The sequence below is a fragment of the Macaca fascicularis genome, chromosome 7, assembly GCF_037993035.2.
Source record: "Macaca fascicularis isolate 582-1 chromosome 7, T2T-MFA8v1.1".
In the NCBI taxonomy this organism is placed as follows: domain Eukaryota; kingdom Metazoa; phylum Chordata; class Mammalia; order Primates; family Cercopithecidae; genus Macaca; species Macaca fascicularis.
The window spans coordinates 77,114,048-77,258,226 of NC_088381.1; the positions used below are offsets into that span (position 1 = coordinate 77,114,048).

Sequence of the window (144,179 nt, forward strand, 5' to 3'; positions counted from 1 at the left end):
AAGGCAGAGGACAGATTTTGACTTGCAGAAGAATTCTCCATTAAATCTGGTGTGAAATGGGATTTGGCCCAGAGGCTCCAAGAGACATAACCTGGCAAGGGCTGTTCCTACTACCCGGCTTTTCTCCAGCTATTTAAGGTTGATGCTTTTTATCCCTTTGTTTGCTTTTAATCTGCCCTTTTCTGTGGAAATCCAAGGAGGCCTTTCATGTAACTACACATTGTCATCAGGAGTGTATTGCCAGGGCAGGGCTCAGTTTCAGCTCAGCTCCCAAGTAATCATTCACTTTTCATTTGTTTTCAGTGGCAATGTAGTTTAACCCCCTCCTCTGCTGAGTTTCCACAAGCTCTTTCAAAGAGAATCCCCGAAGATGGAGGGGCTGAGAGGTACTTCCCTAGCCAACCAGGAAAGAAGGGAAGGCTGAAAGAGTAAGTCCATTCACAGGACTGCACTTTCAGCCCCGACGTTTCTTTCTAAAGAATGTCTGTTTAAATCGCTGAGAAAATAAAATTCTATTCCCGTCAGAAACCTAAATCAATATCTGGTCCTGGGAGATGAAGAGAGTCGAATCCCATTCTCACCCAAACGTTGTCACTGGAACTGATGGGCCAGTGAGTTTGGGCTGCCTTGTTAAGATCACTTGGTGCTGCAGGAGGAAAGGGTGTATCTGGTTTCTCATCTTAATGACAAGCAGGCATGGCTGCTTTGAAATGTTCTGCTTGACTCCCCCAGCCTTCCAGTTTGACAACTGGTGCTCTTTTCAGATCTTTCTGACTTCCTGTCTTGTTGAAGAATGTCCCAGCCACATCATTCCTGGGGCTTTTCCATTCTTCCTTGCTTACAGTCAATGTTCATCTACTTTAGGGGCTGATGGTGCTAACATTGTTTGTTGCAATCCTAGAGAGATATTAGAATGAAGAAGTCCCGTTCCCAAAGGGGAGTTACTCACCTGCTCTGCTCCAAACTGAACACCCAACCTCTCAGTACAGATACGTTTCTATTAAAGAAACTGATGGAATTCCTTAGCTCTGGCCTTCAAGGAGACAACAAAATAATTAATTGAAAATGATGAGTTCACCCTCTGGAATGAAAATGTTAAACTACTTATTATACAGTCAGTTTAGGCTGTGTTGCATTCAGCAAACTATAAAGAAGACACAGGGAGATTCTGATACGAATTTCCAATTTCTCATCATTACAAAACGAGTGTGATCCCGCCTTCGTTACTATACCTGGAAGCTTGCCTGCCGTCTGATCCATCAGGATTTGGAAATTTATTTTCCTGCCTAGCTTCTGCTAGCTTACTCCCATTGTCCCCAACCACACTCTTGTTCCATTTCAGTCTATGCTGGGACACACAGCTTCTTTGTACCAAGCCCTTGCTTTCTTCTATTTGCAGAAAACTCTCAATCTCTGCTTATGCATTTGTTCAAAGTTCACTTTAAGTACAGAGTATTTATCAACTGTATTGCTCTGCAAAGTGCCCGCCGCCGGAGACTCATTATGGGGAATGGCTTCTCCTCCCTACTTTGCATGGCCCTGCAGCTTTCTGTCTGTGTCTCTCTCATGTGAGCGTTCTGTTTTCTTTGGCCAGCTGCCTCTGTTCTCAGCCTGCATCTTGATGATCGGTGGCATATTTCAAACTCCACTCCTTGAGGGTGGGGAAATAACTACCAGTTTGGGATTGACATTAAAAGAGCTCTTATATTGCATGGAAATGTGGTTACTATGTCGAAATCCTTTTGAGGGAAGCAGCACCCTGGTGATAGAAGTCTAACCCAGGCTTTGGGGATGAGGATGATGAGGGCTGCAGGGAAGTCTGGTTTCTTCTAGGGAATGGTTTTCAACTCTGGCTGCCCTTTGGAATCCCTTGGGTAGCATTTGCAAATTCAGACACCTCTGTCCCACCCTAGAGACTCTGATGAATTATCTGGGAGGAAGCCGGAATCAGGCTTGTTTCAAGTTCCCCAGGTGACACTGAAACCACTGGGCTAGAAGTGTGACATCAAATCAGAGTCCATAAGAAAAAACTGAGATTCACATTAAGGGGAGAGCAAGTGTCAAGCTCAAGTTCAAAGGATGAGCAATGGGATTAAAGTCCAGACTTAAAGCCAAGAGTCCAAAATGGGGCAGAAATGGAGCATGGTATAAAAGAAAAACAAATCAGACAAGAGCCACAAAAGTCCAGAGTTCTCACTGCAAGGCCCATGCCCTGGTGGGCCCACAGCTCAGTCTCAAGACCAGAGGGGTTGGGGCCGCATGGCATAGTGCCTGAGGCAGGAACCACAGGGGTCTGTGACTTCCTGCTTGAGGATATTTCACACCTTTCTTCCTCCAGCAGGAGCTAAGAGTTCAATCACACCATACCAGAACTATGCTGATTATCACAACAAATACAATAATGTAAAATCATTCAGTGTTAGGGCTGAAGGAAATAATTCAGTCCAACCTCCTTCATTACATCGAAATCAGATCAGGATGTGTTTCTCCTCCCCCAGATCTTCACTATAAAGACTAAAAGACTCAAGTCAGGTATTCATAGAAGCAAGAAGAAGTGGCTTGAAATTTTAATAGGAACATTTCAATTATCATCAACTCTCTCATTGAAGGGTGGTGGGGAATGTGACATAATCTCTACATCAGCCTTTCTCAAACTTTAGTGAGCTTGGAAAGTGAGTGTGTTAGAATGCATGTTGCTTGGCCCACTCCAGAGAATCTGATTCAGTAGGTGTGGGGTGGGCCCCAGGAATCTGATTTTTAACAAGTAAGATGCCCTACAAGCCCAGGCATTCTTACATGGGTGGTTCCAAAGCCAAGGTTTTAGAAATGCTGGTTCTAAGTGATCTCATCATTTGTAAACCTTGGCTTGACTCCTGGATGGAAAAGCCATTTTCAGATTGGCAGTTATCAACCCTGGCTGCACATTAGAATCATTTGGAGAGCGTTTTTAAGAAATACTGATGCATGGGTGTCTTAGTCCATTTGCACTGCCACAACAAAGTGCTATTGGCTGGGGAGCTTACAAACAAAAGATATTTAATTCTCACAGTTCTGGAGGCTGGGAAGTCCAAGATCAAGGCACCAGCTGGCTCAGTGTCTGCTGAGGGCCCATTTCCTGGTTCATTGATGCCACCTTCTCACTGTTTTATCACCTGGTAGAAGGTAGCTCTTTGAGGCACCTTTTATAAGGACATTAACCCTATTCATGAGGGCTCCACCCTCATGACCTAATTGATTCCCAGTTGTCCCACCTCCTGATAACATCACATTAGTGATTAGGTTTCAACATATGAATTTTGGGGAGACACAAACATTCAGGCTATAGTACTGGACCTTAACCCAAACCAACTGAATTAGAATCTCTTAGGACTGAGGCCTTGTATCAGTTAGACATTGCTATAACAATACTGTGTGACAAATATCTCAAAACTCAGTGGCTTAAAACAATAAACATCTATTTCTCACTCATAGGTCTGTTGATGGCTAGAACACAACTGTTCTAGCCTGACTCACCTTGGTGACTGCTCCAGATTGTAGGTTAGATTCAAGTCAGCTTCATATATGTTTCACTCTCCTTGGACCAGTGGCCAACAAGGATATGTTCTTCTCGTAGTAGATCACTGGACTGCAAGAGGCAAGACAAACAGCACATTTAAAGCTTCTGCTCCTGTCATGTCCAGTAACATCCTACTGGCTGAAGCAAGTTTATGTGGCCAAGCCCAATATCAAGAGGATGGGGAAAAAAGAATACTCCACTCAATAGTCTAAACTATCACAGGCTCCACCCTAGACCAATTAAATAAAAATTCCTGGACAGGGTATAAGCAATGAGAAAGCCCCCTAAAATGTACAGCTACGATGGAAACTCATTCTTCTAAAGGGTGATTCAGGCCCCAGGCCCATAAATAAGCAGATATCCTATCTGAAGAAGTTACAGTGCTATATATTTGGAATAAAACATGAGAAGTAGCACTGTGGCAAAAGTATGACTAAATAAATGACACAGAAAATAAAGATCAAGCAAAGTACATTGTTTGTTCTTGTCAGCCCTTCAAATATTTGGACTCAGCCCTCATATTCTGCACTGCTGACCCCAGCTCCTTTTCTGATCTTTAAAGAAAGTTTCAGTTCCTCCAATCACAGTCCAGGCAGGATGTTTTCAATTCTTCTCTCCCTCTGGTCTCACTCTTCTCCAAATGCACTCTATATGTTTTGTTGTGCACCCCTTCAATAAGGGGTCCCTCGAGCACATTCCTGCTGTGTTCGTGCTGTGGCCTTAACTCGAGAGGAACAAACTCAGACAGGCTTTCCCTATGTCCTCAAGACCAAGTTCCTGTTCACACAGCCCAAGTGAAACCACTGTGAGGAGGCAGCACCTGCCCATCTGGCCCATCCAGCTTAGGAGCAGCCACCCTGGCTCCATGTCAAGGCCAATCTCTCAGCCTCTTGCCCTCCCAGATCTGCCTCTAACTTCCAGAGTGTCCCTGGACAAAGTCACTTCCTCCACTTTTGGTCCTAATTTCTTCATCTGGAAGAAAAATGTCCACGGCTGGCCACATCCTTTCAGTTCCGACCTTGGTGAGCATGGGGCTGTGCAGGCATGAGGGTGGCCCTCAGAGAAACACTGTTACAGTCAGGGACCCAAGGAAGCCTAGAAACTTACCAGGGGTGTTTGCCAGCAGCATTCGCATTAAATGCTCAGACCTATGCAGCTTGAGAAAAATTGTTTTGTTGCTCCTACTAGAAAAATCCACTAATTGCATTCTCCCAATGACGGCGGTGGGTAAAGAAGAGCGTTAATACTGTCAGCTCTGTGGGACGGTCTAGGATGCAGTTTCCCAACTGCCGCAGCATCGGGAGAACTCGCAGGCCTCACTGTCTGTGGCGGCAGAGCCCTGCTTTTGCAGCAGCCTCTCATCACTCCCCACCTTCATCATCTCCCTGCACCTGAATACTTGGGAGTGGTTCGTGGGGATCATTCATCCATCTGCCCTTACCCTGACCAGCAGCCCTGGGTGGCCCAGCTTGGCCTCCCTTTCTGTACTCATCTCTCCTCTCTCTTCTGCTTTACCTATCACGTTGGCCTCCTGGACACCTCCGAAACACACCACATTCTTTCCCTCTCACTGGCCTTCACGCTGGCTGTTACCTCGGGCCTGGAACACTCTTACTGGGGTGACCAAGCATTCCAGTTTGCCTGAAACTGTCTTGATTTTAACATTGGAAGCACTGCTTTCTAGGAAATCCCTCAGTCTGGGCAAACAAGAGGGTTGGTCACCCTTCAGTGTTAAATGTTCACGTGGCTGGCTCTCATTTCCTTCAGGCTCTGCTCTATGATACTTCCTGAAAAAGGATACCCTGATCACCTTTATAAAATGCCCACCCCAGGGCCAGGCATGGTGGCTCACACCTGTAATCCCAACACTTTGGGAGGCCAAGGTGGGCGGATCACCTGAGGTCAGGAGTTTGAGACCAGCATGGCCAACATGGCTAAACCCTGTCTCTACTAAAAATACAAAACTTAGCCAGCCATGGTGGCGGGAACCTGTAATCCCAGCTCCTCGGGAGGCTGAGGCCGGAGAATCGCTTGAACCTGGGAGGCAGAGGTTGCAGTGAGCGGAGATCATGCCATTGTACTCCAGCCTGGGTGACAGAATGAGACTCTGTTTCAGAAAATAAAATAAAATACCCACCCCAATTCCTTTCCACTTTTCATCACTTACTGAATGCTGAACTTGCATGAACTGTATTTGTTGTCTGTCTCCTCTGTATATCGAGATCAGGGACTTCATCTTTTTCCCTATTTAGAGCAAAGACTGGTCTGTAGAAGGCATTCTATAAGTATCTTCTGTTGGACTGATTTTAGGCAAACCGAATTGGTGTCTTTTGCCCTGTTGCCACAGGGTGAAGTCCAGAGGCATTGGACTCAACATCATGCTCTTCTGGAACATTTTAGGAGGCCGGTTGGTTCTCAGGTTTCAAGATCTTGGACCTTTGCTCTTATCATTACCTGTTTAACAATAGCATAAGCTACCCAGAGATGCAGTGGCCAAGGCCTCAAACAGAATTGCATTTGCTCTTTATTTTTATTTTTATTTATTTATTTGTTTGTTTGTTTGTTTATTTATTTATTTTTGAGACAGAGTCTTGCCCTGTCACCCAGGCTGGAGTACAGTGGCACAATTTTGGCTCACTGCAACCTCCGCCTCCCAGGTTCAAGCGATTCTCCTGCCTCAGCCTCCCGAGTAGCTGGGATTACAGGCACGTGCCAACACGCCCGGCTAATTTTTTGTATTTTTAGTAGAGATGGGGTTTCACCATGTTAGCTAGGATAGTCTCGATCTCCTGACCTTGTGATCTGCCCACCTCGGCCTCCCAAAGTGCTGGGATTACAGGCGTGAGCCACTGCGCCAGGCAGCATTTGCTCTTTAACCCTGCAGCAAAGTTTCAAGGAGAAACATGAGACCCTCTAAACACAAATTTAAAGAGAACAGGTACAGTATGCCCAAGAACTAGAGAAGAGCTCAGTATTACACATCTGCTTTTTAATCATGAAACAGCAATGAAAACAGCAACTATGAAGTGCCCAGTTGATTTCTCATTTAATTCTCACATTTATGAAACTTAAATGATATTACTTCACTTTAGAATCTGGGGCACAGACAGGGCAAGTAAATCACATCCACTGCTAAATGACTGTAGATATTTGAAGGTAAGTCTGACTCTGAAGCCCTTAGTCTTCCCTCGATACCAAATTTTCTCCTCATTTCACTAGCTGTGCTGGGAGGTAATTTTAAAATATAGTATGACTTTCCATAATAACTTGGAAAACAACATGTTGTCATGTTTTATGAAAAATTAGGATACAAACATGTATGTATGCTTTACTAATATTTACATTTTAAATTTTACATAAGAAAAAGCATGAATTTAAACCAAAATGATATCCGGTTGCATTAAATGATCGATTTTTAAGTAACTTAAAAAATAATTTTCAAATGTCTGGTACTTCTAGATTTAAGAAAAATTATTACATTTGTTCAAAGGCAAGTTAGCAATACCTAGTTTGCCTGTGATGAGACAGGTGGAGAGCTTCCAAGATCTCGGATCTTTAACATCACTGGCTTCTTCAGTGGTAGGAGTTGGTGCAAAGAATGGAATCGGTCTTTCAAACAAAAAGGCAGAGAGCAGAGAAATGTTGATGGGATTGGGGTTGGATAGTGTCTTGGCCAGCACTGAAACTAAGATGGGGGGAGTGGTCACTGTCAAGGGCCAAAGACTCCTGTGGTTGGACTACCCTGAATTAGTGCCCACGGAGAGGCCCCCTGCAGTCAAGAACCTCAAACCAAGATTAGTCTCAGAGGAAGCTGGAGAACGAATTTGGTGCTCAGTCCCCTTTCACTTACAAGGGAAAAAGTAAGAAGCAATTTTCTTTTTTATAGCTGTTTTGGATCTAGTGTGTTCCCTGAGAAGCTCTTAATATGGCTTAGCCTTTAGATGTTTTGACAAGTGTATGATCAACCCAGAACAAGCCTTGTGTGCACTTTTAACCAAGTCTATTTTTCAAAAGCAGAAGTTGGTGAATAGTGAAAGAACAACTTCTCTGTAAGAGGAAATTCCTACTGTTTAGGACTTTTAAATCATTTCTTTGAAATAGAGTTGTATAGGACCCAGGATCGTGGTGTGATAGTGGACTTTTGGGAGTGATGGATTTATTGAGAAGGAGCTCCATCCTCTTTTTAATCCAAAGGAAGGAATTAAACCTTTCCTTTTGAGCAGCATCCTATGACAAGTTTAAACACCAAAAACAATCCCAAAAGGCAATGTAGAGTTTGCAGGGAAATTTACATGTGCTTCAGTATAAGTTGTGTTACCATTATTGTGTGATATTTTAATAGAACCGCATAATGGAATCATAGGCCATCCTGGAGAGGTGTCATGGTTCACTGGAATTAATGTGGGTGCTGCATTCAGATTGACATGGGTTGAAACCCAGTGTCTTCATCAGCTCAGCCTGCCATACAATGTTGTGTGGTATTCATAGAGCAGGTAGCTTAAATGACAGGAATCTATTTTGCACAGTTCTGGGGGCTGGAAGTTAGTGATCGGGGTGCCAGTACATTCAGATCCTGGTGAGGGCTCTCTTTCTGGCTTGCAGATTGCCACCTTCTTCAAGGTAGAAAGAGAAGAACCAAACTCTCTGATGTCTCTTCTTATAAAGGCACAAGGGCTCTACTTTACTGACCTCATCTAAACCCAATCACCACCCAAAGGGCCCATCTCCTAATATAATCACATTGAGGATTGGGGCTTCAACACAGGAATATGCAGGGGACACAAACGTCCAGTCCACAGCATCCAGCCTTGCCACTGATTAGCTGGGGCTTTGGGGAGGCCACATAAGCTTCTGAGTCTCCATTGTGTCTAAAACTGGGAGACTTATTAGTTAACTGTCAAAGTTAAATGAGTGAAAGTACATGAAAACCAACATAGTTGATGTGGTTTGACTCTGTGTCCCCACTCAAATCTCATCTCAAATTGTAATCCTCATCATACCCACATGTCAAGGGAGGGACCTCGTGGGAGGTGATTGAATCATGGGGGCAGTTTTCCCCATACTGTTCTTGTGATAGTGAGTGAGTTCTCCTGCGATCCGATGGTTTCATAAGTGTTTGACAGTTCCTCCTTCACGTGCTCTGTATCACTTTCTGCCATGTAAGACGTGCCTATGTACCCTTTTCCCATGATTCTAAGTTTCCTGAGACTTCCCTAGCCATGCAGAACCGTAAGTCAATTAAACCTCTTTTCTCTATAAATTACCCAGTCTCTGGCAGTTCATTATAGCAGTGTGAGAGTAGACTAATACAGTAGTAGTACACATAGGAGGTGATTTAGAACTGTCCCAAATATGCTTTTGGCAGCAGAACACTTTTCTTCCTAGACAGAAGCACAATCTAAATAGGAAGTAAGAGCAGAACTGTTCTGCAAAGGTAGCCCTTCCATTTGGATCTTACTTACCTCTGGAATCACACTCCAGGAGCCAGGACTTTAGAGAGCACCTTAATTTAAAAACCACCCACCTCGTGGGACTCCACTGCACGTGCTGGGTGGTGCTCCAATTCTCGCTCCCAGGAGTCCTAAACATAAAACATACATCCAGTCACACACGAAGACATTGCCATATCTCAGGGAGGCCTGGGTTCCTCTAGCCACATCCATACCCTCAGAACAATTCCCTTTGCACCTGCACTGGCAACTTATCCCAATGCCCTGTATTCTCTCTTCATCAGCACCATGTGCACCTCTCCAAGTAAGAACTTAGAGTAATTCCTAAGTCCCCTTTCAACAGAACCTATATATAATCCCACCCTAAAAAAAATCCGAAAGATTTCTTTCACACCTGAGGTTAAACATTTGGAAGAGTACAGTGTGTGTGTTGGGGGGGGCGTGTGTGATGCATGTGTGAGTGTGTGTACCTGCATGCACCATGGATCTCAGCTTAGACAAATTTAATAGACTTAGCAGTCTTATTTTCTCTTGAGGAGTTGTACAGTAGGTTAAAAATACATGATTCATAGTTTTTGCATTCATTAGTATCATTTCTATGCTGCCAAATGCCTAATTCTGATGCATAGTTCCCACTAAACCTATAAGCAAAAGGATTTATTTTATCATTTCATTTTTATTCATTGCTTTTCCTTCCTTTTCAGTGTTTCCCTAGGACTATGCCATAAGCACAATTTCACTTGTGATTAGCCATGGGATTACAGTGGTGGAAATTGGGAATCTGGGTATAGGTCTCCGGGTGGATGGCACCTACCACCTGTGTGGAAAAGGCATGTTTCTAAGGACAGTGATGGCCTCAGTCAAAATTTTTTAGCAAGGACAGAGGAAGCCTCACTTTCCAAAAAGTCACACCTGATCCCAGTGATTGAGTTCTGGCCCCAGGGTATTATGACCTTCTTAATATCTGTATTTTTGCTCAGTGGTTTGGACAAAATGCATTTCCCTTTAACCTGACTATTCTGAGATTCCTAAGTAGTCCCATCATGAATAGCCAGTTCACAGAAGCAGCACAGGAAAAGATGTGCACTCTCATGCATAACGAAATAATTTCTACCTAGCAGATGGCAGATCCACAAGTTTGATACTACATCATATTAGCAAGTGAGGACAAACATTTTGACAGAAGAGTATACTGGCATAGCTCTTTGGCAACTGCCACACCAAAACATAAAATGGACATGATCCCTGATTTAGCAATTCCCCTCCTAGGACTTTATCCCAAAGCTACCATAGCCCATGTCAATGTTACTAAAGAAAAATCCCACAGCTGTGCACACTAGAGTCACTTGACATTGTAACCTCACATCTCACACAAGCACCCCACCCTGCTCAGCAATTGCATCACTCTTCTCAAGTCAAATGCCCTCCTCTCCTGGATGACCTTGCCATACTAGCCCTTCATTTCTTAAACTCTTAACTTCTGTCAACTGGAGACTCCTCTTCAGCCTTCATTGAGGAAAACATGCACATACAACTCATTTTCCCAATTGAAAAATGGTAAAGAATCTATCAGGGGAGAGGAAAGAAAGGACAGGATTTTATAACAGTCAGCCTCAGAGCTAAATGGGTTTAAATGCCACCTACCAGTATGAGACCTTGTGCAAGTCATAGAAACTGTCTAAAATCCCATTTCTTCATCTAGATATCCAAGATCCTGGTCATGACCATGAATGAAAGAGAGAATCAAGGATGACTCTTGGGTGTTTTGACCTAAGAAACTGCATAAATAGTGGCACCATTAACTGAGGTTTAGACTAGTGGTTCCCCAAGTGTGTCCCCCAGGGCAGCAGGATGAGAATTACCCAGCCCCGCCCCAGAACTACTGAGTCAGAAACTTGAGCGGACCCAGCAACCTGCTTTAGCATGCCTCCCATTTCTTCCATTTCTGATTCATGGTAATATTTGAAGAGCGGTGATTTAGACGATATATCAGAAGTGAAGCAATTTTAGGTATTTTAGGCAGGAAAGCATTTAAGGTAATAAGTGCTTTAAAACCCATAAAAGGAGTGGTAGGGGGAAAACACAGGTCATGGGAGGGTGCCTCTGCTAGCTTGGTTCATCTCCAGCTTTCAAAAAGGTAGGAAGTTGCAGGAAATTCAGAAAACTTCTTGCAATAATTTCAGCTTCGGAGGTAGATGATTCATAGAAAAAGGCTGGAGGCCACCCCCTCATTGCCTAAGGTCCAGGAGGAACAATTATTTGGCTTCTGCTTATTTTCCTCCCTCCAAATCTCACACAGATGTTGCTCACTGGTGGGATCTAAACTGGAAACCCATAGGCAGGGGTTCTGGGGAATATAATTGACAAATGCCCAGCCCCTGTGATTGGGGGCAGAGCACAAAAGGAAGAATGGTGTTGAGTTGCCAGCAGACCATCCAGCACAGACAGAAAATAAAAAACAAAAACGAGAGTTATGTTTGAGGTGAGGATGACACATTTTCATGGAAGTGTGAGGCAGGCAGTTGCACACCTGAGACTGAGACTCAGGCGTGAGGTTGGAGAGGAAGGTCTCAATGTGAAAGTCTTCATCATACGGCATTGAAAGCTTTGAATTCCCAAGATAGCATTGTCAGAGAGAGCATGCAGCTACAGAAGGTATGAGGAGACTCAGAGATAGACAATGGACTCTTTGGCTGGCAAGACAAAGGCTACTGGTAAAACAAAGGAAGCCACTTTCAGAGGCGTGGTGGGGACGAAACTGTTTGGAAGCAATTGAGGGAGAATGAGCATAAAGGATGAGGAAGTAGAGACAGGGAATTGGCATCCCATTCAAGGACATTTACTATGAAAGGGGACAGAGGACTGCACCACTGCCAGGGTCTTGGCTGTTTACAGGAAGAAACTCAATCTCAGAGAGTTTCTATGACTTGACCAAGTTCTCAGACTAGTAGGGCATTGAAACCCATTTACCCTGAGGCTGACTGTCACCAAGTCCTGTGCTCTGTTTCCTCCCCCAGACGGACATTCCACAATTGTTCAAGTTCTTCTTTTCTCTGGATTTGTTTTCTGACACTTATTAGAAAAAAACTAAATTCCCGAGTTACACCGCAAAGCCTCTTTTCAGGAGGTGACTTTTCTCTTACTGGAAAAGAGATGTCATTAGGCAGAGGCAGGGGGAGGCCCCAGGCTGGTCTTTGTATCTTCAAAAGCAAACGCCTTCTGCTAATTTCCTTCCATAAGCACTTTCACAGAAAAAGAAGTTTCAACGTGATAACAGGGAGAAGGAAGATTGACACCCTTTCCCTTTGATTGCCCCAGGTTAATAAACCAGTGTTTGTGTAAAGGGATTGGCTCCAATGGCTCCATGAATCTAAGCCAGCCAAAAAAGATAACTCCAAAAATAATCACAACATGGGCAAGTGAGCACTACTCTGGGATGGGGTACCGAGCTGCCTGTCACTCACTGTCTTCCCTAAGGACATAAGATGTCACTACCTACCAGGGACCAGACCATAGATTGGCTATTAGATCTGAATCCTTCCTGCGTGACATGAGATGCACTTGATTTAATCAACCCAAGAGAGGCTGAAAGACAGCAGTGGTTTCTGCAGAGATGTTAGAATGATCTACTCATCAACTGGTTTGACTGAATTTACCCTTTGTAACCTGATGCTTGGAATCCTGGTCACACGTGCTCCCACACACGCTAGAAATTACCACCAAATCAGTATTCTCACAAAGCAAATAATCAAACTAAGAAAGGGTGATCTGGGCCGGGCACAGTGGCTCACACCTACAATCCCAGCACTTTGAAAGGAGGCTGAGATGGGCAGATCTCTTGAGCTCAAAAGTTTAAGACCAGCCTAGGAAACATGGCGAAACCTTGCCTCTACAAAAAAAAAAAAAAAAAAAAAAAAAAACAAAAATTAGTCGGGTCTAGTGGTGCACACCTGTAGTCACAGCTACTTGGCTACTTGGGAGGCTGAGGTGGGAGGGTTGCCTGAGCCCAGGAGGAGGCTGCAGTGAGCTAAGATTGCACCACTATACACCAGTCTGGGTGACAGAGCAAGACTCTGTCTCAAAAAAAAGAGTGGAGGTGGGGGGTTATCTGATTTGAATTCCACCCCGAAATAAAATAATAAATTCTGTCTTATTTTCTTTCTTTACTAATTCAGTTAGAAAAGTAACACATGGACATTGTGGTGCAAAATGAGGAATTACATTTCAGCAGTGTGGTGAACATGATGATGCCCCACCCAGATTCCCATTCAAAAAAAGACTGGTTTTTCCAGTTGCTGGGGGTGCCGTGGGCTGATGGCTTCAGCTGTCAGATCTTTCAGCTCCGAGAGCTGCTCAGCAATGAGCATGACCTTCCCAGGGAAGCCTACATCCCGTGACTCATCACAGATAGGCCTGGCTATTTCTGTCCAACAGGGGACAATTTGTTTGGGCCATGCATGCTCCAGAGCTCCCCGGGCTGGGCAAAGACTTTATCAAGCCTGCACTCAAGCTTTACTGCTTTCTTTGCCCAAATCTGCTGCCTCTCCCTTCCTCTCACTGGTGTTGGTACCCATAAAAATCCCATCTGCTTTCAGAGAATGCAACCTAGGATAATTGGTACTGGGGGTGGTTCAAGAAAGCAAGCTGGAGTTTCTGAGGAGGAGCCCTGGCTGCCAGCTGGCAATGAGGACCCCATCACTGGTGGTACGTGGAGCATGGACAGCCTCCGGCATGAGGTAGCAGTCCAGTTGTTAAAACTCTCAGCTTTGATGAGCTGGGATGGCACGACAATGGAAGACAATACATTTGATGGAGCAATTGACCATAAGTATGTACTGGAGTGGGACTACGGGATGGTAACTACAAGGATAATGACTTGAAAGGCTATTGTTAAACACCACTGATATTCTAGAAAACGTTCCTGAAAAGCTACAATTGAAAGGCAAGTATGAAAGCCAGAGGACCTTCTTGGCATCTAACAAAGAGTCTTTCATCTCCTGCAGTGGGAGGACAGAGAAAGCTGAGGCCCAGGCTCAGGACTTCATAGTAAGAGCAGACAAACTCCAGAGAAGTTCAGTCCTCAACCAAGACAGCTCTGTTATGCCAAAGTCAGGGTCCTGGAAAGGGAAAAATGAGGCCCACATTTTTGGGATGAGAATACCTAGGCAGATGCCTCTGGAATTCTGAATTCCCAGATTCCTCTGAATTCTCCATGTCTGGAAAAAAAAAAAAAAAAAGTCCTAACCCTCCCTACGAAGGTCTAAGGTTCAATGCAGAAGCTGCTTCCCCATTAGACAACATATTCCCCTTTCAGGATTTGCCCCTGCCTCCTCTCCTGGCCGTTAGGCCTGTAGCAGGGCTAAGTCACAACATAACCAGTCTGTGGACCTGATATAGGAGGAAGGGAGCTATATCCCGAACAGGCTGAAAGCTTTAGCCAGCAGGTGCTAGCAGGAGGCGGGGTGTTTAATCAGTGACCATGGGTGTTTAATCAACGGGGTGAGAACATGGCTCAGTCAGAGTATATTGATTTGGGAGCTCTCTCCCAACATATACCTTGTCAAGAAGTCTGGGAAATGATGCAAACTTGCTACTATGATGGACCCTAGAAACATGGAACAAGTGATAGTTCATGCGAAGTGAAGTTGAAATACCAGAATAGCCACGGCAGATGCTGCAGGAAGGGATTAAAAGGCTCTGCGAAGTAGGTATTCTGGAGTAAATATATCATGTACAGCCAGAAGATACAACAGATGTTCCAATGTTCAACAGACGTGCTAAGAAAGACTCAAAGGAGATACCATTTTCTAAGGCGAGGAGTTAGGGGCACTAGCAACACTAAGATGTTCAGAGGTGGCTCTCCCCTGTAAGAAAGGCTGATCTCCTTCCACTCAATGCTGCTTCTGCTCCCTCCTTTCCACAGGTGTTGATAGCTAATAAACATCTTGTAACCCATACTTCCTTTGTCTCAGTGTCTATCTCTAGAGAACCCAACCTGCGCCAAAGAAAAAGAAAAAAAAAATGAGAATTAAAGTCACCTCAAATCACAACCCCCCACTACCATCGTAAATATAGTGTGTCTTGAAGACATGATAGCTCTGTCATAAGAATATGAAATCAGCCAAATAAATTGTAAACTGTTAAGTCACCCTTCCGTTTATTCAATGACAATGTCAAAATCTCAATTTTTTCATCAGAATAAAATATAAAAGCCTGCCAGTACCATATGTAAATGATCCATAGCCCCCATACATTTTAAGAATTCTACATTTACGTCTTCCAGACATAATGACATCCAATATTTTGTGGTATCCAGACCTCTTGACCTGGGTGTCAATTCTCTCTTACCATGTATCAAATTACCACCTACTTAGCAGCTTCAAACAACACGCACATTATCTCGTAGTGAGTGAGAAATCTGGCATTAATAAATTGGGTTATTTTCTTTACAGCCTCTTGTAAGGCTGCAATCAAAGTACTGCCCTGGGCTGGAGTCTCGTCTGAATGCTCAGTTAGGGAAGGATCCCTCTCCAAGCTCACTCAGTGATTATGAGCAGGATTCAGTTCCCCTCTGTGGGTTGTTGAACTGGAACCTCATTTTCAATGGCTGTTGGCTGCAAGCCACCCTCCTTTCCTTGCCATGAGGGCCTTTTCCATGTGGAAGCTGCTTCATCAAAGTGAGCAAGCCAAGAAGACAATAGAGGGAGTCTCAGAGCAATATGGAAGTCACCAAATCTGTAACCTTATCATGGAGTTGACATTTCCTCAATGTGGCAAAATTCTATTGGTTAGAAACAAATTATTCAAGGGAAAAAGATTACATAAAGCTGTGAATACCAGGAGGCAGATGTCATTGGGCACCATCTTACAGGCTGCCCACCACATTAAATATGTGCATATTTATGTTTGCAAAGGTGGAATTGTGCTCTTTTATAATCTTCTTCAAATTTCTAAAATGCAAATGACTTTCTATATCCATAATAGTCATCTGTATATCATTGTTAGTGACTGTGTAGTATTCCATTGAATCACTGTCATGATTTATTCACCAAGTCCTACTACTGAGCATGAGATTTTTTTCCAGTTTTTATTTCTACAAGTGATGCTCTTATGCACATCCTTGTATCTAAACATTTCCACACTCATTTACATATTTTCTTGGGAAAGAATTCCTAGAGATGAGTGAAATTGATTTGAAGACAACGCTCTTTTTAAAGACTTATTACTTTATGAAATGTTTTTAATTGATCTCCAAATAAAGAATTTGTTAGATTGGCAAGAGCCCTCCATTCCTCCCAGTGGTAAAGCATACTTCTGTTTCCAGGGCATGCCTATGTGCAGGAAAAGCCAGCCTCCTTCTGGTGGGTCTGTATATTCCATTCTTACTATCAATTCACCCTACATAATGGGAACCCCATATAACAAGGCTTCTATTATATCACCAAATTGTCCTCAAGAGAAGTCGTTCCAATTTACCATCCTGTGAACAGTGTATGGGATTTATCCGCATTTATTTTAGATCTGTTATATGAGAAGGTGCTGGTCCATCCTTAATGAAGCACATATGTGGGTTTTATGCTGATCCATTTCCAAGATGCCTCTGGAGCCAGGCAGAGATCACAAGTGTGAGGGGTCTTCAAAACATTCATGGAAAAAATGGAACTGAAAGATAAAAATAGAAGCCAGGTATAGTGGCATGCATCTGTATTCCCAGCTACTCAGGAGCCTGAAGCAGGAAGATTGCTTGAGCCCAGGAGTTTGAAACCAGCCTGGGAAACATAGCAAGACCCTGTCTCTAGAAAGAAGAAAGAATAAGAAGAGGAGAAGGAAGAAGAAGAAGGAGGAGGAGGAGGAAGAAGAAGAAGAAGAAGAAGAAGAAGAAGAAGAAGAAGAAGAAGAAGAAGAAGAAGAGGAGGAGGAGGAGGAGGAGGAGGAGGAGGAGGAGGAGGAGGAGGAGGAGGAGGAGGAGGAGGAGGAGATAATATACTTTATTTCTCAACATAATCTCCATGAAGGTCAAGACAATTTTGTAGGTGATAATACTAGCCATTTAGTCCATCTCTAAACAATGTAGGGTCCTTGGAATTTAACCTGTTAATGCAATATTTCCTATATTATTCACTAAAGAAAAATGGGTGCCCTTTACAGATTTTTTTAGGATTAGGAAACAAAAAGAATTCAGAAGGAGCTAGATCAGCACTATAAAAGTGAATTCCTAATGATTTCCCATTGAAATTATCATAAAATTGCCCTTGTTTGATGAGGAGTGAGCAGGAGAATTTTTGTGGTGAAGAAAGACTCTCTGGTGAAACTTTCCCAGTGGTTTTTAGGCTAAAGCTGTGGCTAACTTTCTCAAAACACTCTCATATAAGCAGATGTTATCATTCTTTAGCTCTCCAAAGAGACAGCAAGCAAAATGACTTAAGCATCCCAAAAAACTGTTGCCAGGACCTTCACTCTTGGCTGATCCATGTTTGGCTTTAATGGGACCACTTCCTTCTCATGGTAGCCATTGCTTTGGTTGTGCTTTGTCTTCAAGATTATGCTGGTAAAGCCATGTTCCATCTCCTGCTACAATTCTTCAAAGAAATGCTTCCAGATCTTGATCCCACTTGTTTAAAATTTCCATTGAAAACTGTGCTCTGGTCTGCAGCTGATCTGGGTGCAATGATCTTGGCATCCATTGAGTAGAAAGTTAGCTCAACTTTAATTTTTCAGTCAGAATTGTGTAAGCTGAGCCAACTGAGATGTCTTTGGTGTTGGCTGTTAATCATTGGTCCACTTCAATTAGGACACGAACAAGATTGACTTTTTTCCTTAAAAATTGATGTGGATGATCTGCTGCTGCAGGCTTCATCTTCAAAACATGTTATTCATTTGTAAACTGATTTCTTTGGGGGCATCAGCTTCATAAAATCTTTGTAAAGCATCAGTTATTTTACCATACTTCCATCCAAGCTTCACTATAAATTTGATGCTTGCTCTTGCTACAATTTTAGTAGAATTTATGTTGCTTTGAAAGGGGCTCTTTTCAAACTGAGGTCTTCTTTCTTAGCGCCTCAATCTAGATCTTGTTCAGATACGTTATAACAAGTTAGTGTGAGTTTATTTTTGTGCAACAAATTTTTGAAATCCATGCATAGTTTTTTTCATAATATGCATTTTTCATGAACATTTTGAAAACCTCTCATATGTGAGTCAGACTAGATATAAATCACCAAAAAGTGGGGACCCTGTCAAGAACTGGAATGTCTATGGCCCACTAAAGGCCTTCATACCCAAAAACATTTTTAAACACATTGCTGGGCCAACAAAATATTTTTGTGACTCAGATTACATGTGAGCTATGAATTTATAATCCATGACTTATTCTTAAGAAACAATTGGTAATTTTTAAAAAGTAGAATTGTTGCCTCTGATCATGAAGCAAAAGCATTTCCTAAGCAAAGCCAATTGGCTCCTACAAGTGACCTTGTGTAGTAAAGCAGTCAGTCCTTACTACATAAAAAGTCATATAAAGTGGGCCATCAGGTACTCCAAGATGGACAAAGAACACAAAAATGAACAGACTTTCTCTTCTTGGGATGCAAAACCAGGTGTCATAAAAAGCATAACTGAATGAACAAATGATGACAGCTTCTTGCTACAGTGTTCACTTTCTCCTTACCTGCTATGGGAACAGAGCTCTCTCCTTTTGAGAACCTAGGAGTAATGGGAGATGCATTTATAAATACACCCACACTTTCTGTGAATCTCAGCAGCTTCAACTCCACATCCCTGGAGAACTGACTATAGGAATCCATTAAGTTAATGAGGGGTTAGGTGCAGCTATATCTGTGCAACATGTGACAAGCATCACCCCATAATTGAATAAGGGATCTTTTGCAAAAACTCTGAGGGAAAGTTACGGCTTCTATTTCTTAACTACCATAGTGCTGGGCACATAAGGGGAAGATATTTAATAACTACCTGATGTTTGGTGCAGACTTCATGAATACAAATGCTGTGTTAATGTAACCCTCCTCCTCCTCCCCCAAGAGAGTGGATTTGCTGTTTTATATACCTTCCTTTGGAGAGTAGATGGGGGGGCATTAAGAGAAAGACAGTTGGTCTAATTTTATACTATATAAGGATAACTGGGCAAAGTGGAGATAATTTATATTTTTTAACTTTTAAATGTAAACAGCTAAAAATGCACACCTACTCTGGTTGTGCCCAAATCAGGGATAGTGCAAAGTATCAATGTATTATTAATTTTCGCTGATCATGCAAGGTGTCAATCTGCTACTGATTTTCATTATTGATTATTGGAAGAACTGCTCAAATTTAATTTCTTCACCAAGGCTAGGAGCATTAATGAAAGGACCCATCTGCAGAGATTACCTGGATTTTCCAACCAATTTTTGATGATCCAGGTGCATCTCCCCTCAATTTGTTTGCCTTGAATACTGATTTCCACAGACAACATGCCCACTTTTCATCTCAGTTCCAATTACATGGTGATTGAAACTGGTTTCCAGGAGTTCGGGTTAGTCGATAAACAAAAGGCAAGATTCTTGTCCTCCAGTCGGTTGTAACCTCTCCCAATTCCTATTCTCATTCTCTCACTTTCTCCTTTGACCCCTCCCTGCCCCAGGATTTACCTGGCACTGGCTCAGACCAAGTCCGCTATCTTTCCGGGGCCCCTCGTCTAGCACAGTGCCACCTGGTGGCCCCCCTCCGCTATTACAGCAGGACAACAACAGCAGGGGAAAACCTACCCAATCCGTGAAAATGAAGACAGCCAAGATTAACCATATAAAAGAAAGCAAATGATCGATATAGAGAAACAAAGAAAGAGAGAAAAAAAAATTTTCCTTCTGTGGAACTTCCCATAGATTTAAAAGTTGCATGAAAACAGAGTAAGAAGTGATTCTGTTGAGACTATTTACAAACATCCAAACTATACTTCTATTCATATCTTTTCTCAAAATACCTTTTATATTGTATTGGTCAGGGCATGAGGAGGACTTTTGAGTGGTTAAACATTCCCTAAGGAAGCTCTCTCTTTACTGGCTTCTGAAAGCAAAACTATAAAATGTTTTTCTATTCTCTGGCAAATTATGATGAATCATCAATATTATTGATACTTAAGAGTATCCTTTCAAATGGCTGCAGCAAACCTCAGAACAACAATTCGTACCTCACACAAAGCATCTGATGTTCACAAAGGCTGGCTGGGTACTGTAATCCTGGGTCCTGGCTGGTATTTTGCCATGTAAAGAAGAAAAGAACAAAGTGGCAGTTATCTTTTTTTAAGCTATGCTTTGGAAATGACCCCAAAAATGCTTATTGGATGTGATTTTTAAATTTCTCTATTTTTAAAATGGGTGTTGCTTAGTGATTTCTGCCCTACCATTATTTGTGGTCAATTCCATTGTAGAGACTGAGAAAAAGAAGTTATTTTCCTGCCAGCTTCATCTTCCCCATTGATTTCCTCACCCAATGCATGTCCCTAATCGAGCTTGAAATGAATGCAGCTTGGCTTTTGTTTTCTTCCTTTGTTGGCACACCTCTGCCAGAGGCCAGCTGTGGTCTGAGCTGCGGGCACTCATCCTGCAGGGAGGAGTCTGTTCCTCCTAGAGGCTGGAAACCAGAGGGAAAGAAGGGAAGGAGAGGATGGGTTTCCTTTTGCTAGGCCTTGAGACACAAGTGAATATTATCTTTTGAAATGAGCTGCACTACAGAAAATAAGAACTTTATAACATACACAAGAGCCAGGAAGCTAGCAATCCAGTTGGAAAGGTAGAATGACAATGTTAGAAAATGTGGGAGGTCCTCATGCCAGATGAAGTCCCTTATACCTTAAAAACTGCAACATAAATGCAGTATTCTCAAACGTATCATTGCTGGCCCAAATGTGGATTATTCACACAGACCAAAAAAAGGGAAAGAGAAGGACTTCGGTTGAGAAAGTCCTCCAGGGTATCTGTCACTGATTCTGCATTCCTGAACTCTCCCCATACAGCCAAAAACTGATGAACTTGAGCCTGTGGGGCCCTCCAGTAAAACTGAGAGAGTTTGGTTGATCTTATGGGGATTTAGAGGGGTATGATAACCACCTCTGGAGACTTTCCTCCTCTAAACCCCAGGACTTTTCCCTTGGGAAGAAAACTAGAAGCTCAAGCTGGCCTTCCTGATCTCCCTCCAGCCCATGCTCTGCTACACTGGGAAAGTCACATGCATTTCTCTGACTCAGTGTGTGAGTAACTTAGGGGGTTGCTGGGATGAGCCCAGTCTACCTCCCAGTGATGTCAGATAGCTTGAGGCCATGGCTTTTCCCAGGGCCACTTAGGGAAATTTACTGAACTGCTTTCAGACCGTAAGAGCAATGCATTGCCCTCTTGTCATCTCAGTGAATTTCCAGAAATCTCCAAAATGGACTGTATTTTCTCCATTGGATCAAGGATATAATGGAGGGTTCTGTTACTGCCCAAGGATTTGGAAGTGAATAAATCATAGCTATTACCATATTATAACTTGTTGACACAGAGGCAGATACACAGTTATGGATCCCTATATAGAATTGCCAAAATTATCTCCCTGTTAGTAAACATTTACTCTAAGCCTCAGTTATATCTGGGATTTCAATGTACCCTAAGGAATATTTGTAACACAAAAGTATGCAATTCTACTAGGCCATAAAGATAGTCTTTCCAAACAAATGTTAACACTAATAAATATTAAGTAGTTAGAATGCCCTCTTAGAGTTTGGAAGAGTTTGAGACCATTTGGATTTTACAAATCTCTAAGAAGCCGTCCAAGGAAACTTAAATTACTGTTGTCTTTTTTATCTCAATAAATTCTCTCCTAGCAAAGAAAAAAAGTTATTCCAAAATATGTAGTAGTCTCCACGCTGCTGCATTCAAGGTGAAGATAATTCTTCTCACAGAGAGCTGAGCAGTGCAGGATGACTGGAAGACCTCACCAAGGACTTTATTTGTTGAGATTTGGAAAGGAAAGGTCTCTTTATTATGATCCTCATACTTGTTTGCCCCTCCCCGGTGTTAATGTATCCTCTGTGCTGCTTCCTGCACAAAATCACCAGCACGGGTGTCTGAGCGATGGTGAGGTAGCCTGGGACACAGCCCCCTCTGCCTGTGTTTGCTGGTGAGACTGGGGCACCATGTGGATGTGAAGCCACTGTGCCTTTTCTTGGAATCACCCCCTCGCTCCAAAAGCTAGGGGTTTGCTGTGATTCTTAGCTATGAACAGAGATGTCCAGGTTGGGTGATGAGGAGGTCGTCACCAGGTGAAGAGGATGTAAGAAAGGAGCCCTGAAGCTTCTCCAAGGTTTTCGGCCCAGCCGGGGAATGCGTTGCAACCTGTTTTCCTCCCCTGAAAATTGCGATATGAGTATTAGGTAGATGCTTACAAAACATCAAAGAAAGGTTGAAAATTGTCTGCAAAACCAATTTTACTAAATATGTGTGCTTATGTTTGTTTATTGAGAAAGAATATTAAGCTCTGGCCAAAAAAAAAAAAAACCTCAGTGCAGGGAAAACAGGCATAACAAATTTTAATAACTTTTTTCCTGATTACAGAGTAATTTATGATCATTGTAGAAAATGTATAAAAGAGAAAAGTATGAAGAAAAATCAAGATCAATGCAAATTTTACTACCTCGAGATAATTGCTGTTTTATAAATAAATATATATTTGTCTTTCTATTTTTGCATTATCATAAATAATAAAGTTATCTATGAAATGAGCACTTACTTTATGCTAACATTCTACTAAGTGCTTTAGACACATTAACTTAGTTTATTCTTACTAAAATCTGTGAATTAAGTATTATTATTGTCCCCATTTAACATCAAGGAACTAAAACAGACCAGGATCACACAAATAGCGAAAGATAAAGATGAATTCTGAGCCCTGATAGGTGTGATCTCAAAATCAACTCTAAACCAGAACTACTCAAGTGTGGTCCAGGGACCAGTACTGATCCATGAACTGTACATTACTGGTCAATGCTGAGATAATTATAGGAATTGAGGACAAGCATTTAGACGCCTTTGTGGCAGCTTCACATTGCGATGCACATAATTGCTGACTCTTAGTGATGAAGGGTATGGGGGCATACAACTTGCATGGTTGGCGAGGGGCAACTAGTGTGAACTGAATACCAGTCAGGCAGTAGGATACTCGCTCTGAAATCAATTGGAGATTTAAGGAGAAAAAAATTCAGTCCTTTGCCACAAATAGTTTCCGAAGCATTGCACTAAACCATTATATTGCCTCCCCGGAGTGAAAACAAAGAAATCAATGTAGCCGAGTAAGATGCTAAGAAATAGGAAGATGCAGCGTTATGAAGCTCAGCTCCAGAAACAGCTTTGCTGCTCACAAACTCGGTCATTAATGGTGAGTGACTTTTGGCAAGTCCTTGCTCCACCCAAGCATAAGACAGGGCCGTGAGGACTTGCCTGTAGAGCTGAAGATGGGAGAGAAAAATCCTATGATGGGCTTTTCCATTCTTACTGCGGCAGATGCTACTGGCTGTCCCAAACCCTGCACCCCCGCCCGCCCCCTTCCCTCCCTTCTTCCAAAACTGAGTCTCAGCTGAGCACACAGAAGCTCAGAATAAGGATTTGTTCCCTGTGTCCCTTGCAGCTAGGGGGGACACAGGACAGGGTCCTGACAGAGGGGTGTAAATGGGAGCATCCGCTGGAGGTGTCAGGAACTTTCCTGTTTCTTCCTTTTTATCTCTGCTTCCATTCTATTGCTTGGAACCTGGATTTGATGGGCCAGGAGGAAAGAGTCTCGTCTTGGAGATGGTGGAGAGGAAGCTGAAAGGATCAGAATCCCTGGGGACTTTGCAGACTAACCACAGCAAAACCAGTGTTGGCTGCCTGCTGGACGACTGGCACATGAAGAAGAAATAAACTTCTGTTTCAAATAAGTCACTGGCATTTGGGGTTTATTGTCCCTTGCAGCCAAATCCAATCCAAACTAGTATACTCATGCAGCCAAACTGGTCTCTTGATCACCCTCCCGCTCCCAGTTTTCCCTAGTCTGCTCTGTCAAATCTGATCTGAGGACTGGGAAGAGAGGATGTATAACCACGCAGACTGCATTTGAGGCAGGGGAGAAGTGGAAGAGGATTCCCAAAGGAACATTTTACAAGAAACTGACTTGGCACCAAGAGTCTCCTTCCTCTGTCCAGTGTTTGGTGCCAACATCCCAGCCGGTCGACATCCTGATGAATGCTGCCATGCCTTTGGGGACTATCCCGCTTGGAGTTTACTTTAGCAACAGTATTTCACCTGGCATGCTCACAAAGGTATTGTGACTGTGGTGACCTCCTGTTGCCACTGGTCCCTAGTTTTGTCCTGGAGGTGGCTCGTGCTGGCTGTTCAATACAGTCATTATTAAAAATGGAAATATATCAACTTGAAGTTCAATAAATCATATCAAAAACAAAGGCAATAAATACTCAGAACTCATCACTTCCTAATTTCATTTTCCACCCTTGACCATGATCTATGTTATTGAAGTTATCTTGTTTCTTGTATGAATATGGTAGGAATACTGTGTCATGCTGGGCGGTTCACATCTTTTCCTAACTCTGCCTTCAGTGACGTGACGATGATGGTTTGAAATTGACCATTATGGGAACAGGTATTGACTGGGGTTCTTTCCTCCTAGATAATGTGGGGCCAGAGAGGAATAAAAGTCCCCATCCCTTCGCAGTTTCCAATCTCATTGAAGTATCACAAACATGAGATAAAATATTATGTATGAAGGAGAACTAGAACGGAACTCAGCTAGGAGGCAGGAGAGCTAGAATCTGTTCTCAGCTCTGAAACAAGTGGTGGGACTGTGGGCAAGTCTCTTGGTCTCTCAGTCACAGCATTCTTCATCTGGAAAATACCACTGGACTCCAAGCTCTACCAGGGGAGGAGCTGCGTCTACCCCATTTGCTGCCACATCCCAGCCCTCCAGCATAATTCCAGACATGTAAGAGGCAACGAAGCAATGCTTGTCAAGTGAATGAATGAGTGGGAAAGCACCATCTCCACCAACCCTTCCAGCTCTGAGAATGCAGAGGTTCGTGATCCAAACTAAGGTTAACAGAAGTAGCACAAGACTGAGAGCCAGGGATGGACAACACGGGCCAGTTTCCTCAGATGCCTACAAGGAAGGGGCCATGCTGGACTCTGGGCAAAGGTGGGCAAGCCAAGAAGTTGGGCAAGCCAGGAAGTCTGACTCGAGATCACAGTGATCATTCCTCGAAGCCCTGGTGACAATCGTGAGTCGACATTCCTTTTTGTTCTTCTCTGCCGTCTGGTACCTGACTTCATGCTTTGGTTCAATACTGCCTTGAATCCCAACTGAAGAGTTTGTTAAAATCCCAGAAAAAAAAATAAATAAATTTGAACCATCCCCCTGCCTGTTACCACTTCTAGCTCACTGTGGAGCTCATTCTCACACCCCTCCCAAGATCGCTTGCTGATAATCTTGGAAATATTTACAGCAATTGCCTGAGTACATTTCTTTTCTTTCCTTGGCTAAACTATAATTTTGCTATTTTAAAAAAGTTACAAATGGAATGCAAATGTGCCCGTTAACTTTTCAATATTCTTACCACTCTGAGTCTGATTTTAAAGGGGAAAATGTTGCATTTGTGAGAATACTCAAATTTAATGTAAATTTCTCAAGATAAGGCAAGTTCTCTCATTTATTAGCAGTGCAGAAACACAATAGTCAATGAATCTATCCCGACTATGATATTCTACCTGTTGACATCACCCTCCCATCCTACCCAGCCCCAACACACACAGAGTTCCTCCTTCAGAGATGATGAGAAAGCAAGACCATTACCACTTTGTAGTTATTTCACATTCTAAATTGCTCTTGGAGCGAGTTCAAAGGTGTTAGGTCAGAATTTTGAATGAGATTGTTGTTATTTATTCTTAAAGTTTTTTTTAATCTGAATTGATTGAAAGAACTAGTTTTTTTCCATGTGGAAAGATGAAAACAGAGATTTATGATTATAGTCTCACAAATGATGAAGGGTGTGCAGTGAGTGAAGACAGATTTGTTCCCAGAATCCTGACATACCAGAACTAAGGGCACACAGTCAGAATTAAAGAAGATGCCTGTTTACGAATCTATTTAGAATTGCCCCAAGTGCAGAAGAGGATATTGGCCATCCCACAGTCCCACATGTTGCAGGGGTCAGGGTAGGAATTCAGCTTCTTTGAGTCTCAGTTTCCTCAAATGTAAAAGGGAGATAATGATATCTATATGAAAGGATTGCCAGGATTAAATAAGAGAAATAGCCCAGGTCAGTGCCTTGAACTTGTGTGCGCTCACAAATGTTAGCTCCACTCCCCCTTATTCCCTCCCCCATCTGACTTGCCCCCATTTCCAGCCAGTCACTTGGACAAGTTATTATCAATACTGACCTTACCACTCCCAAGAAGTGGCTCAGGTGAAAACTCTGCATAGCTGGGGTGGAGAGGGGGAGTTTTGCCCTATGTGTAAATGGTAGATACAGTTTTAGAGTTTCCACGAATTCAGGCTTCGGGCGGTTCCCCATTCTCAAGATTGCAGCTAGAAGGACAAACATGCCCTCAGCCAGTGTCAGACACAAGGAAGGGGTGTCCACGTGTGACCCTGTTGGGCTCCTTTGAGCTTCTGAAAAGCCTCTTGGCCCTCTGTCCCTCATTACTACAAATGGCCCAGGGCCTTACCAGTTGCCTGAATAGCTTATATACTCAATCAATTTGAGTTAAAATGTTAATGGGTGGTAATGGCTTTTAATTTGCCACCACTCCCTCATTTTAACCCAAACATTCAATGACTTAGTCTACAGAAGTGATGACTATGGGACCTTCTGGCTTCTTGGAAAATCCAAGGCAGGAAAAGAGACTTACTTAAACAGAGGGGCAGGCAGGAGGGGAGGGGTCAGGGTGGCCAAGCCAAGCATGTGCCCATGTGGCAGTTCACATCACCAGTCTGACATTCTCTGCCAATCTCATCAGTCTTCCTCTTTCCAGATTCCAGGAACAAACTCATTTTGCAGAGGCAGCAATGGGTGGTGGATATACACAGATCACTTGTTAAAGGAGCTGGCCCAACAAGACCCAAACCTAAGTGATCACAGACAGCAGGTATTCTATAGTCAATGATCACAAGGGTCCCCCATCACCCTTCAAGAAAAATCCCTCTTCAGAGACTCTCATTGCAAGGACAGCATCTACGTGAGGAAGCTAGCTCTACTTCTGAGCAGGTATACTTGCGAGACATTGCTCTGTGGGTCTGATTACAGGGATTTCTCTATATGGAATCAAACCATTCAACAAAGGTTCCACTGTTTCCTGTCCACTCATATGACTCTTCTCTGGTGGGTGAAAAGGAGGAAAACTGAGCCTGGGATGAGAACATGGGCCATCTAACAGGAAACAGAAATAGATTCTGCTGTAATCGTGGATCACCTAACAGGAAATGGAAATAGACTCTGTTGTAATCATGCTTGCAGCAATGAGGTTGACCTGACCTGGTGAATTTAGGATCACGGCAACACTTCCATGATGTTCTGCATGGTAAGAGTGTAGTAGGTAGAGAAGCAGAGAACATAGGAGAGAGAGGTCAGTCAGCTTCTTCTTGCTCTTTTGGGGGATCTTATTAATCAATTATAAGTGAGCCAGGAGACCTTAGCTCTACTGTAGCTCAAATCCCCTATCATAATTAGACACTTGAATGTCTGTCTTCCTTTTGAACAGTGAGCCACTAGAGGGCAGGAAACCCGAGGCGTCTCTCTCCACTTGGTGTCTCTAGTCCCTAGCACAGAGCCTGGTACAAGGTAGGTTAAATATTGCTGCAAGTTGGAGTGAATAGAGGAGCAATTCAAATATTGAGCAGCACACCACGAGCATCCTGTACTTTCCTCTCCCTATTCAGGTATCCCAACCATTCCCTTCAGAAAAACAAGGCAAAATGGTGACAAAAACCACTCCACACCTCCTAAACCACCCTTCCAGCAAGACAAAGGGAAAGATCTTGGCTTTCTGAAAACTTGAAATAAGGAAGGTTAGACCCCGTGCCAGTCACACTGATGGGAAACCCTCCTTTGACATCTCATCCCTGCCTCCAACAGACAGGGAGAGTGACGTCCAACCTTGTTCTCGACATCAGAAAAACCTTACCCCAAGAAAAATACGTGGTATTTTCGAAGTGCTTACTGTAAAAGGAGCAGGGGTGCACTGACTTTGCCAAGGGATGGGAAGGAAATGAAGCGCTGAGGCGGGAATTAGTCCACTCTTCCTCTGGATAAAAGACATCTGCTTCTGGCACTCCTCAAAGGAGGTGATGCAGAGCTCTCCCTTGCCGCTGTGCTGCTTCCCTAATCTGCTCTCCAGGCTGGGTGATGGGAGCTCCTCCTGCAGGGAGAGCCTGTCCTGGCTCCCAGGGTCAACAAGTGCAGTAGCCCCTGGCTTGGAAGCCTCCCTCCTGCTCCTCCGTACACACGAAGAGGCAGAAGTGCTCTGGGCACAAGCGGTGCTTTGGTGGGAAATCAGAAGGCCCTCTTACATCCCCGGGGGCGCCATGAAGGGACTTGGCTGCTGCCAGCTCCTCCCCAAACTCCTCTGAGTGGTCCAGGGAACAAGGCCAACCCGCCCCTCCCATTCACTGGGTTGTGGTTTCCAGCACTTAGGACATTCCATATAGCTTCTCCAACAGGACTCCTCCTCCCCACACTGAAACCCCAAGGACCCTTTCATAAACCAGATGATCATTTCTGGAAAGTTACATTTCTTAATTTCAGGAATTGTTCCAATTAGTGCAAAGAAAATAAAAGGTAATTATCTAATTCCAGTAAAACTTAATGGGTCCCTTCCCATCCCTGGCTAATGGTTGGTGTGAAATGTAATTTGACTTAAACTGTCTAAGGCTGTGAAAGTGTAAAATATTTAGGAAGAGTGGGGGACATTACCCCTTGTGAGAGCCATATTTTTCTAGAAGGCATTTTGATCAAGATAGGACTCCCAGGGTTATTGATTTTGGGGTTATTGAGAGTCCAAGAACTGAGGAGATGAAGGCCACCCGGCGTCAGTACCGCGAGGGCGGAGGGAAGACAGGAGCTAAGTCTCCCACTGGGGTTCTAGCCGAGGGTTCCAGCCAGGATTTCGTGACCTAGGGGCAGCTCGGAGAGCTCTCCGGACCTAGCATCGGGTCTATAAATGGAGACCAAGATAAGCACCTGGAGGGAGTGGTTTCTCGAGAGAGCCTCGCCCACAAACTGTAGTCAGCATCTTCACCGAAGTTGGCCTGTCTTGGATATTTCTTCTCTCCTCCCCTTCCTCCACCTCCCCTCCTAATTCATCAACTGCTGAAACATCTGCCTGGCTGAAACCGCCTTCCCGCCGCGCGCTGGAGGCTGTCCTCAGGTGTTAGTCTTTGTGTTGAGAAAACTTTGCGAGGAGGCGAGGGAGCTGGACAAAGAGCGGGCGAAGGGGGGCGTTTGCCAGCCTGAGGGGTGCGCCGGGCGGTGCGCGCACTTCCCTGGGCTCAGCTCAGTACCCGGTCGTTCGCGGTGGCCAGAGCCCAGCCTCTCTAGGCCAGGAGTGGCAGCCTCCGGCTGCATCCCCGCGCCCTCGGGAGCTGAATAAAGCCAGGCGGGAGAAGCAAAGGCTAGCAGGTCTGGACGCTGGAGTTGGTGGGAGGAGGCGAGCAGAGGCGCGGAGCAAAGCTGTCAAACTGCGCGCGGAGCCGGGCGCGGGGCGGGGGAAGGGAGAGGAGGGAGGGAGGGGCAGGCGGGAGCCGAAAGGGAGCGAGCGGGCTCGCCGCGCCTGAGCAACCCCTGCCTGTCGCTGCCGCTGCCGCTGCCGCTGCCGCCGCCGGCCCGGACTCGCCCCGAGCGCAGGGTATCTGCCCAGCTGCGCGCGGCGCGCGGAGGCTCCGGCGTCCGCCGCTGCGCCCTCCCGCCCCTGCTCCTCGCGCCGGCCCGCGTGGGTCCCGGCGGACGCGAACCCACCATGCAGCTGCAGTTCCGGAGCTGGATGCTGGCCGCGCTCACGCTGCTCGTGGTCTTCCTCATCTTCGCAGACATCTCAGAGATCGAAGAAGAAATCGGGTAAATAGCTGCGCCCAGGCCCGTGCCACGAGACCTGGCGGGATCTCTCCCTCCTTCCCTACTCTCCACCCTCCGACCCTCTTTGTGTGCGCCGCGCCCCCACCCCACTCCGTAGCTCCGCTGGAGAGATAGAGACGGCTTGGCAGAAGGTAGCGGTGACAGGGGCCCGGGACGGTTTGGGGAGAGGAGGGTGGGGGCGCGGCTGCCGTGGGGTGTCCCCGGGCGGGGCTCACGGGAAGCCCCCAGCTGGCCCGCGTCGGGAAGCCGGCTCGCCCACCCTGCCCCCCTGCCTGGCGTGTCCAAGCGCAGTGTCGCCGGGGTCGAGGGAGGGCGCCGGGGAGTGTCTCCGGCGGGCGGAGGGGCCGAGAGTGGAGGGAGGCAGGAGTTTCTTTGTCTCCGGCACGGCCGCTTTCTCGCCTTGGCAAAGTGGGCAGGGGGCGCGCAGGGATCTCTGAGCTGGGGGAGGGGTTCCCGGGCCGGAGCGGAGGGCGGGGGCTCTGCATGGGCTACAGGGAAGCCGAATGTCCCCTGCACACACAGACAGGCACACGCGCCTCCCGCCGGCCCGGGAGCCCGGCGTAGGAGCTGGCACCACTAGAGAAGGGCTCGCATAGCTGGACTGAGACCCCCGCCCTCGCCTGGCTTTGGACGTTCAGCCAAGCCACGGCGACCCCGGCGACCCTGGGTTCCTGCGCGCTCGCAGCGCGGAGACAGAGACATTTCGGGAAAGTCTGTACTGCCGCCCGGTGGGCTTCTGGGCCCTCAAGCGGACGATCTGACCCTTTTTTCTCCCGACCTCGCCAGACGTAGGGCGGGACCGCGAGCCCGGATCCTCCCGGCTCCGGACTTCCTGGAGCGCGCACTTGAGGCGCGGGACGCACCAGCTGTGTGTCCCAGAGGCTGAGACTCGCGTCCCGCCCCGCAGCCTTCGGCTCGTCGGGGCGGGCCGTTCTCCAGAACCTCCAAAGGGCGGTAGACGACAGGTGGGGAGGCACCCAGCATTCTGAGGAGGCCCGAGGAGACCTTCCTGCCCCTGGGTAAGGGGAAGGTGAGGTCTCAGAAAGCGCAGAAGGTCTCTTCCTCTGTGGGATTTGTGCCCTGCCAGGCGCTCTTCTCGAGTCCAGCGCCGCGTGCGCCCCTCCTTTGTCCCATTTGTTACTTCATTTGTTATCTGTGCTAGTTGAGGGTCCGCCACGCTGTCAGTCCCTCAAATGGGAGATGCCAGTGTTGGGCCCAAGCAGGATGCCGAGGCCCCAAGGACCAAAACTTGGGACAAGTGCCGCTTCCTGCTCTCATTTTCTCCCCGCCCCTGCCCTGCTCCCCGCCCTTGCCCATCTCCCGGGAATTCCTTCTGTGAACTCCACTGGGCTTCAGGAGCCCCTCTCCCTGCTTCTGTCTCCTCTCATTCTCGGTTTCCCCAAGAGCTCTGAAAACTTTCACAAATGCTGTGCAGTTAATACACAACGTGCCACCATCTCCCAAGCAAAGATAAACATGCTACTTTTCATAGCTGTTCGCCTCAGAAACGTGGATCGGAAAGGAAATCGGGCAAGACACGTCTTGGGGTAATGGAAGATGCGGTGAGAGGGGCCTTCCTCTGGGCTCTTCGGCTTCTTATTCCTGATGTGGGCACTGCCTGGCCCAGATCACTTGCTGATCTTTGCCCATGTGAGAGGGAAGGCACGGCGCTGCCCATTGTTCTGCTATAAAAACACAAGTGCCGTGGTCATCCAGGCACCCCTAGGTCAACCATTCACTGAATTCTTAGCAAATACCTTCCACATGCTGGGAACTTTTAATTTTTTTTTTCTACTAAAAGCATTCAAATTTCCTTTTATTTATTTATTTATTGTTTAATTTATTTATTATTATTATACTTTAAGTTGTAGGGTACATGTGCATAACGTGCAGGTTTGTTACATATGTATACTTGTGCCATGTTGGTGTGCTGCACCCATCAACTCGTCATTTACATCAGGTATAACTCCCAATGCAATCCCTCCCCCCGCCCCCCTCCCCATGATAGGCCCCGGTGTGTGATGTTCCCCTTCCTGCGTCCAAGTGATCTCATTGTTCAGTTCCCACCTATGAGTGAGAACATGCGGTGTTTGGTTTTCTGTTCTTGTGATAGTTTGCTAAGAATGATGGTTTCCAGCTGCATCCATGTCCCTACAAAGGACACAAACTCATCCTTTTTGATGGCTGCATAGTATTCCATGGTGTATATGTGCCACATTTTCTTAATCCAATCTGTCACTGATGGATATTTGGGTTGATTCCAAGTCTTTGCTATCGTGAATAGTGCTGCAATAAATATTCACAATAGGAACTTTTAATTTTTAAAACGCAATCAGGAGATCACTTTGCACATAATGTTGAACTTTCTTGCCAAATGCACGGTGAAGCCTGCGCTCCCCACATCAGGTTGTTCCCATATATGTACACACCCCTGGGACTTGTTTCACTTGAGGGCTCTCTACTTCTTTTTATCCTGTCTCTGTTGGGCCAATCCTAGGAAACAACTGTCAAACAAGTCTGATGCGTCACCTCCTGTGGCATCTTCCTTCCCTCTCGTCCCAGGCTGACCACTGGCTTGACCAGTCCTGACCAGGCCTGAGACACCCCCTCTCCCAGGCTGATGTAGCTGCCTTAGAACAACACTACACATGCCTTTCGACTGGGACAGGCACTCTAGCCTCACTCACCGTCAGCCCCACACGTGTTTAATCCAGAGGAATGGAGGCATATTTTGGGATTCACCATGGCTGGAGAAGGAAAGACACGGGCAGAGCATGGGAATCCCAACAGCACCTTCTGCCTGCTTACAAGTGAGGGTTTTTTTTGTTTTGTTTTGTTTTGTTTTTTGTTTTGTTTTGTTTTGAGACAGAGTCTCACTCTGTTGCCCAGGCTGGAGTGCAGTGGCGCGATCTTGGCTCACTGCAACCTCTCCCTCCCGGGTTCAAGCAGTTCTCCTGTTTCAGCCTCCCGAGTAGCTGGGATTACAGGCACGTGCCACCACACCAGGCTAATTTTTGTATTTTTATTAGAGATGGGGTTTCACCATGTTGAAAATCTCAGGTGATCTGCCCACCTCAGCCTCCCAAAGTGCTGGGATTACAGGCATGAGCCACCCCTCCCGGCACAAGTGAGGTTTTATCACTAAATTCATTCTTGGAATTACCTCAACTTTGAGCAGCTGGGCTCAGCGCTCAATAAGAGCCTTGGCACAGTGGCCAGTGAGGGGCGTCAAGAGGGCTCCGCCTTCCTCACCATATGTCTTCCTGGAGACCTGGAATCATAGTTAGGAACACGAGTCTGCTGCACCAGCCCAGCCCCTCCATCCCCAACTTGCTCTGGACCTGTGCTAGGGAGGATTACAGATGATCTGCCCGTGTTGGCCCCTGGGAGAAAGCGATGGCTCTGTAAAAGGATGGCTGTTTCTGGGAAGTAATGAACAGTGGGACCCTGTGATCTGTTAGGAAGGAAGGAAAAATAGAAGGAACCGCTTTTGGGGGTAACTTTTTCAAGGATTAGGGAACTTTAAAAAGTGAAAGAAGAAAGTAAATCACATGTGTATTATCTGGAGGAATAAAACTGAGATTTAGTTTTCTGAAGCTCTTGATTCTTTTTTATAAAATGAGGCTTTTAATGTGGTGGTCTCAGAGGTCCTGTCCTGCCTGAAAAATTATGCGCCATGAATTGAGGGGCAGGACTTTCTTTGAGGGGAGTTTTCTGAGACACACATCTCTTTTCCTTAGTGATTATTTTCAAAAGTTCCATTTCTGACTCTCTTGCTCTCATTCAGCTGGAGCTGAATAAGAAAACAAAATGTAGAAAGATAAGTTCTCTACAAAGCACCTAGAGAGTCCTGCCTGATAGCCAAGGAGTGAATTCAAATTCTAAGTCAGAAATTGGGTGGAGCTTTCGTAAAACAGCCCCTGATCAACTCATGCACGCTCCCAAGTTTTAGATCCAATTTGACCAAGTTGTAAGCTAAAATCTTCTGCTTGTTTCTTGGGCTTTAATCTTGATGTAAGTTCCACTAGGGGACTGTGAGGCATCGCTGTCTTGCTCATCATGGTGTCCATGGAACTGGGGACACAAGGCATTCAATAAACATCTGTTGGATGAATATTTTCCTGAGTCTGGCACAATGATGGGCACACACGGCATCCTTGGGCAAAGTTGCAACTCAGAGCTGGCCAGGAACGGTGGCTCATGCCTGTAATCCCAACACTTTGGGAGGCTGAGGCAGGTGGATCACCTGAGGTCAGGAGTTCAAGACCAGACTGGCCAACATGGTGAAACTCCATCTCTACTAAAAATACAAAAATTAGCCAGATGTGGTGGCAGGTGCCTGTAATCCCAGCTACTCGGGAGGCTGAGACAGGAGAATGGCTTAAAACCTGGGAAGTAGAGGTTGCAGTGAGCCGAGATCACGCCACCGCACTCCAGCCTGGGCAACAGAGTGAGACTCCATCTCAAAAAAAGAAAAAAAAAATTAAAAAAAAAAAGAAAGAAACTCACTGAGCCTTGGGACAGGAAGAGAGCATAAGCTCTCCCTGTAGAAACCTTTCCTTTTTATCAATTAGGGTAAATTTGACATTGAGAAGTAACATCACTAATCTGAGATCACAGCCTGGCTGGTTTAGGGCAGGGCAGTCTTGCACAGGTCTCCTCTTTTGTAACCCAATGCACTAATCCTCATACTAGTTCCTCTACTCATAAAGGAATTACAGAAATCTTGTTAAAGAGAAGTTGAGTAACTAGTAATGATAACAATAGCAATTATGACAATGGTGAAGATGATGATCATGGTTAGCATTTACTGAGTGCTTCCTAAGAGTCAAGAGCTATTCCAAGTGCTTTATAGGTGTTAACACATTCCAGCCTCATGGTAATCCAGTGGTCACCTACCAGTGGCACTGTTTGTAGAGCTCTGTGAGCCAGATGCTATGCTAACTGCTTTCAAACATGTTTGCTGGATCCTCACCAGAACCCTCTAAGGTAGGTACCATTTCTATCCCCATTTATTGATGAAGAAACTGAGGCCTGGAGAGGTTGTATACCCTGCTGATAAACTTGTGATAAAGCAGCTGTATGGAAGGCCAAAACCCATGCATGCTCTTGACCATCATGCTAGACTGCCCTGTCCTCTGAGTTATTTTTTTCACCCTGAGCTAATATTAGGGAATACATCTGAAGACTAACTCATCCCTGGTGGTTCTTCCAAAGGCCCAGAGTTTTCCTGAGAGCCTGGTCTGGCCTTAGTAGTTGCTCCATCAGACATTTAGAAAGAGAGAAGGTGAATGAGGAGGACCAGAGGAGGACTCTGAGCACATCTCCCCAAAATGTCCCTCTAGTCCAGCTAAGTTCAGTGCCATGCTGGAGGACAGAATGGCATTAACCCCAGCTTGTTACACAAGGTCACCTGCCATGGGTATGAGCATTCCAGACTCTCAGGTGGAGCCTGGGGCTAAAGTGACAGGAGGAGGGAAAGCTCCTATTCCATTGCAAACCTGATTCTGATGTCAATGGAAGGGGCCTGCCTCGATACTACATACTGTATGTTTGGGCATCTAGGTGTCTGGAGCAGGGGAGATAGTAAAGATGTTTAACAACTGGTACCTCTCCAGCACCAACCTGTTAGAATGGACATCTGACCCATCAGAACTGATGCCATCCAGTACACCACGACCAGGGGTCCTAGTGCACACCAGCCAAACACCAGGCCCTGTCTGGGAAAACACTAGACAAGGAGAGGCTAGCTCTGATCATCAGCCATGATGAGATCTGTGAGCAGGCAGCAACTACTGCCAAGAGCGGAGAGTGAGGTGAGGTGCATCATTTAGTGGATGAGTGCACGTGGATGGGAAAGAAAATGACCTTGAGCAGTCACAGTCCAGGCACTCTATAAGAAGTGCATATGTTTGCTCAAGACAATGCAATTTTTTTTAAAGCCCATTCTTCTCCCTAGTCCTGGTGTAATTCACTGAAATATAAGCATGATTGGAAGATAAAATAGGAGAGAAAGAAGGTCTGGTTTTAACTCACTTGCTCCAAGTCCTTGTTGCCAACTGTTCCAAACATCACATTTAAATTGTAAATAGATATCCATCTTAGAAACCAATTCACCACTCAGTGCCTCTTTCCTCCTGTAAGGCAGGGTTGCTAGGTTTTAAACATGTTTTAGGTTTCACAAATTGGAAATGTTGTAGATTGCAAATTATAAATACTTCTTCGAGAGAGGGGATTCTAGAAAGGCTCTCACTGCTTTTCGCAGGGCATACAAAGCAATGCATCATCTGACCTTTGCCTCTTTCTGTAGCCGGCCTGGGCTGCAGCCATTTTGTATTGCTTACAGGTTCCCCAAAGTGTCCTAGGATTTCATACCTCTGTGCCTTCGTACATCCCGCTCCTGCTCTTTGTCTCACTGCTCTGTCTTCTTCGAGGCTAAGGTCTGGTATCTCCTAGATCCCGTCCCCTCCCGAGACATCTACATTGGTTGCGCCTCCTGTATGCACCCTTAGCACCCCATCATGCAGCACCCCATGGAGATACATTTCACAATTATGTTTTATTTATCCTTTATCCCCAGCCCCTGGTGATACGTACATGATTTAGTAAATGAAGCCCATAAAATATTTTTTGAATGAACAAACTCTGACCAAGGATATGGCAAAAATAAGCATTCAGCCTCTCTGCTCCCAAAAGTACATACTATTCTAACAATTAAACACCCTCCACTTGATCTGGAAGCCCCTGCTTTTCCTATGTATCTAGCATGGAAGTGCAGCCCGGTGAAGAGCACAGTCTGGCTATGACATTATTCACCATTGTGGAATGTTTCGGGCCAATGGAAATAAAAGCCCCTTTCTAATTTGTAAAAACACCCAGTGGTGTTTGCCCCCTGCCAGTTTAGATAAAAACCAAAGATCTAGAGCCCAGATGCCAAGCCTCTGCCGGCTGTTGGTTCTCCAGAGAGCCCTTTCCAGACCTCCACTGCCCACGGTGCTGCTGAGGCTGTCCCCTCCTGCCTGGAAGGACAGCCGGTCCTGTCTACTTTAATCCCCTTCAGGGCTTCCGTAGTGGCGTTGAGAGCAGACCAGGAACGCAGGGCCAGCTGTTTCCTTGCAAGGGCTGGTCCCCAGGTAGGATGCTGGAAGCTGAGTGTTAGAGACGTTGACAGAGTAAGAAATGTGAGGTCAGGTCGGGATGTGTCGTCTCAAAGATTTTCCTTATGAAGCACCTTCTAGTGGTGTTTTTATTTGAAAACACTGGTCAAACCAGCGAATCCTGCTGATGGGTCAAGACTTGGGGCAGCTGTGTGGATCCTAGATGAGGTCAGGAGCCTCATCTCTCTCAGCTGTCTCAAGCAGAAATGAGTTAGAGACAGATGGGAGGACACAGTGAAAACGGCCAGGGGAGGGACAGGAACATGAAAGCCACCAGCTGAGCGAGTCAGGTGGCTGTCTCCTGCCAGGGCGTGGGGACAGGCTCATCTTCCGGAGAGGCGCTGCGGGGTGAGACACTGTCCCCTGTGGCCTACTGGCTGACTGCCCCCGGGCTTGCTCACCATCTCTCCAGAGCTGAGGCTGGTCCTTAAGCGTTGAGATTAGTCACTCTCCTAGGTGGCATCTGGGCTGGTTTTAAATTCTCCCCAGTCTCCTGCAATTCATCACCCGGCTAGGAGGCTGCCCAGTGTCCTGACGGGACCTGTGTGTCCCCGTGTTTTCTCAGCTTTGGCTGTCACTGACTTCGCGACAATGGCCATGAGGGAATGGCTCCAACTGGGGAGAGCAGTGGCCCTGACACGACATGTGTCTATATTACACATCGGCAGTCAAGGTTCCTCCTGACACCTTCGAGAACTTGGGATCCCGATTCACTCCCCTGGGAAATCCAGCATCCCGCCTTGCTGTGTGGGCGTGCCTTTGACTTCCCAAACTGCTTTGCAAGCATGAAGCTCTCAGCTCTGTCACAGGGTTTCCCAGAGCCTTTTTGTTATCATCGGAGGAATGCGGAGGGACTAAGCTCTGCTTCCTGGGCCTTTTTTAAGGTTCAGGGCAACAATTCCTCCTCTCCCTCCTCCAGCTTCTTAGTTGATGGCCGAAGGATGAAAGGACCCCTGGGTCAGTGGTTCCCAAATAGTGAGCCACAGATGAGTGGTGATCTGAAAGGAGACAGGGAAAAAAAAAAAAAAAAAAAGCACAACGTAGCCATGATTATTAATAGTTTCAAGTTGCCAGCTGCCATTGCCTGGAAAGAACTCTTTTATATTCTGAGATGATGTTCCTTTTTCCTTTGGGATACTAAGATGTCCTTTCTTTTATGAAAGGGGTTGATGGTAGCTATGACATTCTCCCTTGGCTGAAAAGGGTGGTAACCTCATGAGTCCCCAACCCCAGTGTTTTGGAAATACTGTGGGTCCTTGAAATCTGATAGTCTAGGGTCTGGATCCACAAGGTACGCTGAAAAGCTCACTTCAGGAAATAGCCTCACTCCTCACATATTTTCTTCCCCATGGAGATGATGCCAGCAGAGAATAATAACAAAGTCATTTTTTGTCTGTGTCTGCTGGGGTCCCAATGATTTTCTAAACACTTTAGTTATCTAAACACCTATAATCCTCCCAACAGTCTGAGGAGGTCTATCTATGTTATTATTATCTCCCTTTTACAGATTAGTGGACTGAGGCCCGGAACAGTCAAATAACACAGCTAGTAAAGTGCAGAGCTGGGATTCAAACCCAGGCTTCAGGGAACAAGGAGAATTCTCCAAAAACGATGTCTTAAATGGCATCCAGTGGGGAAGAGATACGTGCTTGTATTTTCAAGGAATAAGCCTTGGGAACACAAAGGTCTGTGGGAATGAGAACCCTGGGATGTAGTGATACTGAAGGAACCTTAGGGGACAGCATGCTGGAGCCCAGGCCATAATGGGACATGGCAGCCAAAAAGATCAATACAATTTAGGGTTGCCAGCTCCAAAACACCTTAATGCGGAATGAGGGCCAGAGGCACACTGCTCTGCCTCTGCCTCTGCCTCCCCTCTTTTCCTCTCCTCTCACACCCGCTTCCCCCCACGGAATCTCATCAGAATGGCTCCAGAGCATGGCATTTGTTTGACCATCTCATTACCAGAGAGAGAGAGAGAGACACTGAGAGAGAAGAGAAAAACAACACAAATGATTAAGGCCTGGAGAAATTTTCTTCTAGGGGAAAACAGAAGGGTTGGTGCTGTCAGCTTTCCCAGGTCAGTGGAGCCTGACAAGGAAGGGAGGGAGGGAAGGAGTGAGGGAGGGAGCCCTTCGGGGAGGGGCCAGGTTCATGCAAGGAGGTAGCACATCCCAGGGAGCCCCCTTTCCTACGGTAACCGCATTCTGCTGAGAACTCACATGGATCACCTCACTCAACCTTCCCAAGCACCCTGTTAGCCCATTTGCAGATGAGGAAATGGAGACTCAGAGAGGTCTTGGGACTTGCTAAGGTCACACAGCTAGTTAACATGGAGCTGGGATTCCACCCAGGTTTGCCTGACTCCATGGTCCATCTGGTCTTAGCCACTTTTTTATACTGCGGTTACTTGGCTGCTCGCCCCCATTCCTCATGCCTCCTGCCCTGGGCCTCCTACACTTTGTTCCTTTTTCTGTACCATGCAGAGAGTTTGCACAGAGATGCTGGAAACTTTTGAGACAGTAGAATAGACTCATCATTGTCAGATAACTTCGCAAACACAATGGCATCTGTCACCATTGGGCACCACACTTCAGCGGAGGCTGTGGAAGAGGCAGACATACCTGGACTCTACCCAGAGAGGTGTGAGCACTTGTTATTGAGCTTCGCCAGTTCTAATTTTGAAAACCGGCTGCACGTGGAGGAGCGATACCCAGGGTTAATTCACACCTTCTTGGTAAATGCCAGAGTAGCTTAAATAATGAAGGCGGGAGGCATATGATGTCTGGAGAAAGTGAATTAGTAAATTGATAGGGCAGGTGACTTTAGTTCGCTATTTTCCTGTAAGCAGTAAAGGCCCTCCCTCTGTATCTCTTGAGGTTCCCACAGTTTGGGATTTGACTTTAGGTGGACTCAGGATGATGCCCAAATTATACGCTAATCAAAACATTTAGTTCCCAGGAGAAGCAAAGAGAAGGGCAAGAGAGAAACTCCCCGTGGTGTCCTGTCTTGGCCCGGGCAGGGAACCTCTTAGGCCAGCTGGACACAAAGGCAGCAACGTGCTGACAGATGGCATCCCAAAGAAAGAGCCGTGATGGCCCAGCCTTGGTGGTAAAGCCAGTTAGGGCTCCACGGGCCCTCCCCCAACCTGCCAAAACTGCCCACGATAGCTCTAACCTCCAGCAGAATGCCAGAATGACTCACGCATTCATCATACATCTCTCCCTGCCACCAACCGGGGGCTTTACTTTTATCTGTAAGGACTGACAAGTTCTTGCCAGAGCTGGATTCATGGCATATGATTCAGGACATTGGGCCATACCTTTGGAGAAACTGAGAGCTACTCTTGGAAGATTAAGGCTCTAGTCTTCAGTGGAACACTCATTACCTGTGTGACTTCAGGCAAGTGACCTCACCTTTCTGAGTCTCAGTTTCCTAATCTGTATAATGGGGTTAATAATACCCAACTTCCAGTGTTCTGAGGATTAAATAAAACACAAATGGTGGGAATGTAAAATGGTACAGCTGCTATGGAAAACAGCATGACAGTTCCTCAAAATATTTAACATAGAATTACCATGTGATCCAACAATTCCACTTCTGGGTATATATTCAAAAGAATTGAAAGCAGGGGCCAGGTGTGGTGCTCATGCCTGTAATCCCAACACTTTGGAAGGCCGAGGTGGGTGAATCACCTGAAGTCAGGAGTTTGAGACCAGCCTGACCAACGTGGTGAAATCCTGTCTTTACTAAAAATACAAAAAAAAAAAAAAAAAAAAAAAAGCCAGGTGTCGTGCTGCATGCCTGTAGTCCAGCTACTCAGAGGCTGAGACAGGAGAATCGCTTGAACCCGGGACGCAGAGGTTGCAGTGAGCCTAGATCACACCACTGCACTCCAGCCTGGGCAACAGAGCAAGACTCCATCTCAAAAAAAAAAAAAGAAATTGAAAACAGGGACTTAAACAGGTATTTGTACACCCATGTTCATAGTAACCTTATTCACCGTAGCTAAAAGGTGGAAGCACCCAGGTGTCCATCAATGAGTAAACGGATAAACAAAATATGGTAGATGCTGGGCATGGTGGCTCACACCTGTAATCCCAGCTCTTGGGGAGGCAGAGGCGGGAGGATATCTTGAGCCCAGGAGTTTGGAGCTGCCTGGGCAATATAGCGAGACCCTGTTCTTAAAAATTAAAAAAAAAAAGCTATATACATCCAATGGAATATTATTTAGTCTTAAAAAGGAAGGACATTCTGACACAAACTATATGATGGGCAAACCTTGAGAACATTATGCTAAGTGGAATAAGCCAGCAGTCAAAGGACAAATACTGTATGGTTCCACTTATATGAGGCATCTAGAGTGGTCACATTGATCGAGACAGAAAGTAGAATGACAGTTGCCAGGATCTGGGGAAGGGGAATTTGTTTAATGGGTATAAAGTTTCAGTTTTGAAAGATGAAAAGAGTTTAGCAGACGGATGGTAATGATAGCTGCAGAATAATATAAATGTCTTAATGCCACCGAACCGTACACTTAAAAATAGTTAAGATGGTAAATTGTATGTTATGTGTATTTTACCACAATTGAAACACACACAAGCACAAGCAGCCAGAACAGTGCCTGGCAGGTGCTCAGGACACACTGACTTACTTTAAGAGCACAGTTGTGATTTTAAACAAAGCAGCATCAATGTGGGTATTATTTAATTTTTAAAATAATACGGTGCTGAAAAGCAGATACAGAGGAAATGGAGGGAGTAAAGGGGGGAGGTGTGGCTATAGACACAGAATTAGAAAAATACAAATCATTACTTTGTTGTATATTTAGACACACAAGCTGGAGGCGGCCCACATCCCCAACATCTGGGATTTAGGATTGTGGAAAGTGCAGGCATACTTTTACGTGGCCACTCTGAATTCTTGTTGGCTGGCCTGCCCATGTAAGTTTAGTGGAGGGGCCCATAAGGTTTTGCCAAAACTAAGTTGCAAGGAGGGCTCAGAGTGATGGGGGAGGGAGGCCAAGACAGTCCAGAGCCCCCTCCCTCCCAGACGCAGCTTTGGGAAGTCTCTTTCTTTATCACTTGCCTAGGGGTGGCCTCTAAACTGTTTTTGGCTCAAGGGTGAACCTGAAAAGAAATGAGTCCAAGATACCGATCCCAAGATTTGGCTCCTGCTGAGCTGGGAAGAGGTAGGGCACAGCTGTCTCTTCCCTTTTAGGCTCAAGCCGCACAATCTCTATAATACCGCAGGAAGGAGCAAGTGAGGTGGATTCCAGGAGGCTTGAGATGCCAAAGCCAATTCTCAGACTTGAGAGAGCATCACAGTCACCTCAAGGACTTGTTGAAAACAGAACGCTGGACACCTCCTGGAGTTTCTGTTTCCACAGGCCTGGGGCAGGGCCTGAGAATTTGCATCTTTAACAGGTTCCAGGCGATCCTGACAGTGCTGGCCCATTTCAGGATCACACCTTGAGAACCACTGGGCTAGAGCCTTGTCACTCGGTGTGGTCCTCAGACCAGCAACATGGACATCATCTGGATGTTTGGTAGAAATGTAGTGTCTCAGGCCCTACTCCAGACCCTAGACCTGCGGAATCTGAATCTGCTCAGTAACAAGCTCCCAGGTGAAATGTATGCACACTCTGCTGGGGGAATGATTGGTTTCCCAGCCTTCTACAGAGCCTCTGCCCTAAGCAGTGACCTTGGCCCATCACACCAGGGGTAGCCTGTCAGTGTGGCTCCACTGCCCATCACAGAGTCAGCCTAGAGTGACCTCCAAATGGATATCAGAAAAATGAATAATGATTCTTGGCCAGGCACAGTGGCTCGTGCCTGTAATCCCAGAACTTTGGGAGGCAGAGGTGAGTAGATCACTTGAGCCCAGCAGTTCAAGACCAGTCTGGGCAACATGGCGAAACCCCATCTCTACAAAAATACAAAAATTAGCTGGGCGTGGTGGTGTGTGCCTGTAATCTCAGCTACTCAGGAGGCTGAAGCAGGTGGTGTGTGCCTGTAATCTCAGCTACTCAGATCACTTGAACCCAGGAGGCAGAGGTTGCAGTGAGTCGAGATGTCACCATTGCACTCCAGCCTGGGCATCAAGAATGAAACCCTATCTCAAAAAAAAAAAAAAAAAAAAACTACAAATAAAAATGAATAATGATTCTTACTACAGCCACTCGTTGGATTCCTGAGTGTATGCCCTGAGCTTTTTATACATTGTTTCACACATTTATTATAAAACCCCTTCAAAACCCATTTTATGGACAAGTGAACTGAGACTCGGATAGAGTGACTGCTTAGGAAACAGAAAAAGAACTTAAACTATTTGGCAATCTAGCTGGCTCTGTTCCTAGATGCCAGGGGTTTAGCCTTTAGCCATTAGCCTACTTCTCTTCCTGTGTCCTCCCAAATGAGGCCCAAGGTGTAAGATGAGGAGAGCAGAAATCTCAACCAAGGGTTGAAGTGATTTATTACATGAGTCCAAGGAGGATACAGTGTGTCCAGAAACAAGCTTGACCTGGTGCTGGAGCACTTGAAGGAAATTTCTAGAGAAGCTGGACAGCAAAGCGCTCATCAGCTGTGTCATTAAGCCCTCTAATGAGCTTGGCTAGGATGTGATCATTCACACAGCACAGGGCCCCACTTCACAGTTGGCGTACGTAGTCACAGTTCCCTAGAGTTCTGGGGGTTCCTGAGTGGATCTGGTGGCCTGCCCAGCCTGCAGTCCAATTCCAAACTCCACTCTCAGTTATAAAAAGCAGGGGAATGGAGAGGGGAGGCCTCTAGGGGTGACGGAAGGCAAGTCTAGGGGAGCCTTTTAAAACCAATCTGCTCTTCCAGATAAAGAAAGCCTCCAAGCAGGCTGGAAGCCAAGAATTTAACTGTATTTATTTTTGCTATTACCTTCTATTTAGGGCAAGGGATATTGGTATTCTATTTATGGTAGTAGTATAAAGATTCCTTTTGTGATAAATTCATTTAAGTTTTTAAGTGAGTCAATTTAAAGGAAAGTATTAAGTCAATAATGTCTAGTTAGCAAAACGCATGAAGGTAGACCCGGAAAATGTTTGAAGATTATGCAATGACGTCCCAGCCTTTCTTCTTCCCCATAGTCATTATCTGCCCTGGATGGCAGCAAACTCGTGACAACTCCTTGCAGAACTTCTCTCCAGAGTGAGTGAGTTAATCCTTCAGAAAGTACCTACTTACGGAAGCCATTTATAACAGTGTCTGGAAACGGCCCAACACACAACAAAAGAATCCTTGAATAAAACAGCCTTATGAATGATTGAAACAGTGTACACCAACCCTCCTCCAAGAGACCTTGGTGGTCCCACCAAGAGGAGAGGATGCCTTAGGCCCAAGAAGACCTATCACCCCTGCAACACCACTAGATTAGACCCTCATCTCACCGTCCTCTGAAGCTCCCTGCCTCTCTCTGGCACATCTCCCCACACCATGTTTGTTGCATGGTTTCTTTCCTGCTTGTTAGCTTGTAGCTCCTTGAAGGCTAGGACTGTTTCAGATGTGTGCCCCGTTGTACTTCCAGCTCCTGCTACAGTGCCTGGTAGAGAGTAGGTGCTCTTTTGGAGAAAGAAGGGAAGGAAGGAGGGAAGGGATGAAGGAGAGGGAGTAAGTTCCTTGAGGGAGGCTGAGATAGGCCCCAGTTACTGATATTCTGGGATCACTTACATATTTCTCTCTGTGGCCAAAAGAGAAAAAAATGTGGTAGGGTCTATATTAGCTCCCTGTGCAATTGTCTGATTTGAAATTCACTGAGTTCCATATTTATTTATTTATTTATTTATTTATTTATTTATTTATTTATTGAGATGGAGTCTCGCTCTGTCACCCAGCCTGGAGTGCAGGGGCGCGATCTCAGCTTACTGCAACCTCCACCTCCTGGGTTCAAGCGATTCTCCTGCCTCAGCCTCCTGAATAGCTGGGATTACAGGTGTGCGCCACTGTGCCCAGCTAATTTTTTTATTTTTGGTAGACATGGAGTTTCACCACGTTGGTCAGGCTGGTCTTGAATTCTTGACCTCGTGATCTGCCCGCCCTGGCCTCCCAAAGTGTTGGAATTACAGGCATTTCATTTTTGCCCCTCATTTCATGAAGAAAGACCAGCCCACAGTTTAAGTAAGTATTCCTAACAGGCTAATCCACAGTTCTATATGGGCTCTGAGGTCTTGTGCACAGAAGCCATAGGATTGGAGGGATGTGTCCAGAATTGGGAATCAGGTGAGCTGGCTCCAGGCAGGCTGAGATCAAGCTGATAACAAGGAGATTAATAAGGGCCTGCAACCTCCTCAGTCTTGTATTAGGGAGGAGGGTTTTCAAATCAATGCTGGTCTGGCTGGCTTAATCGTACCTAATCTTACCTTTTGAAGCTCATGCGTTTGGGAGTTGAGATCAATTGAGATAAAATAAAGTAAAATGTGTTGACTTTGGGATTTTTAGCCTTCATCAGAGTCCCATTGTGTGGTGTTGTTTTTATTTTCTGTCTTGGAAATAGGCAGAGATTAGCTGCTGGAGAGGGTTGTTCTGTCTGGACTAGGTGGTCTGTTTACTTTTGTTCTGCTTTTTTCCATTTTCCACTCGATGATTCTTCATGAGGGAAAGGCCCATTTCTTTCCTGTTCATCTCTATATAGTCAGTGCATGATACCTGGCAAATGCTCAGTAACTATTTCTCAAATGCAGCATTGCAGCGTCACCAGCGCAGACTGTGTGCCGTGAGCCACCCTGCTGGAAAAGCCAATCTTCTCCTGATTAGGTGCAAAAACAGCAGCCTTATAAGGCACTCACAGTGCCCCTGGAGAAAGGCATCAGGACGGGCTCCTGGTGCTTGGTTTCTGTGACGGTTACCATGAGCTTTGTGCAGTCATTGCAAACTGTGTTTGAGCAAAATGCATCCAATCCATTTTACAGGTGCTTCCAAGCCCTGTGCTGGGTGCTGACAACTGAAAAGATGAGTACAGCATAGGGAAGGTGCTCATGAGCCTGTGATCTGGTGGGGGAGCGAGTTGTTCTATGATGATGAGGAATGTGTCTGGAGGTAAGAGTTTGGGTGTCTGGGCTTTGGTTGTGGATTTGCCACCACCAGGCCATTGCCCTAAGGGCCGGCCCTAACCTCTTTGGGCCTCAGTTTTCCCATTTATAAAAAGTGGACTCAATGAACCCACAGGTCTTCACTTGCTCTAGAGCAACAAAACTGGACAGCTGCCTCAAGGCGTTTTCCTGTGGAGTGGAGTTCAGCCTCACTGGAAATAGCAAATCCATTTGCTGCTATGCCTCTAAATTCCTTGCCCTGAAATTTTAGAGCAGGGCAATAAATAGGTGTTGGTCTATTTTCACCTACCACCTGCTCTACATTAAAAAGAAAAGAAAGCTGCTATATGGCAAGAGGAAGACAAGCTAATATACTGGGTATCTACTGTTTGCCAGGCACTGCATTTGACATTTTCACATCTCAATGGCATGTCCTGATAAACTTGCAGGACGGGGAGTAATAGCATCATCATTGCTGCACCCCTCAGTTCCACTTAGAGGACAATTGCATCACAGCAGGATTGGTGTTCCTGTCAAATGATGTCCTGTATACCATTTTAGAAAAGCACATGAGTGCATGTAACGGGATGTAGAAAAGCTCTTTTCAAGCATAGTTAAATGTGGTGATTTTGGAAGTCTTTTTCACTTACCTATCAGGAAAATTCATTATCACCAACAAACATCTTATGAGTGTAGTATATCAGCCTAAATGCCATCCCTGACCTCCCATGGTGAGCTCTGACAGGTAATAAAAACAAAAATAACAATAGCGTGCTCATAGTACTGATGATTCATACCGTAGGAGCTCCAAAGCGGGGGTTCCCCACCAAGGACTGGGAATGAGAGAAGGCAGGATTTGGGGCCTTGAAGGAAGGGCCCAAGGACTTGAGCTGGGAAAAGAATGACATTGGTGACCTAGATGGAGAGAATGGCCAGAACCAAGGAAGTTTCCCGTGTACAAGGAGGAGCCGTTCTCACGTTTGTGATGTGGCTGCCACAGACTCTGGCAGTGCCTAGAGGTGGAGGAAAGTGGGGGAGGACGGAGGGCTTGGAGCCAGGCTGTCAAGGGCCGAAGAACTCAGACTTGATTCTTTGAGGGTTTCTTTGGTTCAACATGGGGCCCAGAGACCTCTGAAGAATCTGTGATGGGGTTCAGGAGATCCACGAACCCCCTGAAATTGTAGGCATTTTTCTGAGTAGATGGTTCAGACATTTCGAAGGATTCCCAAAGGGACCCACAAAAGCTAAGAGGAGCCACTGTGGACAGTTGGGGTCCTTGAAGTGCTTTGACCAAAGGTACGTGCAGACGATGCGTCAGTTGCTTGGAGGGGGCAGGTGCCGGGAAGACCACCCAGGGGAGTAGCATTGAGGGCTGGGCTGGGGTGTTGAAAAGGAAGAGGGACTTAGGAAGCCATGATTATGAAGAAGACATGACAGCTCTCCAACACTCTCGGGACAGTCAGTAATGCTGTGTGAACAACTGAGCCCACTGTGGGTGCAGGACATCAGAGGGGAAGCTGTGTGTTATGGTCCTGTAGTGAGTTTGGTTTTAAACATGATGATTTTAAGAGGCCAAGTTTATCTATGTGGAAGTGAAGAAATTTAAAAATTATGAAGCCACCACTTGCAGGAGCAACTAGGGGATGAGAGAGCAGCAGAACCACTCCTCTTTCATTCTATAGGTACAGCCACTGAGGCCCTGAAACAGGAAGTGACTTCTCCACAGTCAACTCGATGGTGGGCAGCTGGGGACCAATTCGTAAGAGAGTAACAGGAGAAGTTAGGCTGGAGGTGGAGATCTTAAGCCATGTGGGGGAGATGGCAATTGAAACTCTTAGTGTAGATAAAATCTCTAAAGTAGAAAAGACCCCAGGATTAAGCTTGGGTCTTTGCTCTGATTTTGAGAATTGGAAACAGAAAACCAAGGTAGCAAAGGCCATGCAGAAGGGCAGTGAGAGAAGTACGAGACAACCAAGAGGAAGAAGCAAGGCAAGACAGGCAGGTGCTCCTGGCAGGAGGGTCCTTACAGAGGAGGGCCTCAGGCCAGGTTGTCAGCAGATCCCCAGTGGCATTTGAGAGACCTCCTTTCTTGGAATTGTGGGGTGAAGCGAGATTCCAAAGAGAGGTCCCTGATAAAGGGGCCAGTGAGGGCAGACTGGCCTTGTCAGAGGTGTGAAAAGGAAGTAGAAGCAGGCGAGGGGTGGAGGCAGGCAGGAGAAGAATGTTTTACAAATAAAATAGTTCATCTGTAAAAATAAAGAAATGAGAGGAGGGAAGGAAAGGGGGAGAGGTTCAATGATACGGTCACAGTCAGGTGAAAATGAGACCAAATGGCAGAAGTAGGGAGGGGAAGAGGAGGGATGAAGGTTCAGAGACCATCTGCCGGGGTGAGCAGGGCCTGGAAACATGGTGAATTTTAAAGGGAAGATTCTCTAACCCATTAGGCTCTTCTTGCCTTTCAATCTGTGGCTCATGCAGACCTCTCTGCCTGATATTCTTCCCACAGCCCTTTGCAAGGCTGGCTCCCTGTCTTCCTTCAGAGTTCTGACAAATGCCATCTCTTGGAACAGCCCTTCCTGTCCGCTCTCAAGTATCCATGCAGTCTGGTATCCACCACCACTTGCCTCTGTGTTTTTGGTTTGTTTGTTTGGTTGGTTGGTTGGTTGGTTGGTTTTGAGACAGGGTCTTGCTCTGTCTCCCAGGCTGGAGTGCAGTGGTGTGATCTTGGCTCACTGCAACCACTGCCTCCCAGGTTCAAGCAAGTCTCATGCCTCAGCCTCCCAAGCAGCTGGGATTACAGGCGTATGCCACCACACCCAGCTAATTTTTTGTATTTTTAGTAGGAACGGGGTTTCACCGTGTCAGTCAGGCTAGTCTTGAACTCTTGGCCTCAAGTGATTCGCCCGCCTTGGCCTCCCAAAGTGCTGGCATTACAGGTGTGAGCCACCACACCCAGCCCTTGCCTCTGTTTCTTAGCATTGCCCAGTAATGGGTAGGTGTTTATAGCTCTGTTCCTTTGCTGTCTGGTGTGGGGTGGGTGGGGGGCAGGGGAGGCAGTGAGTGTGTGTTTGTTTCATGTCCCCAAATTTCTGTTTTAAGCACCTTCAAACTGGAGACTATCTGTCTCCATTCCCACTGTGACCCCAGAGCCCCGCTCACTGCCTGTTGCAGAGTAGGTGCTCCGTAATGCTCAATAAAGAAAGGCATGTTAATTGAAACAAAAAGAAGGGAAGGTAGAACTCAGCCATAACCTATCCTCCTCTCAAAAAACTTTTAATCAGAACAATAATTACATTAAAATGAAAATAGCATCTGCCAGCTGTTGATATGTTTTCATTACCTCTTTTACTCTTCACAGTTCACCCTTTTGAAGGAGTGAGGAAACTCAATCTTGGATATTCTGTGTGGAGAATATGTGATTAAGGTGGAGCTAGGGACCACACTGAAGCCTGTGTTCTCATTTGCCACCTCATTTTATTTTTATAGTATTGTATCAAAGAGGCATGTTTGTCAAGAAAACAGGGAGGCCATATCCCGTTTCCCTCCTCCTCTTGGCCAGGGGGTGGGTAGTTTCTGTGCATCCTCACTGCACACTTACTGAAGTACTGCCCTGTTCCAGATGTGCCCCAGGAAGCCCTTTGTGTGCCAGGGTGCTTCACACATGCATGTAATCTGCCCAGGACAAAAGGGTTAAATCTGTCCACTTGTCCGGCCCCTGTGGTCATGTTGAGAAGTCAGCAGGGAAGAATACTCTCTGCCTTTGGATTCTTCTAATCCCTAGAGAACAGCAGACAATGCCCTTTCACTCCGGCCTTCTTTCCTGAAGTTTTCTATAAGAAATTGATGGCAGGAGTGTGGGGAGAGGGTGAGGCTCTGAGGCAGCCCTGAATGTGACGCCCTCAATGACACCTTCGGCCATTGCCCTCAGGGCACCATCTACAGCCACCAGCCCAGACCCTGGGGGCTAATAGGCTGTGACTTTCATGCCCCCTCCAGGCCCAGCCCAAAGTGACAGTCTGTGCTGGCACTCAGGGCAACGGGAAAAGCAAAGGAGGGAAGGACCCATTGATTCTTCTTTGTACCTCTCTTCTATGGGTGTTCAGAACAGAAGCCAGCCTCCCTGCCTTCTGCACAGCCTGAATGTCCTGATGGAATTTGCTGGAAATATTAAAAGCAAAGGGCCAGAACTGCCAAGAAGGAAGACATAGGAATAAAATCACAGGGGACAACCCAGGTCCCTGCACACGCTCCCCTTGCCCTGACCTGGCTTCGTACCTCTGCCTCTCGGATCTGGCTGGGTGAAGCTCTGGCGTCTGTCTGGAGTCAGGTGTAGTGACCCAGGTACATTGGCTGCCTGGCCCTGTCCTCTGGCTTCCCTTGTCAGTTTGTTCCTGTGACACTACATTCCAGTTTTGACTCAGCTCAGGTTCTGATAAGCCCCCACCCCAACCTCAACTTTGTACCTACTTCCCAATTTGGAGACAATCTGTCAGACAGAGCTGTATTCAAATTCCACCTAGAGCTCCCTCCTCACTGTCAATCTTGGCATATGATGCTTAACATCTCTAAGTAAATTGGAGGAAGAAAAATGCCCAATTCATAGGGTTGGGACGCGGATGAAAGGAGTAAATCCACAGCAGGGACTGCCATGTGGCAAGGGCCCAGGCAGCATTAACTCTGGTAATAATTATTGTTCTCAACATCCATCCATCCGAGCAAGGTTCTTCTCATGTTTGCATCCAGACACCTGATTCTAGCATCAAGCTGGTCACATCCCTGGGGCCACCATCCTCTCTATGACATCACCCACCACAAGCTATTGTGGCATTAGTTGGATGCAGCCATTTCCCATGCCCTAAATCAACATGGCTGGAGTTAATTTCTTCCACCCTGAACCCATCTTTGGGCTTTCCCCAAGCCAATCAGGAAGTGGCTCACAGGGAGGACCCAAGAAGCAGAACCTCTCCTCCACCCCCTTTCCTCCCCAGAGCCCTGGGCTCCTAAAAGTTCTTGGGCTGGGAAAGGTGGGGACAGACGTCACGGCTGATGCCAGAAGACACCTGGGACTATTACTCTTCCAGAGGCCAGGGCTGGCTTCCTCTTCCTATTCTATCTGTTGGTCATCAGCAAGCTCAAGAAGCAGCCTCATCAAGCATCTTAGGAAGCATGTAGCTCCTGAATTTCCTTCTCCTAAGCATTTGTTTCTGAACATCACAGAGGGAAAAGGACCATGCCCCTAGGTGTTCCTCCTCCTGCTTCTGCTTGATTTTATCAATAAGCATCTGGTCAGCTGAGACTGAGAAAGGGCAAGAAACTAGCACCTCTGCCACTTCCTTAGGGCCTGTAGTCCTAATGAATCTGGTACAGGAGGGGCTTCTGAGTCAGGGAAGTTTGTGGAGAAAGTGACATGAGCTGAATTTTGTAATTGATAGGAGGATGAGTCTAGGGATCTTAAATTCAAATGCCTTTAGGGTCCAGGCAAGTCACAGACATAAGTAATGATGCTCGGAGTGAGACAATAGGGAGTAGTGCGGACTGTAGAAAAATGTAGCATATGCACCCCTCCCCTGCCCCCCTAACAAGAGGACACCGATACTTCCCAACTCCACCAATGACTATAGTTCAGTGTTACCAGATCTTTTGACTGTTTAAAAGGAGCCAGAAATGAGGATATTTTATAACGACTAGTCTCTTGAGTTTTAAACAGTAGCCTCTGATTTTAAAAACGTTGAACATGCAAGCGCCTGAACACATATTTAGGCCAGATATGACCCAGGGCTGGCAGTTTATAAACTCTGAGATCAGCAAATGAAAAATAGAACAAGGGATTCCAGAGAGAGGGCACGATATTTAAAGACACAGCCTTGTGAACTGAGTCACACATTCCAGAAACTGCCCCTTGCCTTGTTGGGGTAGGAGGTGGATGTGTGGAAAAGAAGATGAGGCTGAAGGGGCAGTTCAGAAAGGGTCTCTGTGCCATGCTAAGGAATCTGAACCTGATTCTGAAAGCTGCAGGGGTCGGTAAGAGACCCTGAAGAGTTTAAAGGAGAGAGAGGCACATGGCACACTGCATTTCGGAAAGCTGTGTCTGTGTAGGAGGGGCTGGTAGATAAGCAGTCTCTGCACATGGGCAGATTAGACAGAGGCACAGGAGAGATTCAGGGCAGAGGGACGAGGACACTGGCACTCACCCTCCTCAGGTGGGAGAGCTCAAATCTGGAGGCTGGGGGACTCTTGAAGGTAGGGGTGTGGTGAGGGAGAGTGGGGAGTGTGGACATCACCCTGATTCTGAATGAACTAGCGGCAGCTGCCATTCCCTGAGAGGACACCGGGAGAGGCAGGTGGAAGGCGTGGAGGTGGGTGGGAGGTGTGTGGAGGCAGCCAGGATGTGCTGTGACTGGAACCAGGAGTGAGGTGTCCAGAGGCAGATCAGACACAGAGGGACAATGGAAGCAGGGTTTGGAAAAGCGGCATGCTCACACCAACTCCAGCATCCTGAGAGGCTGGGAAAGAGAAGTTCAAAGAAAACCTGGAGAAAGTGTTGCCAGAGGATGAAGGAGGCAGGAGTCTATGGCCTAAGGGGTACTTCGGGGTCGTGCTTAGGTCACTGGTAGAGCAGAGAGAACGTCCCGTTGGACCCGCTCCAGGAGAGATAGGGACATGCTGCAAGGGTCTCCATGCCAGGGACCCGCTGGGGTTCAGTCCTGCACAGCCCCGTGGATTGTGGGCAGGCCTCGCCCACCTCCTGGCCACGTGATCTTCAGATGTGCCTCTTTTGCTGAGGAAAAGAAAATGCACATGTCCAGTCCCCAGCAGGCCCACCTCTGAACGGGCCCCCAGCACTCCATCCATGAAAACTACAGGGGCAACAGCAGGCAGTGCGATTCTACCATGCTAGCACACTCCACTTTCTCTCCTCCATTGCTTCTTATTTCTCCCTAATGGACTGCATTGTTCAAAATCAACTTCCCCAAGGACAGCTCTTCCAAGGGGACTTGTCAAACTCCACAGGCAGCAACTGGTTTGTTCCTTTCCAAAGGGCAGTAGCCATCACCTTCAACAATACTGCAACTAACATCCACATCTGTCCAGTCCTTCTTATTTTAATCCTACAGCAAGATCCCAGTTAAGAGAGGAGAACATTAAGACTGAGAGAGGTCTAGGGCTACAAAACTAGAACCCATCAGGAACCAGAATTCCAGTCCCCCCCTGGTGGTCCCATCCATCCTCCTTCCATCTGACACCAAGGCTTCCTGAATGGTAACCACCATGGCCACTGGAGCAGAGGGAGTGGCCATTGCCTTAGAACCGGGCAGGTGGGGAGGGGGACACATCAAATACCCAGAAGAAAAGTGACTTCAAAGTCCTCCCCAAACTGAGTGCCCCCCAGAAATTCTCTTATGAAGAGGCTGCAGCTGACATTCACAGGGATGCTGTGTCTGAATGCAGGTACATCAGGAAGGGAACAAAAGAGAGGGAAGAAAGCCAGGTTGAAGGCAGAGGTCTTTCAAGTCCCCTCGTGGCAGGCTCAGGAGCAAAGCATGGCATCCTGGATGGGCATTCTGCTTCTCTTTAAAGAGCATGGATTTATCCATACCATGCGACATGAATGAAATGAGGAGTTTGCAGTGCTGCCAACCTCTTGGTTAAGGTTCTGTGTAGTATATTTCTCCTATAATAAAAAAAGGAAAAATAACATCTGAGGTTAACAATGTATCTGCAGTGCAAGGCCCAGTGACTGTCAATAATGGACGCTGAATAACTGAGCAATGGAGGATTGCATGAATTTTCATATAAAACTGCTCCTATGCATCGCTTTGAATGGCTGGGTCACATCTTATCCTTATAGTGTAATATGAGTGGAGAGTCTAGCTTGAATATTTTCCCACTTAGCTAACTTGCCATCTCACAACTATTTGCTGAGTAACCCTTGCTTCCTCTTAATTCTCTGGGGCCTCCTCGACATATATTAAATCCTCCTGGGCAGGAGGTGAAGGGCAGGATGCAGGGGCCCACTTTCTGCAGGCATAGGAGTTTGGGCTTCATGCAGATCACGATCAAAGCTTTGCTGCTTTGCTTGCTGGGTGACCCTGGGCAAATCACTTAACCTTTTTGAGCCTGGTGTCCTATTTCTAAAATCAAGTCAGAAATAAGAAAGTTACTATGGGCCAGGCGTGGTGGCTCATGCCTATAATCCCAGCACTTTGGGAGGCTGAGCCCGGCAGATCACTTGAGCCCAGGAGTTCAACACCAACCTGGGCAACATGGCAAAACTCAATCTCTACTAAAAATAACAACCAAAAAAAAAATGTGGGATGTGGTGGCACATACCTGTAGTCTCAGCTACTTGGGAGACTGAGGTGGGAGAATCAGCGGAGCCCAGGAGGTCAAGGCTGCAGTGAGCCGTGATCACGCCACTACATTCTAGTCTGGGCGACGGGAGAGAGACCCTGCCTCAAAAAAAAATAAAATAAAATAAAATAAAAAGCCTTTGGTAGAGTGCCTGGCACATGGAGGGGCTCAAGAGAATGAAGTTCTTACTATTTTTAATTGATGTCTTGGAATCTGCATCCCTGTCTAAGGAAGAGACAGGCAAGAGAATTTTTGTCCTGTCTGGAACAAGAATGGTCACTTGGGATGGTGGAGGCATCACTCTTACAGGGTGAACTTAGGTTGAAGGGGAGAGAAGCTGTTTTGAAAATATATATGTATATATTCAAATGGTGTTTTGTATTTGGAAATTTTACAAAACTTTCATTTAGTAAGAAAAACTGTAGAAAGAAATGCTGAACAAAATCTTGTTGGGTGTAAATATAGAGAAAAATCACAATTTTTAATTGTGGCACCTCTGCCAGGGGAACAGTAGGATCAAGGAGGAATTTTATGCCATTTTAAATGAAGTCTTAAATATTGCAAAGGGATGACGTAAAATAATGGATTTTCTGGGCCAGAAGGCTCTTAAAGATGCCCTGGGGACTCTAAGCCATCCCTTCACTTGGGATCCTTTGTCATGTCTCTCAGCCACCTCATGTTTCCTCCAGGGGGCGTCCAAGGGAACATTTGCCTCCCCACTCCCAGAGACAAGGTCTCTCCAGGGCCACGTGTGAGCTGGGCAGAAGCTGGGAACCAGACCCAGGGAGCCCCAGTTCACCTCTCCAGGAAGGAGGGAGTGACCACCCTTATCCAACACCGATGCGGTTCGAGCCATCTGGGGGCTGAAGAATGTCATTGCAAGGTGGCCATATCAGAGCTCTCTTGGTACAGTGACAGGAACACAAACCAGCCAGGCTCGGAAGAAGCAGGGGTGGAGTGAGGAAACAGAGACAGCTCGTATAGACGAACCTGCGAAAGTTTGCAAAGAGCTAGCGAGATAGAAGTCGCTGAGGGGAATATGGGCGTCTCTGAATCCTCTTTTTTACAGAAGAGGGTCATCTTCAGTGATTTGGGCTCATCTCTTCATTCAGTGGTCCTCTCTAGAACACACTGGATGTGCAGGAAATACGCCCTCCCACAGCAACGCAGAGATGAGCAGGACGGGGGTCCTGTGCCTGGCCATGATCTGGGGAAAGGGTGCTGAAGCCAAATGCATAGAGATAATAGTGGCTGAATATAGGGGGCACCCTTCTGCGGGTATGTCCCGGACGTCGAGGCATGGTGAGAGGCCCAGGCTCATTGTATAGCAGGGAGCTCCAAAATCGGAATGGGGGAACTCAGCAAAGGCTCTATAGCCATGAGCACCACAGAGAAGTAGTCCTCTCTGCCCACAGCTTTTCACTAGGTCCAGTTCAACCAACAGCATACATATGTATATTGTCCTGGGTTTTAATTGCTTTGGTTTCTGGGGTTTTGAGTGTTAAGGATTTCAGAATGCAGCACTATCTTAGAAATCTGTTTTTGGTTTTGTTTTGGTTTTGGTTTTCGGTTTTGATTTTTTTTTTTTTTTTTTTTGAGATGGAGTCTTGCTCTGTCGCCAGGCTGGAGTGCAGTGGCGCGATCTCAGCTCACTGCAACCTCCGTCTCCTGAGTTCAAGTGATTCTCCTGCCTCAGCCTCTGGGGTAGGTAGGATTACAGGCATGGACCACTACGTCCAGCTAATTTTTTATATTTTTGTTAGAGACGGGGTTTCACCATGTTGGCCAGGATGGTCTCGATCTCCTGACCTTGTGATCCACCCACCTCGGCCTCCCAAAGTGCTGGGATTACAGGTGTGAGCCACTGCACACAGCCAGAAGTCTGTATTTTAAAGTCTGTCTCCTTTATAAGATGGGTGCAGATCAGAGGACGAGTCCTGCTTCAGTTGGTAGTCCCCGTGTATGAATCCTCTCTGGTTGGCATTTCTGTTCACTCCAAAAGTGTTCTGGTTTGGATGATAAGTTATATTGTCTCCCGCTGGTTATAGGTGACCCACAGTTTCATTATGAGAAAGAGGAAGGATCAGGAACAATTGCAGTGAGAAATGCTTGGCATCCAAGTGACTTGTTTACTTGCATTTTGATGTGCCGATGCCTCTAAGTACTTTTATGTAAAGACTAGGGAAATTGACTGGAACATAATCAAAGCCCAGAGTTCTTAGGGATGTTTTCTGAAGTTGAGCAAAGGAGAGAGCCGAGAGTGAGCTGGTACCTTTTGTACACCAATAAAAGCTGATTAACAAGCAAAAGTTTGCTGGAATCAAAGCAAAAGGATGAATCCAATCAAGCTAATATTTAAATTGAAGGCAGAAGGGATGGCAAGAAAATAACTGAGCAGTCAATAAGGAGAGCTCAGGGGTCATCATAAAAAGAGAGACACCCAAAATTCTCCCCAATTGGCCCCTGCAACACCCTAAGAAGCCAAATACCAGACATGGCAACTGTTGTGGAAACAACACTATCAAGGTTGATACCAACATAGATCTCCAGAGCTGCTGTGCCCAGCGGTGTCTCAGTATCTATGAGGTTCAAGAGCTTCAGTACAAGGCTAAGACTTGCTATATAGGAAAAGTATCTCAAAGTCTGTTGAGCACCTCACTAAAGCTATTCTGCCCGTCTTGGGGAGCAAGAGCTCTGTGTGTGAAATTGGGGGAGAGTAACAAACTGGAAGAAGGCATGAGTTTAAATCTAACTGGGAACACATCTAAATTGGGTGCAAAGACCTTACTGGAAGTACTGCTTGCTGTCTGTAATGTTGAAGCTGCTGCAAGGAGCCACCTGTACTGTCACAATGGGTCCTGGCTGGCAATCCAAAAGTAGCCAATGCCAGCTTTCAGCAAGATCCATGGTAGTTTTCACACTGGTAATGAGCTGGCAGTGCAGGAGTTCATGATTCTCCCTGCTGGAACCGTAACCTCAGGAAAGTCGTGCTTTACCAGAAGGATGTCATCAGGCAGAAATATGGCAAAGATTCCTCCTAGTGAGGACAAGGGGTGTTTTGCTTTTCACGTCCTAGAGCAGGAATCAGCAAACATTGGCTCACAGCTGAAATCCAGCCAGCTCCTTGTTATTACATGGCTTGTCCTCCAGTCAAAAATAGAAAAATTCAAAAGAAGAATAACATTAGTATCAAATGATTTACAATACATCGAACACTGTTTGAACTCTTTGCATTCATTAACTCATGTGATCTTTACAACGAACCCGTGAAGTAGATACTATTTATTACTCTATAGATGAGAAAACAGATGGAAGCTTCTAGATAGGTTAAGTAATACTCAAAGATCATACAGATAATGATTTGTTCAGCTATAATTACAGACCCAGGGAGCATTAACTCAGAGCTTACTCTCTTAACCTGCTTCCTTGTATGAAAAGTTCCCCAATGCTTTAAAGGTAGAGGGTAAGTTCCTAAAGAGAGATTCAGGTATCACATTCTGGTGTGTTCACAAGAGGGAAGATAACAGTGTCTCAGAGAAGCAAGGAACAAAGCAAGCTTTGTAGAAGAACAAGGCTACCTTTCCATCATGATGGCTGGATACTAACTTTGAATCCCAATAAGCAAAATCATATGCCCTCCCTGCAAAATTACATTATTCTCATTAGCAGTCCTAATGAAGTTTTTTATGACAAAAACATGGTCTCAATTATTATTATAGCTTAAATTTTGTCAATAAATAATGGTGGAAACTTATTTTCTCTCTTGTTACTTAAGTACCTGCATAGTACCGTCTGTTTTTCCTCTTGGCCCATAAAGCCTAAAAAATTTACGTTTGGCCTCCTTGGAAAAGTTTGCTGACTCATGTCCTAGAGAATACAGAACCCTGGAGCCGCTATGGAATGTGATTAGAAAGGCTGACTGTATTATAAGTAGTGAGTGGCATGGACAATAGCCTCTAGTTCTTACAGTTTGGGAAATATGACCTTGAAGTTCAAGCCTCCAGATGTCCTTAGCAGTTACATCACTTCTGACCAGCTGGTAGGCAGGTACAAGTCCTTCATCAAGGGCTACTCAATGGTGTCTACTGAAGATGCCTTGGACCAGGATAACTGAGAAACTTGGCAGCAGCTCTCTGCTAGTGCAGGTTATATCCATGTGACAGGGAATCATCTCCCTGTGCCCAGCCGGAAAGGAACTACCAATACTACAGACAAGGACTCAGGCAACTGCCTCCTACTCAAGGTGAATCAGAGAAACCCCATGATGGAATCTCTTCAGGAGTGCAAAGTGGCCCAGGCCGAAGGATAGGGCACTGTTTCCCACTGTGTTGGGGTGACTGAAGATTTTTGCATTGCCAAACTCATGGTGAGGATCTGTACTAGGTCAACCAAGGCTGGGGCCCCTTGCCCATCTGAGCACTTGGCCAAGTACAGCCAGCTCCTCAGGTGGAAAAGAAGATGGGTAACACCTTTGGTTGTTCTGCAGACAACAAATTCAAAAAGCTCCTAGCCAAGTAAGTTCTGCGGCAGGTGAATACCTGAGCCAGTCAAGCACTTGTCAGCTCGTAGGACCTCTACTGCTATTCTAATTATCTGTGCTCAAGACTTTAGACACTACCACTTTGGAGGGGTCTTTCCTTGCTCATCTCTGTGATGTTCTGCCTCCTTAGAACTGCCGTATCAACTTTTGCATCAAATGTCACATCCTCTGATACATGCTATGTGTCAGATGAGACCTTGAAAACATATGCTAAGTGACAGAAGCCAGACACAAAAGAACAAATAGTGTGTGGTTCTACTTACATAAAATAGCTAAAATAGGCAAATTCATAAAGATAGGAAGTAGATAGTAGTTATGGGGAAAAGATATAAAGAGGGAGAGTTTTTGCTCAATGAGTGCAGAGTTTCTCTTTAGATGATGCAGAAGTTCTGGAGACAGGTGATGGTTGCACATTATGAATGTATTTAACAACACTGAACTGTACACTTAAAAATGGTTAAGATGGGCCAGGCACAGGGGCTCATGTAATCCCAGGTACTCAGGAGGCTGAGACAGGAGAATCACTTGAACCCAGAAAGTGGAGGGTGCAGTGAGCCGAGATGGCGCCTCTATACTCCAGCCTGGGCTATGGAGCAAGACTCCATCTTAAAATAAAATGGTTAAGATGTTGTCTTAGTCCATTTTGTGTTACTATAACAGAACACCACGGGCTAGATAACTTAGAAAGAACAAATTTATTTATCATAGTTCTGGAGGCTGAGAAGTCCAAGAGCAAGGCACCAGCAGGGCAGGGCCAAGTCTCTTTGCTTGCAAGATGGCATATTGAGCACTGTCTCCTCCAAAGGAGAGGACTACTGTGTCCTCACATGACAGAATGGTAGAAAAAAGTGAACCCACTCCCAAAAGTCCTCTTTATAGTGGCATTAATCTGTTTATGAGGGCAGAGCCCTTAGACCTAAACACATGCCATTAGGCCCCACCTCCTAACACTGTTGCATTGGAGGTTAAGTTTCCTATTCGACCATAAATTTTGAAGGGAACAAAACATTCAAGCATAGCAGATGGTAAATTTCAAGTTATATGGATTTTACCACAATTTTAAAAGTTGGGATTCGGGGGAAGAATTCTTTTTTTTTTTTAATTTATTTATTTTTTATTATTATTATACTTTAAGTTCTAGGGTACATGTGCATAACGTGCAGGTTTGTTACATATGTATACTTGTGCCATGTTGCTGTGCTGCACCCATCAACTCGTCAGCACCCATCAACTCGTCATTTATATCAGGTATGACTCCCAATGCAATCCCTCCCCCCTCCTCCCTCCCCCCTCCCCATGATAGGCCCCGGTGTGTGATGTTTCCCTTCCCGAGTCCAAGTGATCTCATTGTTCAGTTCCCACCTATGAGTGAGAACATGCGGTGTTTGGTTTTCTGTTCTTGTGATAGTTTGCTAAGAATGATGGTTTCCAGATGCATCCATGTCCCTACAAAGGACACAAACTTATCCTTTTTTATGGCTGCATAGTATTCCATGGTGTGTATGTGCCACATTTCCTTAATCCAGTCTGTCACTGATGGACATCTGGGTTGATTCCAAGTCTTTGCTATTGTGAATAGTGCCACAATAAACATACGTGTGCATGTGTCTTTATAGCAGCATGATTTATAATCCTTTGGGTATATACCCAGTAATGGGATGGCTGGGTCATATGGTACATCTAGTTCTAGATCCTTGAGGAATCGCCATACTGTTTTCCATAATGGTTGAACTAGTTTACAATCCCACCAACAGTGTAAAAGTGTTCCTATTTCTCCACATCCTCTCCAGCATCTGTTGTTTCCTGACTTTTTAATGATCGCCATTCTAACTGGTGTGAGATGGTATCTCATTGTGGTTTTGATTTGCATTTCTCTGATGGCCAGTGATGATGAGCATTTTTTCATGTGTCTGTTGGCTGTATGAATGTCTTCTTTTGAGAAATGTCTGTTCTCGGGGGAAGAATTCTTAAAACAAAATCCTTCGACCACTGTTGACAGCCCTGGCTCTAGTCATGTGACCGACCCCAAGTCATCCTGTTCCTCGCTTTTCTCCTGTCCATGTGTCCTTGGAGTTTGTTCCTGGGCATAAACCCCCGTGTTTAAGGTGCACATTGAAAGAAAGCATTCAGTAGTCTCCCAAAAATGTGAAGGAAGAACCATCTGCAAATTCATGCATTGTGCTTTAGTTTCATCTTCTATTCTCAATACTAATCACCTGTTTAAGTTGGGTCTAGACTCAGTTAAAATTGTCAGCTCCTGAAAGTTCATTCTGAGCCTGACTCTCCCATGAGAAACTGTAAACGTGGGAAATTCTAACACAGCTAGGAGGTTCCAGCACACTGGACCTTACCTTACCTATAAACAACTGGGCTTGGTGTATGTACCAGAACATCATGATGTACCCCATAAATATACACAGTTATGAATTTTCAATTAAACAATTATTAAAAATAAAAATAAAATAAAAATAAACGATTGGGCTTGATTGAAGAGGCTAAGCAAAAATGCAGTTTTCAGGTTTTGCTACTTGCTTTTCACTAGAATAGATCCAGCTGTGTGTGGTGCGATTTTGTTTTACATTTTTTTAACATACCATTTTTATTTACTATCATAGTTTACTGTATACATTCTACTAGGAGAGAATATAATGTCCATAGTATGAACAAAAATTGACATCCTTTTTTTTTTTGGAGACAGAGTCTCGCTCTGTCACCCAGGCTGGAGTGCAGTGGTGATCTCGGCTCACTGCAACCTCCGCCTCCTGGGTTCAAGCGATTCTCCTGCCTCAGCCTCCTGAGTAGCTGGGACCACAGGTGTGCACCACCACGCCCGGCTAATTTTTGTATTTTTAATAGAGACGGGGTTTCGCCATGTTGGCCAGGATGGTCTCGATTTCCTGACCTTGTGATCTATCCACCTCGGCCTCCCAAAGTGAAAACTGGCATTCTAGAATGTAGACCTTTAAAGTCGTCAACCTCTACCCTTACAATGGTTGAGAATATTGTAGCAGGGTCAAACGGACAGTTGTTACTACTAGTATTATACCTTATTTTATAGAGTTCTTTATAGTGTGCAAAGTGTATCCCCACATATTTTCTCATTTGGATGATCTAAGCATCTCTGTTTCTACAATTTCAGCACTCTGTGAATTATCTTTAGCAAATGTTTCTTACCCGATCGTCTTCTATCAATCAACCCGGCAGGTATCAGCAGTTCCCCATCACAAGGAATATAAGCTTATTTTAATAACATTTGAGGCAAAACCTAATTAGAAAAAACAAATCCCTCATCAATTCCTGTGATTTATTCTAGAGCCAAACATCTGCAGCCCAGTTTCTTTGAATGATAGTCTCCCCTGTCCTATGAACAACTGAGAGGTGAAGCGGTGTCTTGTACAGGTGTAAACAATATGCGGGAACACAGCACAAAAACTGCAGGGACGACTTTAGAAGAAAAGCCCCCGCTTAACTCTTGATTTGCCTCTTGAGTCCCAATGGGGCAAAGCACTGTGCAAGGCTAAGAAAGTGAACAAGACAGGCTTCTATCCTGTTTTACTATAGGTTCTGTTATTATTTACATATGTCACGGCCAACAGATGAAGCGATGACTGCCAGGAAGAAGACAGTTTGTTATACTCACATCATTGGGCTCTACATAAGGAGTTACTGGGGTTGGTCTGGAGGCAGGAGGAGGGGAAACTGGCAAGAGCCTTTATTGTGGTTTGCACAGGAAAGAATGGGCAAGGTGGGGTCAGAGCAGGTTTAGGATTGGCTAGTTTGAATAATTTCAGCAGGCTCTGCAGGGTAGGAGCTGTCGCTAGTTGCATGGTACCTAGCCAGGGGTAATTAGGGTAGGAGAATACTGGCCCCCAGTAAATGAGACAGTAGGGGCGTGGATTCAAGATTGCAATTTGACAGAAGCATTCCCAGGACAGTTGTTTGCTGTCTCTAGAAACTGGCTAACCCTGGGAGGGGCAGTTTCTCCAGGGTCAGAAAAGCCCCAGATGTCAAAGCATTGGAATACAGAAAATAAAAGACATGGTTAACACGCCCCCGCCCCACCCAAGGACTTACACTTTATTGTGGCCCGCAGGAGGAAGCTGAACCTGACACACAAATCCCCAGGCCTTGGTCTCTTCGATTGTATGAGGAGGAGTTCAGATTGTGTAAATGACAAGATTTCTGTAAAGTCTCCCATCCGCAATTCCATGAAGTAATTAAATACGAGAAGAAGGTGGCAAATGCTGTAATAGAATTGAGTGCTCTGGGAAAAAAAGGAAATGGTGGCTGAGAATTGAAAATTGGGATGGTTTGGAAGGGAGGCACCGATGCTGGGTTAGGGAGTTGGCATGGAAAGGTGATGTGGATGGGCGGGCTGGTGGGGCCGGGGTTGAGGCATGGGGGATTCCTCTTCTGAGAGTCACCAAGCAGAAAACAAGAGTTCACCAGCAAAGAAGTATCTCCACCAAAATGTCCAGTGCCGAGGTCAAGAACCCCTGAGTTTGAGTAAGAACTGGCATGGAAAAAGTGCATGGATTTGTAGTATCCCAAGTCAGCAGGACTCGATGTTCTCCAGGACCTGGCTGGAAGCAGGAGAAGAGAAAGGCTGGAACCAGCTATTTCAAGGCATTTGGTCTCCTCTAAGCCTGGCTCTCAGGGACTGGGGCTGTGAGGAGGGGAGGTATTGGGCAAAGGGTACAAAGTTTCAGACAGGAGGAGTAAGTTCTAGAGGTCTGTTCAGCATGGTAACTACAGTTAATAATACTGTATTGTATAATTGAAATTGCCAAGAAAGTAGATCTTATTTGTTCTTAACACGCACACACAAAATGGTAAGTATGGGCCAGGCACGATGGCCCATGCTTGTAATCCCAGCACTTTGGGAAGTCGAGGCAGGCAGATCATCTGAGATCAGGGGGTCAGGAGTTGACCAACCTGGCCAACATGGTGAAACCCTGTCTCTACTAAAAATACAAAAATTAGCTGGGCATGATGGCAGGCGCCTGTAATTCCAACTACTTGGGAGGCTGAGGCAGGAGAATTGCTTGAACCCAGGAGGTAGAGGTTGTAGTGAGCCGAGATCAGGCTACTGCCCTCCAGCCTGGGTGACAGAGCGAGACACCATCTCAAAAAGAAAAAGTAAGTGTGCGAGGCGATGCATATGTTAGTTACCTTCATTTAATTATTTCACAATGTATACAGATATCAAAACATCATGTTACACATAGTATATATACACAATTTGTCTAATTTGTTTGTCTATTATGTCTTAATAAAGCTGGGGGGAGGTTGGGCACTTGGCAAAAAAACAAAAAAATTAATGCATCCCTACTGTCTCCTAAGCTATACTCCACGAGCATGGAGACTATATATATCTAGCTTGGCCAAAGCCTGAAATATAATATTACTCAAAATATTTTTGTTTAATGAATAAGAAAATAAATTATTTAGATATGTTGCTATCCTCATCCAGAGCCACCTTAGATTTCATGACAGAAACTGGGTTTGGTTAGTTGAGGTTTGCTTTTAGTATAAGCCAAATTTTGGATTTTTATAAGTTAAATCTGTTGACTTTTTTTTTTTTTTTTTGGTAATTTCTTCTCATTCTTCTAAATTTACAAAGTCCCTCCCATACACTCCTCAGCCCTCATCAAAGATTTGATGAATATCCTCTTCTCTGTTCTTACTAGTTTCTCGTGGGTTTCCTTCTTTAAATATTCAACTGTTTTGGCCAGGATGGCTGGGTGCAGTAGCTCACACCTGTAATCCCAGCACTTTGGGAGGCCGAGGTGGGGAGATCATCTGAAGCTGAGAGTTTGAGACCAGCCTGGCCAACATGGCAAAACCCTGTCTCTACTAAAAATACAAAAATTACCTGGGCATGGTGGCAGGTGCCTGTAATCCCAGCTATTTGGGGGACTGAGGCACAAGAATCACTTGAACCCGGGGGGCAGAGGTTGCAGTGACCCCAGATCACGCCACTGCACTCCAGCCTGGGCGACGAAGGTAGACTCAGTCTCAGAAAAAAAAAAATAATAATAACTTTCATTCTATCTTTCTCAGAGGGTGGTGCAGATACCCATGGTACTCCTTGTGATAATGTAAGATGATTTAAGGAATTCTATTGATAAATATTCTTGTGGTAATGGTTGTGTAGGGTTTTTGTTAATAACTTTGTAATCAAGACATCAAACCTGTATTTCACAGACGATATTGCTTAGGGTAAGGGTAAGTTTTTAAAGATGGGTCCGTTTTAAAATTTAAGTGGATAATAGTGGATAATAGTGCATGCAGTTGATAAATATGAAAAACTGGTGATAGGGATCTGAAAATTACTAAAGTTTGGGAAACATTTGTTAAATCCATTTTTTTCTGTCTAGAGTAAGGTAACGCTCAACAGTTTTTCTCCCAACTCACCACCAGATCATTAACCAACCATTCCAAACCATTTATTGAATTACTGTGCTTGACTTAATGTCTGGCCTAGCAAGTCTCCCCTCCCCACAAGGAGTTCTAGGGTCCAGCTGGGGGCATGCGAGCAGACAGTGACCCATGGGCCATAGCACATCCAGCAATGCCCTTGGGACCTGACCCAGATGAATGCGGGTTACAGGACCGGAGCTGACCCGACATTCCCGACCCCAACGTGGAAGTACAAGAATGCTGTTATCCCAAGGAGATATTTCCAAGGGGAAATGAGGAGGGACAAAAATAAATATTAGGCATCAAATTAAAATGAGAAGACCCAATGATACTCTTTGTAATTGAGAACTAGATTTGTAGTGATGAAATTTGGAACCTTAAGTAAAGGAGAACTAAAGTGAGAAACTGGGTAGGTCATCATACCCTTTCTGTTGTCTGGTTATCTGCCTATGAAATGGGTGAATATAGCCTGTTGCCAAATAATGTAGAAAAGACAATTTATCTGGAAAAGACATGAACATATAAGCATGCACACACATGTGTGTGCACACAAAATGTGATATATACAAGTATGCGAATCCTAAGGAAATCAGATACAAAACTCCAGACTTAAAACCAGTGTGTGGATAGGTACTAACTCCCCCTGCAGTGTTCTCATTTAATGACAAGGTTTCCTTTCAATACACAGCTTCCCCAGTGATTTTAATTATTTCTTTGGAGTCGGCCAACATCTTGACTGAAAGGCTAAATGGAACTTTAAAAATGAGAAGAGCACCCAGTACCTCCCCAAACCGCATACCCCGTCATTTTTTAATTAATAAAAATAATGAATCTCACATACAACTTTTCTAAAACATGCAGGGCAAAAAGTGGGGGGTTCTCAAGGCACATGTATTTATCCATTCCCCACGCCTAATGTGTCAGTGAAGTGGGATGAAACCATGTGGCCAGACAGAATGGGATTTGGCAGAACCGAATAGAGAGTAGGGCTGGAAAGGGCCTTAGAGTGCTTTTACTTCAAAAGCCTATCCTACAGAGGAAGAAACAAGGGATCTCATGACCCACATACACCCTTCTCACTTCCTAGCAGAGTGACACCACTTAATACTATTTCTTTTGCCACCAAAGAGCAAATTGCGATCACTTTTGAATGGAGGCACTGTTGAGTTAACCTTGCTGCCTCTGTTGAATTTCTGGAGTCTCAAAGTTGGAGAGAATGCAATGGACAACAGCTCACTACATGTGAGTGAAAGCAAGAGAAGACAGCCAGTGGGTGCTGAGTCATGCTAGAACAGATGCTGAGTCATGTTGAATCTTGCTATCCTGTGGGATTCACCAGGGGAGACTAATCCCCAGGGAGTTTATTTGCTGTCTTGAATGTGGGTCTCAAATGAGAACCTGGGTACTAATTGGAAGAATATTCAAGTGGGGAGGGAGGCAGGGGAGGATCCAGGAGGTCCACACCCTATAAAATGTTTGGGCTGTGTCTGGGGCCAGGACTTTGCCCATTCTGGAGAGTCCAGATGAGGTCTCTTCCTCCCTCTGTAGTTTTCCTGGTGGGCTGTGGGATCTCCTGGCAATTGAAGAGGGCTTTGCAAAGATGCGCTGGGTTTATAAATAATGCATTTCCTTTGTCTTGCAGGAATTCGGGAGGCAGAGGTACAATCAGATCAGCTGTGAACAGCTTACATAGCAAATCTAATAGGTTTGTAAATTAGATTTTGTGTTCATTTGTTTTTGCTGTAAGGCAGCTATTAATCTGCTTCTCTTCTTTGCTGGATGGTGCCCTTCTTACTTAGCAAATAGATCTGTTTCGTTTCACTTTGGCTTTGCATTTCCCTAATCACTTTTGGGGGGAGCTGTCAATGGAAGATCACATGAAATGGCCCAAGGTCTAGAGGCTGCAGAGATGGAAAATGCAGATGGGTAAGAGTCACTTTCTGGAAAAGAGCCCACCCACTTTGCAATGCCTAGGACGCCAATGAGCTTACTCAAACTTGCATGTTTGCTAAGCAATGGAGACCCTGAAGGGAACCAGGATTTTCACTCAATTTCATTGCGGTAAATGGTTTGTCCAGGAGGTTAAGATGGAAAATAAAGCATTCAGAAACTTTGCTGAGACCTCTTAAAATATTTAGAGAGTCAACACAGTAATGTTAACCCCGATTATTGAACGTATGCTCCAAATTCTGAGTGTTTCTACTTCATGTAATGGTGCAGAACAGTCATTGCCAGGGGACAACTGGATGCAGGAGAGCATGCAAAGCCAGGATTGCCCCTGGCTGTGGCTGCACCATGCTTCTGAGTCCCCATTCTCCATCAATGACAAGTGCCCCATAGCTATGACCTGTAGTCTTGTAAGCCTGAGCTTAAGGAGCAGTGGAAGGAAGTGCCGAGTTATATGATGTAAACAAAGGCTACTCCACAAAATCAGGGGCTCGTTTTGCTTTCTAAATACCTTATTTTGGTCATTGTAGGAATAAGAGGTCCATATGATGCAGAGGATAGTCTATTATTTGCTCTTCCGTATTTTTTTAGATCTCTTTTCTGTATGAGACCCGTGAAGTACATCTGTCCCTGACCCTGCATGACTGACTCGAGAAACTGTTCCCTCTTTCCCTGACATCATTGCTTCTAGCTCTCTAATTACCTCTTAGCCACCTTGGAGCTAACAATGAAGCCTGTGTTATGCCAGGTGAAATGCAAATATGACAGAAAGAAAGAAGGCCATGTGCTCCTAAGTCCCTCTCTGTTGTATTAGGAAATGATGGCCCTGTTTTGGAGAAAGAAGATCCTGCCCCTGAAGCCCAAGTCCTTGTGGTAGCTTGAGGGGCCACAGTCTCATATTAATCAAGTATGAGAAGTGGAAAAAACAGTCCTGGGATCCAGGCAGCCCTAGCTTCACCCCTGGTGTCTGTTAGCCAGGGCCTTAGGCAAGTGATTTTACCCCTCTGAGCCTTGGCTCACCCATTTAATTAGAATAATACTGCAGTGTCTTTGAGGAGTGTTTCAGGATTAGAACCACCAAATATAAGGATCTATCTAGCCCAGCACCTGATATGTTAAAGGTAGTTATTTGATGCTTGTTACTACCACTGTGGATATATCTGTGGCATCATAGGAAGGTCACTGGGGGTGAAGTTCAGGAGTTGGGAGGTGAAGCAACTTAAGCCTGAGATGTACCTCTAGTGTCATTTTGGAAGTGGGGGAAGGGACTGGAAACAGGAGGACATATTCATTGAAGAGGAATACCTCAACTCACCAATCCAGCATGTTTGTGCAGCACAGAGCGTGTAAAACCTGTGAACCGAGGTGGACCCTGGAGTTATTTAATCCATCCCCTTTATTTTACAGATAAGAAGGCTGGAAATCTGAAGTGACTTTTCCAAGTCCACCAAGGTAGACTGCAACTGGGCCAGGGTTAAAATCCCTTAAGACCATAATGGGCTATGCAGGATGCCATCCAAATTCACCCTGGAAGGTGGAGACAGAAACGAAATTTTACCATTATCCACACCAGCATTTATCTCTCTCCCTTTCCAACCTTTACCATCTTGTGTCCTGGAGAAGTCTGGAAACCTTTCCTGGAGGTTTCCGAGCAGGTGCCCTCTCCAAGTATCCATAATAGAATTCCTCTGCAGCTCCTTCTTTCCTGAGAGCCTGGTGCCATCCAGTGTGCCCCAGTCTCTGAGAAGCATCGCCCTAGACTGAACCCACTTTAAGCCATAAGATGCCAGGGCCCAATCACTGATTTCTGATGAGCACATCAGCTAGCCTCTTAGGACGATAACTCCTCATCACCAACGTTAAAGCATTTCTGTTGTGCATGCCTACGCACTTACCTACTGAGGTAGGCTTCAACGAAGCTTGGGCAAAGCCGCTAATTCTGTGTCCCTGAGGTCAGTGCCCCTGCCTGTGGTCTGCATAGAAGTTGGTGGTACCAAAAGGATGCAGCAATGCCAGCTCCTGCTAGAGCCTCATGAGGTGGCAGCCAGTGGGTCATGCCAGAAACATCGGTGCTCCTTTGAAAATTCCAGAACCTCACGAGATGGATATCTGTCTCTTCTATACCCTGTTTCTATAAATGGGCAATCTGTGGCTCAGAGAGGTAAAATGATTGACCCACAGTCACACAGTTTATGGAATCTTTCCACTGTACCCTCTGTTTCTTGCATGAAAACAGTAAAAATTCCAAAGGGTTAGGTCTTGTGTACCCTCTCAGAAGCTCCCTTAAGCCTGCATACTAGGAAGAGTTCCTCTGCCTTACTCAAAACTCATCAATTCTCTATCCTCTGCAAAGTTACAGATATTTGAGTTCGAGACAAGTGATATCAGCCAGGAGTCAGAAATACTGAGGAATGGAGGTGGGTAGGTGAAGGGAACATGTGAGACAACATGCACCCCTAAACGAATTCCTTCTCTACCTACAAAAGTCAAAGTAGGTCTAGCCATGGTGGCTCATGCCTGTAATCCCAGCACTTTGGGAGGCTGAGGCAGGCAAATCTCCTAAGGTCAGGAGTTCGAGACCAGCCTGGACAACAGGGTGAAACCCCATCTCTACTGAAATACAAAACGTAGCCAGGTGTGGTGGCATTCACCTGTAATCCCAGCTACTCAGGAGGCTGAGGCAGGAGAACTGCTTGAGCCTGGGTGGGGGAGGTTGCAGTGAGCTGAGATCGTGCCGCTGCACTCCAGCCTAGGCGATAGAGTGAGACTCTGTCTCAAAAAAAAAAAAAAAAAAGGAGAGCGTCGGGTTTAGAACTCACTAACAGGATTTCATCTTTTTTTAACTTGGCTGTTTCAAGATAAATGGAGAGGACATAGACGTTTGGTTTGAACTCTTGAAAGCTTCAGAATTTGTCATCACAAATCCACTTATTCTAACTGGGAGAATCTGCTGTCAGCACAGACAAAAAGAACTTTGGATGTGACCCACATACATCTGTGTGCATCCGGCAGCAAGCCGGCTGACTCTTACACTGCCTTCAAAGATAGAATTGTAACCTAGTTTATAGAAACCTACTAGCATAGATTTCAAGCCTCTGAATTCAAGCCAGTCCTATAATACCTGGTGTTCCTGAGTCAGATGGAAAGGGGGTGTTTACCCAGAATCATGATCCACCCAGGGAATATGAAGCCAGCCAGTTCTTTCATTCACCCGAGGCTCCCCCAGGATCGATTTCAACCTAAATTCAACAATACTTATTTATTGGGCACCCGCTATGTGAGACCACTAGGGAATATAAAATGAATGCTGGAGATCCCTTGCTTACAGTCTCCTATGAGGGACAGCACAGATGACTGTGTAACAAGGTCCATGTTTCAAGGAGCATCTCAGAGTTACCCTCAAGAGAGTGATGGGGCCGCCAGGGAGGAGGGGGAAGCCACAGGCTACAATTACATTGTCCTGGTATGAGTTCTTGTTTTCTCTTTAAGTTTGGAAGCCCTTGATTTGATACTTTGTGGTTCATATACCTGCTCCTTGTAGAGTTTCTTATCAATAGCTTGAATAAGAAATATTACTCTTCTGACAGAGACTGCCAGGTTTTACCAGGAAAAAAAAAATCACTGGGGGCGGAGGAAGAAAAATAGGTTTATCACCCTCCTTCCTGTCTCCAAGAATGTATGTAGGTTATACCTGAGGGACAGAGTTTGTGCATTACTGGAAGATAAATAGACTTCCTTCTCTTCTCAGGTAATAACTGCAATTTTGCTCTTCTGGAGAAGTTTACATTCAAGCCCGTGCAAAAACAAAACTATTAGACTTGTCATCGGCTTGCTAACACATCATGTCTACCCCCTTCCTTTTTTTTCTCCTTCCAGAGCTGAAGTTGTAATAAACGGCTCCTCATCACCAGCTGTTGTTGACAGAAGTAATGAAAGCATCAAGCACAACATCCAGCCAGCCTCATCCAAATGGAGACATAACCAGACACTCTCTCTGAGGATCAGGTACTGGTAATTACCTACAGGACAAGAAGTAGACTTGGTCTTCAGCACACACCGGCAAATTGCCGCTCTTCATCGTCTAAAGAAGTCAGGATAGAAATAAAATGTTTACCTCCCGCTGAGGCAGGTTTCATCTGTAAGTGATCAATTGGAAATAAAAACCCCAGACAAGCCTAGCGGCCCAGCCTGTGCATTTGGTGACTGGGGCCAGGCGGTGGCAGGAACACCCGCGGAGGTCCTGGACTCAGAAGCAGCAAACCTTGAGTCTCGGGTCAGCAGCAGAGGGAGCCTGGGCAGTGGAAGCCACAGGTGGCTGCTTCTTCCCAGGCATAAAGAGTCCTTACTTGTTGGGGCCTGCCTGGGATTCACATCCCCTTTCAGTGACAGTCCTCCAGTTTGTTCTTGGAGAGTTGCTCCCTCCCTCAGCTTTTGTGGCTTGCGTAGGCTGCTCCTCCCCCACAACATGAAAATGAAAACCTAGAGCCATAGGGGCATCCGGAGAACCCAGGAACTGACAGGACACCCAACCAGAAAGCAGAGGTCTGTTTAGCCAGAGAGCAGCTCTCGCCCTGATCTATTTCAGAGCACTGCAGGCGTCATGGGGTAGTGGCAATGGGGAACCAGAGAGAAGGAATTACAACTTCAGCATTTTGGACACTTAGTTTAGATGTAGCCATGATTGACCCAGCAAATATGTGTAAGTATAATCCAACTATTTAGTTCCAGGCATCATGCTGGGGCCCCGGGGGTGCTCACATGAATCAGACATGCTAGGTGGGGACACGAATATAAGCGAAGACAAGACAACGTGGTATGACATACACATTAGGTGGTGCTGCATCTTACATATATAGAGATGGAAATAAAGAGGCCATGCTGAGCAAAGAGTCATTCATTTTGTAAGAAGACTAAGAGGACTGGTCAGGAAAGGCTGGCCAGGAGCAGTGGGTTTTGAAGGGTAATTAGAAGTTCACCAAGCTGCTTCCCACAGGCAGAGTCTGTGATCTGGTGCTTGTGAACAGTGCTGCAGGAGCAGGAAGCAGGGGGCAGGGAATAGGAGGGTGAGGTTGGGATGGTAGCCAGGACCAGATGGGGAAGGCCTTGATGACCATCCCAGGCCATACTATTGGGAGAGAGGAAAGCAGCCACCAGCAGTGGCGCCACGCAGAGCAGGGAGTTGCCCCTGCCACAAGGCTCACTATCAAAATGGAAACGCCCCTGCACCCTAGTTCTTGAAGCTTAGTTTTGGGACCTGTGCAGGGCTGGGGAGTTGAAAGGCATGAGCTCTGGGGACCTGGCAGCTGAGAAATCATCTGAAGTAGCTGACTCCCTGCCACCCTGCACTCCTTACTCAGCGCCTCTTCAGAGGCCTCCTGGTGGCCCTCCATCCCCCTCACAAAGCCCTAACAGCTGCCCCCTTTGATCAGGGGCACCGTGGAGTCAGCAACCCCAACTGCATTGGTTCCCTAGGGCTGCTATAACAAATTACCACCGACACAGGGGCCTAAAACAACAGAAATTTATTCTTGCACCGCTCTGGACGCCAGAATTCTGAGCACCCCCTTGCAGGCTCCAAGGGAGAACCCATCCCCTTGCCCTTTCCAGCCTCTGGTGGCCGCAGAACTTCAACCCCTGCCTCCATCTTCATGTGGCCCTCTCCTCTGTGCCTCTGTCTTCTTCTCTTCTGTCTCCTGTAAGGACACCTGTCATTGAATTTAGAGCCCACCCGGGTAATCCAGGATAATCTCATCTCCAGATCCTTAAGTTAATTACATCCGCAAAGATGCTCTTTTGAAATGTGGTCATATTCACAGGTTCCAGGGGTTAGGAGGTGGACATATATTTTAGAGGGGTCACCATTCTCCCCACTACACCACCGTGAGTGAAATCCTCCTGCCAGTATGAGCTACCCATGGTCCCCAATGTCCCTTTCTCCAACCATTGGGTAGAGAAATAGCTCCCCCACCCCTTGTGAAGACAAGACTGTGTCCTTCATAAAGACCCTGCAAACACAGTCCCCTCAGCAGCAACAACATACCTTCACCCAGAGGGAAAAAGAATTTCCTCCAGCTTCAATTAATCATCAAGAGTATTCATAATAAAAGATTCTGCAAGTGATTTGGAATGATGTTTAATAATTGATGGTAATTTCTCATAATTAGTTAGAAATTAATTCACTCACAGAGGTGTTTATTTATGGGCTTTCTAGGGGCTCTCTTTGTTTTTAAATACCTTGGGGTAAGTAATTGCAGAGGTTTCAGCAATTTCCCAACTATATTAGTTTGTCAAGTCATATAATCCTTGGTAAAGCACAGTAAATAAAAACAATGCCTCTGTTTTCCATCAACAGATACGAATTATTCTGCAAGGGTAGTTTCCCCTACATGATAGCAAGAGATGCAGGTCATTAATAAGGAAAGATAATGGATGAGAAGCATCAAGCTTACCAAGCGTTCTAGCTGCCCCCTGACTTCCCCAGAGGCGCTTGAACCTGGACACACATTAAAGTTACCTGGGGAGCTTTTGAGAGCAATGCTGAGAACTGGGCCACTCTCAGAATCAAGATTTCTCACATGTAAGCCTGGAGATTTGAAGTATTTAAAGGTTCCCCAAGTGACTGAATGTGCAGCCTGCTGGAATGTACCACAAGTTGTGAACATCTCAAATCCAGCAGGCTTTCAGGCCTCAGTGTTACTATCTGTGAGATGGGATAGCCATCCTGCAGCATCTCACATTTGCAAAGGGCATGAAAATTCTGCACCTCCAGGACTCTGAAAACAAAGAACAGCATCTTTGTATCTGTTCTAGATAGGAATTTGCAGCAGAATATGAAATTAATTTGAGCTTATCTAGGTACCCAATTTCTTTCTCTTTATGACTGGAATCATTTCTAAAAATCTCGGGTGATTTAAACAGTTCTTTAAGTAAAACCCCCAGCTAGGATTCTCAGGCTCCTTAGGGGAAGGCTGTGTGTTTCAGGTGAAGCTTTTTTGGCAAGTCCAAGAGGACACCCATCCCTTTCCTGACCCAACTCAATCTTTTCTTTGTGCTTTGCTAGATGATTCGATTCGAGAACTTTCTCTAAATCAAAGCTGCCCTAGAGTCTAGAGAGCTGTCCTTTGCTCTGAAACAACACAAAGGAGCCCTTCTCTGTGGGACCAGGAAGGGGTCCATATTTATGATCCCCCCCACCCATAAACACTAGATAGCAACTAGAGGGGGGCAGCAAGCGGACATGCTCCAGCTTGCAGGATGGCAGGCCATCCTCTCAGTGTCTCAGAGGTGGAAAATGTCCATACATGTCACAGTATCCATCCCCCCAGAAAGCTCCTTTGCCCAGAGAAAGCTTCCGTGGAAGAAAATGGGCCAGTAAGGAGTGAGAGGCACCTGTCATCTGGCTTTCTGCTCCTAGACTTTAGTATCCTTTTCTCAAAATCTAGGAAGTGTGGGAATAAAAGAGAAACTTAGATTTTGTACCTAACTGTTCATTTTCATCCCTGTCACAGGGTGGCCCTAAATCCCCCTAAGAGAGTGAGGGTAATGTAAGGTCACCAAATGTCTGGGTGTGCCCCAGACTGAGGGGCTTTCAGGGACATGGGACTTTCAGTGCCTAGGCCAGGCAGTCCTGGGGAAACTGGGGTGATGGGCCACCCTTCTTTCTGGGGCCTGCTTGAGGAGCTCACCTCCAGTCCTAATGGAGTGATTTCCCCGAGCAGTTTTCACCTCGCAAAGGAAGAGGGTGTAACCCTGGCAACCCCCATATTGGCCACCACCGTAGTTGCTTCTGGGCCACTTCTGGCCATCCCTGCCTGGAACCCATTCTCAAGTGCATCTGAACTCTCAGCATACTCTGTGTGTTGGCTGGGCTGCAGCCACCCTGCAGGGTGACCCCGGATAGGAAAGGCTGGGCTGGCAAAGGGCAGCTGGCACCATGGAGACTTTCCTCACACATGTTTGCTTTTCACAGGAAGCAAATTTTAAAGTTCTTGGATGCTGAAAAGGACATTTCTGTCCTAAAGGGAACCCTGAAGCCTGGAGACATTATTCATTACATCTTCGATCGAGACAGCACCATGAATGTGTCTCAGAACCTCTACGAGCTCCTCCCCAGGACTTCGCCACTGAAGAACAAGCACTTTGGGACTTGCGCCATCGTGGGCAACTCGGGGGTCTTGCTGAACAGCGGCTGTGGGCAGGAGATTGACGCCCACAGCTTCGTCATCAGGTAACACGCCCCAGCGGGCACTCTGGGGCCAGAGCGGTGGGCACGCTGTGTTTCAGCGGAGCATTGCCAGTTGTCCCAAGAGATTGAAACGAGGCCTTGGCGGAGTTAGCCCCTACTCTCAACCATGACTGCTCATCAGAATCATTTGGGGAGCTTCGCCTCCAATGTCCAGAATGTACCTCAAACCAATTAAATCAATGAGGGAGAGGGGAAGAGAGACGTGGCAGGGGTGCGGGCAACCCAGGGAGCACAGGTCATTCTGATTTACAGCCAAGGTTGAGAATCACTGATCCACAGCAGAGGTGGGCAGATGCTGGCCCGCAGCCTACTTTTGTAAATAAAGTTTGGTTGGAACGCAGCCACGCCACCCATTTTCACATCATTGGTGGCTGTTGTCTCACTACAAAGAGAGTGGAGTCACTGGGCACGGTTAAGTCATTGGGTGGAATTGCAGTCACAACAGAGAGATCATATCACCTGCAAAGCAGAAAATGTTATTATCTGGCCCTTTACAGAAGAAGTTTGCTGATCCCCTGAGGTAGAGCCTGGTACAAAAGGTTGGTAAGGAAATCTCCTGGGCTGGCTAGTTGTTGGTTCAACTTTGCAAAACTCTTGTAAGTGTCTTGGAAGGGGGTGCCCTACTAGTGACTTTATTACCCTGTTCTCAAAATCTGGGAAGTGCGGGAGTAACAGAGAAACTTGGATTTTGTACCTGACCATTATTTTCTCGAAAATATCTGCTCTCATTTTCCAGTTGCCTGGGACATTTGCACACAAGGTTGCCCTTGGCCCTGACACCTGACCCCCAACCCACTAAAGTCATGGAAACAAGGCTTTGCTGTCTCCCGGTCAAAATTAGGGCATGCAGGGCCTCGAGTTTCATTCCAGCCGGCTCCCCAGCCCTGGCAGAACTGCATACATTCTCATGTTTCTGTGGGGGCCAACTCAAGGCAAAGACAGCCTTGTCCTGGGGCTTTGGGAAGCCACCTTATCATAGAGTTCCCTAAACCTTGGGACATGGGAAGAAACCGTGTCTTTACTCTTGCTGGGATTGAAATGCTACCGCAGCCTGGCAGCCAGAGTTTTGTCATCCTCTGCCAGGTCCGTCTGGCCCTGGCACATCCTACAGCTCAGTCCCTGCTTTTCAGAGCCCATTAGTCTAAAGACTAGTGGAGGGAGGGTGAGGGGAGGGGAAAGGAAGAAGGAAGTGTGGCAGGTCTGTCTGATTGGAAGTCAGAGAAGGAGTGACGGTTGGGCGTTAAAGGTGAGGGTGTGGGGGCCAAGGCCTCCTCCCAGGGGGTCGGATCCCCTCCAGGAGTGCCCAGCAGTATCCGGTGGGGGGCTTTCTGACCTAATGCCATACACGTAAGCCATGCCTCTTCCATTGTCACAAGTCATGAGTCCCCACAGTGAGCTTCACACAGGCCATGAAGTCCTGACCCAGGAATTTTTAGAGGCAGATTTTGGCCACAGTTTCCTTTTGGAGCCCTTTCACATAGTCAGCAGTGTGCAGTTCAAAGCTGGGCCTTGGCTTTGCTACCCATTTGTCACATGACTTGGGGTGTATCTCTCTGCCTTTCTGGGCCTCAGTTTTATCATCTGTAAAACAGGCTGGGTGGACTGGCTGGCCTTGAGGTTCTTTCATTATGAATACGGTCTGTGCTCTAGCCCAGTGCTTCTCAGACTTTACTGTGCACAGGAGTCTCCTGGGCTTATGGACATGCAGAGTTTTGGGGTCTAGGGTGGGGCCGGCAACTCAGCATTTCTAACAAGCACCCCAGGGGACGCCACTGCTGGTGTGTGACTGCACGTGGAGAGGCGCAGCCGGGGTGTGCTCTGCCTCACTCCTGGGAGTCATGTCCACACCCATCCACACATACTTGGAAAATATGGATCAAAAATGCCAAGGAGCAAGCTACTTCAAAAAGTGCAGTTGTTCTTTGTCCCTTAGGCCTATGTCCATGGCTCTGAAACTCCCACGGGTCTCTGGGGTGGACCTGAGGGGTGTTTTAGGACAAGATTTTGCAGCCCTACTGTGTACAGACTAACGTTTGACATCAGGGATATGGTACCCAGTAGTGGCACTAGCTCCTCCACCCCGCTGGGACTGTTCCTCTGGATTCTTCCCATCTGGGAGTTTATTCCATGCCCTGCACTTGGAAATATGCTACAGGCCAAAGCCCCACACTAACAATAAAGAGAGCGTGATGTTGCAAGCATTAAATGAGATGGCATATGGGAATATGCCTGGGATGGTGTCTCCCACACAACAGGGACACTAAGTGTTAATTCCCTGGGGACTCTGTCTCCACTCCACCCACCTCACCCCCAAGTGGTGAGCTCCTCCAGAGTAGAGTGGCTGTGTCCATCTCCGGGCCTCCTGTCCAAGGCTGTGCCAGGCCAGAGGAGGGCCTCCGTGTGGCTTTGCTAGAATGGCAGACACTGTGAAACTCCTGATAGAGGTTTCTGTCTCTGCCAGTCCACGTCTTCAATCCATTCACCCTGCCTCTTCTGTGGGAGAAACGCACAGACACGCAAGACCTCACCCCCTCTCAGAAAACTCTGTGTGGGGAAGACAAGCTTGTAAGTCCTGGTGGGACACATGGCACACAAAATGCAATGATCTTGCAAAACCTAGTGCCTCCTAGGGAGTTCAAGGCAGGCTTCCGGCAGAAGCGGCATTGGAGTGTGAGTTGCCTTTGACCAGTGAAAATGGTGAGGAGGAGGAAACAGCATGAAGAGAGGCATGGAAGCAAGAAGGCAGATGCATGGATCGGGCAGGGCACTGCTCAAGCAAGCATCAGCTGCACAAAGTGCTGCTGGCAATGGGTGGTAAGCTGGTCCCAGGAGAGCCCCATGATCCTGCAATGCCAGGCTGAGGACACTGTGTCTATCTGGGATCCTGTGTGCAGAGTATAAGCTCCCAGATGTTTGGGGATCAGAACTTCATTGGGCACACACACAAACACATGCACATGCACGCACACACGCACTTCTTCCATAAGGAGAATCTGATGAACAAATGCTCTTCCATGGATAAACCACATTATCATCATTGTTATCCCTTACTATTTGTTGGCCACTTGGAATGTACCAGGTGCTATTCCATGCACTTCATGTTTATTAACTTATTTAATTCTCACAACTACTGTGTATGGAGTGCTCTGTTTTTATCCTGGCTTTGCAGTGAGGAAATTGAGGCAGAGAGAGGCAAGTGCCACACAGCTAGTGAGGGCTGGAGCCAGGCTGTGGACCGGGTAGTTGACTTCCAGAGCCTGCCCAAGCTGCCTCTCTCCCCTGCAGAGTACTCCTCAATGTGTACCTGTGGGTGTGGTGGTTTCTGGAAGGGAGTGACTCCTCTCCTGCCCGGATCCAAGCCAATCCAGAAGTCACTTTGGGAGGCCTGGCCTACTGTTGGACAAAAGAGAGCCTAGATCAGATTGAACCCCTTCCTAACGCCTCCTTCTCGCCTAAATGAAGCAATTCACATCTGGTGGGGAAGGAAGACGTCTAGACAGTCCACTTAGGGCAGAACTCCCCCACCCCAGCATTCTCACTGAGGCACAGTCATTGGAAAAGCTTGGACTTCACAGCCCATCCCTGCCTCCCTCTTCCTGTGCCTCTGCAGGTAAGGTATGGAGCCCCTACTGTGAGCCGAGTCCTATACTGAATGAGGGCTGGGGCCTGCCTGCAAGGAGCACACAGCCCCTGTTCCCATTGCCCACAACATCTTCCAGGAGGTGGCATTCCAGACTGGCCAACATTGTAGTTGGGAGTGTGTTTCCTGCTTCACCCTTCTGGGCCACCTTGTGAGCCGCCAGGGTTAGGTGCCACATCCCCTTCATTCTCCTTGCCTCTGTCACAGCCCCTCCTGCCCCATGGTTGCTTCCAGTCCATCTGAACTGCATGGAGTCCACTTGGCCCTGCTCTCAGGACCTGGAGCTTGGCCTAGAATTGGCCCCAGACCCTCAGGAAAGCCTTGGAAGCCTGGCTCAGCCAGATTTCAAGGCAATAGGAGTAACTGAGACCTGGGCAGCCCCACACTGACTGATGTACTACAGTGACACCTCAGTCTCTGAGGCCTGTGGCAAGGGCTCCTGAAGGGGAATTGACCCAGGGCAATCCTATCCCTTTACAGTGTTTAGTCACAGTCAAAGAAAGCAAGACCTAGGGGCAGGGATGGGAAGAGGGAATATTTTAGGGCATTCAGTCCGAAATCACAAACAGGCTCTTTGAGTCGAATATACCTGAGTTTGACTCCTGGTGTTTCGCTTTCCAGCTCCAGGCCTTTGAGCAAGTTAATCCTCACACACTGAGCCTCCATTTCCTCACTTGTAACAGGATGGTGATTAAAACTGGGTCACAATAAAATCAGTTGACCTATGTTAAAGGACCGGTCAGTGCCTGGCACACACCAGGGGCTCAAAAAATAGGAGTTTTCTTTCTGATTAACCCACTTTTTCTCCCCAGTTGTTGAAAAAGGAAAGTCCTTGCTTAAAGGGAGGGATAAATTGTGCGTTCCTGGATTTCTTCATTTGATGATGACTTGCGATCCCTTGTCTTCATGTCTCCAGCCTCTATTTTTACACTCTTAACTGGATTTCTCAGACTTCTTTTCCCTGGTCAAAGGGCTTTTCCACCATTAAATCCTCTGTGCCAGACAGCAGCCAGACCTCCCCTGCAGTGCCCTCTGCTGCCATCCCAGTCCCAGGCACAGGCAGGAAACCCAGGTATGCACACCCAGGCCGGGTCTCCCATAAGGAAGTCGTCAGGTTAAATAGCAGAGGCTGCCCACCCAAGCAGCCTGACTTGTCAACATGAGTTTGCAGTGGCCTCTTAGTTTGCCCTCCAGTACCCAACTCCATCCCCTCCAATCCATACTGCAACTTCATCTCATTGCTTTCTAATTGTGGCCAAAATTTCTAAACTGACCCTGTCACTCTCCTGCTCCAGAACCCTCAGTGGCTCCCTATTGCCCTCAGAACCAAGTCCCTGGCACACAAGTCCTTTGATACCTCACTCTGCTTGCCTGCCAAACCCCATCTCCTCCACACAATATACTCCAGTCAGACCAAATCACTTGCCTTTCCCTAAACACCCATGTTGTTTCCCACCTCTCTGCCCTTGGATACCTTTCTTGTGCCCACAGTGCTATAGCATGGTATTCCTAAACTGCTTGATAACACTACCTGAAGAGGAAGGGCTTGTGAAAAATCGGTATCAATGCTTAGGCTCACCTGCTGAATCAGAATCTCCAGGTGAGGAACTGGGGAATCTGTATTTTTAATGAGTGCCTGGGGTGATTCTTCTGACTTGGCAAACTGGAGAAGCACCTTTTCATGTACCTTGTCCACTAATAGACTTCTGCTTAGTGGTCACCACCTCAGGGAAGTCCACCTGACACTCCTCCTTCCCATAAAAATGATGACAACAGTTAGCATTTATCAAGCTCTTACTATATCCAGTAGTGTTCTAAGTACTGAGCGTGTAGCAATTCTTTTAATCCTTGGGAGGGATGCTGTTGTGATCTCTATCATAGCTAAAGTAATGGATGGTCTCAGGAATCACAGAGAGGTTGAGCAAGTTTCCCAGAATCACACAGGTAGAAAGTGTCAAAGCGAGTTTAGAGCCTGGAAGTCTACCTTCGGATCCCTCACTCTGTCACCTAATGGGCCAGGTCACTCTTGGCAACAGCATCATCATCTTGTGGACTGAGGACTGGCTTACTTGTTTCTTTCTTCCTCTCCTAGATCCTGAACTCCAGAAGACAGGCATTTACGTCCACAGGGTCTAGCAAAGTTCTAGGTATATGGTATGAGCTCGGTAAACATTTGTGGCAGAAAAAGGAGGAGAAAGGATGACGGGAGGGGCCTGTGAGTGTGGAGAGATGCCCTGGGTCTTTGTTTGAGGATGAAAAAGAAGCAAGGAGAGGCAAAGGATGGGATCAAGTTAAATAGAAGAAGGGGTCTCAGCTTTCCCAAAAGGATCATGTTGCCTTTTTCTCCGGCAGGTGCAACCTGGCCCCAGTACAGGAGTACGCCCGGGATGTGGGGCTCAAGACAGACCTGGTAACCATGAACCCCTCGGTCATCCAGCGGGCCTTTGAGGACTTGGTCAATGCCACGTGGCGGGAGAAGCTGCTGCAGCGGCTGCACAGCCTCAATGGCAGCATCCTGTGGATCCCTGCCTTCATGGCCCGGGGCGGCAAGGAGCGTGTTGAGTGGGTCAACGAGCTTATCCTGAAGCACCATGTCAATGTGCGCACTGCATACCCCTCGCTGCGCCTGCTGCACGCTGTTCGTGGGTGAGTGGCCTCCCTACAGGCCAGTAGGACCGTCACTAAGTGTGGGGGATTCTTGGTAGGCAGTATCCCTTTCCTAGGTGCATTTCCACCGCAGCTCCACCACACACTTGCTAGATGGCCTCAGCAAGTCACCTGGCCTTTCTGAGCCTCCATTCCTTGAGAGATGAGGGGGTTTGGCAAGTGAGTTTCATCTGGCATGCCAATTTTGACCAATGGGTAGTGCCTGCCTAGAGAGCTGAGTTGAGAATGATCCTGGGGGTGGGGCTGTCTCGAGGCTCAGTGGGAACAGATGCCATGAACATGGGAAGAGAGATGGTGGCTGGCAAGTCACATACCATCCCAGGTGTGTGATTTTCAAGAAAATCAGGATCAGATGCACTTGACTTCAAGTAATTCACCTTAATCTCTTTAAGCTTTAGTTGCCTCTTCAGTGAAATATGAGTGGGAATGGTAACATTGGAGGATGTGAAGACTAAATGAGATAATGGATGTGAAATGCCTAGTATATTTCGGTAGAAACACTTAATGTTATCATCAATCATCGCCATCTTTATGTCTCAGTGCAATATTTTCTAACTCTGCAGAGCACATCTTGTTGATTGGGCTGAGATCTTCAAAGGAGCGTCTCCTAGGATGTTTTTGTCCACACGCTCTTCTCTCTAAGATGGAAGGGAACTTTACCTAGGCAATATGAAAGAGACAGGGAGAGTTAAAGCAATGGAATCCACTCTCTTTAAGAAGAGTTTTGATGTAACTAATTAGCTAAGGATTCTCCTGGTTAGGCCTGGATCTCTAATTCCAGGAAAGAGATTCCAAGACTTAAGGAAAACAAATAGGAAATATTGAGGAGGGTCTGAACTATTCCTATCAAGAAGTCCATGTCAACCTGGATGGTATTCTTAAACAGCCCCAGCCAAACAAGTAGTAGTTCCCAATCTCCTCCTTGTTTCCTCCCATTCATGTGACCTGGCATAGATCTCCCTGGAACTTGGATCAGTAAATTGGCTAGGAATTTACTAGTGCCCATTAGAGCAGCCACAAGAAAAATAGTTTAATATTAATCATGCATTCACTCTCTTCCAGTTTTCTGTTGCAGTAAAAATCATCTCATGACTTAATGGCTTAAAAAAACAACAGCAACATTCATTTTATATTGTTTACAATTTCTATTGGCTAAGAATCTGAGAAGGGCTCACCCGGATGGTTCTTAGGTCAGGTGCAGTCAGATTGGCTAGAAGTAAAACAGTGGGGGGCTGAACAGCTGGGGTTAACCATGCGTCTCTCTCCCTCTCTTTATGTTATATTAGGGTTTCTCTAAATGATCTCTCTGCATGGGCTAAATTGGGCTTCCTCATAGCATGGTAGCCTTAGAGTAGTCAGACGTGTACATGGTGGCCCAGGCTCTAGCACAAGTGGCCCAGAGACCAAGGCAGAAGCTGCATCACATTTTAAGACCACATAGTGTCACTTCTATTATCATCTACTAGCCATCTAGTCATTAAATTAGCTTAGAATCAAGGGAAGTAGACATAGACCCTGCCTCTCAATGGGAAAGTGCCAATTTGTAGATGCGTTTTAAAACCTACACACGTTCATTCCGCCTATATTTATTGAGTGCTTACTATGTGCCAGGCTCTGTTCTAGACACTAAGATATGGTACTGAATAAAATAAAGTCCCAGATCTCATTAACAATTATGTTTTCTTATAGGGAAAGATAAATTACAGGTAAACAAATAAATAAGATACTTTTAAATAGTGCTATCAGGAAAGTCTTCTCTGGAAAGAAGTTGGTTTGAGCTAAGTCTCAAGGGATGAAACAGCACCAGCCATGTGCAGATCTGGGGTAGGAACCTTCCAGGTGGAGGGAACCTTAAGCGCAAAGGCCTTGAGGTGGGAGGGTGTGCTCAAGGTTCAACCAAGAGACAAATGTGGTTGAAACAGAGTGAACAAGGGGAAAGGGGAGGAGATGATGTTAGTGAGAGAGATAGGAACTAGAATGCACATATGTTTGTGGGCCATGGTAAAGAGTTTGGATTTGATTCTAAGTTTAAGGGGCAGTGAAGGAGGTGAGGGAGAAAATCTGAGTTGTGTCTTTAAAAGATCCCTCCAGCAAGAATGAAAGCTGGAATATTTGTTGGGAAGCTGTTGCAATAGCTCTGGCAAGAAATAATGATGGCTTAGACTAGGATTATGGTGTGGGATAGCTAAGAGTTGGTCAGATTTGCTCTAAAATTTGGAGGTAAAGGCAGCAGGATTTACTGGTGGATTCTATTTAAGGACCATAATGGGGGAGAGAAAGAGAAAAATCCAGGATGACTCTTAGAATTAGAGTTTGAGCAAACAAGCCCAAGCAAACAAGCTTAATATGGCAGTGCCATATTCTGTGATAGAAGAGCTTAGAAAAGCCCACACATGTTTGGGGGCATTGTGGAAGGAAGTTCTTTCTTGAGCATATGAAGTATGAGATGCCTGTTACAAATATATACCCTACCACACTCCTGACCTCTCAGCTTGGGGTCAGGCCCTATACCCAATTGCCCATCCAACCATATGGCAGATCAGCAGGGACATGAGAGCGCCCAGTGTACAGACTCCCCACTGACTGAGGGGCATTAGGATGCTCTTCACTGGGGCCTTAGCATAACTCAGTGTGACCTTGGGAAGCCTTCTGAGCCACCCACAAAGGATTCTTGTCCTCATGAAGGTGACTGTGGTCACCCAAGCCTGTGACCAACACTGGTATCATTAAGATGGGTATCAACGGGGAAAACCCGTTGCCCCCAAGAAAGCCCTAGAGAGACATTCAATAAGGAGCAGCCACATGTGTGTCTGATGGAGCCAGAATGATACCTATATGGACACGGGGCTCAATGGGGCTACATAATTTATCCTGGAGGTTGGCCTGTCAGGACCATCTTTTCACTTCATCCCCGTCAGAGTAGGTCTGCAGTGGCAACCCTCCTCTCATGGACTGTTTAAATATTAAATATTGTTTCTTCCTAGAAGGAGGAAACTCTTGAGATGGTTCTGAAGTCCTTGGGGATAAGAGGAGAAACACTGCCTTTTGTTAAGGAGAGAAAAAGTCCCTTGAATGGGGAATGGGCAACCACCTGGAAGAAACTGATGCAGCCAGAGCTATTTCCAGCTATAACTGACTCACTTTCATCTGTCAAAATAGCATTAAGCACCAGTAATAAACCGTTTAAACAAACAGGCTGTTCATCCTGAGACTGCAGCATCTTCAGTTGCAGGAGCCCCCAGGAGGAAATACTGCAGGAGAGATGGGTGAGGTTAGCCTCTGCTTTTAGTAGGGGGAAAAGAAGGGGAGAAGGGGGTTTGGAATGGATTTCGGCCAATGATCCTCTCCCTCCGTGGGGCCATTGGACCTTGTAGGGTGCTGGGTCTAATAGGACACCAATGAAAAGGTAGGAAGCATGTGTTGTTAGCCCTTGCCTTGGTGGGACTTTACCTGACGTTCACTGCAAGTGGAAGAATGGGCTGGGGAGGGATGCAGTACAAAGTCACACAAGAAAAGACCAAGGGATTGTAGAGAGGAAGGTTGAGGAGGAATCCGGCCAAGAGGCACTGTGGCCTAGCATCAAAACCATTGGCTTTGGCAGTAGCGATACCTCCAAAAGGTCCAGACCCCAGCTCCATGACTGGCTTGGTTGTATCACCTGCCTTCCCCCTTCCCCCAGAGCCCCACAGGGTATATATGTAATCAATCAATCGTGGCTACTGTGATTGTGGCAGCTGCCACCTGCCACTTGGAGAGCTACAATGTGGGAAAGACATAAGACTTGTCCTATGGCCTCAAGAGTTCCAGGGACTTTCCTCCTTGTGAGGAGGAAAGTGCAATAGGCTGAATTTAAGACAGGACTCTGTAGTAGTCAGAGCAGTGGACTAAGTCAAACCAGCCACTCATGAGTTCTTCACCTTGAAGTCCCAATAATGGACTGCAGTTTGCAAAATAATCTTTTTTGCTATGTTAAGATGTGTTGCCCAATAAACCCCCTGTCTATAGGGTATATGGGGGAGGTATGAATAAACTTTTATTGTGATAAAATATACATAACATAAAATTTACTATTTTAATGATTTTTTTTTTCCTTTTCAACTTTTATTTTATATTCAGGGGGTACCTCTGCAAGTTTGTTACCTGGGTATATTAAATGATGCTGAGGTTTGTGATACAAATGATCCCACCACCCAGGTACTAAGCTTAGTACCCAACAGTTTTTCAACCCTTTCCCCATTCCCTTCTTCTCCAGTGTCTATTGTTGCCATCTTTATGTCCATGAATACCCAATGTTTAGTTCCCACTTATAAGTGAGAACATGTGGCATCTGGTTTTCTATTCCTGTGTTAATTCACTTAGGATTACGGCCTCTAGTTATTAGATCATCGGGGAGGGTTTCTTGTGAATGGGTATTGTTAATATGGTGTGTATGTACCACATTTTTTAATCCAATCCACTATTGCTGGGCACCTAGGTTGATTCCATGTCCTTGCTATTATGAATAGTGCTGCTATGAACATGCCAGTGCATGTGTCTTTTGGTAGAATGATTTGTTTTCTTTTGGATACTTATCCAGTAATGAGATTGCTGGGTGGAATGGTAGTTCTTCTTTCTTTGCAAAATCTCCAAACTGCTTTTCACAGTGGCTGAACTAATTTACAGTCCCACCAGCAATATATAAGCATGCTCTTTCTCCACATCCTCACCAACATCTGTTGTTTTTTGACGTTTTAATAGTAGCCATTCTGACTGGTATAACATGGTATCTCATTGTGGTTTTGGTTTGCATTTCTCTGATGATTCACAATGAGCAGCATTTTTTCAGGTATTTCTTAGCCACTTGTCTTCTTTTGAGAATTGGCTGTTCATGTCTTTTGCCGATTTTTTAATGGGGTTGTTTTATGCTTGTTGAGTTGTTTAAGTTCCCTATAGATTCTGGATATTAGACCTTTGTCAGATGCATAGTTTGTGAATATTTTCTTCTATTCTATAGGTTGTCTGCATTTAAAGCATTGTTAATTGTACATTTCACTTAGAAGAAATTCGCTCTTAGAAGAAAACTTACAAGAAATTTTTCATCACCTTGTGTTTGGCAATGGTCTTTTAAGTATGACACCAAAAGTACAGGCAATGAAAGAAAAAAATAGATAAATTGGACTACCTAGAAATGTAAAACATTTGTGTGTCAAAGGACAGTGTATCAACACAGCTCATATAATTAGAGAAAAGATTTACAAATACTATACCTGATAAGGGATTAACATCCAGGATATGTGAAGAACTCTTACAACTCAACAACAGAAAATCCAAATAACTCAATTTGAAAATGGGCAAAAGACTTGGAATAGACATTTCTCCAAAGAAAATATTCAAATGGCCAATAACTACAGGGCAAGATGCTCCACTGATCATAAGGGAAATATAAATTAAGTACATAAATGTATTAGTACATTCTCACACTGCTGTAAAGAAATACCTGAGACTGGGTAATTTGTAAAGAAAAGAGGTTTAATTGGCTCACAGTTCTGTAGGCTCTCCAGGAATCATAGTGGCTTTGGCTTCTGGGGAGATCTTAGGAAGCTTCCAGTTCTGACAGAAGGCAAAGGGAGAGTGAGGCATCTCACATGGCAGGAGCAAGAGAGACAGGGAGGTGCTGTACACTTTTAAACAACTGGATCTTAAGAGAACTCACTCATCATGAGGACAGCGTCCATTGGATGGTGCTAACCCATTCCCAAGAAACTGTCCCTGATGATCTAATCACCTCCCACTGGTCCCACCTCCAACATTAGGAGTTACAAAATTCGACATGAGATTTCATGGGGACACAGATCCAAACCATATCAATGAGATATCTACCCTCTAGCATGGCTATTAGTAAACACACATACGCACACACAGAAAATAACAAGTGTTGGTGAGGATGTGGAGAAATAGGAACCCTTCTGCTTTGCTGGTGGGAATTTCAAATGAGAATTCACTTTTAGGGCAGTAACCAGGGGTCAGTATAGTCATTTCACATCTGGACATAAGTCAGCTACCTTGACAAAGCATTTCATGGGCAACTTGGACTTGATGAACAGTTTAGGGAATCGAAGGGGACAAATGTTAACTTGTTACCTTCATTTTGTTACCTTCATTTTGCAAAAGAGGAACTTAAGCTCGGACAAGTTAGGTCATTTGTATGAGGCCACCCAGCATTTAAGTGGCACAACCGAGAACTGAACTGCACTGTCTCACTCTAATGTGGTGCACCAGGTGCAGCAGAAATTTGCACTCATTTAGTACTGGGCTAGAGACAGGGATGGCAATGAGCTGAGTGGGCCAGGAGCTGCCACACTGGAGAAGGGGTGTTAGAAAACAACAGCAGGTAGCAACGCATCAAGGCTACACGTGCACACTGCAGTTGTTCAGAGCCTGGGGCAGCGCCTTATCAGGGAGAACAAGCTGAAAGGTCAGAGGTCCTCAGCATCCCATCAAACACCAGCCAGCACCTGGGCATGACACAGTCGTGCTGAAACCCCAGTTGAGGCTCTCCATGCCACTTGCCCTTGAATGTGCCTTTGGTTTCGCTCTTCTTAATTTGCTTGGCTGCCCATTCACAACAAAGGCTTTTTTTTTTTTTTTTTTTCAGAAGAAAAGCAGGCATCCTTGGGTGGTGACTCAGAAAGGCTCAGAAATGCAGTCACACCTCATGCCACTCTCAATGGCTTGCAACAGGATATGTAGGAAAACAGCTGAGGGGTACATATTGCCGTAGTGAATGCTTACATGCCGCATGCCATGCTAAGCATTATCTCGTGTCACTAGAGGACTACTGCCATTATCCCTGTTTTAAAGATAGGAAAACTGAGCCTCAAGGAGTAACTTGCACAAGGTCCCACGGCTGGTTAGGGACAGATCCAGGTCTCCTCCCTGCTCCTGATCCTCCTGATCACCATCCATTTGCCCCTATTACACATAACTAGGAAATAGTGATGGCACCCTAGAGAATCATGTCAGGAAGGCCAAAGTCAGGATGGGTTTGAGTTTATGCAAATATTAAGAAAAACAGAAAAGTCTTTTTATATTTCAAGTAAGAACCAAAGGGTTAGGAGCAGATGGCATCGGGGCTATGAAGGGCAAACGTATAATGAACTCTTCAACTCCTATATCTGATTTTTCAGCAAAGATGAGTCTTTTACTTGGATAGGAGAACAGGGCCTTTGGGTTCTTTACTGACAGTCCTACTTTCCTGCTCTAAAGCAGTGATTCTTAACATTCATGGTCCCCAGACCAGCAGCATCAGCATCACTGGGAACTTGTTAGAGATGCAAATTCTCAGGCTCACCCCAGACCTGGTGAATCAGAAACTCTAGGAGTGGGGCCCAACAATGTGTGTTTCAACTGTGCTCCAAGTAATCTGGATGCACAGCATAAGTTTGAGAACAACTGCTATCCACAGAGTCAAAACCAATGAACCTCCCAGGGGCAAACTTGCAGTCAGACCACTGAGCAAGCTGGCCATGATCTTCTCCAAATCATGCAGAATTAGAGAAGGGAATCAGGCAATCTCTGTCCCAATTTTCTAAACATGAGGAAAGGATGGACAACGGTGAGCTTAATGTCAACACCAAGCCAGAGTTTCAAATAGGTTATCAGTCTTATGGCTGATGAATGCTTAAAGATGGAGACGTAAAACTGGAAGATACCTGGGCACACTGTTCTGATGTTCCTTTGTGAGGCAGGCAGCGGACAGGTAGACCAGGGATCAGTATAGTCATTTCACATCTGGACATAAGTCAGCTACCTTGACAAAGCATTTCATGGGCAACTTGAACTTGACGGACAGTTTAGGGAATTGAATGGGACAAATGTTAACTTCTCGGAACAACCTGATAAAATAGATATTATTTTCCTCTCCTTTCTATTCATAAGGAAACTAAGGGTCAGAAATGCAAAGTAAATTGCCCAGTTGGAATTTATAGAACATCAAACATATGAGTTTGGGGGAAGGGGAAATTCAACCCATAACAGCTGGGTTAGATGGCCTCCCTTCCCACGCTGAGACTCTCTCATTCAACACATCTTAGTCTCTGCCCTCACAGTGTACTTATGAAATTTCTGCCTATCTGAGGCAGTGAGCAGGGAAAGGGGAGCATGTTTCTGAAACCAAAACAGAAGGCCTGCCCTTCTGCAAGTTGCAGATGAGAGGAAGGAAGCTGGAATTTAAATCCACATATATAGACGTCAGTGATCTCTACTATCTGCACTGTGACTTCCTTGTATCCTTGACAGATAGTTTAACCACTATCTGCTGACCATTGACGCCCAAAGGATGCTAATTAATTAGATTAATGTGGACCACAGAGAGACCTCTCTGAACCAGCCACCGGGCTTGGTCTCTGTCTCCATTTTTACCAATAACTTAAATGACAGCATCAGTGGTCTGCTTAGCACATTCACTGGTGATGTGACTTTTGGGGGATTCTCCATATTTAGGGTCTCAGAATTAGAACCAAATCAACCAAAGAGGAAAAAATTTGACATGGACAAATGCAAGATTCCATACTTAGGTTCAAAACATGTGTACAAGTACAGAGAGATGAACAGCACCAACCATCGGTGGGTGTGTGGTTGCTCAAAAGGATAACGTGGTCTTGGGTCACAACAATGAATGCATAGCATCTCTAGGAGTCAGGGAGGTTGGTGATGGCCTTGCTTTTCTCTGCCTGGCCAGATCCCACTTAGAGAATCACATTTTTCTTTAGGTGCGAGGCCAGAGAGGGGCCACAGTGGCAGAGAAATTTGGAAGCTGAGAGGTTTTGAGAGAGAAGGCTCCAAGGAACAAGAGTTTCATTTGCTCGGCAAATACTCATTAAGCACCAATAGGCTCCAGGCCTGTGCTGGGGGAATAAAAACGTCAATAAAACAAGGCTCCTGTCCTTCAGTGGCTCATAGATTTGGTCTGTGAGGCTCCAGGTGTAGAACTAGGGTTGGGGGAGGAAGCCAGATTCCATCAGACTTTGGGAAGAATATTCCAACAAATAAGATCATCTGAAATGAGCTTGGCTGCCTCTTAGGAGGTGGTGAATTCAGTATCTTTGGAGATGTTCAGGCAGCAGCGAACCCCCCATTACTGGGATGGTGGAGAGGAAATCCCTGCCATACAGAGTTGGCAGATTAGCTCGCTAATCAGGGATACCATAAGAACGTCTCACAGACTGGGTGGCTTAACCAACAGAATATATTATCTCGTAGTTCTGGAGGGTGGAAGTTCAAAACTCACGGGTCAGCATGGTTGGTCCCATCTGAGGGCTGTGAGGGAAGGATCTGCACCAGGCCTCTCACCTTGGCTTATAGATGGCCATCTTCTTGTTCCCATGGCCTTCTACCTGTATGCCTGTTTCCAAATCCCCCCTCTTTGCAAGGACGTCTGTTATATAGGATTAAGGCCCACCCGATGACCTAATTTTAACTTGATTACCTCTGTGAATACCCTCCCTCCAAATACAGTCACATTCCAAGGTACTGGGGGTTAAAATATCAACTTATGAGTTTGGGGGAAAGGAGAAATTCAACCCATAACAGCTGGGTTAGATGGCCTCCCTTCCCACGCTGAGACTCTCTCATTCAACACATCCGAGTCTCTGCCCCCACAGTGTACTCACAAAATTTCTGCCCATCTGAGGCAGTGAGCAGGAAGAGGGGGGCATGTTTCTGAAACCCAAGCAGAATGCCTATCCTTCTGCTCTCACCAGCAGCTGGCAGGGTCCAGCCTCTGGTGCCAACAAGGCGGGCTTCAGGGGCCCCAACCTGAGCAGCTCACCCAGGGGCCCCTGGCTCTGCTTGCCTGTGGGGTGGCATGGAGCCCTGGCTGGCTGTTAGCTAGGAAGGTGAGCAATGGAGTGGAAGGACACCATGGCAATTGAGTATGGCCTCAGGCAGCTGGTGGTGAATGGCTCTAATTTAATTACAACATAGAAGGAGGCTGCAACCCACAGTGAAGGTGGCCCCTCAGGCAGGAAAGCAGCCCACTGGCCCTGGTGCAGACAAGGCCTGTGAATTGGTGCTTAATTAGGCACCAGGAGCCTAATTAAGGCTTTAAGATGGCACTGATTCAGCTTGCCTCTGGCCACGGCCAGAGGGGCCAGGTCAGCAAAGTAAGCCCTGCTGCAAAGACTTGAGGGCCCAAGGTGAGAAAAGAGTAAGCAAGGTGCAAAAAGACAGGGAGAGATCAGCACAGGTTGCTGGTGGCTCCTCCCAGACAGGACCGTGGCAATCCAGAGAGTGTGTCCCTAGGGCTGGTCCCTTCCCCGTGCTGGTCCCAGTCTCCTCCGGTTGACAGAGGGTGAGGTGAACTAGATTCACCTTTTTGGAAGTGTGCTCCATGGAAGAGAAAAGGAGGGAGGTCTGTGGTATTAAGGCATAGGCGGCTACTGGCGTTTGTGTGTAATGGATCCTCTCTCTCTCCAATTTCTTTTTAAATACAGTGAAAAGAAATCCAAATTGGATTAAAAGATTTAAAGTAAAAAGCAAACTCCACTCCGCACCCCCTGTCTTCCTCCACAGAAGCAACGGGTTAAACCTGCTTTCTGTGTGTGGATCCTTCCAAAAATACCCCCTTTTTACACATACGGAACACGTTTTAAGTACTGCACCTTGTTAAATTCTGGAAAGTATTCCATATCGACACACACCACCTCGTTCTCCTTCACAGCTGCCTGGCAGTCCACTGTGTGTCCAGATCATAATTTATGTAAGCAGAAGCCATTGGTGGGCTTTGAGGGTGTTTCCAATTTTTTGCCAGTATAATCAATGCTACATTGATCACCCTTGTGCTGATATCTGCAAACATATGCACATCTATAGGTTTGCTTTTTAGAAGTCTTTGCCAATTTGCATTTTTAATTTGTATAGTTACTGCCAATTACCCTCCCTAGAGGTAGGTATTGATTCACACCCTCACCTACAATTATTGAAAATACCTGTTTTCTCTTAACCTCACCAATGGGTGTATTATCAACATTAGTTATATTTACCAATCCAGTGAAAAATGGTATCTGATTGTTGTTGGAAATTGGATTCCTTTGATTATGAATGAGATTGAATATAATTGTTTCTTTGGAGTGGCGTCAACTGAAACTCCAGAATCCAGCCAGAAGGCTTAAGCCCCCAAGAAATGGTCTTGCTGGAGCCCCTGCTGGGCCACAGGGAACAGAAGTGATACCTGGGCATGAGCAGCAGTCTCACCACTCCCGGCAGGGCCTGCCAAAAAACCCCCAGTGCCATACTTTTCTCCTTTCTTTTGGTAACTTGCTGTCTAGGATGGTGTGAGCCTGCCTTTCCCATGTGCAGTCCTGGCAGCTGCCAAGAAGGGCTTGCAGTGAAGCTGCGGTAATTTATCTCTCCTGATAATGTCCCCAGAATGAGCCTCTAGCCTCTGCTTGCTGCTTTTCATTCACTGCTTTATTAAAGATTTGTGAACTGCCCACTTTATACATGTGCCATGCTAGGATCTGGAGTTATACAGAAGCAGGAAGTCAGTCCACTTGCTTATAGAATTTAAAACTGTAGAGAAGGAAAAGACAAGTAGACAAGTAATTCCAGGGTAGCATGATAGGTGCTGTGATAGGGGAAGAACAACATACCAGACACAAAACCATCCAGGGAGGTCCAGGAGGCTTCCTGCAGGAAGTGGCTTCAAAGCCAAGACCTTAAGAAGGGACTGCTAGTCAGGACCACATAGGAGGTGTCGTGGAAGAAACCAAGATGTTCCTCGTGGCAGTGTGGCTGTGCACACTGGGTACTGGGAGACATGTGCAGGCCCAGATCCCAAGGGCCTCACAAGCCCAATGGAGGCCATCAGGTTTTATCCTGTGGACTCCGGGAGTCATTCGAGAGTTTTCAGTGGCATGTCCATATTTGAGGCTAGCCTGACTTATTTGAGCAACAGTGTTGGCTTAGGCAGGCACGGAGGCCTGGGAAACTGGAATTAGACTCAGCATCTTCATGACTTGACCAACCTTTCCCAACAGCCCCAAATTCTGAGACGAAAGCCTCAGCTCTCCAATACTACAGAGATGGCGTCTCATTCTGAGATATCCTACAGCACACCAGAGCCCTCAACAGTGTTCCCAAGGAAAGGACAGCCGTGGGCTGTAGGGCCACTGGATCAGGGCTGAGGCTGCCAAAGCAGAGCACAGGAGACCAGGAGACCGAAAGTTCTGTTCCCCGCTTTGCTGCTGATCTTGCACAAAGCATCACTGAGTCTCCCTTGATGACCACCTGTGAGGCATTCCTGCTTCTTAGGGACATCATCAGCTTTATCCCACAGTGCTTTTAGCTTCTTGGAGAAAGCCCTCTTGGTCCCCTTTTCCAACAGTGACAGCCACTATTCTTTCCACGTACCCAGCCCAGGAACCCAGGGAAAAAGACGAATGTGCTTTGGAGATGATTTTGGCGATCCTCATTGATTGCTGTCCATGCTCATAAAATACAGTGCTTAATTGTCATGGCAATTGGGGTAGCCAATTTGAAAAATAATTACTGCCTTCTTTGAGATTACTTTGCCTTCTAATTAAAATCTCAAGACCGGGATATTAAAGGTGCATTGTCAATACAACGTCCCGGATGCACCCAGCTAACCTCATTTGGGAAGGCAAAATTAATTAGTTTGTGTTTTAACACCCAGCTGTTATCGTAAGGAAAGGAATAGTCTACAAGTCGGCCATGCACACAGTCTCTAAATTGGCCCAAGCAATGGAGGAGACAGAAAGGAAATCGAGAGTGATTTGTTCCTGTGTAACTCAGTCAGCTTCTATTACAAGCTGCTCGTTAAGTGGCGCTCCCGTGTCCCTGTCAGACATCACTCAGGAGTTCTTGTTTACCCGTGGAGGCAGAATCCAAAATAAATGGGTCCCTCTGTGCCACTGAGCTCTGGATTCATTCCGGAGCCTCATTTGCTAACACCTTTTCCAGTTAACAATTCTGGGTGAAAAGACTGGCCCCAGATCTGAGAGGTTGGGCGTTTCTATTCCCGTCCCAGCTGGCCACAGTTACTAAGCTGCATGCACTGCTGGCTTCCTCCTTTCTTCTTACCTACATCTTCCCATTTTTCAATTCCATTTGAGTCAAATGTTTGCTGAGTGCCACAGAAGTCAGGATGATCAATCCTAGGCTATGCTACAGTAACACACCCTGAAACTCCAGCACTTTAGCACAACAGAAGTTTATTTCTCACTCTCACAAACTGTGATGTGAGCTGGCAGGGGCTCTCTTCCAATCAGCGATTCGGGGACCTAGGATTCTTCCATCTTAGGCTGACATCTTCTGACCAGGAGACTTTGAAGTTCTCCAAGGCAGGGGAAGAGAAAGTGGGAGGAGCCTGCTCTCGAACACCAACCAGGAAAGGACACATTGTTTTTGTCGCAACCTATTGGGCCAGAACTAGTCACTTGACCCCAGCCCAGTCAGAGAAGCCGGGAGATGTTTGTTGAGTGCTGTTGTCTCTGCAACAGTGCTTTGGACCCAGCAGGCACTGAGCAAGACGCCTTTGAATCCTACTACAAAGGGGTGTAAGCTGTGGTCCCTGTGCTTGGGGAGACCACAGTACAGTTTCATGTTCCTCTTCTGGAAAGCATCCCTTCCAACTCTAAAATGACCATTCACTTCTGCAGTCATGGTTCTCGAGGCCCTTAGCACAGAGGCAGCAGCGACGACCTTCCCAGGAGCCCACAGCTCAGCGGGAAAGGTGAGTGTGCACAATGCATAAGACTGTAGCCAGGGGAAGACACTGGTGCGCAGGTGACCACAGCTGCCCAGAGACAGGGCAAAAGTGCAAAGGAGTGTTGATCTGAGCCTTGATAGGAGGAGGTGCCATGAAATAGCACAGTAATGAATTTTCAGCCTCGGTTGCTAAGCACAATAAGAGAAGTAGAAACAAAGCTGATGGTAATCAGCTGGAGGTGGTTAACTCAGTCTGACTGGGGAGATGACGGTAGAACAAAGGGAATATTTCCAGGAAGATAGGATGCACATGCTTAGTTTCTGGAGTTGGGAAAGAGAGTTCACCACAGGGATCAGTGGGGAAAGGCATCTAGGGGAGCACCCAGCACGTGTGGAGGCCCAGCACATGCCTGAGTAACCTCAGAAGCACCTATGGGCCACTTGGACATTTCATCGCCGATTCGATTCCTGTCTCCTCCTTTCTGGGGATAGCATTGATGGCCTGAAAAGAAATTCATTTCTGAAAGCCTTCCCCTACTAAGACCTTGCGATCAGAAAATAAACAAACCATTGTTTATCTGGCCTGTGTTAGGGCTTGAATTCACTTAGGAAGTAAACATCGGGGGGCTGTTTCATGCGGGGACACCGTGGTGGCTCCACGATCCCTGGGTAATGTCAGCCCACAGCTGCAGCCAGCTTATTCCTAGCCTGGGGAGTTGCCATGGGGTGAAAAATGCTCAAGAATCAGGTGCCTCAGACCCCTGTGTTTTATCCAAAATGGCTGTCTAACCAGCCATTTGAGAAGCTTGTCTCTTCTCAAGCAAGTCACAGTGGACTCCCGCGTGTTCGTCTCTAAAATGACAGAAGAGGACAAGTTCAGTTTAGGAGGCCCATGCATTCACCACACAGACATGGCCTGTGGGATCACCCAGTAAGGCTTCTCATGGTGTTGTTTTGTTTTTGAGATGGAGCCTCACTCTTGTCACCCAGGCTGGAGGGCAATGGCATGTCTTGTCTCACTGCAACCTCCACCTCCCAGGTTCAAGCAATTCTCCTGCCTCAGCCTCCCAAGTAGCTGGGATTACAGGAGCGTGCCACCACGCCCAGCTAATTTTTTTTTTTAGTAGAGACAGGGTTTCACCATGTTGGCCAAGCCAACTCCTGGCCCTCAGGTGATCCGTCCGCCTCAGCCTTTCAAAGTAAAATTTTAATTAGTTGCCAACATTTAAAAATTTGGAGAATTTGCATAAAAATCCCAATTTCTAATACTCAAAAAAAAAACCTGAAGATCTGGGACCACCATACTCAACAACAGTAAGACTGGCTACCTGTCACGATGCCCCAGTCCTCACCATTCCCTATTGCCTTCACAACACTGAGGCTGGGTGTTCGTTTTTCTTACACATGTCCCAAATCCCCGCTCACTCAGTCACATCCCCTGCAAGGCTGCTGAACTAACTGAGCTCCTCAGTCCCAATCACCTTTAAAACTCTATGGCTATAGTCCTGACACTTCTTCTTTTTCTCTAAATATATCTCATTCTTGGGTCCTTTTGGCAGAACCACCTACCAGTCATCACAGGAGTTCTTAGGCATAGCTGCACGTTTGAATTACTGGGGGAGGCTGTGAGAATCCCAGGGTCTAGGCCACACATGATAGTGAGATCCAGGCAGCTTTTAAGGCTCCAGGTGATTCCAGTGTGCAGCGTAGGTTGAGAACTTCTGCATTAGAGCTGAAAATGCAATGGGCTAGTTTAGGAGGGGGTGAGCTCCCCAATACGGGATGTAGTTTAGCCAAGGTGCATGAATACTTTGCAGGGGCGTGTGGGAGGATCCCAGCATCAACTGCTGCCCTTCTGGGATTCTTCTCCTCTTTACAGTCCCCCTGCTTTTGCCCCTCAGAGCTTCCCAAGCTTAGCTTGGGCTTCCGATTGAGCATAGATGGTGCTGAGGTGGTCTAGGCAAGGGCTCCTTATCCAGCAAACCCCAAGCTCAGCATCAAACATCCCCAAACCAGCACCATCCCTCCTGCCTCCTACATATTAGCTGATGACTAAGCAGATGGCCATGTGGGGTAGTCCCAGGACAATCACATTAGACCAACCACATTCCTAGCCACCCACCTATCTGTGGGGTCTGCTTCGTGAAGGTGAAAGAACAAGGACTTGGGGTCAGAAGGCCTGAAAGGAGGACCTGGCTCTACCCCTTGCCATCTGGGCGGGTTGCTCAGTCCTCATGCCCTGTGTGGAACCTGGGTCTGAAGTGTGGGCCTGAGTCGAGGACACCCTGTAAAGTGGTAGGTGAGAGTAAGATGCTGAGAGAGGCCCATATCTCAGCTGGGTGATACAGAGGGAAGGGAGACGCTGTGGAGTGTGGTTAGGAAGGTTTGGAGAGAGAGAAAGGGGCATGAAATGGGCCTTTCAAATGAGACATTTAGCCCAGAGCTCAGAGCAAAGTGGAGACATGGGCCAGTTATCTAATAACCTTGATCGCAACACAGCCTCTTAAAAACTCCGAGACATCTTGGGAGTTCTTGAGAGTGGCACCAGTTCTGTACATAGCCGGGGGACACCCCGCCCACAGTCTGCCCCTCACATTCCCAGAACTTCTTGGAGACTGGTACCACCCCACCCCAGCCCTCTACCCACCCCATAGAAAATTGGCTGTGTTCCCCTGGAATCACAAATATAAGAGGAAAAGGCGCCAAACACACATACCTCTTCTGGGAAGCATCCTTTCCCATTCTAAAATAACCATCCACTTCTTCAGCCGTCATGAGCCTTAGCACAGAGACAGCAGGAGAGAGAACTTTCCAGGACTCCGCAGCTCAGTGTGTAAGGCAGGCATGCACACCTCAACCCCTGGCACGCAGGTCTCAATGGGTGCCCAGAGGGACATACTTAGCACAACTCAGAGGTAGGCGAAAGCTCAAAGGAGTCTCGATCTGAGCCGTGGTAGCAGGAGGCACTAGGAAACAGCACAGTGCTGTGGTATCTACAGGTCAGACCTTCTGGGGAGGGTGCAAGTGTTGGTGGGAGCTGAAGCTGGCGGGTGGCAGGGGCCAGGTCTTGCAGACTTTCTGAACTATGGAACTTGGATTGTATATGGAGCAGGGAGAGATTTCAGAGAAACGCCTGGGGGGCCACTATGTGGAGGACAGATCACGGTGATGGGCTGCCCCCGCAGAGACTTCTGAGAGATAGCGCAGGGAAGAAATGACGAAGATCTCAGTGTCCACAAACACTTGCTTCTGTTATTTTTCAACTGTGCTGTGTTTGCCGTTACCAGCCAGAGCCATTGCCCTGTTCTGTGTCTGCCTTCGTCCCTCCCTCGGGTTTCCAGTTGGAAAATTCAGCCGCCAGGAAGTTTCTTGGTCCAGACAGGATGAAATCAGAGAAAGTGCGAGGAAAGGGATCTTCGAAGGACAGGGTTATGAAACAACTGCGGTTGTCTAGGGGCCACCCAGGAGGCTCCTGCCATGCCCGGGAGAATTGTGTTCACTCTGATTCTGGCCACCTAGGACCACAGCCTTCATCAGCAATGTCGAAGGGAAGATTCAAGTCATGCCAGCCCCATAGTCGGGATGGGGGTGTGTGAGAATGAGGATTCTGGAAATGCATTTTATTTCATCAAATGTTACATGATTAGGTGACTCACTGAACTTACATAGATTATTGGTAATCTATAACCTCGTCTGATTCACAGGTTAACACCTCCTACAAACACACAAACAAAAAGGATTTAAGGTCGACACTCTGGGATATTTTTTGGGTTTCCTTTTATGAGCTGTAAAAGGAACAATTTTGCAAAAACAAGAAGTGTTTGGGCTTCTAGAAAACCTGTCCCTCCACCCCAACATTTCAGCTAAAAGCACTGAATCATATTAAACAGTTTCATCTTTCAGCAATATGTAAATGTTTTCTCTAACATATCTTTACTTCTGGCCCGAATTTAATGGGTGAGTTTGATAATACAGTCACATGCATCTCTGCAGAGATATCAACAGAAACCATGCTGGCCTTTGTTTTAGTTAGGGAGGGAAACCATGGAGTTTGCTTGAGGACAGAAAGATGTGAATTGTGTCTGGTCTAGAGACACAATAGTAAGAAATTTGTGGTAAAGAAAATGTCTTCCCACCAAGGCATACACATTGCCTTTTAAGGGATTCAGCCTAGGGTAAGTGGAAGCTTTTACTAGAAATAAAGACATTTGACCACACATGAGCATGTGTTCTGAGTCCCAGAGGGAGAATAACTGCGATGGAAAGTAAGACGATGACAAGTAGAATGGATGTTTTCCCACTTTGGGAGAAACTTCTAGATTTTCTTGGAATGTTGGGACCTGGAGGATATCTTAGAGATCACCTAGACTGTGCCTCATCATTGTATAAATGTGGAACATTAGGTTCAGCAGAGAGATGTGGCTTGCTCAAAGGCACATAGATAGTTGGTGGCCGAACTGTCACTAACACTCAGGTCTTGAGTTACCCTCTCCGAGCCTGTTTCCTAGTCCGTGGAATGGACGTAGTCTCTTCCTCACTGCATTCTTGGCTAAGGTGCACCCTGCACCCTGCTCTCTTCACTTCTCTGTGTTTCCTCTTATAACCCTTTGACAGAAGACTTGAGTCAGGAAGCAGGGACTCTGTGTCAGAGGAGGATACACCAAGATGTAGTGAGCAGTCTTTAGAAGAAAGAGAGTGGGCAGAACCCAGCCTTGCATGGCAAACCAGTGTCCAGGGCCCCCAGGGTTTTCACCCGCAGTCAGAGATGGGTATCAGAGAGGGAGTCCTGTGGCAGGGACAGCAAGGAAATCTGAAGACGCTCAGGAGGCAAGGACGGAGTCAGGAATGCAGATCTGCAAGGGGACACCCCATGCGACCCTCAGAAAGGCAGCAGGCACCACGCAAGAGCCAGTGTTTTCTCCGAGGTCAGCAAACTGCTGCTCGAGGGCCAAGCCTGGCCACACCCATGTGTGTTGTCTGTGGCCCTTTCATGCTACAGCTACACAATGGTCAAGTAGTATTGGGATCGTTGTGGCCCAAAAGCCAAACATATTGATCATCTATCCCCTTACAGAAAAAGGTTGCCAACTCCTGCTTGAGCTGTCCACAGGCCTGAGTTCAAGTCAAGTGCTGCCCCTTTCTACCCAGGTAACTTGTGCAAGCCACTTTTCACCTCAGAGCCCCATTTCTGCATCTGTACCCACAACAGGTTTGTTTTGAGAATTTCATAAACTTATGTCTGTGACCGCACCCAGGCTAAGGAACAGTTCAGTTGCTTCATGTGCTTGTCAGTCCTCTGTGGAGGGAACCAGGGATGTGTGGCTGGATCGGTCCCTATGATTCCTGGAGTGGTAGAAGGCAGCCTGCTGGGCAGGATAAAATGTTTGTCTTCCTGGAAGGGATGACTCACAAACTCATGTTTCTTTTTTTTTTTTTTTCTACTTGTTCTTTTTTCCAGATACTGGCTGACCAACAAAGTCCACATCAAAAGACCCACCACCGGCCTCTTGATGTATACGCTGGCCACACGTTTCTGCAACCAAATCTACCTCTATGGCTTCTGGCCCTTTCCGCTGGATCAGAACCAGAACCCAGTCAAGTACCACTATTATGACAGCCTCAAGTACGGCTACACCTCCCAGGCCAGCCCCCACACCATGCCCTTGGAGTTTAAGGCCCTCAAGAGCCTACATGAGCAGGGGGCTTTGAAACTGACTGTCGGCCAGTGTGATGGGGCCACGTAGGGTGGGCGCCCCATAGGACTCAGTGGCTCACATTTCCTGCCAGCTACACCACAGGCAGATGGGAGTCGGGGTGGCACAAACAATAGAACAAGCAGGCTAGTGGTTTTCTTTGTTAAAGTGTAAAACAGTGACCAGAATATATATATCTATACCTGCATATATATATTGACCTGAGTATTTATAACTGTGTGGTGTTCATCTAGCATTAGGCAGATAGGCCACAGGAAGAAGGTGTGGAGAACCCACCTGAACCAGATTGAGACTCAATCCATCTTTGGGGGTGGAAGGACTTGACATGAAAAGAAGCCAGTCCCATGACTTTGGATGACAAACTGCCTCCTGGCTTGGAGGGATCTTTGGGCTCATGGATGAATGGAGAGCCACCTGTTGTCAGCTGCCCCAAGCCTCTGGGATATGTGGATTCGGGGAGAGCCGAGGCCCAGAGGGGACACTTGACCCAGTCTAAAGTGGGTGCTATTCACGGAGGAGAGGGAGGTTGGAGAGTTCAGCCAGACAAAGGAGCACAAGGAAACCAAGCAGCAGAGGCCCCATCGGCACAGAGGGCCTCGTTCCAAGAACTTAGAGTTTGACTGCCCAAGGGACAACACGACTGACTCACATGTTTCAGACAGGCCTCCATGACTACAGAGAGAAGGCTGGAGGAGACACAATGGATGGTGCATGTTCTGGCCTAGCAAGAACTACCAAGAACTTTGGGTGAAGCAAGCAGATGACACTGAAGAGGAGTAATGTTCCGAATCATGTTTTTGAAAAATCAAGACCTCCTGCTAAGGGCCCACTAGAATAAGGCAGGAGAGTGTCTAAAATCTAGTTGCTTTGGGTGTTTTTTAAAGCAATGTGAGTCCACAGAGGAGAAAGAGACCCTGGGATTTCACCCTCTGGGTTAGTCTCTGTCTCACCCTGTTAGAATGTCACGAGGGACTGTACTGTCCCCTCTGCCACCAGGGAAGCCACAATGAGAGCTTGAAAGGGTGCTGTCAAGATAAATGCCATCCTTCTTAAAATATATATGATTGCCTTTTTGGGTGCTTCACAGAGCCCCAGAGTGTGAGACCTGAAAGGATGTTCAGCATCTAGCTCCATGTCCCTGCAACCACTCTCTGTTTGCCTTCTGCATTCTGCACTCTGCAGGGCCTTTGCAGCCAGACTGCTGTGTCAATGTCACTTTCTTGTCACTTTCCTACCCTGATGGTCACATTAGCCCACACCAAGCTCCAACACTGAGGTTTTCAACTCTGCAGGGAGAGGTTCCAATGTCCACCCCACCTCTAGGCACCCCCTCTTCTCACAGAAGCAATTTTAGAATTTTGCAAAATCCTTTTCCCCCTATTGAGATTAATATTTAAGATTTTTTTAAAAAAATACCCGAAGCCAAATGCAGTTCCAAATAGTGGACATAATCTCCCAGGGAAATCTAGGCTTGATGCCTACAACTTAGGAGCTGGAATCACAGGTCTCATGTAGAGAAATAGCCGACTTGATTGTTAGTTGTATTCCTTTACCTGATGAATAACAGTGTCTTAAAACATATTTGAAAGATAAGTAAAAAACTACTATCTTGAAGATGAAGGGAGTTAAGAAAAGTAATCAAGACCTGCTCCTAAGCATATGAGACCGGATGTAATTAATCAACAGCAATGCAGAACAGGACCTTGGCTCTAAATTAATGGTTGACGGGAAGGGAGTGGAGGCGGCAGAACCATTAACCCTACACAAGAACACTCCAGCCCAAAACCGTGAGGAAGGTGATATATCTCTGCATTTTCCTTTGTTGTTGCTTGAAGTCTGTGATTGGGGATTTGCATTATAAAATGAATATTTTAAAAAGCAACAGCCCTAATAGCCTCTGTGGGAACTGAGTGGTTTCCAACTCCTCACAGGCGGTGGAAATAATTAGTACCATATTTTATACATCTCCAGAGCCTTTCATCTTGAGGATCTCAAAGACCCTAGAAGACATTTAATTTCTAAAGCTTGAAGTGTCCCGGGGAGCAGGTAGAATTTCCAGCAGGGCCTCGGTGGATTCCAGAATGTTTCATGGTAAGCGCTGCGGGGAACCCACATGTCAGGTTCTGGAGTTGGCCCTGAGCTCTATCCACCAAGCCAGCACCCCACCATCCATTTGCAGGGGAGTCAAAGGGCCAGAACTCTTTGGGGGACCAGAACATGGTTTTCTTTCTGCCTATCTTAGTCATGGCTCCTAAAATTGAAGCTGATGTGAGCTGGAGAGCAAGGAGTCCTTCCACCCTGCCTTCAGGTTCTCTCTGGAGAAAGGTTAGAGACCCCAGGACAATCAACATGTACACCGTTCCCCAACTTGGCTTGAGTCCTGCACTGCCAAAATGGCCTGGCCATGTGATGGCAGAGCTCCAGGGGCCTTGGCTTTCCCTGGCTCATTGCCCTTCACCATCTGGGCATGCACAGTCAGGGGCCAATTGTCCTTCCCTGCCCATTCGGAGTTCAATTTGAGCCTCCACTGCAGTTCCTGGTGTGGGCCAGCTGGCCTTGGGTGGCCCCAGGGAGTCACACAGCCTGTACCTGACCCCCAGATCCGCTGCTGTAACTGCAGAGTCACAGGCATCCCGGGAGAATGGGCCTCCAGCCTCAGCCGGCCCTCACTGCTGACAGGCATCCCTCTGTCACCTCCTGCCACCTGTCAGATGCCCGGTTCGCCTGCCATCAGCCACCCAAGTGGTTCTGACCTCCATTTGCCTCAAGCCCCAACGGGCCCCCATCATTCTATTCATGGAAGAGACGGAGCCTTCTGAAATGAGATCTGCCCTTAAAATCTCTTCTCTTCTCCTTCCCCTTTCTGAGACAACATCGTCCCCACCAGTTACGTTTCCTGTACACCCTCACCCTCTCTCCTCCACCTCTGTCACCTCTGCCCATTAGCACACGCTCACTCCACCTGGACTGGCTCCTGCAGCCTCTTCCCTTACCTCCACCAGCCCCGGGAAGGGCCTCCAGCACCCACGGCTGCCCTTCCTCTTGATGCCTCTCAGCTTCCTCCCAGCTCCTGGCAGCAGTGTCCCAGCGCCTCCACGTTGCCCCGCTCATCTCCCAGTTCTCCAGGCCACCTGGCTCTGCAGCGACCCCTCCTGGACGCTCCCTGGCCCCGTGGCACCCAGAATGCCACGTTCTTGTATTTTTTAACTCCTTCTTTCCCAATCCCTCTCAGCCATGTATTTATTTATATATTTATTTATTTATTTATTTGTGATTTATTTATTGACACCCCTACTTTGATTGACAAAGGAATCAAGGTAGATCTGACCAGTATCCCCCTCTCTTCTCCTTGCCCCACCATGTGGACATGCCTTACACTGGCATCCTCTCCTCAGTCCCTCTGCACTCTCCATCAGCAACCTCACACCTGCCTTCAGACCGGGCTGCACCTCCCTAAGCTGCCCCTGCCCCAACCCCTCTCTGCAACCCAGCCCTCTCCTGAGCTCTAGGCTGGGATTGTACCCGCTCGGGGGACACTCACCCCATCTGCTCCCACAGCAGCACCATCAACTCAACACGTCAGAAGCCAAGTGGATCATCTGTGTCCCCTTCCCCCACAATCCCTCCATTTTCTACTAAAAGACCCGTGATCCCATCAGCCACCCAGTCTGAGATGCTGACGTTATCTTCGACTATACTCCCATGTCCTGCCTTGCTAATTCTTCCCACTAACTCTAACCTCACCTCTTTACTTGTCACGTGGACTACTTCAGCAACAGTCTCATCTCCCAGATTACCTCTGTGCACGCTGACACATTGTCCAGTCCACCCTGAACATGCACAGTGATTTTTCTCTCCCGTTGCACACAAATCTTTAAAAGTTTCCCCGGCCCGTGAACAAATGTACATTTCTCTATTCTGACATTACAGACCACCGGATAAGGCCCCACTCTTCCTTTCCACCCTCCCCTGGTCAGCCTAGGAGAGTTGTTTTTCCTGGAAAGGGTGCCTGCGTTTTACTGTCTCTGTGCCTTTGGTCTTGCTGTTCCCATCCCCTGGAATGCTCCCTTTTCTTCCCTTCAAAGCCCATGCGGAAACCACGTCCTTCATGAAGCCCTCCCTGATCTACCAACCACTGGGCTCTCTCCCTCTGCTGAACCACCGTAGCACTTTATTTGTACCTTTCTCATGGCACTTACCATATTCTGCCTTGTATTATAGTTATTTGTGCACTTGTCCTATGACTGTTCTTAGACTGTAAGCTCGCCAAGGGCAGGGACTGTGTTTTATTCATCTGTATCCATCACAGCACTAGGCGTGGTGCATAGCACACAGCAGTTGCTCAATAAATGTTTGTTGGATTAAATCCTTAATGCCTGTAGAGGGCTTTTAGTTAATGAAGTCATTGTGCATCTATAATGTCACAAGAACCTCTGAAAAATCATGTGGGTTGGACCAAAGCAGAAGTCATTATCCCCATTGTATAGGTCGTAAAACTGAGGCCAAAAACCTGCATGAAGCCTCATAGCTTTCTGGTAGAATGTCCACCCAGGTCTTCTCATCCTTACTTCAGTGCTTTTTCTGTTCATCTTTGTGGTGGGGTCACTGTAAACTGAAAACTAGCCCTATGCAGAGGCCTAGACACAGAGACCCGGCAGACCTCAGCATGAACCCCATCAACACAGGCAAAATCTCGCTCCTTTCTGGGAAGGACAAAAGCCATTTGGGTTTTACGAGGCCTGGGAGGTGGAGCTGTAGGACCCCATCAATCATTCCCACTGCTGTTTGTTGCAGGGTAGGAAACCATCCTTCCAGATGGCAGGGAGACCAACAACTCCAAGGGGCTGCCATTTGATAAATCTCTTCATGCCTAATTAAGGCTCCCTTTCCAGAAGGAATGGAAGAGGGATGTTTACTGATGCCAGTCAGATGGGACTCCAGACAAGCATACGGCCTCATGAATGTCCTTAATGGTATCCCCAGTGACACTGACGGTCTGCCCCAGCCTCTGTCTCTCACCAACACTGCCGAATGTCATCTCTTCTCATCTTTATCTCCACTCTTTGCTTCCTGTCTTCAGGGCTCTTCCCTTGGCATTCACCAGGAGGAGAGTGAGCCCAGAGAGCTGAGTGGCATCCCTTCTTCTTGGGTCCCTGAGCCCTGACCTGGAGGAATGCTGTAAGATAGCAGGAAAGGGGGGGAGTGGGGAGCACTCTATGCCACTCCTCATGGAAGCAGAACAAAAACAGGCTTTTGTTCTGGTGGCAGGTCATCCACAACAATGGGATGTTTCCGTGGTTACCATCTAGAAGCAATATCTTAGTTGTTTGGGGATTTATGATGGGGGTAATGTAATTTCTATTCTTAGCAATCCAGGTGATAGGGCAATTTCCATATACAGTCCACTGAGCCATCCAGCCCCAGATCGTAGTTTCTCTAGAATCATCCTAGTTGTCTGCAGCCAAAGCCCAATAGAACCACCCAACAAAGAGCACTAAAGTTCCCTTGTGGCCTTTCTCAGTCTTCCTCACCACTTCTTCAGCCACCTTTCCCTAGAACCTGGGGGATGGGAAATGGGGCTACTATGGGCTTCCAAGAACCGTGTCAACAAAGATCTCAAGTTCTCCAGCCATGACAACATTTTTAAATATTTAAGAGCGTTCTCCAAAACTGACCCAGCACCAGCTATGAGTGGCCATCCCTTAAAGAATTAATAGAAAATGAGGACCCAATGGCCAAGAAGTGGGAGGACTGCCGTGCAACCCACATGGACCCTAGCATGATGGGTCCAGGCAGTCACGGGGGGAGTGCAGCCCTCCATGCAGCATACTGAGGCAAGTCAAGTGGGATTGGTGCAGGAAAACGCCCTTTCAATTTGTTTCCAATTGTCTTTATTATCTAAAATGAGACTGTAATGGTGGAGCTGCTGGACAAAGTCAATGAAGGGATGACTGGGCCCTCAGAATCATGAATGCTTAAGAGAAGTTGTGTGTTGCAGGGAAGACCACTCTGGGGCAAGCTGTTTTACTGCATTCTCATTCCAGTGGCCAAGGTGGGCAAAAATATAACTCACTGTAATAACAACAGCGGGACAGGTTACCTGCATCTTTGTTCACAAGTGCCCCATCTCTGGGCAGGAGCTCTGGAAGGAGTACCAGATAATCTGAAAGCCTGCCGCACAAGAACCTAGAGGGCACAAATGAGACTTGGCTCTGGTATTTTTCCATCTGTAAAACGGAGAAGACAGCTACCGACCTCCCATATGGAGTTACTGCAAAAACGCAAATATAGGACAAGGTAGATGGAGAAATTGGGTAGAGGGAGTGGGGATACTCAGTGTTATAAAGCAAATGAAATGTGTGCAGCTATGAGTTTTCAGGATTCTGTTTGTCCAACATCAGATCACATCATTGCCCTGCTTAAACCCTCAGTGGCTTTCCTTCATCCTTGCAAGAAAATTCCAAGCATCTTACCATGGCTTCCAAGACCTTGAGCCCTCCTCCCTCTGGCTCCCTGTCATTCTAGTGTCACAGCCTTTGCATTTGTTGTGCCCTCTGCCTGGAAATATGCTTCCCAGCTCCTTGTCTGCCCCCTCTGCCTCATCTTTCATGCTTCAAATTGAATGTCACCTCCTGGGGAGCCTGCTCCTGGTCTCCCTCAGCTAATTACTTTCTATTATATGACACATTATCCTGCTGGGTGGTCTTCATAAACTAAATTGTCTCATTTGTTTCGTAGTTCTCAACCCCAAGAACCCTCCTAAAAGATCCCAGTGCTCAGGCCACACTCCACACAAGTTTAATCAACATCTCTGGAAGCTGATCATGGACATCTTCCTGGCTCACGGTCAGCACTGAGAAACAATGACATATATGCTCACTAGTTTATGGTCTGCCTGCCCTTCTCGGATGTTCCAGGGGGACTTGTTTTCCACAGCGGTCACCTATGCCCTGGAAGGTGGAAGTGGCCATCCTCCAAAGTAATTGTTGATGACTCTGCTTGGGGTGCTGGCAACAGACCAGCAATGTGACCATATCCCTGGTGCTCTCAATAGGCACAGGCCAGCTTTGAATTTCCCAAGGGTGACACTGTACCCTCTGCAGCTCCAGATAAATGCCCAGCATTTTTACCCATTAGCTGAGCTAGTGGGTGGAATTTTTCCAGTCCCCATTTGACCCGCTCAGAGAATTTCATGAGCCTTGCCTTACACAGGGTTGTGCAGGCTTCAGAACCCCACCCCCTAGCCCCACCCCAAAGACCTTTACAAGCACAGCTGGACATTGGAACCACTGGAAGAGCTTTAAAACCTCCTGAAACCTATGCCTGGCCTTCAGGAAATCTGATTCCTTGGTCTGGCGTATGGTCCAGGCATCTCCTGAAGCTCCCCAGGTCACGCAGAGGTGCAGCCCCAGCTGGGAACCACTGACCTAGACCCAGTTCCTGAACTTCTGTGACCACTTCCATGGCAGCCCCTCTCAGGCCCGTGGTGTGAAGTCTTTCTTTTGCTTCTGGCTTCTGAGAGTTTCCTTCCCTGATTCCAAGTTAGGCTCTGTTTTGTCTGGTGGGTTTTGTTGCCACTGCCGTTGTGTTAGTGGCATCCAGGCCTCTGGATTGCCGCATGCTTGCAGTGGGAGGAAAGGCCTGTCTAGCATGTTCTCTACTTCCCCTTCCACGCTCTGTGAGGACAGGGGCCTTGTCTGGCGTGTTCACTGAGGCATTCCTGACCACTAGAACTGTGCCTGGCATAGAGTAGGCACTTTATAAACTCCTGCTGCATGAACAAAAGAACAAGTGTGGATGCTTCAAAGGAAGACTTGCACCCAGCTGACCCTCAGAGTGGGAAGGGGTCCCACCTAATAGGAAGAACACCAAGATTTCCCCAAGAGGAGAAGGAGGCCGTGTGTCTGAACCCTGTGTGAGATGCTTTGTATACTAGCCCTTGTTGGGGTGTTGCACCCATTTTACAATCAAACAACCAAGGTTCTCAGAAATTAAAGACTCATTTAAGATGCCAAAGTTCACGAGTGGATGGTTTGATGCTGAAGCCAACATTTTTAACACCACCTCAGCTCAAAAGGCCTGAAGGCCACTTAATTCTATCAACCTTCAACCATCTTGTCAAAAGTGAGCCTGCACTCAGGAGTGACAGGAAGACGGAACTCAGCTTCCTGTAGCCCAGACTCCTCATAGGCTACAGCTGCACCCTGGCTCTTCCCACTGGCAAAGCAGATACAGACCCAGAGCACACCTGTGTAGCAATGCCAATTGTTCAAATGCTTCCTTGCCAGGTGGTCAAGAGCCATGGCTCTAAGCCCTCCATGTGCCCCGTGCTCCAGCACTGTGACCAAGGTCCATTCTGATTGGTTCGGGTCCCTCTGTGTTGGTAAATACTTTGCATATCACCCATGCTCCCAGGTTCTCCAGGCAAGAAACTAGGGGCCAGGTGGCTGATTTGGGCATTTGGACCACTGGGCAGGACACCGGAGCCTCACTGCATTGGTGTTTCCATGGCAGCTACTTTGGGTGACTGGCTTTCCTCTCTTGTTTTCCATGGACACATCCGTGACCCAAAGCAGATATTCTGTGTAGCTCATGTGCGTACAGATTACAAATTCAACTGCGGAAGCATAGAGAGGCACTGGAAGAGGCATCTTATGAGAGTCAGCCAGGACTGGTAATGAGCAAACCCTCACCTTGAATAGCCTCTGAGAGGTACACAGTGAAGGGCCAGAGGATGACAGAAACAGAAAGAGGGTCAGAAGATGACCAGAAAAGAGCAGGACATGTTCACTGAGCACTAACTAGATGCTTTACGTGGACTAAGTCATTTAATTCTCATAGCTACCCATTTGAGGTTGACATTATTATTATTCTCACTCTGCAGAGGAGGAAACTGAAGCAAGAGGTTGATAAACTTGCCCAAGGCCAAAAACCTAAGAAGTGGTTGAGCTGGGATTTAAACTCAAGCCCTCAGGTTCCAGAGTGGTGAAGGAAGCCTCTAAGCTTGACCTTGATCTGCTGCCACTGAAGCTGATGAAGGTCATAAAATGGACATAAATAACACCAGCTTCAGAGGGGGTGATGGAGGAAGGAGCTGTCTAGTCAAAGTGCTCAGTGCAGTGGCTGACACACCGCAGACATTCAACTAATGGACGGTAGCTCACTACTCGACTCAGGGTGTTGCAGAAACACAAAGCCGTGCCAACATTAAATGAGGTGCTGACATTAATTTAGGGATGCAGTCTGTTCTATCACTATGATCCTAACTGCAGCTTTCAGGTACAGGAAGACAGAGAAATTTACCTGTTTGGCTCAGGTCTAGAAACTGAGGCTTGAGATCAAGCCAAACCCATGGCATTAGACTTCGTAGGTGAGTGATCCAGCCAGTTCCCACAGTTGCTGTCCCCACACCCGGCTCAGCTGCCAGCGCCTCTCCAACGCCAGCTGTCACCCAGGTCCACCCAGTGGGAATGCTCCTAGTGCAGCACCAGCGACAGGCTCTGGCTGCATAGCCCTGGGCCCATGGCTGCTGCGGCTGCCTTTTGAATTTGCCAGGGAAGCTGAGCATGCTTCTTTGCACACATGAGGCCACTTGGCTCAGTGTCTGAGAATGAGATGGTAGGCGGCCAGGCTGCTGGGAAAATGTGGAATCGCCCTCTGACAGAGGCCAGCCTGGAAATGAGAAGTGAAACCAACAAAGCAGAGGACAGAACAAATGAATGAAGAGCAGGAGTGCGAAATGGGCTGCAAAAGTGTGGGGCATCGTCCTTGAATGCTACAAGACGCTACCAGCTGACCTAATCGGAGCCCTTGCTCCAACAGCTTGCCTTGAAATTAAATGTTTGCATCAGGCTGGGTTACTGCAGGGAAGGGGTATCAGGCCCTCCTTTGCAGCATCAGGGAAAATAGGGGACCTCAGATGGCCCAGGCCCTACCTCTGACTCCTCAGCTTCCTGACCCAGCAGAGTGGATCCAGCCACTCAATGATGAGTAAAGTGGAAATTAAAAGCTTCCTGGACTGGGTTGCTCTTGTGATTAAACCAGATAAGGAGGCTTAAGTTCTTCACCCACTCAGAGCATTAGATGCTTGGCAACTCATTGCTTCTCCTCTGGGGCTGCTTTCTCGGGCCAAGGGGGCAAGGACTAGTTTGTGGTAAGTTTTGCTCAGTTTCTACTTAGCTCAGCCTGCCTTCTTCACTGTTGAAGCAAGCAGGCATGGCCTGGCATGCAGTAGGTGCCCAATAATGAATGAATCCCTCTTGAATGAATGGATGAATGTTTTCCAGTTTACTAAAATCTTTCATCTTTGGCTACTCAACGAGTGGGCTCCCCAGGCCTCAGTTTCTAGGCCTGAACAAAATAGGTACATTTCTCTGTCTCCCTCTACCTGAGAGCTGCAGTTAGGAGCATAGCAATAGAACAGAGAGCACCCTCAATTTAATGTCAGCACCTCATTTAATGTTGAAATGGCTTTGTGTTCTGGCAGCACCCTAAATTAGTCAAGTAGCCAGCCATCATACCTTCCACTTGTTGAGTGCTGTGTGCCAGCCATGGCATCGAGCACTTTGATTAGGCTGTTCATTCCTCCATCACCCCATGTGAAGCTGGTATTATTTAACTCTATTTGATGGACAAGGCCCATGGCTTGTCACATAGCTAGTAAGTGGCAGAACAGGGATCAAACTCAGGTTGAAACTTGCTTCTAGGAATCTCTGCCTCCCTAATCTATACAGCAATTGAAGCCTATTCATTCGTTCATTCATTCGTCTCCATCTTAGTCAGTTTAGGCTGCTATAACAAATATACCATCGACTTGGTGGCTTAACAACAAACATTTATTTCTCACATTTCTGGAAGCTGGAAAGTCCAACATCAGAGTACCAGCAGGTTCAGTTCTTGGTGAGAGTTTGTTTCTTGGCTTGCAGATACCCATCTTCTTGCCATATTCTCCCATGGCAGAAAGCAGAGAGACAGAGGCAAGCTCTGGTGGTCTCTTCTTACAAAGTCACCAATCTCATTCAAGAAAGCCCCACCCTCATGACGTAATTATTTCCCCACCTCCTAACACCTCCTAATACTATCACACTGGGGGCTGGGATTTCAACCTATGAATTTCGAGGGGATTTCTTCACCCATTCATTTAAGAAACATGAGGGTGTGTCCACTAGATGTCCTGGCATATGAACACCCTGTGTTTTCTCCTGCAGGGTCTCACAGTGCAGTGGTAGGAGGGGGAGAGGGAGCAGACACATAGGAGAGCACTGTAAGAGCTGTTGTAGAACAATGGGCACACTGCTGTGTAGAGAGAGGGAGCACAGAGAGAAAGGAGCCCGGAACTCTGCTTGCAGGAGCTTACACAAGAGAGGACACTTCAGGGGAAGCTTCACAGAGGAGACAGTAGCCTTTGAATATTTGCTGCTAGTTCTCCAACTCACCCATTTCAATGCCTTCCTCCTTAACTTATCCATTCTATCTAGGATCATCTTTACTGCCAAATGGAAGCAGAACTTTGAAATACGCCTTAGGAATGTAGTTCATGTGTCCATGAAGGGAGCTCTCCTTTCCTCTACAGACACATGGACTGCAGGGGAAGAGTGAAGGCTGGGACACTCTGACCCTCATAACCCCATATCCAAAGCTTGGCACCCTTCCAGCTCCAGGGCTGTGAAGTTTAGTACACATGCATAGTACACATGCATAGTACACAACCTACACCAATGCGCCACCCAATAGATCTCAACAAAAATAGGTCAAGAAGAGGTCTCCATGTGTGTGTCAAAGAGTATGTGCTTCCATTCATTCATCCAGCTTCAGAGACACCACTGAGAGCCAGCAATGAACTACGCCCTGCTGTGGACATTGTAGGACACACAGTCCCTGCCTCAGGAAGCTCAAATCTAAGGGGGGAACAATTATGCACAGCCAATGACAGAATGAAATAAAGAGGAAATGCCAATCCAACCAACTGGGGGCATTCAGAGGATTCACAGAGAAGGTGATAGATGGGCTGGACCTTGAAGAATGAGTGGGATTTTGATAGTGGGATGTTGACTCTCTGGCCTACCCTTCTGGGAAATCTCCACCCTCTTCAGTGGCAGCAAGGAACAGAAGAAGCATTCAAGCTGCTAGCTATCACACCGCTGCCAACCCTGGCCAATTTACAAAAGCCACCAGGGAAATAAGCCTTGCTACCATCGCCCAGCCTCCCTACTAGGTCGTGATGATGCCCCGGGTGAGGCCACCTTGATTCACGAGGCCCTTGATTTGTGGATAATGGTCTCAGCAATGCCAGAGGAGGGAGAGGCAGGTGCCCACACAGTCAACGTTGAGACCTGCAGTCTCACCTTGTTTTTGTCCAACCCAAGTCCACCCCTTCATGCCTTCATTCTCTTTCCTCTTCACCTTCCCCCAGGGTATAATGAGACCTCCATGCTCCACTTCTAATCATAGTTTTCATGGTTTGTTTATGGATCTCCTGATTGTAATACCAGTTACCAGGCCAGCCATTGAGGGAATGCTATAGTTTCCTATACTGTCAATTGCATAAGCAATTGAGATGCAGATCAGTTTTCTCCTGGTGTTTCTTGGGGAGGATGGATGTTTCCAGCCACCCTCCTGTTGGAGTCGAACTGGACAGAAATGGGGAGCTGAGGATGAAAGTGGTGGCTTCTCCATAGATCACTGAGCTAGGCAAGTGGGGCCTGGCACTGTCTCTAACCACAGCCACCAGCATGGGGTGGGGGCTGCCTGGCATATTCTCAGCTGCAACTTCTGTTCCACTTTCAACATCCACCTGTGCTTTGGGTCTCCTCACCCATGGCCTTGCTCCGTGGCTCCCCTCTCTTCATCACATCACTTTCTCCTAGTCCTTATAGAATGAGACCCACTCTCTTGATTTACTTAACAATTTTAATTCTACCAACATAACAGAACTATGCCCACACACATATAAAAATAACATTATTCCTTTACAACCCGCTTAAATCATTTCTAAACAAATACATGTTCATTACTTGTCCTAATATACATGCTTCCTCCAAAATAATAGCTTTTATCATCAAATCTACCCAACAGTAGATTTCAGTAAAACTAAATTTGCCTACAGAAAAAGTAGGCATTAGAGGGAGCTGGATATCCTTAAGTCATGACTGGCAGCCTGGCATGGGAATCCACGGTCACTAATAAAAGACACACAAAAGTCAGAGCCCAACCCAGCAACCACAAGCTCCTCTGACTACGTCCAAGATGGCCCTCCCATCTTCCCGGGCACGGAGTCTGCTCCTTCTCATTTCCTCAGCCATGAGCTTCACTGTGCCCAGGGTTCAGATGCAGCGGCTTCATTTGCCTGCCTGTCTTGGGCTCACCCTGCCATAACCTCCCTGAGCTCATGTCTGCTTGTGATTCTTCTCTCTGACCCCACACACCAAGTGGACCCCAGAGTGGCTGACCCCTGGCTCTTCTCCGGGAGCCTCCAAAGAAACCATTCCTGGTGCAGTCCAGATGGATAAAGACAGGAATTTCCTGGGCCCCAATGCCTAGGCACTCCATTCCAGCTGGTGTTAGTGCAGAAGGAAAGGCATTCAAGTCTCCAAGAAAAATAAAAGCTCAGATATGAGGAACCAACTTGATAGTACGTAACACTGAAATTGCTTCTCTCAACCCCAATCTGAGTAACCATCAACTGATAATGGAAAAGACACATCCCTGTTACTTGATGAAGTCTCTCTTCTTATTTGCTCCCTTAGCTTGATTGATTTTGTGTAGAAAATAAGATAAAGACTCAGAGTTTAAAATAAGGCTTGTCCTTTACCTAAAACCTGCATGGAAGAAGGAGGCGAAGGGAACATTCACAAGCAGGAGCTGATTGACAATCACATTGCTGAATGTATCAAAATTATGGGCTTTCTATTATGCCAGGGTACAACCTAAGACCCTCTCTGAGAAGTGCCTTGTGGTCTGGACAGGAGGAGGGGTTTCATGCTTCTCTACAGATAAGGGGAAGACAAATTGTATAATTTAGCAAACTCCAAAAAGGCTAGTTGAATGGGATTTGGATAACATTCATTTAAAACGGGTCAGAATGTTTGTCCAGCAAAACATTAAAAAGCTATCATTTTGTTGAGATTATAGGTTTCTTCCTCTCCCCACAGGTCATATGGATGCACGTCTATTATGGAATAAATCTCTTTATTTCAATCATCTCTTCTCCAGCTACAGTCTCGTGTGCATCAGCACTAGGAAGATCATTTTTCCATTTGGGTTACATTTTTCTTTGTTCAATTTATTCTGCTCGAGATCATTCCGCTGTTAAGAATCCCTTGTCCAGCAGCAGGGAAAGATAAATATTTCTTTAATTATCTCATTTATAAATAAGATTATAAATAAGATAAATAAAGATAATATAGGTAATATCTATAGATATTTTGAAATCTCACTTCTTACCAAGATGCCTATGATTTCCCATCCTTTATTCCTCGAGCTCTCCTAGCTAAACGTGAGCCAAGTCTTCCCCATTCTTACAGCAACCTCAGTTGTTCCAATTAGAGTCCCCAGAGTCTATCTTTCAGATATTCAAATGTTTCTCTTTCTTACTAAGAAAATATAAGAAGACTCATTCTCACTTTTTTTTGCATTTTTTTTTTTTTTTGCATTTTATTCTGTAGATATGTTAGTAAGATTCAGTCAGGAAAACAGAAACTTCTTCAAGTATTTCAAAAAAAAAAGTGTTTAATGCAGAGAATTAGAGGCTTACCACATTGTTGGATGAACTAAGAGAATGAAAGTCAGAAAAAACTACCACTAATTTCAGGAAATTAGAGCATACAGGAACCTCAGGAAGCTGCCACCAGAGCCTGTGTATCTCACCACCCCAAAGAGGGTAAACTGTAGCAGGAGGTCCCATAAGCCACTGGCGAAACCTCCAGCAGGTCTACTGTTTCCTGATGCCCAGGTGATTCTCTATCCTGTTGCAGGAATAAGAAAGACCTCTGTTGTTCTTCTACTTTTCAAATCATGCATGGGTGCCTCCCATTGGTGGAGTCCAAATCAGAGCCTTGCTGGTATGGGATGCCAGGAAATGCAACAGTTCCCAGAATTCCAACCACATAAATGCGGCAAAAAGCTTTGAAGGGAGTGGCAATGAATGTTAGTTTCCTAAATCCAGTACATCGGGGGTCCACAATTCTCTAAGCACTATGTTAACAGCTTTATATATATATATATATATATATATATATATATATATATATATATATATATATAAAATTTGATTTTTTAAAAAATTATACTTTAAGTTCTGGGGTACATGTGCAGAATGTGCAGGTTTGTTACATAGGTATACATGTGCCATGGTGGTTTGCTGCACCCATCAACCCATCATCTACATTAAGTATTTCTCCTAATGCTATCCCTCCCCTAACCCCCCACCCCCAGACAGGCCCCAGTGTGTGTTGTTCCCCTCCCTGTGTCCATGTGTTCTCATTGTTCAACTCCCACTTATGAGTGAGAACATGCAGAGGTTGGTTTTCTGTTCCTGTGTTAGTTTGCTGAGAATATTGGTTTCCAGCTTCATCCATGTCCCTGAAAAGGACATAGACTCATCCTTTTTATGGTTTCATAGTATTCCACGGTGTGTATGTGCCACATTTTCTTTATCCAGTCTATCATTTATGGGCGTTTGGATTGGTTCCAAGTCTTTGCTATTGTGAACAGTGAGCAGATTTATATATATTACCCACATTTTTCACATGAGGCAATAGAGCTCAGACTTCTTAGGTAATTTGTCCAGGGACGCACAACCAACCAAGGATCATGAGTCAGATTTCTGAGCCCATGCTCTTTCCACAACACTGCCCTGCTTCGTGCAATAGTCTAGGAAACTTCCACAACCTATCATGTCCCTCCTGCAGTGCATCTCCAAGGACAAATTTCTCCCAATCCAGGGGCTGCAGTTTGGGTGTCCTTATTTCTCAGCATTTCCATACAGCTATGTCTCCTGCTCTCTAGATGTTCTTTCCCAGATGGTCCTGATGCTGGCACTGCATGTCTCCCCCACCAACTGCAACTGAGCCCTAGTTGTCTGGTGCTGTCTGTGAGCATGACATTTTTTGCCTACTCTCAACTTGACATTGTTAATCTTCAAGCTAGAGCACAGAGGAGGAGTCCTGGCAAGGCTCTGGCTCTAACTTCCCAGGTGCCTCTTCAGAAGCTCTGCAGATGGCCGTTGAAAGTTGGCTAGTCACCAGTCTGGTCTTTCAGGAAATACTATGGGGTTTCCCAGGATTATTATCAACTTCAGAGGCCACTGAGGTGCTGATCAGCTTTCTCCTTGTCTTCCTCAGGGACAATAGAAGTCTCTTGCCATTATCTCATGGAGTCAAACTAGACAGAGAAGAGAGGTTGAGAAGAAAAGCAGTAGCAGCTTCATAGATAACCAAGCCAAGAAAACAGGACCCAGTATTTTTTTATTCTGGCTTGGAGAGAAAAGAACTTTTCTTTGACATGAAGAGCAGAGTCTAAGCATTTCATGATGTCTTCAGCCAGAATCCCACCAAAGTTCTTACAGTCTCCAGGAGACTTGGTTTTCCATCCCAAACAAAGGAATAATTCTTACTCACCCTGTCCATGGGAATTAAGGATGTGTGATGAAGTCCTAAGCCAGCGGTCACTCCTGACTACAGGAAGAGATGAATGACAGGAAGAAATGCAGCACTCAAAACAGTGAGGTGCTCCACAATTTGCCTCTCTGTTAACAAGAAATGTATGGGGTTGGAGGGAGGTATTAACAGGAGTATTCACCCAGGGTCTACCACCACTATTTGGAGGTCATGGAAGAGGACAGCACAGAAGGCCATTCTACAAAGTTATGACTTTTCAAAAGTATTTAGTAAGTTGGCATGACAATCATTAAGACTCATGAAAGATGAAGCAGGTGAAATCAAGACATAACGACACATAACGACATGGTATTGTTTTATCAGTGCTTATAACCTCACACTCAACAGCATAGACACCAACAGAGCTCATCTCTGGGTTCACTCTTCCATGGGACACACTAGCCATACTTCTGGCTGTACTGGCTGTTGACTTTGAACTCAGCCTATTTTAAAATAGCATGAACAATGCAAGTGTCTAGAAGTTGGGGCACAAAGAGGAGCCCTGCCTGCTTTTGAGTAAGGCATTGCCCTTACCAGTCCTGAGAGAGAATTTTGAGAGCAACATGATTTCTATTCTGGAATTGCTATGGGGTTTCCCAGGGAAACACTCAATCATAGGCTAGACTCAAACCTGGATGTTCTAAAGGCAGGAAACTGATTTAGATAGCAAGGAGAACTGTTCTGGATTTATAATTCTGGCCCTTGATTCCTATGCATGGCACTAGGTACTGCCACCAGGGCTTAACTCAAAAGGCCTTGGCTCTATACCAGAGGATTAAATAATGTCAAATGTTCTCACATATGTGTATATAGGGGGTAGGTCCAAGATGCCTAACATACACCTAGAGTAGACTTAACATTGGCGTGGGTTAACTGAGTCCCAGTAATCTTCTCAACATTATACCAGGGTTCAGAAGTCAAATCCCAAGCACAAAGCATTGTGTTTGTCCTCCCTTTGGAAAGCAAAACAATGACACACTTCTACTGCAGACACAATGAAGCCTGTGAGAGCCTATCCCAGGCTACAATCTCGACATACTGTCCCTGTGTCCCAATACACTCCCCTGACGTCTCCATTTATTCTGCCATATTCTCCATGTGAAATATTAGCTACATTGCAATGTGTTTCTGGAATGGGGTCTCTTATGACTCTTTATAAGGAAGACCAACTTGGCTTTCATCAAGCTTTTAATAAATCAAAGCATCTAAATTGGAAAGGAAGAAGTCAAATTATCCTTGTTCATACATGATGTAACATCACATTTAGAAAAATCTAAAGACTCCACCAAAAAACTGTTAGAATGGATAAACAAGTTCAGTAAAGTGATTTTTCAAGTTACAAAATCAGCATACAAAAATTAGTAGCATTTCTATACCCCAACAGTTAACAACCTGAAAAATAAATCAAGAAAGCAATCTCATTTACAACAGCTACAAAAATAGTATATTAAAACACTTAGGAATAAATGTAACCAAAGAAGTAAAAGATCTCTATAATGAAAAGTATAAAACATGATAAAAAAAAAAAAAAGTGGAAGAGAGCACTCACAAGAATTGAAAGATATTCCATGCTCATGGATTGCAAGAATTAATATTGTTAAAAAGTTCATACTTCTAAAGTGATCTACAGATTCAGTACAATCTCTACTAAGATACCAATGACATTCTTCACAGAAATAGAAAAAACAATCCTAATATTCATTTGGAACCACAAAAGACCTGAATAGCTAAAGCATCCGGAGCAAAAAGAACAAAGCTGGAAACACTACTTGACTTTAAGTTTACTACAAACTACAGTAACCAAAACAGCATGGTACTAACATAAAAACAAGCCTATAGACCAATGAAGTAAAATAGAGAATTCAGAAATAAATCCACACATTTACAGCCAATCCATTTTTTACAAAGGTGCGAAGACAATACACTAGGGAAAGGACAGTCTCTTCAATAAATGGTGCTGAGGAAACTGGATATCCATATGCAAAAGAATGAAACTAGATCCATATTTCTCACCATATACAAAAATCAAATCAAAATGGATTAAAAACTTAAATATAAGACCTGAAAGTTTGAAACTACTAGAAGAAAAGATTGGGGAAACACTTCAGGACATTGGCCAGAACAGAATATTTCTGTGTGTATAAGACCTTGAAAGCACAGGCAACCAAAACAAATGGGATTATATCAAGCTAAGAAGTTTCTGGCCTGGTGCAGTGGCTCACATCTGAAATTCCAGCACTTTGGAAGGCTGAGGCTAGAGGATCACCTGAGCCCAGGAGTTCAAGACCAGCCCAGGCAACATAGCGAAACTCCCATCTCTCCAAAAAAAAAAAGTAGAAAACATCAGCTGGGTGTGGTGGCATGTGCCTGTGGTTACTCAGGAGGCTGAGGTGAGAGAGCAGCTTGAGCCGGGGAAGTCGAGGCTGCTGCAGTGAGCCATGATCGTGCCACTGCACTCCAGCCTAGGCAACAGAGCAAGGCTCTGTCTCAAAAAAGAAAAATAAAATTAAAAAATAAATACATTTGTAAAAAGCTTCTGCACAACAAAGGAAACAATAAACAGGGTGAAGAGATAGCCTACAGAATGGGAGAAAATATTTGCAAACTATCCATCCAACAAGAATACATAAACAATTTATATATACCAGAATATATAAGGAATGCACACAACTCAGTAGTAAAAAAAAACAAATAATTCTATTAAAATATGTGGTGTATGTACACCGTGGAATGTTAGCTGAATACAGATTTTTCAAAAAAGGACATCCAAGTGGCTGACGAGCATATGAAAAAATGTTTAGCCAGGCATGGCGGTGCACACCTATAGTCCTAGCCACTTGGGAGGCTGAAGCAGGAAGATCACTTGAGCCCAGGAGTTCAAGGTTACAAGTGAGTTGTGACTGCAGCACTACACTCCAGCCTGGGCAACAGAGTGAGACCCTCTCTCAAAAAGAAAAAGAAGAAAGAAAAATGCTCAATATCACTAAATAAGGGAAATGCAAATCAAAACCATAATGAGATATTGTCTCACCCCAATTAACACGGCTATTATCAAAAAGACAAAAAATAACAAAAGCTGGCGAGGATGCAGAGAAAGGGGAATTCTAGCACACTGTTGGTGGGAATGTAAATTAGAACATCCATTATGGAAAACAGTATGGAGGTTCCTCAAAAAAACAAAAATAGACCTACCATATGATCCAGCAATCCCACTGCTGGGTACATATTAAAATGAAAGGAAATTAGTATATCAAAGAGATAGCTGCACACCCATGTTTATTGCAGCACTATTCACAATAGCTAAGATATGGCATCAACCTAAGTGTCTATGGACATATGAATGGATAAAGAAAATGTGGTATGTATACACAATGAAATGTCATTCAGCCATAAAAAAAAAAAAATGAAATCTTGTCATTTGCAGCAACATGGATGGAACTGAAGATCACGTGTTAAAGTAAAACAAGCTAGGCACAGAAAGATAAATATCACATGTTCTTACTTATATAGGGGAACTAAAAAAGTGGTGGTAGAGAGTAAAATGATGGTTGCCTGAGGCTGGGAAGGGTGGAGAGGAGGGAGGAATGAAGAGAGGTTGATTAAAGGGTATGAAAATGCAGTTAGATAGAAGAAACCAGTTCTAGTGTTCAATAGCACAGTAGGGTGACTACAGTTAATAATAATTTATTATATATTTCAAAACAGCTAGGAGAGGAGATTTGGAATGTTCCCAACACAAAGAAATGATAAATGTTTGAAGTGATAGATATCCTAATTATTTGATTTGATCATTATGCATTACATGTATGTAGCAAAATATCATATGTACCCTATAAATGTGTACAATTATGTCTTGATTCAAAAAATACACACACACACACACGTATATGAAACAAGGCAGGTTCTACCATTGTTCTTGGATTAGCTAAATTGTAATATGTATACAGATATTAAACATCTAAAAAAATAAAATTTTTTTAAAAATTAAGAAATTATTAAACATTAAGCAACAAGATGCCTCTTCTGAGTTGAAAAAGTCCATGATAAAGCCATGGTAGACTATTCTTTCACATTCTAAGGCTTATGGTAGCAGAGTCACAGTACAACAGTTTTAGGTGTTGAGGGGATAGTTGGTGGATAAATTTTTGTTTTGGATGATGAAAAAGAAAACTACCTTTCTCCTTTCAATACTCCTCTTCAATGAAGCTTCCTCCAACTGACCATGATCTGTCATCTACAAAAATGCTTCAAAGCTAAGAAATATGCTTATCACCCTCACTAATGAGGAGGAATATAGGGTGAATAAAAAAATGCTTTTTTTTTTTTTTTTTTTTTTGCGTCATGAATAGCAGTGGTACAAAACTGTTCCAAGTTCCAAGTAAAAACAATTTTAAATGATAAAATATATGTAGGATTCCAGTCATAGTCATCCAACTAAAAAGCCAATTTCTAAGAACTGTGGGAGCAGGACTGTATAAAGATGGGGATGGAAAGCATCCACTTACCTCTACTTCCTCCAGAACCCCCATTAAAACGATAAAAAGGAATACAAATCCACTGGCACATAAAGAATTGGAGAGAAAACAAGAAGAGACATTTGGAAGAAAAAAAGCAGATGGATGAGTGGGAACTGACTTGGCTACGTTGTAAGCTGGCTTCAGGAAAGGTGGCACCAGGTGCCCATGAATGTGAGGATGAATATGAGACTAAAAGCAGAAAAACTGATTAAAAGACTTTAAAGGAGCAATTAGGCCTTCAGGTTGCCTCTCCCCTCTGGGAAACTGGAAGATGACTTCTCACACGCCCAACATTGGAAAGGCTAAAGCCAAAAAACTGTGAACACTAGGGACAGGAATAGAACAAGAGCACCAACTGAAAACAGGGGCTGAATGACTATGTCCATACTGAATGCTGATAGAGCCCCCATCGCCAACCCAGATTCTATCCTTCTTTCCCATCTCAGCTTCCAAAACTTTGGTTTCCAGGACTCACCTTCTTGGTAAGCAATTAGAAGAGACTTTTTTTAAGGCTTCTGAGCAGCTCAAGAGGAAAAACCATTAAGATACTGATACCAGAAGCCAGCCAGATCACTGTATACTGAAGCTCATAGAAAAAAATGAAAGAAAGAAAGAAAGAGAAAGAAAGAAAGAAAAAGAAAGAAAGAAAGAAAGAAAGAAAGAAAGAAAGAAAGAAAGAAAGAAAGAAAGAAAGAAAGAAAGAAAAAAAGAAAGAAAGAAAGAAAGCTAGCTTGTGGCAAAGGCAGCAGTGGTTAATAAGCATTCCATTTGCAACTCCACATTTCCCAACCCACTTGCAGTTAGGTGGAGCCTACCTGTAACTTGATATGACCAGCTGACTGTAGGCAGAAGTGGCATGGACTGGAACATATAAGAACAAGTATACAATTGTCTGGCTGTCCCTGCTGAGGTGCCCAAAGAGACTGCATGGTCCAAATGAAGCAACTATAAAATGATGGCATCTCCATGAACCTGGTCCCCTGAGTGTGGAGTAGAGTTCTACAGAAAACATCACTAGATACGCTGTGTGAGAAACTAACCTTTACTTTGTTAAACCACTGAGAACTGGTTGTTGTTTATTTCAAAACATAAGTCTAGTCTTTCCTTGCTAACACAAAACCACACACACACACACACACACACACAGAATTTTTAGTCATCATTTTGGTGCATAATGTTAAATGAGTACTCGAGGATCACCAGAGTTCTGAGAAAAGTCTCTAATATAAAAATTAAAGGCTAGAACAAGTCGAAGATGGCAGCTTGGAAGAACAAAGATTAATCAAGAGAAGATTAAGCATTGAGATTAAATATTTCAATGAAGTAAAATAAAGTATTTCACTCAAGAGATATGACCAAAAATGCTATAAAAAAGAAAACTGCATTCACAGAACAAAAAAGAGCTCTTATCATTAAAAATATAATAGCAAAAAATAAAATTCCATAGAAGCACTTGAAAAAAATTGAAGAATTCTCCCAGAAAATAGGGCAAAAAGACTAAGATCAATATAGGAGGTCTATCATCCAAATAATTATAGTTCCAAAAGAAAGTGGAGAAAAGTAAAGGGAGAAAAATAAGTATCAAATAAATAACTGAAAAAAATAATTCAGAACAGAAATAAATTAATTTTTAATTTTTAAAAAATAGCTCACAAAGTGTCTAGCAAAATGGATGAAAAAAGACTGATATACCTTTTATCTGGGAATATACCTTTTATCTGGAGAAGTTTTCTGAACACAACTAAAAGTGCTAGATAAAATATTTAAAACATCTTACAAACATAAAAACACTAATGGGAGTGTAATGAATGTCCCATCCAAAACCTAAATGAAAGCAGAAATCTAGGGAGGTAAATTGAACACTGAGGTCAGTTTTGACAAAAGGCATCGCCAAACTGAGTGAAATTAAGTTTTCCTTTTGTGAGATAACAAACATTACACTACCAGGATAAGAGAGGACTAGGAAGAAATCCATTCCATAAAGTTTCCATTTATACCCAGGGGTCTGCAAGGACAGGTGCTCTGGCACTCAACAAAGCAGGGGATAAAAATCTAGAAGTCCTCTTGGAGCAATCATGACCAAAAGCTGGCATATATGTAAATTTTCAGCCCAGATGTTCATCACACAGATAGTCCAAAATAAACTTCCAGCCATAAATGCAGTTGAAAGTGATCCTGGGCTGCTAAAGCCCCTTGCAAAAGCCAAAGTGAACATTCTCCAGAGGAAGACACTTTCATCCTAGCCCAAAAAAGACTTCTCACAAATAAATTTTCCAGAAAATGAGTGGCATCCAGTCAAAAATAACCAAGCAGTGCTCACTTTGTCGGCATATGTACTGAAATGAAACAATACAGAAAAACAAACGGCATGTTCCTCATATTAATAAGTTAACGTACAGTTACTCTGTCAGCCATCAGTTCTCCTCCTAGGAATTTAATCAAGAGAAAAGAAAACATACGTTCTCACAATGACTTGTACATGAACATTCATAGCAGCATTATTCCTAATAGCCCCAAACTGGAAACGATCCACATCATTATCAACAGAAGGATGAATAATCAAATTGTGAAATAGTAATACAATAAAATATTACCCAGCAATCAAAAGGAATAAACTATTAATAGGTGAATGAATTTAGATTGTTTTCCATCCTTCTAATCTTTGCTGCCTTCAAGCCTGAGTGTGAGAGAGTGGAAAAGGAAAGGAAGACTCCATTTTTCTCTCTCCTAGCTCCACCTTCTCCTCCTATGCATCTAGCCATGGCAGATGCCTCCTCTAACTGGCCACTTAACAATTCCAGTTGTTGGCTTCTGGGAACTCAGAAGTCACGCTTCAGAGATGCTCTCTGCTAGGGTCTCATTATCTTTCCAGTTGAACTTCTTTGGCAAAGTCCCTTTCAAGGCACCACCAGGCCAAGTCTCCCCCTCATGACCATTCGACTCAGAGGAAATTCACAACATTGCCTCCCAGCAGCCCCAGTTCTCCCAGCCCTGGTGCCTCAGCCTGAAAAATTGTCTGTAGATCTGAGACGTGTCAGACTCCAGGCTGCTCAATCCATGGATGCCTCTCTAGCTTTCCAGGTGGCCCTTCCAATGGCTTCTCTCACTTCGTTTGCCTCCCCTCCCCTACAGTGCATAGATTAGGGCTATGTTTTAATAGCAAATCATACCACATACTAGCAACTCTCTCCCCAAATCTCCTCCCTTTCCAGTCGCCAATTTTGATGGTTTTACGCTGAGATGGGTGACAGTCTAAGGATCAGGACACTGGTTTTAGGTCATCCCCATTGGCAAGTCCTGCATAGATGCTTAGCAAGCTTTGAAATGTGAGGGTACGTGCCTGCAGTGTTTTAGATCTTGGCCTTGGTCATCTTGCCTAAAAGCGAAGCAGAGAGTCTCGTTTTAACATGCTGTTACAGTGACAGTTTATAAAGGTCAGGCAATCTCAGAAGCCAAATTTCTTAGAGCGCAATCTCTAAGGTCCAGAAAATAGATATTTGGTAACTTAGGAGCCATTATTATAGCTGATTAAAACTTAAGAGAACTGCAAGAAATGTGAGCCACATCTTGGCAATCTGAAAACTAAATGAAATTCCATTATCTGCCCCTCGCCTCTGGTTTACAACTGCATTAAAACCAGAATTCCAGATTAGCAGCATCTGTGTTTTCATGACATTGAACAGTCTGTTGCTAGAACTCTTCCCTAGCCAGGAAGCAAAACTTCACAGCAATGGACAGATGGATATAGGAGTTTTTTTACAGAGGCTCTCCTAGTGTGACAGAGTGATGTGGAAGCTGAAATGCCCTTCCTCAGTCATTAAGAGGTTTCCAAATAGTGTCCAGGCTTCTTAAGGTCAACTGCTGAAGTAACTGAATCATAGTTTGAAAAATGGTGTTGCCAGAAGGGACCTTGGACACATTCTATTCTGAACTGGATAAGTGGGGAGCACACTCTTCTCAAACCCCATATTCATGGCAATCATTAATTCATCTCACCACCCTGCCTTTGAGCCTAGCCTCGATGGTACCCACCAATGCAAGATGGCATGAGGGATAAAATCTACTTGCCATCACCAGTTCTACCTAGTTCCTTTATTTTATTGGTGAGGAACATCATTATATCATGTTCCTATCATATCATAGCAGTGTGCTCCAGGTCACGCTGCTGGTCAACAACAAAGACCAGACTCCCAGTTCAGTGCTCTTTCAACCACCCCACCCTGAATTAATGGGAGAAGGAGCCCTTGCCTCTTACTTACCTTTGGCCCATCCTTCCCATCAAGTCTTTTCAAAAACTGAAGCCTTATTCTAGTTGTAGATGTGACCAGATGCCAATTTTTAACAGAATATCTCCTGAGCCACAATGCTCCTGCTCTTCCATCCTGAGATCTTCCCCAAAAATATCAAATCAAGTTCAAATGCCTTTGCATGGACTACTTAACTCACAATTTCTAGAGCCTCCAGAACCATAGCAAAAAGTCAAATATTATGCTTTCAAGTTAAAAGGCCAAACATATTCCTGGAAAAGTGAAAATGGAATACTTACAAATACCATATCATAGAGCACTAAACTTTTGGAGCTGATTACATTTAAGGTCTTGAGTCTAGAAGGAACCAGAATTAACAAAACCATCCGTTTAGATGCTCGGCATCTTTCTGAATCTTTTTCTGACTAATTTGCCTACCTCTGTCCAGAATGGAAAGTGCTTGTGGGTTGGAGGTGACCGGGAATGCAGATGTAAAGAAATAGCGCATTCTATTCCTGGATTGCATATTACTATTCCATATGGGGGGGTGAGCCAAAACATATGGCGTTCCATCTGCAGAATGGGGCTGGCTGGGTCCCATGAATGGCTTTTAATGCAAGTAGATTCAGCCTGATTTGGTCTGCCTCCAAAGGAGAAGAAAAGCCAGTGATTCAAATATTGTGTAAAACCATTGAAATTAATGGCACAAAACAAGACTCATTTGTATTCTGCCTAATTTAAAAGATGTCTGCTTGGTGCAAAGTAATGAATTAGTTACGGGGGTGTTTGGACTGAATATTTGACAGTCTCCTTGAGGAACAAAATGCCTTTTTTCCATCTTTCAAGCTACCCTCTGTTAAGTTATTTTGAGCCATTCCCCCCAGGAAATCCATTAAGCATTTCGACTTCTTTAACAAGCCAGACTTCAAGGGGTTCACAACACTAGACACAGCCGATCCTGCTTTGACACCCCAAGTCTAGGATGGGAGGGAGAATTCAAGGAGATGCTCTTTTTAAAACTGCCTCATGTGGTTATCTTGTGAGTGGAAGACCAGTTCATGCCCTTCCAGTTAATCTCCAAGGGACACTTGACATCAGCAGGCCCAGTGGGCAGGAGACCTGACCCTTCCCAAATGAAGAAAGAACTAGAGAACTTGGAGTTCATCCTAGATTGATTGCACTGTGCCTCCAGGCCACATGTTGCACTGAAATATCACAAAGGACACACGTGCAGCCCCAGCTACTGCTCAGTCACTGAACTACACCCTACCCATTCCTGAGTTCCTGGTGATGATGATGATGGTGATGGAGATGTTGCAAAGCAGTAAGCGTCCGCTCTGTGCCATGCATCACACTACACGTGATACACCAGTTGTCCGAGTTTATTCTTACAGTCCCTTCATGAGATTGGCACTGTCCTCCCTACTTTACAGATGAAGAAGCTGGAGTTCAAAGAGTAAGCTGTCAAGGTCATGAAGACAGAAAGGGGCAGCCAAGGATGTTCACGCCAGTGTTCCCGCCCCACAGCCCATGCGGAGATTAAAGAGGAAATGTTGGCATGGCTGTCCCTTTGAACACCCACCTGAGCTGTGGCATCTCTGGATAAGCTGGCCTTGCCTGCTGTTTGAAGTGCCAGTGAGCCCAAAGTGGGGCTGTCTGGAAAAGCAACTACTCCCCAGGCATGACCCTTATTCAAAGAAGAGGGCAAGACCCTGCATGGACCTTGATGGCACCATTCCCATCTGGATGGGACCGAGCTTAAAATTATGATCTTCACACTGGGTTTCTTAACATCTTATTACATAACTCTGATCAAGACAGCAGTGATTAAGTCCAAAATGTACCCAAAATCCCATACTGCCCATTTTTCCATATGGAGTGAAGGCTTCGTGCTTCTAACGAACCATTCTTGGTTGTCTTAGTTACGTGGTTTTCAAGACTATTTTGGCAACCTATTTTATTTTTCCCCAAATGAAATTAGCAAACAGAATTCCTTCATTTGAAGAGAGCATGAGGCAGGGAGGTGGCGGTGGGGGAGACTCATGGCTCTTCTTCTCCCCGTAAGGAGAAACCCTGAAAAATCTAAGAAATTTAAGGGATGCATGCACCATTGTTGGAAATTTGCTGTTTTAGACCCATTTTTCTCCTTCCATCTGTAAATGTCCTGCCAGACTCAGAGTCATGGATGCATATTTCTTGCTTGGAAGCAGAATTGTGGAACGCTACCAGGCTTATTGGTAACAAGAGCCATTTTTATAATTGCACACATTAAGCAAACTATACCAGCCTAGATAATCACATATGGTGGAGGTCAAGGGAACCCAAGCCTGAATCATTTCCAAGAGAAATAATTAGTGGAGCCCTTCAGACAGAAGTGGCCTTTCTTTTGTAGCAGACCACAAGGCATGTGCACAGGGACTGTGCCTTGTTTATTGCTTGATTGGAAGGAGGTCATGAAGTCGTCACATCTGCTTGCTTTGTGCCTTCTGCCACTTTCAAGATGGGGATGAAACGTATCAGGAAATTAAAAGAAGATTCTATTTAGTTTTCTAGTATCTATTCTAAGTAAAACAATAACATATGGATTTCTTGAAAAGGTGAATCAGGGACATTTTTGAAGGTTCTTTTTGTTTGTTTGTTTTCCTTTGGTTTCTTCTCTGTCTTCATTTCCACACCCAGTGTGAGGCTTAGCACAATTTCTTTCTGGTTCCCTGATCTCAGAGCACACACATCAGAGCTCTTCACTGAGGAGCTATTTGTCAGCAGCTGGCCCAGCAAGTGCCAGTGTGGGCAAGTTCCAGGGTGCATAAGTAAAGAGCTATGTGAAGTCAAGGATACCCTGCTGGGCTGAGCATGGTCCCAGGGAGAGGGACCTGCTTGCCCAGGCTGGGAGCCAGCTCTTGCCTCTAAAGGAAAATTGGCAACAGAGCCCATGTCCTGGAAAACTTTCTCTATGCTCAGACATTGATCCCTGCCTCCTCACTCCCTTCCTTGGGACAAGAGGTCAAACAGTGTCCTCTGGCCGTATGATTCCTCCCCGCCTCCACTCTGCCCTTGCCCTCTATAAGCCTATATTCACCGCCCCCCGCCCCAATACACACACTTCCAGATTTGGAACTGGCCCCTCCCCTCTTTCCCACATCCATTCTGCAAACAAGCCCAGCATTCTCCTGCCTGAAGAAAGGACCTTTAAATCTTGTAACATGTGTGGCTGACATGAATCATAGTCCCCAGTTCAGTGTGTGGGTAATAAGACTTGCCTCCTCTTTCCATAACTCAAGTTTATTTCTATCTGGGGCCATCTCCACTGGGCTAGAGAAAGGTCTTCCTCGGTCAGTGCAGGATTCTCTCGCCTCCCAGTGACTACATCTAAACTCTGAGACTTAGGTGGTGCCACTGCAGGGGCACCATCGGGTCCTTGATGTCAGCTGTCAACTTAGATGTTTACCAACACCACCTTCATTCCTTTCCTTTATGCCCTGCAGACTGCTCTCCCCTGCTCCCGTGCCTTGATGAAAGATTCTTCCTCTGCTCTTCTGGGGTTTGGGGTGGGGCTGGTTGTTGTCTCACCCAGCTTCCAGGTTCCACTCTTGATGCTTGCCTGGGATTCTTGCCCTTTCCTGAAACACAGTCACCAGTGGGACCCCACAGGCAGAGGCTCAGGCAGGCTTCCCCGCTCATTGGTTTTGTTTTATTGGATGTGATTTGTTGCTGCCGTGGGATGCAGGATAATCATGGTAGTGTATGGGAGGCAAAGGCAGGAATTATCAAGGGACAAAAACAGTTAACACCTTTTAAAAACACGACACCAGTCTCCCAGTGACCACCCTGCAGCAGCCCAAGGTGGTGTGGTCTGTTGTCCACCCTCCTTGGAAGGTGAGCCGAGCTTGAGAGAGTTGGAGACAGGGAAGCCCATGGTCAAGGTGGGGACAGCATGGGATCCTTCCTTAGAAAGCAGCAGGTGACCTGGAGGAAGAGCAGGTACTTTTGGAAAGAATACCCTCCCCATGCAGGCAGGGCTGGCCTTCCCCACAGCCCCCGGCCATTTCTGTGCTGAGCTCCTAAGGAGCTTACCATCCTTACAGCTGCCGGCTTTTTTCACCATGTGCTCAGGAGGGGAGCCCCAAGAATTCTAGGTTCCTTCCAGCGACTCAGAGAGTTGAGTTGGCTGCTACTGATGCTATGAAGACTTTTAAAATATTTTTTCAGTCATCACCTCTTAGGTGTGAGATTTTCAAAACCACACAGGAGCACCTTCTCCCCAAGGCCCTGCCCACTAGAAGAGAGAGTGGTGAAGAGGTGGGAGTCATCGAGAGGTGAGGTTTGGAGTCAGGAGATCTGGGTTCAAATTCTAGCTATGATTCAACCCAGCAGTGTGATCTGGGCCTCCCAGAAGCTCCCATTGATCTATTTGTAAACTCACAGGTGCCCATAAGACCTGGATGGAAACTTGTGTGGAATCCCTAGTGTAGTGCCTAGCACACAGTGAGAGAGAGTGACGTGGAGAATTCAGTCTGTTCCATCACAAGTACCAGCTTCACCTCAGCCCAGTTCCTCAGCCCTCTTTCCAGGCAGGAAGGCCTAGGGGAGGGAGAGGCATGGGCTTCCACCGCCTCTGTCCTCGGGGAAGCCCTGTCTTTCTGGTATGACCCAGCGGCACTGATTTTATCCCAGGTTTGTGGAGTGAAGGGAAGAGGATGGGAAGTGTAGTGACCACCTGGGGCTGACTCTGGAACCCTCTCTTTCTCCCAACTCCACTTAGCCTATCGGTGGGCTTCTCGGTACATATTCTGGGTCACCCAGAGAAGCATCAGAGACTGATGCCATTCCTGTGCCAGCCACTCCTCACTGAGCAATCTTACCTCCCTTGGCCAAGTCACTGTCCACTAGTGTCTCAGAGTGTCACCTTGGTCCCAAGTTATGGATAAGAAGAGCTACAATATAGGCATCTCTGGCACCGAACCCAGTATTTCTGATGCTCCGATACATGAAGCCAAAGACCAAGGCATTTCTTTCCAGGGGCTCTGGGGGAGACACTGTGGTTTTCCTTGGGGGCAGTCTCCCTCCCATGCCGCGAGTAGAGGCCACTCTGGTGGCTCTCTTATAGGGCAAGGACTAAGCCCCTATGCAGGTGTCCTGAGGCAGGCGTGCTGGGCCTGATGAGCAACTAGACGCGCGTGGTGTACTGGGATGTTGACCTTGGGGTAGAATCAAGGCAAAGGCGATCACTCCCACAGGGTCAGGGACATCTCTCCAAAAAGGATTTTGAGGCTAGCTGATTTTTGCTAGCTCCAACCTGGCCCAGACAAGCCCACAGGGGCTTGGGGGCTCTATAATAGGGGTGAGGTGTGTGGGAGTGAGGGTGAGGGCATGAGAACACAAAGCTGACTCAGTTGTGGAGGGCGAGGCTTCATAACTTGGACTCAGGCAAAAGACTGCCATGAGGATGACGGCAGGTGAGAAGCGCTGTGGGCCCAGAGCAGAGATGGGCTTTGATGGAAAGGAAACCCCAGGGTCAGTTTTAAGGTCTCATTTTCTTTTGTGTAATTTCTTCAAACCTTGGTGATGTTTTGTAAACAGATCAATGTTTGTGCTGGTCCTTTAGAAAATCGGGGGAAGGATACAACCTTACAGCTAGGTAGGAGGAGTAGATCCAAGGGCTCCATACCACTGCAGGATGACGAGAGCTAACAATAATATACTACATAGGTTCAAATAACTAGAAGGAGGATAGCAAATATTCCCAACACAGACAAATGGTAAATGTTTGAGATGATGGATAAGCTGATTACCCTGATCTGATCACTATACATTATGTGTACTGAAATATCATTATTTCAATAGATGGGGTACAATAACTATACCCCATGAATATGTACAGTTATTATTTTCCAATTAAAAAATAACAGGAAATGAGATTTTTTTTAAACTGGAAATGAAAGAAAAAAGGGAAGGACTAGTGTTGAGTTCTGGGGTCAGGGCAGACTGCCGGATGAGATGGACTCACCCTCAACTGAAGGCCCCTTTGGTGTTTGTGGGTAGATTTTCCAGATATGTGTGGAAGCTGGACACTGACTTGTCAAAAAAGTGTCTGATGCAAGTGGTCATTCATTCCCTCCTAGAGGAAGAAATAAGAATGCATATCACTCCATTGATCCACCATGTACCTTTGAGCACCCACTATGTACCAGGCCCCGTGCAAGGGGATCCAAACACAGGATGAGGAAAACAGGCCTGGATGTTGCCTAGATGAAGCTTCTAATCAAGTGGAAATGGGGAGCAATAACCTAATCATTCTACAAGCAGTGTATTATGGCTCTAGGGAGTGCAGCAGAAGAGAAGAACAGAGGGCTAGGAGATACTATAACAAGTGATCGAACTGACAACTTTTATTATTTTATTATTTTATATTTTATTACATTTTTAACAGCAGATTATTGTGTTAGTTGAACATCAAATGTTATTGGCATTTCATCATGACAGCAGCCGACATCTAGTAAATGTGAAGTCCCAGACACTGTTTGGTTTTGCACAATGCTGAGGCATGCTTGCAGAACAGACTTCTGGCTATTCCCCTCAAATACAGCATGGGGCCAAGAGTGGCCCAGAACAGAGGGCTGGGCAGAAGCAGTTAGGAATTACAGGCAGAATTGTGTTCTGCCAAAGCTCTAACCTAACCCTAACTCCTACCCCCCAATATATCAGAATAGAACTGTATTTGGAGACTGAGCCTTTAAAGAGATGGTTAAGGTAAAAATGAAGCCACTAGAGTGGGCCCTAATGCAATCTGACTGGTGACCGTGTAAGAAAGGAGGTTAGGAGGCCAGGTGCAATGGGTCACGCCTGTAATCTCAGCATTTTGGGAGGCCGAGGCAGGCAGATCACAACGTCAGGAGTTCGAGAGCCACCTGGCCAATATGGTGAAACCCTGTCTTTACTTAAAAAATACAAAAATTAGCCAAGCATGGTGGTGGGCGCCTGTTGTCCCAGCTACTCAGGAGGCTGAAGCAGGAGAATCACTTGAATCCGGGAGGCAGAGGTTGCAGTGAGCTGAAATTGTACCACTGCACTCCAGCCTGGGCGACAGAGCGAGACTCTGCCTCAAAAAAAGAAAAAAGAAAGGAGATTAAGACATGGGCATGCCTGGGAAAGCCCATGTGGGACACAGGGAGAAGATGGCCTCCTACAAGCCAGGGAGAGAGGGGTCCCAGAAGGAACTAACCCTGCTGATACCACAATCCCAGACTTGCAGCCTCCATAACTGAGAGACAATAAATTTCTGTTGTGGCGGCTCTCAGACTGCAATACATTATTAAGGCAGCCCCAGCAGAAAAATACAATGGGGACCACCTTCCAGAAGGAGGTAAGGCCCCCACCCAGCAGAGCCCCCTCCTCTGCCTCCCCGGCACCGCCCACTGGTCAGGCTCCTCTCCACCCAGAGCAGATGTGGGGCTCCGCCTCTAGAGGTCAAGGCCACTGATGTGCCCAAGGACTGACCGCAGCCCCTACTCTTTCCAAGAGTGGCTTTATCCTCCCTGATACCCGATTGTCCCTTTCACCAGGCTAACCATCACCAAAGGACTGAAAGCCGGGTCCACCCTCCCACAAACTCTGTGGGTGCCCATATTGCCTGCCTTCTCCTCTCTTCTTTTAATCACGGGGTGAATACAAAATAACCTTCTGAAAGCTACCAGCAGCAATTGTACATTCCAGCTGCTCTCCCAGAGCAAGGAGCACTGAGCTTGTAGTTTAAAGGAGATTATCTCTCAATTTAATGAGAGTCATGGTGAAAACAGCGTCCCCAGGAAAAGGGAGAAAACGCCACAATAAAAAGAAGAAAAGCATATCCATCCATCCAATCAGCATCTCTAACACAACCTCATTATGCACCCACTTCTGACATTTGCCAGTGGTGTTAGATTTGAGCTATAAAAATGTCTTTTGAAAGGCAGATTGACATTTGCCATAACCATACCCCCTCCCGCCCCCTAAAATTTAAGCACTCTCCATGACAACTGAGATTAGGAAAAGGAGAAGAGGGACAATGACTCAACTCATGGCAGAGGACAGGCTGATAATTGGGGAGGGGGAGAGGGTGACAGAACATTATGGCTCCATGCGAATGACCTCGTCTTCCGTGTCTCGGTGTGATTTCCTTTTTAGGGAACATTTAATAAGATACAGAAGCCAGATTTGCTTGAGCTGAATGCTGGATCGCCATGGCAACCTTCCTTTGGAGGTTATCCAAGTCAGGTAGTGACAGCAAAGCTGAGTTAAAGGTCACCCCTGCTAAGAAAGATGGGCATTGATAAAGGATTTTAACAAGACCCAGAGGAGCTGGTATTTGGAAGCTACCTACAGAGGATCGACGAGGCCATAGGAATGGGTGGCAAACAACATCAGGAGAGAGGGGGGCATCCTACAGGGGCTTCCACCAGAGCCCCGACCTCGCCCTTCAGACAGGGAGCTCCAGCCTTCACCAGAAGCTGAAATTGGAGCTGTTCATAATTGTTCAATGGAAGGGTGAACAACCATTTTAACCAAGCATCCCGATGGGAAAGAAATACACTTCTGCCACTCTACACCCAAGACACACATTCCTGAAAAGTTCTAAACAAGCCAAATGCTTGCAAATGGAACCACCTTGACCTTCTTTATCACTCCAGAGATGCTTTATTTAATCTTTTTTCTATTAGAGCATCACTTTAAAACCCCAAAGTTGAGAAGGCTTTTCTTTGCATGACGCTGAAGCCAGAAGCCTTCAAGGAAACAACATAAATATAAATATCTCTGTGGCCAGTCTCTATAAAAATATATAAAAATGAATTTTAAGCATAATAAAACATGAAAAATTGCCCAACTTTCCTCACAAATGAGTAAAGCCAATTTAAATGATAAGAAATGAATAAATGCACATTGAAGCAATAATAGTTTTGCTTACCAGATAAGCAAAGATCTAGAAGTGTGGTAACACCCAGAGTTGATGAGGTATGGGTTGTGGGAAAACAGGAATTCTCATACATTCTTGGTAGGAGTGTAAAGCAGTGCCACTCCACTGGGGGACAATTTACAAATAGCTATCAAAATTGAAAATGGACCTTCAAATACTTATACACTGCTGGTGGGAGCATAAATTAGTTCAACCACTGTGAAAAGAGTTTGGAGATTCTCAGAAAACTTAAAACAGAACTATCATTTGACCCAGCAATCCCATTACTGGGCATATACTCAAAAATATACAAATATCTATTTTTACCATAAAGAAACATGCATGAATATGTTCACTGCAGCACTTATCACAATAGCAAAGACATGGAATCAACCTAGATGTCCACCAACAGTGGACTGGATAAAGAAAATGTGGTACATATACACCATGGAATACTACACATCCATAAAAAAGAATGAGATCATGTTCTTTGCAGCAACACAGATGGTGCTGGAGGCCATCATGTGAAGTGAATTAACACAGGAACAGAAAACCAAATACATGTTCTTACTTATAAGTGGGAACTAAATGTTGAGTACACATAGACACAAAGAGGGGAACAAGAGACCCCAGTGCTTACTTGAGGGTGGAGGGTGTGAAGAGGGTGAGAATTTTAAAACCACCTATTGGGTACTATGCTCACCACCTGGGTGACAAAATCATTTGTACTCCAAACCTCAGCATCACACAATATATCTATGTATTATAACAAACCTGCACATCTACCCTCTATTCTAAAATAAAAGTTGAAAGAAAAATAAATTAGGATTAAAATGTCATCTGGCCTTTAACTTAGGGATCATTTGTCCTACATAGCGGACATTGTTGATACCTCCCAACAGAGTGTACGTTTCTCCCCTCCTCCCTGCAGAACCTCAGCTGTGTTTAGCTGTTCATCTCTCCCTTGAGCAGCCAGTATGATTCAAGGGGTATAAATTCACCCAGCTCCAGCAGTGGGTTCTGAACCAGAGAATCTCAAACTTGAGCAGGCATCAGAACCACCAGAAATTTCTCATTCTTAGTGTTTCTGATTCAGCAGGTCTGGGGTGGGGACCTGAGAATTTTCATTTCAAAATGGGGCTGTTGCTGCTGGTCTGCAGACTGCATTTTGAGCGCCCCTGGTTTAAGGCAAGTGCAGAAATCCCCTCTTTTTGTCCAATGACAGCTTCAGAGATAAGATGCCGACACCATCTGAGACACGGTGAGATGTTTAATGGGAGGTTTTTGGAAGAAAACTTTCTTCTCTTAAAAGAGAGCGACAGGACAAGCCAGATTCCTCTTCTATTTCCCCCAAACATGAGCAAGGGGGAATGGAGCCCTGACTGTTACTGGCAGGCAGCCACAAGAAGAATCAGCCTTAAGATGTCACCAATACTCTGAAAGACGAAGGAGAAAGATGGAAAGATCTGAGTCCTTTGTCTGAGGCCCCTGACCGCTAGAGTTCCTTTTAAATGAGACAACACATTTGGTTATCGGTTAAACCCCTCTGTGTTGCCTTCTGTTACCTACAAACAAATGCATCCTGACACAAGCATAATAAACATTGTTTTTAAGTATTTAAAATGAAAACATTTTTTTCCTAAATAGCACAATGCCATACACTTAGGAAAAAGACTGATAACAGATTGGGGGAAATATTTGCAGCATGAACCTCATGAGTCTCATCTACCCCATGTGCCAAGTTGAACAGCCTAGTCCAGTGAGCCTTCTTGCTTCTTTAAATCTGGTGCCACACAGAGGTAGATACTAAAGAAATACAGTTCTGAATCAAAGCTCAGAAAAAATAACTTTATTTAATAAATAGTTTCTAAGGGGCAAAGGGATGGGTCAGAGTCTGCAAAGGGAAGATTACAGTATCCAGAAAAAAAAAATATTCCTTAGGGAAAACAAACAAACAAACAAACAAACAAAAACTATGTTTAGTCCATCTATCTTCCCCATATCCCACAGAGTGGAGCAGCTGCTCTCAACCTTCTGTCTTTACATCTGTCCTCCAAAACTTGGTCAGGTTCTTCTCTTACGATTCCTGCTCTCTGAATAAGTTGCTGTTACATAAGCCACCCATTTCTCTAGGCTGCTACCAATACTGCCTCTTCCAGCTCTCCCTGGAGGGGCACAGTTGAGATGGGGGTGGGTTGGGGGGTGAGAGAAAGCAGTGAAATTTCATACTGATGAAATATGCATTAATTTAGAGATGAAAAAGTGAAGACAGAGTTTAAGTAACTTAGTCCAAAATCACATCTGGAGAACCCAAGCTCTCCACCACTACACTAATCTGCCACCAACAAAGGATTGAGGTCCCTAACATAAAAATAGCTCGCACAAATCAAAGGAGAAGGAAAAACCACCCTAATGGAAAAATTTGCAAAGAACATGCACAAGGAAATTAAAGAAGAAAAGCAAATTTAAAGAGATGTTCAACCTCACTAGTAATAAAACGAATGGAAATTAAAACAATATTTCAGCTAGCAGATGAGCAAAGTTTTTTTTAAAAAAAACATTAATTATAAGCAGTGTTGGCTGGGTATGGGAAAGAGGAACTCCCACAGTGCACCGATCAGAGAATAACTGAAGAAAAATTAGATAATACCTCTCAAATTTAAAATAAGCTTACATTGACCCTGCAATTCTGCTTCTAGTAATTCATCCTAACTAGTTTATCGGAGAAGCAGGAAAAAAAAATATGTACAAAAATGTTTACAAAGCAGCATGTTTTAGTAGTAAAACATGGAAACAACTTAATGATCACCCATAGGGAATTAAACAATATATGAAGGAGAGGGAGAGAGAGAAAGGAAAGAATACTATGGGCTTCCCAATACAGAACCTCACAACTCACTACCTTGCCTACCCAGCCCCAGGCAGCATCGAACAAACACAGGCTCCCTCAACAGTACCACAGCCTATTCTTGTAAAGCTCACAGCAAGGAAACCCAAAGCAAACTGCAGATCCCAAGGAGGAGGAGCTGCAGAGCTTCACAGGCCCACCTTCTTCTCCAAACCCCTCTAGTCCAGAGGATTAAGTGAGGCATCAGAGAAAAGCTGGAGTGTAACTTTAATGGAGGTCCCACCACCTGGAAACATGAAGAGAGGAGAGAGAAGGTTCCCCAACTCCAATCCTTCCATAGATATATATTCACAGAAGAAATTTTGGAGTGATGGATATCTGTGCAGGGAAGTTTATCTACCTAGCCCGAGTGTATATAGGTTGGGACACTTTGAAGATATTTCCCCAGTGAGAAAGCCACCAGAACCCTCACACTCACTTACCACTGGGGAGTGCAGGATGACAGTCGGCAGGTCCAAAGTGAGACGACAGTTGGAAGGGGTAAGGTGAGCCCAGGGAAGGCCAGCATTGCAGAGAGGAAGGCCTAATCCAGGGGCCGGAAGGAAAATGTGACCAAGGCTCAAGATCTGCAACAAGAACCTAGATGGAGCCTAGCCAGTGCAGGTATGGGAAGAACTAAACCCCACCTGTGGCAGAGGTAAGTAGCAGATGCCAGTAGGATGCCCAAGGAGCAGGCAGGACAAAGACCTTCTGCAGGAAAGTCAGCAAGAATCCAGGGGCAAAAGTTCCCCTCCATTAACCAGGCGCTTTGCCATGAAATCACATAGCTTCTTCACCATACCCAAACACCATCTTTCAAAATTGAAGAGAGTGGAGAAAACATTTGAGAGAAGAAAAACTGGCCCAGTCGATGTTTGAACATTGATTTTGGTTGGATATTTATAGATGAGAGATAGAACTAACTTATAAGAACTCTTACATGATTACTAGAGACTGTGCAAGAGTTTTTTTTTGTATGATATCCAGTGTTGGCTAGGGTATGAGAGAAAAAGAACTCTCACACTCTGCTAGTGACAGAGTACCTGAATAAAAATTAGGTAATACCTCTCCAGATTTTAAATCAGCATGCATTTCCTCCTGTGATTTTGCTTCCAGTAATTTATCCTAATGAATTCATCAGACAGCAAGAAGAAAGAAACCAAGAATACTTACAGAGCATCGTTACGGGGAAAGAGCCCCCAGTCTCTGTCAATACCGGCAAGAACCGACACTCCCGGATATTTGTTCACATCAGAGTTGGAGTGTGTTCATTTCTGCCATATTTCTAACAGCACACTAATAGTATAATATATATACTATATATCATAATACAGTATTAACACTAATTACAATATAATGCAGTTTTTATAATATATTAAATATAATTATTATGAGAAATTATACATTATGGTATATTATATATTATGCATATATTAATATGTTATATATTAATATATTACAATACTAATATGAATATGATAAATATAACATATAATATATTAATATATTCTGTGTTAATGATATAATATTATCATATAATATATTCATAAAATATTTGTAATGTAATTATGTTGACACTAATAATATATATTATATGTAGTATATATATTCTATATATGATACATTATATGTAGTAAATATATATAATATGTATTATATAGTGTATATTCTATATTATTAGTGTACTATTAGAAATATGGCAGGAATTAACATATACATTTATATATGTATTTATTATATAGTTTTATTTTTTAAAGGAGGTAAATTAAATGCTTTGCTAGTTGACCTCTACAGGCATACTGCCAAAAGCACAAGGAACATTTCTAGAATGAGAAAACGATGTCTGAATCTTAATGCAGAAAGAGGCCTTAGAGTCAACTCACACCATGTCTTCAGGTAAACCTGTAAGGATTTTGTTCCTGTTCCTTTGCCCTTACTTTTTACATTCATTACCTTAATGACATTTTAATTTAAGATAGTGTTTTGTAGTAGACAGTGTTAGTTGCCTGCCGAATCCGATTTCCTTCCCATATTTCCTGATAGCAGAGCAAACTTGAGGGCCTCTTCGAAATGGGAAATGTGACAGGAGACCCCCAACAAAAAGCTGGGACACTAAACGCTACACCCTCCACGTAAAAGTGATCTAGAGCCAGGCGCGGTGGCTCACACCTGTAATCCCAACACTCTGGGAGGCCGAGGCGGGCAGATCACGAGGTCAGGAGTTTGAGACCATCCTAGCTAACACTGTGAAACCCCGTCTCTACTAAAAATACAAAAAAAAAAAAAAATTAGCTGGGCGTGGTGGTGGGCGCCTGTAGTCCCAGCTACTCGGGAGGCTAAGGCAGGAGAATGGCATGAACCCAGGAGGTGGAGCTTGCAGTGAGCTGAGATCGGGCCACTGTACTCCAGCCTGGGCGATAGAGCAAGACTCCATCTCAAAAAAAAAAAAAAAAAGTGATCTAGAAATAATCCTACTTCTCCAAGAATTTCAAAGAAAATTGTCTGTCTCAAACTTTTGAGGTGAGTAGAAGAGAAAAAAATCTCGCTCGAGAGTCTACAATCTCAAATCATACTCATGCAGGCACAGGCTGAATTCAAACTACCTGGCTGATTTTTAAAAACCTCCAGATGACAGTTTCAAATACTCTTGTGTTGGTAGTTCCCCCAGACACCTGACAACAAACAATGGCTTCCCTATCTGAAGGAAGTCATCTTCAGCACAGCCCTCAAAACATTTCTTCAGATAAAGTTCCATGAAATATGAGTTCACAATCAACAGGAAGTCATGAACCAAAGCCAGATGAAAAATAGACAGCAGAATGAAACATGCAAACATGGTAGCTACTGAGTTATCAGACACAGAATATAAAGCAGGTTTGATATGTTTTTTTTGAAAGTAAAGGAGGCTTAAATGTATATTACTAAGTGAAAGAAGGCAAACTAAAAAGGCTACATGCTGTATGATTCCAACTGTATGATATTTTGAAGAAGGCAAAAATATAGAGACAGTAACATGATTAGTTGTTGCCAGGGGTTAGAGGAGGAAGGGATGAATAGGCAGAGCACAGAGGATCTTTAGGGCAGTGAAACTATTCTGTATGGTATTGTAATGGCAGATACATGTTATTATATATTTTTCAAAACCCTTGCAATGTACAACACTAAAAGTGAACTCTTGTAAACTATGGGCTTTGGCTGATAATGATGTGCCAATGTAGGTTTGTTGATTGTAACAAATGTACTACTCTGGTGTAGGATGTTGATGATAGAGATGCTGTGCATGTGTGAGGGCAGGGGAAATATGGGAACTCTGTACAATTTCGCTGTGAACCTAAAACTGCTCTTAAAACTAAAGTCTGTTAAAAACAAATGAATAAAATCTAAAGGGAAAAAAGTAAAGGAGAGATAAGTAAGGAGCAAGTGTATCTAAAAATAATTAAGCAGATTTGAAAAAAAGCATAAATAGAACTTCTAGAAATGAAAAATATAATAATTGTATTGAAAATACATGTCACAAACACTCCACACTCACTACAATGGCTAAACTTAAAACAATTGACAATATCAAGTGCTGACAAGGATATGGAGCAACTGGAGCTCTCATGCACTGCTAGTGGGAATGCAAAATGGTATGGCAACTTTGGAAAAAGCTCTGGCAGTGTTGTATAAAGTTAAATATACATTTGCTTGCAATCCAGAAGTCCTACTCCTGGATATTTATTTAAAAGAAATAAAACACATGTCAACACAAAAACCTTTACAAAATAAAGGGTCTTTTCCTAACAGATAGTAAGACAGTACACAAAACCATATTAATATAATAATAGAAACATTTTTGTAGTGGAGAAAGAATATATAAACAGACCAATGGAAGAAGATGGAGAGTAAAACCTATAGGTTTGAGCCAAACCTATGTATACATGCATGTGCATGGGTGTGTATTGAAATTGAGTATGTCACAAAGGTGATACCATGAATCAATTTAGAAAGAAGGGCCATTAGAATTGAATTTAAACCTATAACTGTAAGCAAAGGTGGATTTCTGATTAATTAAAGGCCTAAATATGAAAGGTAATATAAATATAAAATTAATTTCACAAAATGCAGAACATTTTTGTGATCATAATAGAGGCAAAGGAAGGATTTTTTAAACATTTTCAAAAATATAACTTATAAGGCAAAAAAGGATTAAATTAATTACATTAAAATGAAAGATGTCTGTTTAATTTAGGACAATAGAAAGAAGATTAGAAGATCTTTGCAATGACTAAAATCAACAAGGAAATAATATCTAGACTATACAATCACTGCAAATCACAAAGAAAAAAAAAACAGAAACCCAAAAGTGAGCAAAAGTATTTTAATACATTTTACAAGAGAAAAAACTAATAAGTATATGAAGAGATGCTCGAATTCATTAGGAATCAAAGAAAAGCAAATTAAAATAACAGTGAGATATCCCTTTACACCTATAAGATTGGCAAAAAATAGGAATGTGGCTAGGGTCAAGTGTTGGAGAAGTGGAGACACAGAAACCCCATGTACTGCTGGTGAGAACTGTTCAGAAGTACCTTTGGGATAGCTTCATCAAATTAGGAATATGCATTCCTCATGAGCCTACAATTCCACTCCCAGGGATAGATCCCAAATATACTCTTATGAAGGTCTGTAAGGAATATACATGGAGATGTTTATTGTAGTTCTACTTGTGTGTCAAAAAGGTTTTCTGAGTGTTCATTACTGACAAATTAATATAATTTATAACAGTACATAATTTTAAACAACAAAAATCAATATAGAGTATCTAAGAATAAATTTAATAAAAATTGTGCAAGACCTATATTGAAAGTTATGAAAGAATAAATAGATTGAGAGCCTTACCATATTAATGGATTGAGAGGCTTAATATCATATAATGGTCAATTATCCCCAAACTAACCTTCAGAATAAATAAAATTCTAATTAAAATTTCAAAGTTTTTATTTTAATAGACCTTGCTAAGTTGATTCCAGTATGTATATATGGAAGAACAAAGGGCTGAAAATAACTAAGACATTAGAATGAATTTGAATAATTTATCTTAGCAGGTGCCAATGAAGTCAGTATGGTATTAGCACAAAATGAGCAAATGGACCAGTGAAATAGAATAGCCATCAGTAAACTTTCTCACATACAAAAAATTGGTTTATTACAGACCTAACATTTCAGTAGCAAAGGAGAACTAATCAATAAGTGGTGCTAGAGTAATTGGTTATTTATATAGAAACAAATAAAATTGGCCCCTTACCTTATATAATGCAGAAAAATTAATTCCATAGAGATTAAACACAAGTGTGAAGAACAAAATTTTAA

General features: G+C 45.4%; 1 protein-coding gene and 2 non-coding genes across 5 annotated transcripts; all 3 read left to right on the forward strand.

Annotated features, from left to right (window-relative positions):
- The first annotated feature begins 29,845 nt into the window (after positions 1 to 29,845).
- Positions 29,846 to 105,958, forward strand: ST8SIA2 (ST8 alpha-N-acetyl-neuraminide alpha-2,8-sialyltransferase 2). 3 transcript variants are annotated; one of them, XM_005560552.5, is made up of 6 exons: positions 29,846 to 30,127; positions 67,315 to 67,377; positions 71,496 to 71,624; positions 75,589 to 75,846; positions 81,857 to 82,150; positions 101,337 to 105,958. In XM_005560552.5, the coding sequence occupies exons 1-6, from the start codon at positions 30,030 to 30,032 to the stop codon at positions 101,620 to 101,622; spliced, it is 1,128 nt and encodes a 375-aa protein (XP_005560609.1). In that variant the 5' UTR covers positions 29,846 to 30,029; the 3' UTR covers positions 101,623 to 105,958. The 3 variants fall into 3 exon arrangements, with proteins under 3 accessions (XP_005560609.1, XP_065404548.1, XP_073852889.1); XM_065548476.2 differs by lacking the exon at positions 67,315 to 67,377; XM_073996788.1 differs by lacking the exons at positions 29,846 to 30,127; positions 67,315 to 67,377 and adding an exon at positions 69,097 to 70,036.
- Positions 53,907 to 54,037, forward strand: LOC123575049 (small nucleolar RNA U109). Its single transcript, XR_006700216.2, has one exon. It is a non-coding gene; the product is annotated as a small nucleolar RNA U109 (small nucleolar RNA).
- A 3,073-nt stretch (positions 105,959 to 109,031) lies between the features above and the next one.
- LOC102141489 (chromosome 7 C15orf32 homolog) lies at positions 109,032 to 110,270 on the forward strand. The gene is made up of 2 exons (XR_006699415.2): positions 109,032 to 109,716; positions 110,146 to 110,270. It is a non-coding gene; the product is annotated as a chromosome 7 C15orf32 homolog (transcript).
- The last annotated feature ends 33,909 nt before the right edge of the window (positions 110,271 to 144,179 follow it).

Bases quoted from the DNA above. Each gene is read 5' to 3' on its own strand.
- ST8SIA2 (XM_005560552.5), top strand. From the start codon at position 30,030: ATGCAGCTGCAGTTCCGGAGCTGGATGCTGGCCGCGCTCACGCTGCTC. The intron at 67,378-71,495 runs GTTTGTAAATTA...TTCTCCTTCCAG, and splicing joins TTACATAGCAAATCTAATAG to AGCTGAAGTTGTAATAAACG. The intron at 75,847-81,856 runs GTAACACGCCCC...TTTCTCCGGCAG, and splicing joins GCCCACAGCTTCGTCATCAG to GTGCAACCTGGCCCCAGTAC.